This window comes from Pectinophora gossypiella, chromosome 9 (genome assembly GCF_024362695.1).
Source record: "Pectinophora gossypiella chromosome 9, ilPecGoss1.1, whole genome shotgun sequence".
NCBI lineage: Eukaryota > Metazoa > Arthropoda > Insecta > Lepidoptera > Gelechiidae > Pectinophora > Pectinophora gossypiella.
This window is the reverse complement of record NC_065412.1, coordinates 8,887,299-8,995,211: the sequence shown is the minus strand read 5'-3', so window position 1 is coordinate 8,995,211 and position 107,913 is coordinate 8,887,299. Positions and strand designations below refer to the sequence as shown.

Sequence of the window (107,913 nt, the reverse complement as noted above, 5' to 3'; positions counted from 1 at the left end):
CTATCGCGTCTTCCACTCCACTCATGATTAAAACACTGACTCACTCATTACTAGGAGGAATTGTTGGTTTAAATGAAAATAAATATTTATTTCAGGCGACGGCCATAAATAAAAACACTAAACTACACTTGACTAGACCTTTTTTTACCTACGTAATTGTACTTCCACGTAAATAATTTAGAACCGTGTCGTATTAATATATCTGACATTTACCGAGTCTTCAAATGCAATCTGTCAAATAAGTTAAATGCGATATGGTTCTAAACTCTCAATATGATAGTACCTAGTCGTAATCGTACCATACGCATCCGTCACATTATCTGTTTCGTCAAAATACTGTAATGATTTATCTCTAAATGTCCGAACTATTCCAAACGGAACCAAAGGCCATAAGTATTTATGAAATTGCAGATTGAACCACCTAATTGTCCGATTGTAAGATCATTCTGTGGTTTGGATGCATTCTGAGTTGTATGTCCTGGATTTCTGGGGACTATTTACTTAATTAAGTAGGTATATAGGTGTAAATCCGGACCACAGTGACTTAGGAGAAGATTATTAAATATGAAAAATACGTGCTTTGCTTAACGTCCGTAGTACATACTGCAAGATTTAGTAATGTTTGTAATGGTGTGGATAGACACAATATTCGACGGTAGACCACCGGTAGCGACTCTTAATTTGGGCAGTAAGCCACCCCAGAAAAGTTTATACTGATTTACTGTGGTAACACAACGAAGCGGCATCTATAATATTTCTCATGGAATTATCTAGTCGGCTGATAGACATTTTAGTGTACGCTCACGAGCATTAATATGTATATGTATACACTTTGGTACCATGTCACATTAACTTTTTTGACAAATTGAACAGTAAGTCTCACTAAATGTCAAAAATATGTTAGTGCGACAGAGTCCTAAAGTGGGTACATTATATTGCTCAAGACTGTACTTACTTATGGCTGTACTGCCGGTGTAGCTGTACGTTGACCTACGTATTACAAAAACATCACAAGAAACAGGGTACGTAAAAATCGATACAAACTAAGTTGTTTTTCGCCATATTTGTACAAGTACATAAATACATAATGCATTAGGCACTCAATTAGTTCCACCAATAATTCGATAGATGACGCTAATTTTATTGTGCTTACAATGCGGTACCAATTGTATTGAAGTTATATTACTAATGCTGTGGCCAATGATGATGACGTCACATCTGAATATTTCTTAGATATATTAATTATATTTTTTATTTAATAGAAAAATATTTCGCGAATGCACGAACGCTAAATGTAAGTACATTATTGTGGGATGGGGCATGAAGAAAACGATTACTATTTCTAATTAATTTTGTTTATTTTACAACGTTGTATGAGTTTGTACTTTTCCGTTATTCAAAAACACACCCGTTCGCCATTTCTCTGTCATTCCGCAATCCTTTTTTCTCTCGCTCACTCGTCGCTCTCTTTCACACACTTTGCGTTACGTTTCATTCAGCCTACCATTCCTACACTCGGCCATCCTGCTCTCAGTCTGTCCTCAGACTGACACATTCTGATATTACATTTAATAACAACTTTTATACACAAATAACTACTACTTGACAAACATCTTTGTTGCAAATGAAATAATAAAATCAATAACTTTTTGAACAAACTTTAGAAATAATTATCTGTTAAACTTAACATCACTACTTACACTATCTTTAAACACACTGTAGAAATAATATGATATCTTAAACTACTCCTTAACATCTTATTACAACATACCTACTAGAAAAAAAACAAAATAAGTAACTTAAACACCTGAACCTTGAAATAAAATTAACTAAATAAAGACACTATCAAATAACACCATTCTGGATCATAGTCACATCGTTTATAGTCTTTTTCAGAGTACCCACCAGGTCTCCTTCTTCAAACATCCGTATTTTCTTTCTCTTTCTGTCAAATGCCCTTTCATTTTCTTCGTGTACCTTTCGTAGTCCTCCTATGTACTTCTGTCTTTTCTTCCTGTTAAATATCTTATTGTCTTCCTCTTGTACTTTTAGTTTTAGCACCTTATCTTGTACACTTTTGTCCATGCATTCTTTCTTGTTATTTTTATCAAACAATTGACAACATTCCAGATTCTGTTTTATCTTCATAGGCCTGTAGTTGTCAGTCACTTCTGGTACTACTGGAACTTCGGTAACCTGTTGCTCATCACGGGCAGGTAGACACCGTAAAGTCAATTTATTATCATGTGGCATAATCTTAATATCACCAGCATCAATCACAACTGTAGTATTAGCCAGAAAAGGTTGTCCTAAAATGGCCTGATACGGTATAGCAGTGTCCGGTATTACGTGGAACACCACATCAAAAGCATACCCGTCCATTTCCATACTAGTTGTCAACTTGCCATGAGAATACACCTTTGTAGAACCAACACCTGATATTGTCATCTTTTCATCTTCACAACACTTTAGTCCGAGCTTAGAATACGTATCACTCGTTATGAGATTAATGTCACTCCCGGTATCGATCAAACATTGTACTTCTTCTTCACAAATACGCGATAATTTAAGCGATTTATTCGAAAGTCCACTTTTGAAAACACTAAGCACCGTTGCCGCCTTTGAAGTCTGATTTGACGTTGACATTTCTTCATTCGTGTCCGCGTGACTTCGTTCATTCCATTCATTTGCGATCGGAGCGCCCTCTTGCGACTGCACGTATAAAGCTTGCCTATGGAATTCACGCCCACCGTCCTGGCGACTTGTCGAAGCCGTAGAATTTGTCACGTGATTTATCTTGCAATCTCTGCTTATGTGGCCGAAACTATTGCACTTAAAGCACTTCACGCCTTTCGGACACGCAATAGCCCCATGATCTTGATCGCCGCACTTATAACAATGCTGCCCCTTCACAGATTTTCTACTTTCAAATCGATCCATGCTTGTAGACATCCTTTGGTTTCCTTCACCTTCATAACGTTTCTTCATCTTCTCTTTCATAGTTTCATACAACATTAACTTCTCTTTCAATGCACCATACGTAACTACACCGTACAAAATAGCTTTGTTCATTTCATGATCGGTAATTCCGTCAATTATGTACTGAATGGCTACATAATCCGGGAATTTCGCCCTACGGCCCAATTCTTTCATAGTCAGCATGTACTGATAGTATGTCTCGTTCTTGCGCTTTTTCCGTGCACTCATAATCTCGTGCATTTCCTTACAATTTTCTATGGAGTCTGGAAATTCCTTTTGTAACGCATTCTTTAGTTCTTCATACGATTTAAACGGTTTTTCGGACCTCAACCATAGCTCCGCGGTACCAACCAATGATCGTCGCGCTATAATTAACTTCTGCTGCGCGGTCCATGAGAATATCTCGGCGTTATCTTCAATATCCTGCGCCCATTTAGCGGATGAATAGGTTTTATCTTCGGCGCTAAACTTCGGAATAACATCGGCCATTGTACACAAATTCCCCGTACTCATAAATGTAAATTCACCTCTTTCTTCTTTCGTCTTCAACATCTTTCGTCTTATTTCTTCTTTTATTTTCTTATTACTTCGCAAAACACCTTTAATGCTCAGTAAACACCTTTAATACGTCGTAAATCTTCTTTTCATCTTAAATTTTCATAACCTTTTTCCGTCTCGTGGCTGGTAATCTTCTTCAAACTTGGTAATCGTCAACTATATGCCCATCCCGGACGAGCCCCCAAAAATTGTGGGATGGGGCATGAAGAAAACGATTACTATTTCTAATTAATTTTGTTTATTTTACAACGTTGTATGAGTTTGTACTTTTCCGTTATTCAAAAACACACCCGTTCGCCATTTCTCTGTCATTCCGCAATCCTTTTTTCTCTCGCTCACTCGTCGCTCTCTTTCACACACTTTGCGTTACGTTTCATTCAGCCTACCATTCCTACATTATTTTTAAAGATTTTTTGTGGTGGTTGTGTTTTGTTTCTTTTAGTTTGTAGGTTTCCTGTTTGCTTGCATGTGTTACTTATTAAAGTTTAAATCTAAATGTAATTAAATTTATGCAGCGTTAAGCTGCATAGTCTGCACGACAACAATGCCGCGCGATTTGAATTACTTATATTAAGGGCTTCGACCAATAAACGCAGCGAATGCTTTCTACGTAGATAGACGTCGTACGGCTATTGGTCGAAGCCCTCGGAATAATTCGAGATGCGCGCGGCGCGTTTGCTGTGCAGCGAAGGCTGGGGGCACGGTAGTGCATCCGCCGAGATGAGCAAAGCGAAGTGGATGGGCAGAGAACTTACCTTTTCTTAAAACGTTTCGTTTTAGTCTTGAGTTTGATCTACATTCTGTAAGTAAAAGTAATGTACCTAACATAATATCCATATGATAGAGTTATAAGGCTAAATATAAATAAAACACAATAAATTATGCATTAAATGCGGTGTAAATAAATAATGTGATACGTCAGATAAATAGTTAATTATGTAAATTGTACGTACTTATGAATTTGTACGTTGCTTTGCTAATTTGAAAACGATGAGTGCTTGGAATTAGATGCTTCTTATTGTAATTAATTTAAGGTAATTTAGGGATTTCTATTAGGGTAAGTACGAGCTGCCTTGGCTGGTGATAAGCAAAGATAATATAAAACACTATATTTTAGTGATAAGAGTGTTAGTCCCTCGATCAGGGCCTGTTTTATAAAAAAAAATAATTGTAAATTACAACGACAATTCATTCATTCGTTCATTCAGTCAACTAATGGTCGATTTATTTATTTATTTGTATACAATAAAACAGACACAAAGAACATACAAAGAAAATAGATAATATAGGTAAGCTTATCTCTAAACAGAGAGATTTCTTCCAGCTACGTGTTACGAATCAACTGTGTTAGTGAAAAATTAACTTAAGATAAGATAGATAACATACTTTTTGAAATAGATAGATAGATAAAATACTTTATTGAGCACAATGGACACAAAATACAGACATAAGGACAACATATCATACAGAAAAGCACAACCGCCTGTTGTGTGCCTTATTGCTCATGCAGCAATGTCTTCCAGGCAACCTTGGGTACAGGAAAATTTTGTACAAATATAATAATAGCGGGTTAGTGCATTCTAACAAAATAAATAATTAAAAGAATTAACTATTTATATTGTACATAAATATATAAAATTAACATATATAAATATTGGCATACCTATATTATTATACATAACTAAACAATGAGCACAATGGACACAAGATACAGATAAGGACAACAACAAGAACTAGGATAGTTTAAACATGGATGCTCGAAGAACTTGTTCTGTAATACGTGCACCATCGAGGACGGAGGATAATAAGGATATGTGCGTATTGTTAGCGCTCTACATTCGGTTGCTGAGCCAGATGACACCCGGAGTCAACGACATGTTGCATTTAGATACATCCATACATACATAAACTCACGCCTTTGTTCCCCGAAGGGGTGGGCAGAGTCACAAATAATCAGAAGACTATTTGCAGCCACTTTTGGTGATATGATTTGATGTATGGTGATAGGGGATCAGCCTATCGCCCATATAGATTTCATCATTTTTGGTAGGACGCTTTCCCTTTGTCGGCTTTTACGACATGCACGGGAGGAGAGGCAGCAGAACACATTTTATGTTTTTTCATTACTCCCAGTTCAGCAGAGGAGCTTTGCATTTATAATATGCATTTAGATATACCCACAGATAACCCCTGCTACTGTAATAATACAAGGTACTATTTGTCAAGACATCACACAGCACCACGCCTGTATCCCCAACACGATGCACCCATTTCTCGCCAAATGTGTTTACGTCCACGGAATAGAAAAAAGATATTGGAAAGGCCCTATGAGAATCGCTGTCGCTGGTTCATCCCCACTCTCTTCTACTACTCCTGCAAACAATTAATAACTTCTTCTTCTTCTATGGTGTGGGCTGTGAGGTGAACCACCAACCTCATCAACCCTGGTATCTGGGTTATTATTGAGCCGCTAAAGGCCTCTGACATGGCTCATGTAACGACTATTATTTACATCAGTAAGTAGTAACAAATAACTACAAAAGCTCTACTACCAAAACTACGCTTACTTACTGCTTGCTTACTTATTGCTTCTACTTCTCAAATACAATAGCCAAATTATCGGTAATGTATATTTTATTATTATTATTATTAACTCAGGCAGGCAGTTTTCACTGATAAGTGCCTGTATTCGACTATTCAGTTGTGTTTTCCTTTTTGTTTTTGAAGGTGTTGATGCTAAAAGCGGAGACCACGTCTTGCGGCAGCCCGTTCCACGCTGCTACTACTCTGTTAGTCAGGAAGTGCTTATGGGGGTTGTTGTTTGAAATTCTTTTACAGAGTTTGAGCGTATGACCTCTTAGATTGGTGTTATGATTGAACAAGTATAATGCTTCAAAGTTTTCCACGTCATAGTAACTGTTTAAGATTTTGTATGTCTCTATTAAATCTCCACGCTCCCTGCGAGCTTGCAGTGTGGTCAGCTTAAGAGTTTCTAGCCTCTCTTCATAAGATTTTTTCCAGAGTTCTTTCGGTATTTTGGTGAAACTTTATAATGCACAAGACGACGTTTTAATATACTATCGCGGAACTCCGTGCGTAGGAAAGTTTGCGGACGAGTGGAATGCAATGTTGAAGTATGAACTATTTGCTCATACTTGTATGGCGCGCATTTCGCGCTCACTTGGCCGTTCCAACCTCTTTCTTCTGTTCCGTGTTTATGTCGCATGTATGTATGGGGGGCAAACCTATTATATAGGGGGGTTCAACTTATTTGTATGCAATGTGGTGTAGAGGTTGAGCGTTGGGCTCAAAGGTATGTATAGTCACAAGACGGCAACTCTCCGCTCCCCACCAGCGTCTGAGCTAGGTTTACCTCACCCACCCTCGAACATAGTTAAGATTTGAATCGTATGGTGTCAGATGTCACACACACAGATGCGCGTGTACGATAATGTCAATGTGTAGTGTCTGTGTAAAACGAGGTTGTTTGTATGAAGTGTCCGGGGTGTGGTGTAGTATAAATCAATGCTTTACGTCAATACTTTGACCAATAAATGAAGAATAACAAATACGTTTTAATAATTAGTACGATTCATTGTTTTGATTGGAACACCTCTTGGGTTGCCCTTGAATTAATGTAATTATGTGACCCTACCGTCACCTTGAATGTATTTTGTCATGTACGAATTTATAACAATGGATTTCTTAGTACTTTTCCTTTACAAGACAGACAGAAAAGAAGGAAGATGCACCAATCAACAGAATTTATCACATGTATGTTGTATAGGTAAAATGGTATACCTAAGATAACATGCCTCTGTGGTTCGGTGGTTGAGATTTTTCAGTGAGAGTTCAGTAGTTAATAACCCTGACACCAGGGTTGATGGGGTTGGTAGTCTACCTCGTATAATTATCACGTATAATCACGTATAAGTACGTATAATTTTCACAAGAGCGCAGGACAAGAAGAAGACACAACTAGGTGTAATAGAGTATACATTATAGTTGTGAAATAAAGTGTTAGTGCTAAAATAATAAATGCTTCCTACTTTATCCCGTTATGTAAATGAATATACGTGTTTTGCAATATTGTTTAAATAATCAAAAAATAAAACATCAAACATTATAGAAGGAAGAATTGAAGGGAAGAGAGGAAGGGGTAGACCTAGGATAACATTTATGAAACAAATAAAAGAGAAGGTGCAGGTCGTGTCGTATCGGGAGGTGAAGGTTTTGGCGGGAAGAAGAGAGGAATGGCGATTACTCCACCGACAAGAGCGCAGCTCTTAAATAGAGAGAGAGAGAGAGAGAGAGAATCAAAAAATAGTGGAATATCAAAAATAATGTTTCAGGATAAATAAACTGCATGTTGAGTGTGATTCTTAAAGAGATTTTCTAAAAAAGTGTCTGAACTGTGTTCTAAATTGAATGAATTACGTATATGTTATGAATTTAGCCTCTATGGTTGTAATAAAGTACAATATCGGTTTGTACAATGTTGTTACACGCCGTCGCTTGTGGAGAGATCCGCCGCGGACACTTTTTACAGAAATTGGTTACCTATGCGAGGTTTATGCATTCATTCACTACAACAAACTCGAAATACATTTATATACTTACCTTACGAGTAGATTTAATTGGGTACAGTTCTAAAAAACATATTTACATATATTAACGTGGATGTATATTTATTATTTAAATCATTCTCTTTTTAGTTAGTTCAAAAATCAAAAAAGTTTAAAACAACTATTGTTTTTTTTATATAAGTTAGTTTCCGCGACTGTTGCTGTTCTTGCGACGATACTGTTAGTTTTAGCTAGGTACCTACTAGCTTTCTTGAAAGCGCACGCTACATACGATAGGTGCAGTTAAAAATAGTTACATTTACTAAAGCTGTGCCGACTAGTCGCTGATCAGTCGAAAAAGTCGACTATTCAGCCAATATTGTAGACGGTGACATTAGTCACGAAGCGTAAGGAAAAGGAGACATAAGTTGAGAGTTCTTGAGGACAGAAGAGGTAAGATGATTGCGAACTTAATAAGACACGGCGAATTGATTAAAAACATTATAGTACGGAAAAATATGAATTAAAGAGAGGAAGGGGAAGACCAAGTAAAGCTTACATGGCCCAGGTTAAAGAGAAGGGAACCTTGTGTTTTAAATTCAAATAATTGGCCTTTGATAAACAAGAATGCAGAATGCTACGCCGATAAGAGCGTCGCTCTTAAATTAATGATGATGACTAGTCGGTATGTTATGTACTTATAATATTTATTTCCATTTTGTCAATGGGGTATTGCTGATATTATGTATTACGTCTTTCATAGCTCCATGTACGAAAAAACAATTGAGAAGAAAATTTGATTTTTCTGAAAATCAGATTTTTCTTGATTGATTGTTGAAATTGAGTTCTGTGTAATAAAGTATATTTGATTTGATTTTGATTTTGATTTGATGTACGAGTATATATCCAAAATCAGAAATAGTATTTTCCTACACATTTCTAGCTGGATGATCGGCTGTCGGTTAGTCGGCCAAACCCGTAGTCAGCACATCTAAAGTTACAAACTTAGAAGTAGACTTTATCTTTAGGTAGTTTAGTGTCTAATGTGTTGTCTATGATCTGTAAAATGAAAACATTACATTTTTATGAACAAACGTATAATTTGACTATAAAACAACTATAATATACTAACCTATGTTTACGGCACTGCTATATAAAGGTGATAAACACAATTATCAGGGTATTACTGATTTGACTGTTAAATAGAGTTCACATATTCTTTTGTTTGTAAGGTACGTCGTGTGGTGTTACAATAGTTCATGTGGTGTATATCAAAACAAGAAGAATGAAGTAGAATGATACAGTTATTTGCGTTTACAATATTTAGTGTTTACTTTAGTTCGGGTAGAAATATTTCGAACAGTTTTTTTTTGCATTATTAAATTGTATGTTGTCTATACAATACAGGGTGTTAGTGACGTCGTAACGAATACTGAGGGGGATAATTTTGACCATAATTCTGAGATAATAATTATCAAGTGGAATTTTCTGTGTGTTATGTGTAGAAAGTAATGCAAGTTAAACAAAATAATATTGGCTAATACGTTGCTGTAAATTTCCGGTAAGAGCCCTCAAAGCTCCCCAATTTGTCCGACCAAGTAGTTAATGCCGTCCGATGCTCGACTAAAGTAGTCATAAGTCCGGTAACGATACAATACAATATGCCACGTTAGGTTAGGTTAGCTTTAGGTGTTATAGAAAAGACTTTGCCTAAGTGCGCTGATGTTTAATTAGTGTTATGTATGAGGAGCTCGGTGGCGCAGCGGTAAACGCGCTCGGTCTGCGATTGTTGAAGTAAAGCAACTTTCGCAAAGGCCGGTCATAGGATGGGTGACCACAAAAATAAAAGTTTTCATCTCGAGCTCCTCCGTGCTTCGGAAGGCACGTTAAGCCGTAGGTCCCGGCTGTATTAGCAGTCGTTAATAACCACCAATCCGCACTGGGCCCGCGTGGTGGTCTAAGGCCCGATCTCCCTATCCATCCATAGGGAAGGCCCGTGCCTCAGCAGTGGGGACGTTACTGGGCTGGTGATGATGATGTATATTGTTAATAAGATAAATATGTCTCAATTGCTTTGCGTTCAAATTGATTTTTTTGAATTTTCCCAGCAATGGATCCAGCATTAGCCCTGGAGGCGGCGGAGATGGCGCGTCACCGCATGGTCAACGAGACGATCGCACGCGGAGACTCGCGCATACAGCAGTTCTACTCCGGCGCAGTCATCTTTATCACCGGCGGCTCCGGTTTCTTGGGGAAGCAGCTCATTGAGAAACTATTCAGGTGACTTGTGATTTTCGTGTTGTTGACGATTTAAAGTATGCAAAAAAACACATTTGCAGCTTGGCTAATCTCCCAGGCCTGTAATGTCCTTACCAAACAATACATTCGACAATGTTTTGGAACACCTGGTTGTCCGAAAAAGTACGATGATTGCGTGCTTGGGATTACCACTCGCATGAATCTATGTGTAGCTCTACCAATCCCATTATAAGAAACACAGGTGTAAATTTATTTTTTATATAATTATGTATGTAATTTTTGTTTTTAATTCATATTGTAGATCGTGTAACATAGAGAGAGTCTACATGTTGCTGCGACCGAAGAAGAAAAAGACCATTGAGGAGCGAATGAAGCAGATAATTGAAGACCCGGTAAGCGAAAGAAATTGTTCATGTCAATTGGTATCAGCTGTGTGATTCCTTAAAATCAACTTCAATGCTGCTACCCTTCTCACGGTCTCATTGACGTCTGTCAGTTTCATAAAGAAGGCGCTCGTTAACATATATTTAATCATCTGCTCCCTAGCGTTATGTCGTTTTCCAGGGTCCGCTTGTGTAGCCTGAAGACTCAACAGATGCGGCCGACATATATTAAATATATAAAATCGTATATAAAAGCGTATTAGTCCGCCAATGAAATAATTAAAACGGTACCAAAAAAAGCCGTATGTAGTAACTCAGAGCGTTAATGTTATACTTAGGCTTTTAGAATAGTCTCGATTGCAAAAGCCTACCCCTTAAAGCCTCCATACCAATCCCAGTTGATTTAGGGGAGGTCTGTGTCTAGCAGCGGGATGTATATAAGCTGTTTATGTTTTTGTCTTTAGGTAAGAGCTCTAAATTAATGCAGCCAGCTAGTTAATGCCATATGCTGCATATATTTTCAATAAGTTACGATAAAAAATGCCTTTTGTCATATTCAGTCTAGAGAGAGATAAACTAATCAGTACCAAACTCAAATTTTGAGTGTTATGTCAGATTTTGTAATAAAAAATTTGATAATAAAAAAATAAAACACATAATACCGGGTTCTTATTGCGTTATTATCAGGGATACGATATGTCAACAGTCGTCCCGTGATCATGGCAACAGTGTTGAAATATCGGGAGTTTCATATATCCCTGATAATAACACGTATTATGAGTTTTAATTACTTACTTAATAAAAAAGTTGGTATACGTGTCTCATAAAACTATTGTTATTCCAGGTTTCATTTCCTTTCCATTAGTGAATGGAACATACTGAATTTGACCCGCACACACCCTCGCAAATACACACACACCTATTCGCAAACACATACGTACAAACACACGCATAGACATAAACACACCACTCATTCACGTTAAATATAAATGCATGTCAAATTTTGTATTACATATAATGTTCTAATTTATGAAATAGGTACAAACATAAAACTGTTTTGGTAGAGCGGAGTCCCCTTACACGCATATTATATGCTTGGTTAAAAGGATGCTCCAACCCTTACTTAATGCTATGTACCAAAAGTTACTGCAATAAACTTTTTTATTTTTTATTCTAGGTATACGAACAGTTACGTAAGATGCAGTCAAATTATTCAGAGAAGATTATTCCAGTGCTGGGTGATATCACAGAAGTGGGTCTGGGTATCAGCAAGGAAGATTGGAAAACCATTACTGAAGAGGTAATTACAATGTCAAGTACAATAAAATAGTTAATAAGGTGGAAGGAAGTTCAGAATTTCAACTCAGAAAAATCGACATTTCATTCTCGGAATTTGGAAAAGATAATAATGCAAAGGTACGATGCATTCCGTTGTTTTCTCTTCAAAATTCTGGCATAGAATTTAAAACTTTGTTTTCCGAAAGGTGCTGGACATTTTGTGCCGCTGAGATGGACTATAAACCACATTGTTTTGCCGAGGTTATAGGAGAAATATCATATTTATTTCTGTTTTTTTTATTGGTCATTGTCTATGTTATGAAAAGATAAGTCCAAGGCATATCTTTGACCTCCGGGATCCAAAGCATGGATATTTAGGGTATTACAGTAGAAACAAGAGAATAGAATTCGAGAAACTAGTTTTAGCTTCAATGCCTGTGATACAGGTGACGGTGATATTCCACGGGGCTGCAACTATCAACTTCGTGGAGCCCATCAAAGTGGCTACTCTGACCAATGTACGTGGTACGCGAGAAATGTTGCTATTGGGAAAGGCCTGTAAGAAACTTAAGTAAGTAAAATGTTTTTACTTCGCCCGCATGGGATTCGTATAATACAGGCGTCATGCCCACTTTGAAGGATTGTTCTGAATATAGACTTTTTTTTTTTAAATCGGGTGAGCTACGAAATTATATACTCCAGATCTAACATCCAAAACAAACCTTACCTTACCTTACCTTACCTTTTTAATGTTAGTTCATATTATGGATTTACCAAAAAAAGAAACATTATTTAAGTGCTAGTGACATCGTAACGATTACTGAGGGGGATAATTCAGACCAAGATTCTGAGTTGATATCAAGTGGATATTTCTGTCAGAGAATTTATGAAACTTTTAGTGTTTTGTGAAATTATTTTCAGTTCCATACTTTTGCGACGGAAAATTCCACTTGAATTCAACTCAGAATCATAGTCTGAATTATCCCTCAAAGTTTCCGTTACGATGTCACTAACACATTGTATTTCAATCTTTATCATTTTCCATTGGTTTTCATATTTTATGTGCTTATGTAAATAAAATTAATAACATTGGATGTGTTTTTTTTAAAACTGTCTTTTTCATCGTCACGATTTGGTTTCAAATATATTATCATCTACTTATTAATTTATTTCAACTATTAAAACGATTGTGTAATAAAATAACTCAGGTCCTACGTCCACATTTCGACGGCGTACGCGCATGCTACGTATCAACGAATCAAGCAGCCGGTTTTGGAGCAGTTCTACGAAGCCCCGATAGCACCTGATACATTGATCAGCTTAGCTGAAAGCTTTGAATCAGAGAAACTAGATGCTATGACTCCAAAGTAAGTAGTCGTTCACATCATTATTCAACAATATTAAAGTGAAATTAATTCCATCAAAAAAAAAAAATATGGTCGAATTGAGAACCTCCTCCTTTTTTGAAGTCGGTAATTAGAAACATTGTTAACTATTCTTCTAATTTCATGTATAACAGACTTATGCATCTTTTATCTTTGTTTTCGGGTATAAATGATGACGATTTTTATTACACCTAGGCACAATTACATCTTCCACCCATTATTATCGTGATCAAAATAAAGAGAAGCAATATAGGTAGCAACGTAATTCTATACATAATGTGCTCCAAATATCAAGCAACAATTATTTTTATAAATGGTTCCGCCATTACATTCTATTTTGGTATAAATATGTACCAGAGTAATGAGAAAATAGGAAATCATCACCTGTACAACGCCATCAATATTGTTTTTGGTGAACGTAGCTTGGAAAGTAACAGTCTAATTCCTGATGTAATTTTTATTTTATTTAATGTTTTATTATATACGCTGTTGGTGTACCTTTTTTATAAATAAATAAAGTCCCTCATTATATATTGATACATTAAAATTCGCGGCCTTCTTGGCGCGGACTATATTTTAAAAATGGAATTATTTTTAATCTTCGTTAAGAAATAAGGCGATTGAAATGTAATACGAGCTGGGTTTACTGATATAATCTTTTTGCAAGAGATATTGTTTCCAGTTTTGAATTAGTTATTTTTTTCTAAAAATGTTGTCCCGTCAAAGTGTTGGCCTGGCATGATAATTGAAAATTAGTAATGATTGATGATTGTTGTCTAATTCAGTCTGATCAAGAATTGGCCGAACACTTACGCGTTCACGAAGGCTGTTGCTGAGGAGTTGGTGAGGACCATGTCAGGAGATTTGCCGATCTGCATCGTGCGACCTGCTATTGGTAATACACTGGCTTGCAAAACTAAGTACTATTCTAAAAAATCAATATTGCTATTCGACATTTTGTGTGCATTGCGCACTTACTTTTATATGCGCAAATTTAAAATTGCAATATTGCTTTTGTAGATGAATTGCTTCGACATGGCCTTTTTAACTCCCCTGTTCTGTAATCGTGACATGTTTGTCATTTTCATAACACGGTAAGTACTATAGAGTACTCCTGTACTCTTGGAATGCATGTGTGGGGTCGAAGCCAACTATTTTTATTATCATAGCCTAATTAGAACTAAAGGTTGCCATCATTGAGATGCGTTATAGTTGTAACTTTAGCAAGGCCAACTATTTAGGCAACTGTTTGACAGCCTGTTGTGTAGAGGAGCTTCAACAATGATAATTAGTGTTACTATAGTGGTGTTCAAATAAGGTGATTATAAAAATAATGGTTTTACTTTTTCAGTAATAAGCGCGTGCAGAGAACCCTCTCCAGGATGGATTGATAAGAGCTGCGCGTTCGGACCTACTGGGGTAAGCAGACCTTATTAGTATTTATTACCAGACGTGTATCTATGTCTATAAGCTGTTTAAATTATTATAATTATATATGAAGAACTGGGGGGTTAAAAAGGCCACATCGAAGCAATTCCTCTAAAGCAATATTGCAATTTGACATTTGTGCATATAAAAGTAAGTGAGCAATGTTAACAAAATGTCAAATAGCAATATTGCTTTTTAGTTTAATTGCTTCGATGTGTTATTTTTAACTCCCCACATCTCATATTACGATTTGCGTTGTTTTTTCCCTTACTACTACTAATAATTACTTCGATTGCTACAATAAACTTATTTACCTAAGTGGAGCGTATACAGGGTGTTAGTGACATCGTAACGAATACTGAGGGGGACGATTCAGACCATCATTCTGAGTTAATATGAAGTGGATTTTTCCGTCGCAAAATTCATGATCTTTTTTAGTTTTTTTTAATATTTTCAATTTTATACTTTTACGATGGAAAATTCCACTTGATATTAACGAGCTGAATTAATGGCCTGAATCATCCCTCTCAGTATTCGTTACGATGTCACTTGCACCCCGCACGAGTACGTACAGGTAGACATACAAGTAGGTATGGATGTTAGTGACACCGTAACGAACAATAATTTAAACCATGATTCTGAGTTTCTAAAAACTGGAATTTCCAGTCGGAAAATTTTTGAAAATTTGTCTTTTTTATTATTTTTAGTTCCATACTTTTGCAACAAAAAATTCCACTTGATGTCAACTCAGAGTCATGGTCTGAATCATGCCTCAAAGTTTTCGTTACGATGTCACTAACACCATGTATGATCAGCAGATATAGTTCCTATAGAATGGCCTAACGCCTGTTTTTATCCACAGTTTATTTTAGGCGCAGGTATAGGTATAATGCACACGTGCTATTGCGATGAGGATATCCATTTAGACCTGATACCTGTGGACTTAGTGAACAACGCAACGATCGCAGCTGCGCATCAGACCGTTGTGAGGAGAGAAAGGGGGGACTCTGATATCAAGATATACACAGTCACGGGCACCAGAAACCCTATGATATTCGGTAAGTGTTATGATACATACACATTCATTTTTTTTAATTTATTTAAATGAAAAACTTAAACGGTAGATTTACAAATCATCCCCGCCAAACTTATGAAGTATGATGGCGAGTAGCGCTCACATGCTTATTTCTTAATTTACCTACCGACAGGAATTATTAATACATAAGAGGAATTATTATTACATAAGCTCATGACTATATCCCAATTGGTCAGAGGTATGAACGATGTACCCACACCTCACCAAGCTCTATTTACTTATTTATTAAGTACTACTACATCATATACAGGGTGTTAGTGACATCGTAACGAAAACTTTGAGGGATGATTCAGGCCATGATTCTGAGTTGATATCAAGTGGAATTTTCCGTCGCAAAAGTATGGAACGGAAAATAATTTAAATAAGCTCTAAAATTTTCATGACTTCTCCGACAGGAAATTCCACTTGATATCGACTCAGAATCATGGTCTGAATCATCCCCTTCAGTATTCGTTACAATATCACTAACACCCATACATACTTGTAGGGTTACTGTATGTACTTGTATGGGGTGTAAGTGACATCGTAACGAATACTGAGAGGGATGATTCAGCTGATTATTCTGAGTTAATATCAAGTGGAATTTTCCATCGCAAAAGTATAGAATTGAAAAAAAATAATAAAAAACTAAAAAAATAACATGAATTTTGCGACGGAAAATTCCACTTGATATTAACTCAGAATCATCCATCTGAGTATTCGTTACGATGTCACTAACACCCTGTATATAAAACATTAACAACTGAGACAATTACTTGCGATAAATTGTATTATTATAAAAAAATGTGACCTGTTATTTGTTAACAGAAAATTATAGTGTAGTTTTTATATGAGAGCATCTATAATTAGTAATTAAATTAACAAAGCAGTCTCCATTTACCCTTAACTGACAAGTTTGAATAAAATATGAAATTAGAATAACAGCTATAATGATCTTTAGTGCCGTGTGACTTTGTCATGATAACTGTTCATAGCCTACAGTTGAGTAGTTGACCGAAAACAAAAACACAAAATACGTAGAGCCGCTTTTTTTTGGCCTAATGTGGGACACGCTTACTTAGCCAATACCTATTCACTCCAGGCTTGAATCATTCTCGGGTATAGATGACATGAATGATTCCTGGGAATTAAGATCATCCAGGGCATGTTGTAAGAACCGACAAAGGTAATGTCTCTCGCCAATAATAATTGTCCGGCTAAGTTAATGCCATCTGTGGCAAACCTAGAATAATAAGTCACGGCAAAAACAAACAATTGTGTAAACAAATGTAGGTATGTGTGTTGTAGTTTGTATGAGAGAGAGAAAGAGAACGACAGAGAGAGAGAGAGCTAGAGAGGGGGTAGAAAGAGCGAGAGTGCGCGAGGGAGGGAGAGAGTGAGAGAGAGCACAAGAGAGATTGAGAGAGTGAATGAAAAAGCGAGCGAGAGTGAGAGGGGAGGTGGGCAGAGAGAGAGCGAGAGGGAGAAAGAGAGAGAGAGAGAGAAATCTTATCACTCACAGTTATTATTTTTATTACAGGCCACATGCGCAGGATTATGGACTATGACGCTCGTTATCTAGGAACTGATAAATCTGTATGGTATAATTTTAGTTTCAACACCAACAACGAATTTATATTTTACACATTAACCTGGCTATTCCACTATATACCGGGGTACTTAGTCGATTTTGTCCTTCGGATTATGGGGAAACGGCCTATGTAAGTATCACTTGTAATATTCTTGTAATACGAGTATGATATTGGACTATTTGACAATTTCTTGGAACAATTACTCAAATTAGCTAATTTTTACGAAACGCCAAAACGAAAATTTTCTATGGAATTTATATGGAAGTACTGTGGTGTGACGTCATCAATAAAAGAGGTCAAAAGTCGTACTCGTAAAAGGAAAATTATATTATTTTTTGATCATCTCAGATCGGCTTCTATTTCTAGATAAGCCTTATAATTATAATTTATCTTCGACCCAGTCAAATAATATGTAATTGCGAGAAAAAAATACTGAATTATTACTTTTATGACCCTCACTACAGTCATAGAATAAGAAATAATACTCTACAGTTAAGAAACTTATAAAAGGTATTTACCTAAAATATTTTGAATTCTATAATAAAAACAGGACACTTACCGATCGATATTTTTTCAAATATTTTAAACCATTCAACCTCTTTTTCAGGCTAATCAGGTTATTTGAGAAAGTGTACAAGCTGAACAGTGTCCTCGGGTATTTTATGACAAACGACTGGAAATTTGGAGATTCGAACCTTGTAGACATGTATTGGAGTCTATCTCCTGCGGATAGAATAATATACGATTGTAATTTGGCTACGATTGATTGGAAAAAATATATTCTTCTTTGGACCTTAGGCGCTCGAAAATATATCGTAAAAGACGGCATCAACAAGACTGCGTATGCTATGAAGAAACAGTTTTGGCTTAAAATACTTAACTTTATAGTGCTGCCTTTATATTTTTATTCCTTATTTAAAATTATATTCTTTGCAGTTTCTATTGTATTCTATTCATTATATTCTGTATACAGCTGGTTTATATAGGAATAAAGTGTGTTTGGAATTGAAAAGTTTTATTGTAAAGTGTTTCTTTGTTAGTGTTTGGTTTGCAAACGGTACATAGGGCGAATGTTTTTGGTAGCGCTGGCAAAAGAATACCCTGAAGGACGTATTGCCAAATTGGACATGTCCTTAGAAAAGGTTTAGTAAGATCTACTCTGAACTAGCGTGAGTGTACTTATGAAACGATTGATGAATGTGAAGGAAACAAGAGAAGTGAATCTCAAACGACGAAATTGGAATTCTTTAGCCTCTGCTTACCCCGGTGGGAAAAAGGCGTGAGTTTATGTATGTATGTGTATTTATTTGTCTTTAGTATTATTTATTTAAACAAATATTATGGTCATCAAATCCCGAAAGGGTAATCCAAATATGTTAGAGAGTTTGACCCTGGATCTGATCGTGGATGGAGTCAGGTAAACAAATATCATAAGTACTGATGAATCCAGATAAAAAAAGACATTAAGTTTTTAATACATTTATTTGAACTTTTATGTGTCCTTCAATGTTATACAATCTTTTTTTATCATCTTATCAATCACTGAGTTTATGATTTTCGCACTGTCATCATGCTCAATTATACTGACATGATCGGCATCCAATAAATGTGTTTTCACTTCTTTTTCCGTCAAGTTATCTAGTCCGTAGTGTTCGTTGCATTTGATGTTAGAGGTATGTATTGGTCTCAGAAGAATTACATCAGCTTTCAATTTAAGATGTTTGTTATCATAGTTTAAAATACTTTTAAGTCGATAAAAAGTAGCTTTAAACATATCACTTGTAAATTTGATAGAGTAGTGGGGTTTAACTGGACATATTTCTAAAACAGTTTTGATCCGCTCATCGTATGATTGAATGGGTAGAACTTTAGCCTTTACTTCCTCAATGTTGATATTGGGAGCTACCTTGCTAAGATTGTACAGAAGCAAACTGTTTTGCATAGTAAAATCATCGGTGCAACTCAAAACATTTGTTGCTGAAGACGCACAAAACTCTGGTGATCCATCTAAGCAGAACACAACTCCTTCATGACCTATAAATAAATGGTTAATATTTTATTACACCATAAATGTAGGTAAGTAAGGAAATGTAAATGTAATGTTATTTTTTTAATTTATGTGACTTAGCCGAGATCCTTGGTCTACACAATTCACTTTGGGCATGTTATCTTCTGGCGATTATTATTATATTTTTCATAATTAGAAAAATGTAAAACAAGACTATTCAGAATTGTATCACGTTCTTACCTTCATTTTCTAATTTTTGGGCTAATTTTAAAATTGGCAAGGTTCCGAAGCTATATCCCAGCAAGTAGAAATGTGCTCCTGGAGACAACTTCGACTTCACTGTCTAAAACAATAATTAGGAAATGTCAAGTATGAGAGTATATAATTAATAATGCATATTCCGTTAGTCTTTTTTTGCAGAGAACATAAATTTATTTTTTTACTGTCAAAAATTTGTACCTTGTATAGTCTTTGAACCATATGGTCCATATCTTCATTCACATGTTCTAGGCCCAACTGCATTACGCAAGTATTGATCTTTATTTTTTTGCATAACGGCTCCAACGCAGTTGCACAACCTTCTAAGCCAGGTAGCATGAAAATTGTTTTATTTGATTGTGGATCCTACGAAGAAATAGGGAAAATAGTTAATGGTTTAACTTACGTTTCTATATTAACAATAAAAACGTGTTCTTGCTATGTAGGTACTAAAATTCTAATCATCTTAGTTTTACTTACACAACCAGGTATATCAATGAAAGGTTTAGCTGACAATTCCTCGTCTCCACAGTTCTCTAAGAGAATTTCTACCAGGCCTGGACCAACTAACATTGATGCTGTTTGCTTTGATGCATCTTTATCTGTCTCAAAAACAGATTTATCTAATTCCACCAATCTAAAATAAAATAAAAATTGGTCATATATAATCTATAAAAAAATTAAAACATGATTTATTTCGATTTTATACGAAATATATATAATTTCTTTATTATTTTAAAACAAGAAACCTATTTGTTACCTAAGTACATTATTAAATTGCAGACTATGTACTACCTTGCGAACGTTAATGTTCTTATCTCTTGTGCGGCAAGGAAGATTTCAAACTCTCTCTCTAGAGTTTGTTTAATTTCAACAGCCATAATGCTGTCCATGCCTATTTCTGAAAGCGGCACTTGCTGCGATACTGTTTTTAAATCAGCAATACCTGGTAAAAATATAAGCATTGTAAGTGAGGTTACTAAAATAAAGTTATGAACCGTTTTTGCGTGCATAAAATAATTAACTACTTTTAAGGTTGGTTTGATAAAAAAATAACAAAGAATAATAATTTTGAACACATTAAAATCCATGTTCAGCATATTATTATTAGGTCCATTACAAACAAATAGACTGATTACAAAAAAGGATGAGGGTAGGGAGAAATCATTATTATAATTAAATAGGTACCCATAATGTGTGCAACGGCATCGACAATGCTTCCAATGCCAGCACCTGAGAGTCTCTTCTCAGCGACTACAATAGATGATACGATAACAGCGTCTTGTTTCAAGAACTTATCCATTGCTAGCATACACGATGAAATCCTCTGCTGCAGCGTACCTCCGATTTCCATTTGAATATTTTCTATTTGCATGTCAGCAACTAATCCCACCTAAAATATTATTTTTTTCGTTACTTAACTTACATAGATTTAAGAACATTTCATAAATGTGTATTACTTTGTAGTTTATAAACTTCAGTAAAACAATTTCATTGTATTTATTTGTAATACCACTTACATCACCAATAGCTCCCCATTGTATTGCTAAAGCTGGAAAACCCTGACTCTTTCGCTCTTCGCAAATTCTTTCCATCACCGAGTTGGAGAAACCATAATTGGTCTGACCGGCGTTACCACGACCGCAAGATACTGACGAAAACACCACAAAATCTCTGTAAAAACAAATTTGATTTAGTGTATATTATGGTAAATTATTATATTTGTCATATCAGGCGAAGAATAGTAAAACATAGTAAGTATAAGTCATAAACTAATCTTCTTCTACTCTGTGGATTATGAGGTGGATTACGAACTTCATCAATTCAGTTGTCAGGGTATTATTTAAATACATCAACTATTATTGTAGAAAATAATATATTTCAGAAAGATTGAATTAGTGTAATGCAATATATTCGGTACAGCTATATTAAGTACCTATTATATTGCTCTGATAACGAATAAAATTATTGTTATTATAAAAATTCAAGTAAGGCTCTAAACGATAATATCGTTTCCACATTGTGAACTTACTTTAATTCCGGACAAAGTTTTCTAGAAAGTTTGTCGAGATGGATGGTGGTAGAAGCTTTAGGCCCATATGATTTCTTAAAAGTCTCAGGCGTTTGATTTGAAAATATTGCGTCGTTCAAAACGACCGCCAAATTGAAAATGGCTCTCACAGAGCCCATTGTAGCAGCCATTTTAAGCATTTCTTCACAACCGGACTCAGACGTCACGTCATGGGTTGAAATCTGGATATCACTTCCGTATGCTTGCCATGTCCTGAAAAAAAAATATTCAATGTTTCAAAAAGTCTTATTCAAAAATTAGCATAATTTCATCCCAAACGTACCTTATCCTCAGCGCTTGGTATCCATTCGATATTCCTATTCGGGAGCACATTAGAATCTTTCTTGCACCTCTCAATATCAGCCAATCGGCCAACTCAAGACCAATTCCTCCTAGACCTCCAACTAAGACATACACCTCATTTTCGGAACACATATATCTGAAAGTTAAAAATCAGTATTGGAAACTAGTCTTAATGTAAAACTCTGAGAATTCTGATGGGTAATTGCAAACACTTCTTGATTTTTAATTGAGGGTTGCTAGACATTTTGTTTTTCTTTATACATTGTTTATACATATATTACCTAGGTTCAGCATCAATTACATTGTGCGACGGCTTAACAATGCTGTTACGAGTTTGAGGTTCTTCGTCACGGATTTTGATGAGTACCTGTAAGTACAATTAAGTTGTATATTATTCGTGTATAATAGCGTCACATACAATTTATTTTGATTTTTATAATACCTTTCCAATGTGTTTTCCTGCAGCCATATACCGATATGCAGCCTCAACATTTGTCTTATCAAACGAGCAGTAGGTGAGAGGCCGCACTGCTCCACTTGCGACACCACCCAAAATAAGCTCCCCTAATTTCTATATTACATAAAGAATTAATTAACAGAAAATAAACAAAGTTAATGGACATAACAAAACAGAAAATATCTTTTCCAAAAAAGCAAGACCTAATTTAATTAAACTTTTATTAAATTATATTTTAACAATTTTCTAATATAAATATATATTTTTCTACTAACCGTTCTTAAATTGAAACAGTGCTTATCGTAAATATAGTCCAACATAACACCGTGGAAAGAGATTTCCTTTTTGAAAAAGCACATTTCAATCTGCGTGTTAATAGTGATATCATATTTTCCGATCTCAAGGAATCTGCCGCGGTACGTTAGACACTTAGCTGATGCCTGTGGAAAAAAATAGATGTATTCACTTTTTAAAAATACCAACATTTTTAGTTTCTTCCTAACACTTTAAAATAACATACTTTTGTTCTTTTAGTCAAACTGTAAGTTTATGATGTAATGATAATAATTATAATGCATTGTATTTAAGTACGTGTACTTACCTGAAGTTTGTCATCTGATAAAGAGTTGAGGACCACATCAACACCCCTGCCTTTTGTTTCACGTCGAATCATGTGCTCAAAAGAAATATCTCGGGAATTACCGATGTGACTGTCTGTACAAAATAAGAAACAATGAAGTAGTATAGTTTCATTGTATACATTATTTTTAACAAATAAAAAAACCATGTTAAGGAGTAAATTTATTATTGAAAGACAATTAAAAAAGAACATGTATTGGTAAACGGGCTTATTTGAATCCGATATTTAACTAGAGTAGCGGTCTTACCTTTAATTTGTGGGAAGAGTCTCTTAATAAAGGCTCTCTTGGCAGGTGTACCCACTGTTGTGAACACCTCTAACCCGTGATGCAGGGCTACACTAATTGCAGCTTGACCCACACCACCAGAACCAGCATGGATCAAGATCGACTCACCAGAACGGATTTTACCAATCATTATCTATAAAATAAAGAGTTACGGCATAAAAATTCATTAGATTATAAGTTGTATGTAAACAGGTTCAATAAATTTATCAATGATTTACAAGTTTATAGCAATATTTAGCAAAGTTACACGTTTTCCGGGGTAGAATAGAAAACAATGCAGAATAATCCAGAGTCAAAAATACCTGCCACGCATATGAACCGAAGTCCAAGCAGCAGAGTACGTAAATGCAGCAGAATGAGTGAAACTTTTAAATCTCACTAGTTCAATAGTCGAACAGATGTGAAAAATCTCACTAGTTTATTGACATAATGAATCGAACTGGTAAGAAGAAACGATAAATTCAAACCACCGGAAAATATTAGATAGATACTCACTAAAGCCATAAAAACAGTGCCATATGCAACAGGCACAGTGGCTGCTTCTTCTAATGTCCACTCGTCTGGGATTGGCCAAATGAGGCTCTCTTCTGTCTGGACTATGTTGCTGATCCCTCTGTCACAGATGGCCATAACACGACAGCCGCTGTGAAATTCAGTTTTCATGTATTTAGTTTGTCAAGTATGTATAAGTGAGCTATCCAATGCACTAGTAATTGCAATAGCTACTTACTTAATTCGGGGTTATATTTTGTTGCATTTTTTGCCTTTTTCATCTTACCTCAACTTAGAATACAAAGATCGAATGCACTTTTAAAAATTACTACTACGTACTTACTTAGCAGTTCGTCCAGCTACTTCAATGCCTTGCACACAATCTTGAGATAGTCGACCTCGAGCTACCGCATCCAACGTCACGCGACCCATCGCTGTCATCACATCACGGAAGTTCATCGCGGAATAGTAAACCTGAATTCACCAGAAAACAGTTTCTCAGGATCATTTTATTCATTTTCCTTATTTACTTATACGCAATCTGCAACCACTAATTTAATGTTCGTTGAGAACACTAATAAAGCTCTTACATGTACTATTTTAGCCTTAGGATTATTTAAAATTTTATCCTTGGTAATGGACCCCTCCCACCAACGAAGTGACGTGAGATCTCCAATAGTTGCAGTGTTGACGTACGCATGTGTTGCCTTGACTGTGCCCAGGTTCTTGAGCAAAAGGTGACGGTACGTACCCCATTGGCCCTGGATAAAAAAAAAACAAACTACAACTACAACTGTCAACATCACAAATACAATAGTTAAATGAATAAAATTACTACTTACATCTTTGAAAACATTAACAGCTAACTCCTTATCTAGCTGGTCCTTATAAAATTTAAGGTTTGGGTTAAATTGTGGTGCTTTGGGATCAGATATAAGAACACCATAAATTAATTCACCACCAGGTTCTTTTCTTAAGCAGTTTACCAATCCAAGAAGGCCATTTATTTTTTCATTTTGATTGTACAGCACAATTTTTCGTCCATCTTTCATATCTCCTTTTACTTTATCTATCCAAGAATATGTATGGTCTTTTGTGACTATTTCGATATATTTAGCAACTTTACAATTACGTTTCTTTCGCAGTAAAATAAGATATTCTGAACCAGTAAAATGTTCGGTAACATAATCATACATAAGAGAGAGTCTTGCAATATCAGGAAGAATGGTCTCACGGCTTAAAACAAAACAATCGTTTCTTAACGTTGAGGTACCTTCGCTGAGAACCTGTTGATTATAAAATTAAACATTAATGCTATTTAGAATCAGTGTAGCCATATTTAATTTTAAAATAAGTCGTTGTGATTTTTCATTACCTTAGATCTCTTTAAAAGATTTGCTCCAATAAACAACACTGTGTTGGTTTCTCCTATAATTTTCTTATTAGAAACTGTAACATTTGGCGGCAGCTTCAAAACATCTTCACTTAAAACTAGAAGTTCAGCTTGTATAAGGGGAAGATCACCCAAGATATCACAAACTAATTCTATAACTGGTTCGAGATTATTGTTTTTGTATTCCTCATCGACAAGCTCTATGGTCTTGAACTTGTACGTATTTATATTTTCCAAAATAAGTTGCAGGTTAGCTCGGAGACTATCTGCAAACTATTTAAATTTTTAGTAGTGAATGTATGTTCGATCACAATATCTTATAAACAGTCATGATTTATAAAAAAAATATCTCTTACCATTATGATTTCTTTGCTGTTGTTAGGTACAAATTGGTTCTTTTCGTATATAGGTATTCCCAGGGCAGGTTTTTTAGAAATAGCAGTGACGTGTATACCTCGAATTTCTGCACCGCCAGCTCTGTTGTATACGCAAATCTATTATCCTGAGTTACATAAATTGATTAAAGCTTTTTCATATTATGTAAGCGTATAATATACAGTTACGTACCTCGTTATTTCCAAATCATTATAAGCACGGAATTCTAGAGATTTTTGAACATCACTAAGACCGAGTTTATTGGTAATCTCGTAATGTGCATCGACATCTATGGATATTTTTTCTATTCTCGTTGGCACATATAGTAAACGTGTATCATGAGCGACAATTTTTACTTGTAGCATTGTATCCAGGAACGAAACCCAGTTATTGGCCCATAATAATCTACCACGCTTACCATCTACCTCACACTCCATTACACCACGGAATAAACCACTAGAACAAATCACACATTTTATAAGTATAAATACAGGTTTTTTTAAATTAAGTATATTAGATATACATAAAATAGATGAAAGGTTGATTGTGATTGGTTGTATTTCTCAGATGGTTCATGAATTGTTTATAAAGCCTCAAGCCTCAAGCCAGAAAAACAGGTATATTTCTCCATACCTATTTAAAAAAATCTTTTTTATAAATATCCATGACTTTAGATTTTGATTGCTACAGTATGTATGTCCTAAAAATCACTATTCGGAAGAATTTCAGAGACTTATATCTAGTTTCATACTTTTTAGAGCGTATTCTTCGGTAGTCGGGTTCAAGTTTTTAAGCATATACTTATTTTTATTACTTATTAAGATAACATGCTTCCGATACGTGTTTTATGCAAAATTTGGAGGTAAAACCTATCCGGAACATGTCTGAGCGGTTAAGTTATCAATGCAACGTAATTATCTGGAACACACGAGTATACACACATACATAAATAATCCTTCTTTTCGCAGTCGGGTAAAAGTAAAAATTAAATTAAAGAAAAATGCAGATTTGCATTGTATCTATAGATACGTAAAAGGTACCTGTATTGATATCCTCTTAGACTTAGTTCCTTGTAGAAATCTTTGTTATACATGCGTTTGGATACAGAAATTACGGTTTCATCTTTAGATTCCGGTGGGATTGCTCTGAACTCTTGTCTGACGTGCTTTTTTTCATATATTCGGCCTGTTACTACAGGCGTTCCGTTTTCTATAATCTAGAAAAAGATTTGAATATATTATAATATTGAGCTTCTAAAATTTACGAGATACATAAAGTGTAAAAAACGATTTTGAACTTGGTTTTTACACTTTAAAGTAGAAAAATACATACTTTTTTAATACAAACCATAATACAAGTGTTTCTGTTCCGACCATTAGTTAATTGCATCTGCGGCAAATGTACAATAAGTCATGTCAAAAAAAGTACTTCTGTGATATTATAACCGGATCGGTACCGAGCCAATACAGAAGGATCCTTCGGACATTCATAGCAGTACATGTACTAGTACAAACATAACCTGACGTAAATAGTTTATATTGCGATTTACGAATTTTGTCTTCGTTTTGACTTGGCATCAACTTCAAGATATGTTAAATACATAATAAGTGAATGACATACTTGTGTTACGGTTTGTATTTTATAATTATATATTAAATTTTTAACTTTTAAGTAGGTATTTCGATGTAGTTGTTATTTTTGATTTAATAAAGTACTTATATATATTATGTTATCCAATTTTTGATTTGCTATCATAACCAGTTACCTCAAATTTACCATTTCCTTTGTGTATCACAATTGTAAATTCGATAATACCGTCCTTCGGCATATTGGTGGCTCTCTGGAAGTAAACGTCTTCGAAAACAACTGACATCTCCGTATATAGACGATTGGTCATCTGTGCTAACATATTCCATGCGAGGATAAGGTAACCAGTAGCAGGATATATGATACGACCTAAGGAATTTATGTGCATTCAGTTAAATATATTCGATCAACTATCGCTAGACTTGAAAATATAAGCTTGATAACAAATGTAGGAGACTTTAAAAATCACAAAAAATAATGCTTCGTAAAAGTATCCAAAAACTAAAGAAGTTTATTTTTATAATCACCATCAATAGTGTGTCCAGAAAAACATTCATTTTCTTCGTCTTGCAGAGAAACCTTCACAGTTTTCTCGGAGATTTTAGTATTACTTTGGTAGTTGTTACTACAACTAAAGCGAACCACATTCCTGCAAAAAGATATATTTATATTTAAAATAACTTCGTTCATTTATTTATTCATTTTTGTAAGTTAAGACGGAATTGTTGCCTCGCTTCTACAATTAAATACATATACTTTATTGTATAAGTAGTCTATACAAAAGGTGCTTATTGAGGTAAGTAGTCAAAAAAATTATCTAAGTTATATTATAACCGGATATTAGCAAATCTTTATCCTCTTACATTTCACAGAGAATATTCAAAATCAACAATGTTGGTTGCTTTTTTTTCATCGCTTTGTTCAGTGTATATGTTACCGGCCAAACCCGATTTTAGGCCAAACTAGTTTTGCCTAGGCTAAACTAGTTCATCCTATGTGCGATCGGATAAACCGGTACAGACTAGGCCAAACTGGTCTGTCCTAAGGGTGATAGGAGGAACTAGTTTATCCTAGGAGGAACTAGTTGAGCCTAATAAAAATAAGTTCACTTCAGGATAAACTAGTCTGGCCTAGGAGAAACTGGTTGGGCCTTCTATGAATGGGTACACGTCAAGAAAGCTACGAGTAGTTAGCTTAGCATATTTTATGCTAACAGGGAATAATAAAATACCAGAAATACTAGTTATAAAATCAAGATGTATTTATCATTTGTAATTTGTAAATTAAGTACTTTACTACCTGACTTTACTACCGAACAATCAAAGCTTATTTTGCCATAAGTATGGCTCGACAATGAACACAACGCATTATACACTTTGTGTCTCGTTCGTAAAGACTACTTTAGCTTAAAACATAACTGTCATTCTAGTCCAGGTAAATACGGCGCCGACTTTAAACATTTCTGACTAGGAAATATTAGGTATAGACTAGGCCAGACTAGTTTATCCTGAAGTGAACTTATTTTTATTAGGCTCAACTAGTTCCTCCTAGGATAAACTAGTTTCTCCTATCACCCTTAGGACAGACCAGTTTGGCCTAGTCTGTACCGGTTTATCCGATCGCACATAGGATGAACTAGTTTAGCCTAGGCAAAACTAGTTTGGCCTAAAATCGGGTTTGGCCGGTAACATATACACAATTCCGCCATGAAACTATCAGTTTTGGGGTAGGTTTTCTCTGCATTGTTTAAGGTATTTGGCAATAAGTACATGGTATTTTGAGATATTTTGGTGTGAACCTTCTTTTATTTATTCTTTCTTTTACCATTTTTATTGCAAATAAATGGTTATGAATTATGGGAATTTGGGAAGAGACGAAAAGTACCAGAACTAGTTTATCTTTTCTCTTTCATATGCATTTTTGGCCACTTTCATGTGGCTCATGAAATTAATAATTGACTATTTTGATATCGGAGAAATTGCTCTTAATGAAATTGCTGCTACCCCTAAATCCACGATATTTTTTGTTGGATACCACGTGGGATTAAATCCTAGCAAATAATAACTCGTATGACACATTTTTCTGATTACTCATTAAAACCATTATCCATTTGACGCAGAGTAGCTTAAGTTACGGGTAGCTATAAAAAGTGCCATAAAAATAAAATATATTTTGAATGAATGAAATAATTGTTCATACATCGTCGTGTCAATACGACCATCTTCATGTCAATACAAAACGTCCCGTTTATGTGCTTGTACAAGATGAAATATTTATGCTGCTCAATTATTTATGAATCAATTTGAGACACTGAACTCGATTAATACGAGCAAGCGTACTTTTATTAATTGAGGTCAGTGCGATAAACATAAATATATACATACATACATAATATCACGCTCATTTCCCTTTGGTAAAGACAACAGAATTCCACTTAATACGATCCTGACACACCACTTTCGCTTCTTCCACTCTCATCAAATACTTCATTTTCTTTATTCGCCAGTTTAGAGTGCTGTGTGATGAACAAGTTAAAAACAAAACAAGTGAATGTTGTATCAAACTAATATTACATTTAAAACGACAACTGCACGATTTTGTCTTTGTCTTTTTCTAAGACCATAAATCACTCACCTCTTATATACTGACTGATCTATTATACAGGGTGTAACGGAAGGGGGGTATCAAGCCGAAAGGGGACAAAACTATACCTTATGTAGATCTTATCTGCAAAATTTCAATTAAAAAAAAACACTTTTGATATTTTTTTCAATTTCAGTTAAAAAAATATTTTAATATTTCCAGCATGTAAAAAACACGGCACAGCACTATTGAGGTCACTGTTCTTAATCCACTCAAATATTGGCACTACACAAATCTCCTAGCGCGTCCTGGTCGCCTGGTACTCGCGGCGCTCGCACGGCCGCGATAGGTACGAAATTCGAGCGGGCGGCGGCTTTGGCGGCAACGTCAAAAGGAGTCGGCGGCCGATTGGAACAATCCGAGTCGGCGGCACGTCGGCGACTGTAACAAACAAGAATGACACTAAAGCATCTAATAATTGGAGTCATTTTGCTTTGACAACTATTCTCACATTATTTTATGACGTGTAAAATAAGTTAAAATTACCTACTTGTTTAGGTAAGGTATTTAATTTAATAGTAAATAGGAAAAAAAGTGTGAAAGTGTGGGTAAGTAGGTAGGTAATTAATAATTAGACTTACGTTTTACAAGAAAGGTTCGAAATGTCGTCATCCCCGTTCGATGCACAGACCTGCCGCTTCATCTGTCCACAACACTTTCGAAGCAAAGTCTGGTGAGCTTTCCACTTGAACTCGGTACCATTCTCAGAATGCCACACGAGGTAAATAATCAGCAGGAATTAGCTCGGGCGTACGTTGCATGTGGTAAGGTTCGCGTGGTAGTCCTTGGGTTGGCTGCACGGCTAGTACGGCTTCTTCAAACTCCGGATCACGGGTCGCCGAGCGGCCAGTCTCGGATGACGCGTGGAAAGAGCCCGTTAAATGCAGTAGGCGATTGACCATTTTCCTGAAGCAATGCAGTGAAGGCAGTTGCCTGGCTTCATCAGCTGGTCTACCTTCTATGAATCGCTGATACAAGTTCCGTGCTTCACTTAAGTTGCCATCGCCGGCACCCACACACATCATCATTTCATAATAACCTACATTACTCAAAGACACCTCGAACTATCACTGATCACAGTTATCACAACAAATCCAAATTTCGAACTTCACTCCACAGATAGTAAACAAGCACTGACAAATAATTTGACAGTTTACTTTCGTGTGCATGTTTCTATCTCTTTTGGAATGCTAGTATCCTGGTACTTAAGGGTGTGTTATTTCTTTGTGCGCAATAAAATATTTTTATGGTATTGTTTGAATGAATGAATGAATGTATTGTATTTTATGAAAGTAGGTACGTATTTTACTTTGAACCTAGAAAAGTAAAAAAGTCGTTTATCTAATAAGGATCACCCGCGCTCACACTCTGGCACTAACACAGAATTGCCACGTTTCTTCGCAAATATCCCGCGCAATAGCAGAAGGCGAAATTAATCTGTCAATAATAAGACATACTATCACTCTGCCCGTATCCCTAATGGGGTGGGCAGAGTCACAAGAACATCCCATTAGCGGTACGAGCATGATAATTATTTATGTACCTATGTTATGATTACTTGTGGCTCTGTCTGCCCCATAAGAGATAAAGGCGTGATATTATGTATGTATGTTTGGTACGGGCATGTAGCGATACGAGCGTGTAGTGGTAAGTGAAATTCCGCAGTCTCTGCCTACTCCAATGGGAAAAAGGCGTGATGTTATTGTTCACTGTTGGATAATACACGACTACAATTTAGGAAGGAAAAAAAATACAAAAAAAAAAATATTTTTTATCATGGTTAATGATAACTTCCCCTTAACAGCACCGCCATTTTGAATTTCGGGTGCACTAGGGCTTGCCGATCAAAAAATGTCTATCGATAATCTATCCCGACCGAGAGTCGATCGATAGCAAGACTATTGATAACTCGGAAAGTGGGAACATTTTCGATTTTATTACCTAAGTGCAATACAATCGATAGTATCGTTGCGGATTAATAACAAACTATCGATAATTTTGCCCTCAGTCAGTAGTATTGCTACACTCCGATAGTATGGTTATTTTGAGTGGGCTGATTGTCTAAACTGAATTTCAATAACTCAAAAGTCCATGGATTTAGATTTTTTGAAAAGCTATTTTTTTATTTCTACCAATCAAAATCGTAGTTGAAAATGATTATGATCGATAATCGATACTGAACTATCGATAGTTTGAAACACTAGCGTGCCTTTTTCTATTCGCGAGCCCTGGCATCCTGGTACAGGGTATAAATCCCATTAACTGTCCCAATGCAATTTGCAATTCCGTGCTTCGGAAGGCACGGTTGGTCCCGGTGACTACTTACTCATGTAAGAAAGTAGTTATTACATGAGTCATGTCAGGGGCCTCTGGCGGCTCAATAGTTACCCTGACACCAGGGTTGATGAGGTTGGTAATCCACCTCACAACCCACACGATAGAAAGATTTAAAAAAATACTGTTATGTGTTTTTAATTCCTTGTACGCAATAAAGTATTATTGTATTGTACGAAAGTACTTATTTTAAGATTACTTTTACCATGTCATAGTAAAAGTAAAGTTATGTTAGGTAGGTACTTTACTTGAGAAATTGATTTTGTCTTTACTATGTTGTAAACGTAACATTAATGTCTCGTTAATAAGATACACAATCACTTGCAGCTGCTCGTATCCCTAATGGGGTGGGCAGAGCCATAAGTAATCAGAACATACTAACATAATATCACGCCCGTATCACTAAGGGGTAGGCAGTCACAACGGTACTTGAGAAATTTATTTTGCTTTTACTATGTTGTAAATCCCCAAGGAATTCTAAGAAGCCTCTGACGTTGCCGGTCGCCTCAGGGAGGCACCCCGTCTGGCCAAGGTGCCGGACCCGGTAGTTGGCGGCTCCTTCACACTCCAGTAGCACATGGGCCGCTGTCTCGTCCATGCAGGTTCTGCACAGGGGCTTGTCGGTGACACCTAGTGTAAACAGATGTTTGTTGATATCACCGTGACCACACAGCTACACCTGCTACCTGCAGCTGTTACCTGTATTAGTGGAGACCTCTTCACATTTAGAATTCTTTTGGAGAGACAACTATTGATGTTGGGTAGTGCCAACTTAGCCTGCCTGCATTTATTTACGGTGGTTCATAGTCTGGTGTGTTTGTTCATTCCCAAATACCCTAATACCGAACTAGCTTTATTTACGGATGATACAGCCATCTATTCTTCGTGCCGTGGTCGAGTTATGATGACCGGAATTCTCCAACGCGCCAATGCCTTGGGCAAGTAGTTTCGCAAATGGAGAATCAAGGTAAACCCGGAGAAAAGTGCAGCGGTGTACTTTTCAAAGGGCTATTATAATACGTCACGGTCACGCTGTCAACTTAAGTCATCAAGATGTCTGGCAAGCCGATCCCTTGGGAGGAGCAAGTCAAATATCTCGGCGTAGTCTTAGATAGACGTCTTACTTTCAAGGCCCATATCAAACGTGTGCGCGATCGCGCCACGTTTGTAATGGGCCGTGTTCATTGTCTCCTTAACAAGCGTAGTAAATTATCCCTTTGGAATCTACACGACTTGCATCCGTCCGATCATGACCTATGCAGGGGTAGTTTTCGCTCACGCGAGTCTCTCTCAAATCCACCGTCTACAGGAAATACAAAATCGTTCGTGGTTCCATCGCAATGAAAATCTGCACATTGACCTAAGTCTGCCAACCATTGCCCAATGGCTCAAATTAGTTTTTTTGATTCTGCTCCGCACCAACCAAATCCCCTGGTAGTTGCGGCTTCCGAATACATCCCGCTTAGGAACGGTACTGAATAGCATCGGCGTCCGAAGTATGTAATACGATCCCGACGACCCGATTACTCTAGCCATAGAATCAGCCAATCAGCTCGCGACAACAAACATTTCAGGACCCCGATACCGACACCGCCGGCGTGGTCGACGACTTCCCTCAATCAGCGCTTATCGCTATCGACTTACTAGGGTCGTTTAATTCTTTCAAATATTTTTCCTCTCAGACGACGCCCTGAGCCGAGGTTCGCGCCCAACTGGGCACCCTCAGGCCTGTTGTCTTAAACGTTGTACCGGGTGAGAGCCTTCAGCGCTCCCCATTTGTCCGGCCAAGTAGTTAATGTCATTTGCGGCAAAACTTCGATAAGTCACGTCAAAAAAAGGTGTGTTTGTTGGCTGCTCTCGTTCGTAGCAGCGAGCGGACCTGTCCGAATGAGATCGGCAATATCGGTTCCGGACCGATGGCTGTTACCTCCCGTTCCCCTTCTGGCCAACTCGTCCGCCGCGTCGTTACCTCTTGAATCACTGTGTCCTTTGATCCATTGTAAAGTGAGGTGTTAGTATTTGCACACCTTAGTCAGTGATTGGTGGTAACTGTGTATGAGTAGTAGTAGTTGTTTAGGGCCTGCAAAACTCTGAAAGTATTCTAATGAAACTGTCCCGTACCTAGCTAGCCATGAACGCATTCGCCGCTAGTGTGATGCCCATTTGACCTGGATGACGGTGTTAAGGGAGCCTGATATTACGTAATCATAAAATAAAGCATACTACACAAGGAGACGAGATGCATTGTAAAGTACATTTCTTTATCAACTATTAATGTAGGTAATCGACTACATTTTTGGACAAAACTTGTACAACAAAGTGACTCTGCCCATCTCAGTAGCGCAGTAAGTGTGATATTAGATATGTGTAATTACTTGTAGCTCTGTCTGGTCCATTAGGGATAAAGCCGTGATTTATGTATGTTCACATCTTGTTCTATCCTATTGGTTGTGAGGTGGATAACCAACCTCGTCAATCCTGGTGCGAGGGTTATTATTGAGCCGCCAAATGCCCCTGACATGGCTCATGTAACGACTACTTATTACATCAGTAAGCAGTAACCGGGACCAATGCCCATTTTTTTTTTAACTATTGTGTCTGGAAATCTTGGCCTCACAAGGATGAAACAAAACAATTTAAAAAATATTGATTAATATGGCCATCACTGGCACGTTTACCCTTTACTAGGGCAGGCATAAATAAAAGAGGTGGTAGCTGTTCACTCAAAAGTTAAATACCTTGAACAGCTGATTGCTACGTAGTGTTGTGCAAATTTGAATTTATTACATGAAGACCTGGAATTCAATTGCTCATAACTAATGCAAATATGAATTTAGGCGGCCAATACTCTCGCATGTGATTTGTAGATAGTGACAGAGTAGGCACACTTCGGGTTGATACCCCCGTTCCGTTACACCCTGTATAAGTAAGCTGGATTAAATATCGACACCAAAATTATTTTAACCATTTTGGCGCTTATTTTTAAATAAGCGTCCATGGAACTAACATGGACATACAGGAATTTGATCTCATCAGTAGGTACGTTTTAAGCGAAAATTATGTACACATGCAGTACGTGCATGTTAGGCACGACATGGGACTGAATTTTGTCATTTTCTACTCACCAATGTTCACTATGTTCCCATTTCACTAGGTCTGCCAGCATCGGGGTGCCTTGAGCGACGGGAAATTGTACATAAGGATAGATTTGCGCTAATTGAAGATTAAGACCCGCTTGGTATAACCTGGATTACAAATATAGGAGATAATGGCCCCAATTCCTGCAGACACCACCTAATTTTATTTTAAGTTATACCCGACATTTTCTTATCCGCCGAAAAGGAAAGGGACGGATGATTGTCAACAAGTTAATTTTAAAACGAATGAATAACCCGGGCGCATAAAATAGTCATCTCGCTGGTATGTAATCCGTTTTTATTTTTTTTATTTAATTAGTTTTTATTGGCTGATGTAAACTTTTTAGACGGTTGTTTTAGATTTCTGCTTAAAATTGACGTGTGTTCCATAAATTTTATGCCTGTCTATTACCCGTCCCTTTCTTATTTAGCGGATAAGAAAATGACAGGTATAACTTAAAATAAAATTAGATGGCGTCTGCAGGAATAAGCACCAATGGTTTATTTAAAAGCATAATTTATAAATTGCATTAAAATTAACCTGATTCTTCTCGACGGATCCATTTCATTTTTCCAAATCTATTTGGGTTATATTATCTATATTTAGTATAAAATCACAGGATCCGATAAAATCCAACAGCGTTACATATTTTATTGACCATGTCTAAAGAATTAAATACTGTCCCAATTGTTACAAAAAGTTAGATTAGTAACGTTGAAAGTATACAATATAAAAATCAAAAAGTGCAAAGATCTGACTTTACTCAAATATTCCAACAAAAATAATCTTACCTTCCGAGGGTGGTCAAAAAAAGTGTTAAATTAGTTTCTCTATCGACTAAGGAAATATGAAGACTATCCTTTGGAGTCAAAAAAACTGAGAGTCCTAAGTTTATGACGACTGCATTTGATTGGATTCGATGTACAGATTCTTCAAAAACGACAGGATTCTGTAAAAAGCACAATGAAACTTGATTAAGTAAGAAAGAAAAATGAATTTTAAATGGATCAATAAGGATAGAAGAGAAGCTTTTTATTATTAATGAATTATTAATGATTATGAAGAAGGCCCGTGCTGGGCAGCACGGGCCGAAACCAATGATTTTCGAATTTCATGTTTGGATCACAAATGAATATCATGTGCCCATCATGTGCAATTACGATGTTTTCATATGAAGGAAAGAAATGCATTTTGGAGGTATGTGACATAACCTGTATTGGGCTGGTTATTTTTTCGCCGTTTGGAAGGTCAGGCAGGCAGTTGCTTCTATGAAAAAACGAATCTGTGATATCTTCAAGTTAGTTAAGCTGACCCTGGAGAAACGGGATAACGCTGGACAGCTGTATTCGAATTTGCTACCTCATAATAAAAGTCCTCTTCCAAATGAACTACTACGACTCTACTCTTGAAGACGATGTATGTCTTGAAGAATTGTTTGTAGTACTATTATGATTATGAGAAAAATCTTACTGTTAAGAAATTGGAGTGATATTCTGAAATTAATCCCTTGGTGACTGAAATCCAGCGCTCGGACCGAGATTTTGGTGACGGAATTATTTCCCTTAAGTTCTGCACTAACTTGGGAGCTGCAAAAGATAGTTTTAAATCACTGACCTTAAGCAAATACAACACCAAAACACGACTAAACTTACCAACTTAATACTCAAGACACTCTTACCGTTTCTCTTGGAGTTGTGTGAAATACTAGCAATGAATTCTGCTAATGAACTGTCATCGGATGCAGACTTCCATGCCATGACTATACTGTATGCTGCCAATATAGCTTGCTCAGCGGTTAAACATCCATCTGCGTACGCGCAGCCTAATTCACAGTTTTCATGTCCTATGTAGGAAAACCACGTCAGTAAATAAAAAAACTTTGTACATTATGCATTTATATACGTATATTATATATACCAAAAGTTTATATTGAGAAGAAGTCCAGAGAGACTTACAAATTACAGTCAAACAAGTTCTTGGTAACCATGAGCTCTTATTTATTAGGTAAAGAAATATAATTACGAGTTGCTTTTTTGGTATCTATATTAGTAATTTTACTAATACCTCTATTGGTATGGAGTAAGTTAATAAATATTAGCATATACTCACCGACAATATAGTCTGGTTTAATGCCTACGGTTGCTAAAACATCTGTAATGCCGATATGAACAGCCACAGTACCGACCAAATAATATTGATTATTGGCATATTTGCCAAAACTGACATCATTTATCAATTTAATTAAGTTGAAACCTTTTACATGTAAAGCTCTATGACACCTGTGAAGATAAAATTAAATGCCGTCATTTATTTACAATACGAAATAGACTATTTCATATGGTATTGCATTTTAAGGTATTCAGAGATTTTATTTTATTACCCCTTACAGCCTAATTTACAAAATGTTACTTAAAAAAATAAAGTGTTTTGCGATCTTAATAAACAATACAACAACAAATCTAGGCACATTAACTAAATAGGATAAATAATATTACTCAACAGTTAAAATACAGAAAGAAAAAAGAAGAGGAGGTCGCACTGTCAGCAGCAATGGTAAAAATAAACTTGTTACTTACTTTTGAATAGAAGTTGCAAATGCAGGTAGAGTCATAAGTTGATGAGCTATCTCAGCCCAGTTGGATCCTAGTTCAGAGAAAGCGAACCACACTAGACGTTTTGCACTAGACACAAGCTGTATATCACGAGCCAATGTCACACTCTTGTCGGGCTGGGATCCTATTCGAAATATATTTAATTTAATAAAGGAAAGTTATGAGTATGATGTGGGTGGAGATAGGGGTAGGGGATAGCTCAAGAAAATGTAGATGGAGTTTGTAAAGAAGGATATGTATGTGAAAGGTATGAATACTGTGATGACGACTAACAGAAATGAATGGGAGAGGTATACATGTTGTGCCGATCCCACTAGAGTAGGATAAGGGCAGGAGGATGATGATGTTTTAAAAATTGTTCACTTGCAGATTAAAAGTACAAAGTAACCATCAACAAATAAGTATTTACATACAGTTAACTAATTTGATCAGATGGAACGTGATAAATAAATTGCGTGACTCTTTGAATAAGACTCAATATTAACATTTTCTAAATGCTTACCCATTACGACGTATCCTCTAAAATCATGACCGTTTATATTGCGCTCATGAATAGCGTGCCACAAACGAATTTGGTCGACATCTAAAGGTTTTGACTCCAAATCATCAAATATCTTCCCCACAGCAGACTCTGTTCGACCGGATACGCATACAAGTCTGGGTAGAACATCTACTGGTAGTCCGTTATTGACCTTGAGAAGATAAAATAATATCCGGTTATAATATAAGGTCACAACTATATTCTCATTTTGGCAAGTCAGGGGTATTGCAAGAAGTAAAAAGTAGCAACACTTCACTTGACCTTTTTGACCAATGTGATAGATGGTGAGCCGTATCGTCATCTATAATGATGTAAGTGGAAAATACAATTAATATAAATCAGGATCAGGTAACGTAGGTACCTACAAGAAATATTTTATTTGGTTAATCAATATGATTTTTCTTTTATAATCACCTTATGTCTGGCGACGTTTCTTAAAAGCACATGTCCGTTTGCTCCTCCGAAACCAAAACTGCTAATTCCCGACATGCCTCGGTTCCAAGGAGTCTTTTCGGTCACAACTCGGAGTCGACCTTCAGCTAAAGCCGCGATGCCCTCTCGAGCCTTTTTGAAATTAATGTTCGGTGGAATGTACCCGGTAGAATAAGCAATGCATAGCTGAAAACAAATATTGATCACGAATACTATCATGGAAGCAAATAATAAACAATAATTATGAGTTGAAATTATAACATAAACCAAAGTAAGTAAAGTAGAAAACCTTCGCAACGGAACAAAGTCCTGAACAACCCTCAGTATGCCCCAAATTAGACTTAACGGATCCAATGTACAGGGGACTGGATCTTCCTGGACAGAAGATGTCATCTATAGCTGTTAGTTCTTCTGGGTCTCCAACTCTAGTGCCTGGTGAACGATAATAAAGCTACGTTTAAGTTCATTTTAAAGACATCTACCACCAATCATCTGTTGGAATACTGGGAAGACCGCCCTAAAAAATTTGAAAAAAAAAAAATGTTTTGGGAAATAATGAAAATGTGTGTAAAATTGTTCAGCGAAAATTCGGTATACCGTTTATTATAAAAGTATATTTTATAGTTACAAGACTTCTTAGATAGTCTGCTAAACATAGCGGGAATGTTAAATAGCTTAATCGAATAAGATTGAAGTATACGTATATACCAAATTATTCTATTTATAATGCTGTCTGTAAAAGGTTATATGTATTGTTGTATATGTACCTAAATAAAGAAAGAAATAATAACAATAAGAGTTACCTGTGCCGTGAGCTTCCAAATATTCTAGACTAGAAGGTGGAACCTGACACTCGTCATAAAATTCTTTGAGCAACATTTTCTGCACCTGACCTGCCGGATAAGTAATGCCCTGCTCTTTGTATCCGTCACAATTCGTTTTTGCATGGACTAAGTGTGCGTATACCCTGAAACCATAGAAAGATTTGATAAGATGCAACATAATATTGAACTAAACAGTTTTCATTTACTGTTGCAAATGTGAATGTGGAAGGACTTTTTTTACTTAAATGACGAATAGTGACCATAGTTTGTGAGATTTGATTCCAAATACGAGTGTGGAAATTATCCAATTTAAAATTACCAATCTAACATGATCATATCGATATTATTATTGTATGAAAAATTAGATAGTTAAAGTAACTACAGGTTACCTTCTAGAATCCTTGGCTTTTTGAAGAAAACAAGCCGAGATAGCTTCTGATCTAACATAGCCGTTGGCACTATTGTCAAAACTCTTACAAACACCATCTGGTGATAATACTCCCAATCTGAAAAAGTACGCCAGGAACGCTATAATGACCAATTTTAGTTTTGTGCGCAAGTATTTATGTTGCGCACATACGTGGGAAGCGCATACATGTTGGGCCTGGTGAGATTGCAGGCAGGTATGTGTAAACATACCTACCTCATGAAGTCGCTTAAAAATAAGAGATACTAAGACGTGAGGAAGATAACCTAATACGTGCTCTAATATGTTCGTTGATAAATCGTTAATATCCCTTGAATCTTTTCGATTTATATTTTTTAATAACTTTTATGATTTCTGATAGGAAACTAAATTGAGGTAACGGGAGCGGAAGAAGGCTCCCAGGAACGACAGTGTTCTGTCTGTATCAGGTCAGCTTTGTTACATAATTTATTCAGTTCGTTTGCGTCGGAGTACCAGCATATCGGAATTAAAGTTATTACCTGGCAAACTGCAGTGAAATGATTGGATGTAGCACAAGGTTCGCGCCACCAACGATTGCCGCATCGCAGTTCCCGTTACGGATTGATGCCACTGCGTGCTCTAATGCAAAGATAGAGCTAGAGCAAGCAGAATCGACTGAGTGTGATGGTCCCTGGACTCCTAGCCAATGTGATATGCGAGCAGCTATCATAGAACGGGAACACCTATAAAGTAGACAAATGGATCAGTATGATATTACCACAATAGAGACACTTGGTAGTGATTTGAGAAAAAATATATTAAATGTCTCACTGTCCAGCATAGTATTGTTCGTTAAGTACTCACCAAAGAATACCGCCTTCAACCATTTCCATCTTTTCATATTGCCAAATCTTGTCGGACTCCGTAAAACAAAGTCCAAGGAATACACCAGTGTTCGTGTTACGTAACTCGCTGGGATTGACACCTTTTGAAAATTTTTGATATTCAAATAATATTCTATTTCTAATTACCCATTTCTAATAACATTTGTTTTTTTTTGGTTATAATAAACTTTATTTCAGTAGTAAACAAAATAGAAAGGCAAATTTAAAACAACTTACCTGCATCGATGATGCACTCGTATGCCTTTTCAAGTAGGATTCGGGACATAGGATCCATAATATGAGCTTGCTTGTAATTGATGTCAAAGAATGAAGCGTCAAATTTGTCGATGTTGTTGAGTTTCCCAGTTCGTTGTGGAATTTCCGGATGAGTTTTCTTCCACCGACGTTCATCGTCGGTTATTAAATCCACCTGCCAAATATAATGTTACTTATTATACGTCTCGCTTGCGCTGTGCGATAAATACGGATGTGCGCATAAGACGGCATGGATGGTGCTCATTGACTTGTAGAAGCCGTAAAATGGTTCCGCCAATGGAGTAAAGTAAAGCCGAAGAAAAGTGCAGTAGTGTTATAGATTAACTTTTAACGTTTAGTGCCCATATCAAATGTAATGCAGTCTTTGCTGTCTCTCGTAAAAGTGTAGTAAATTGTTTCTAAGGAATAAGGTAAAAATCTACACGAATTGCATCCATCCAATCATGACATATGCTTGGGTCGTCTTCTCTCAGGCGAGTCCCCCTCTAGTCTATCGCTTGCATGTGGTACAAAATCGTTTTATGCTAAAAGCCACGGGAGTCCCGTGGTTGCTTCGCAACGAAAATCTGCTCAATGACCAAAGCACAATAACTTAAATTAGCTTCGAAACGTTTCTTCTGCTCTGCTCCGCACCACCCAAATCAGTGAACTAAATTTAGAGGCTTAGAACCCTAGCCGGGATTTGCACCCGTGATACTCCTATATAAGTAACGCTTTCTCCGAACTGGGCCATCACGGATTGAAAAAATAATTTTTGACCACAATGTTGATGGTAAGTGGACTAAGGATCAATGTAATGACTAAGAATACTATCATACAAACCTTATTAAAAAGATTTTCTCCTAGGTGTTTGACTGAGTCCGATTCGGGGAAATATCCCGATATACCAGTGATGTAGATGTCATCGTCTCGAACTGAATCCACATGGAAGGGAGCTGGGCTTGGTGATTTACCGGATTGACTCATAATATGGTAGGAATTTTTTTTTTTTCACAAATGCCTGGGATAAAAAATAAAGACTGTGTTTTATATAGGTGTCTGCGTTGCAAATACGTAAAAGATAACCGTGGCTGACGATCGAGATTACTTCCGCTTGAATGGTCAGACAGAAAGACTATAAAATAAAGAGCAAACTACGGACATCTCAATTAGCAAGAATTAAAATCTAAAAAATAAAACTAAAGTTAGCGGAGCTTAGTTGCCACAGTACTTATAATCAAATACCTATACAAAGCAGCTGTACAAAGAACAACCTTTTTACACAGCCGACGATATTTTTCACACTGAATCGAACTGGTAAATATTATTAACTAATATAAGCATTTAACTCAGCAACTGCTGATAAAGTTCATGGATGTCAGAATGTTTTAAAAAGTGAAAACTTTAATTATAATACATTAAATAATTACTTAAAATACAGGGTGTCCCCAAGCTCAGCTGACACAGCTAATTGATAGACTTCAACAGGTTACCATTACTAAGGTGGATATAAAATGAAAAACAGGTTTAGGTTACTCTAAAACGATCTATTGAATGAAGATTAATCACATTTTTGCATTGGGAAAGTTATACTACTACATTTAAAACAATAATTATTTTAATCAAATTTTGTACTACAACAATTAATTGGATGTAATAGGTAGTATAAATAGGTAAATCTAGTTGGCACCCTCTAAAATAAACCAGTAATATTTAGAACATCATCTCAATGTTGTGTTGATTCATGCATGTGAAAATTAATGTGAAGCAGTCGGTCAGTCAACCCAATTGACGTGAAAGGACCTCAGGAACTCATAAGCAATTTCAATACAATTTTACATTTAATTAACCCTTATGTATATTAATCAATTGCGAAATAATGTATATTTTTTTGTATTTACAAATAATTTATTTTTACAAAATAAATTGCTTTTAAATAAAATACTCAATGTGACAAACAAAATTAAATATAGACTAACTGTTAATGTTAGTTAATAGGATGATAATAAATAAATAAATAAATGTAACGTATAACGTGCGTTAGCACTTATGCTGCGTCGCATCTCTCCGGCACTATTCGGACGGCGGGAGCGGCTGCGGAGTCAGCGGCAAGGGCAAAGCATGTAAAATATGCTAATTTGAGTCCAAATTATTGCTTTTTGCCCTTTGCCGTTGAGACTGGGGGCCCATGGGGTTGCGAGGCACTGGATTTCGTTAGGGAGCTGGGGAGGCGGTTGCGTGAGAAGGGCCATGATCCGCGTTCCGGATCGTTTTTGGTTCAGCGCATTTCACTGGCTGTTCAACGTGGAAATGCGGCCAGTTTAATGGGTAGCTTTGAGCCGGAAGCGGTCCGGGGTGGGCTTCTGGAGTAGGCAGTTTTGGACGAAGCCAATTGTGGTTTTGTTTTTGTATATTGACGAAGCTTGTGCGGATTTTATTATGTATGAATTGAATATGCTTTCCCTTATTTTATTTTTTTTAATATGAATGTTGGTACTGACGAAGCCTGTGGTGGATTTACATTCTGTTTTTTTATTATTTATGAATAAATTAATATAACATTGCTTAATAAATAAATATTAACTAATGATAAAGAAAGTAAAACTTCAGTGAAAAAACTTATGTCCTTACGTTATTTATTTGTGTTTATTAACATAAATGACCCACTTGTTGTTTTATATTTACGAAAGTAACTCTGTCTGTCTGTTTTTACCCGACTGCCAAAGGAGGAGCAAATCAGGAACACCAAGGCTCTTAGCCAAAAAATGATGAAAATTTATGAGAATCACATAAGGTGACATGTCAATTCCATAATAATATTCTTATCACTGTCACTGTCGCAACTTGCCAAAGATCCTTGACCGAAATCTTAACCATTAGTGATAATGTAAGTCAGTTTTTTACTAGGGGTTTTTAAGATGATTTGGAACATTTTTCCGTGTCGCTACGTGTGTAGAAAAAATATATTTTTATTTTTACATGTCATTTTCTTACCCGCCGAGGAAAGGGACGGATAATCGACAGGCATACAATTTATGGAACCCACGTCAATTTTAGGCACAAATCTAAAATAACCCTCTAAATTTATTTGTACATACATACATAAACTCACGCCCGTAATCCCCAATGGGGTAGGCAGAGCCACAAGTAATCAAAGACAACTTGCAGCCACTGTTGAGACGATGTCGTAAGCTGGATATGATAAACCTTATGGTGATAGGGGATCAGCCTATCGCCCATAACATTAGTCCATCATAAAAAAAAACAAATTTAATAAATTTTATTTGTAATATTGCGTAAAGACAAGCAAACCAGCGAATAAAAGCTAATAATTTATAAATAGTTGAAATATGCAAATTAAGCCCTTTAATACTACATAATTAAGTACATACATAATTTTTCGTACTCAGTTTATGTCCTTTAGAGGGCGTCACATGCCTATAACCACCGGACAATCAAAAAACGCTTCCAGTGACACCTCATTTGTTAAACCCCCTGTGGTTTAGCAGTTAGGTGGCTACAGACGTGCATACACACATACTTACATACATAATAAACCAACGCACATACATACATACAAAGTGGTCAAACACATAACCCTCCTATTTGCTTCGCTGCAGTCGGGTAATCAGACGGTGTATGCTGGAAAGAGCACCAATGCATCTATTATTATAACGGACATCCAACAAGCACCTAGAAACCATAAAATAATAAATTACGGGGACCCCCCTTAAAATGGAGATTTTTCGTTCAGTGCTTTGGCATTAACTACTAAGCCGGACAAAATAATTATGTTATTTTAAGATTTGTTTTTTAATCATACTTAAGAAGCTTGTATCTAATACTATTTATACGTCATGGCCCTATTGTATATTAGCTTTATTTGCGGATGATACAGCCATCTATTCTTCGTGCCGTGGTCGAGTTATGATGGCCGGAATCCTCCAACGCGCGGCCAATGCCTTGGGCAAGTGGTTTCGCAAATGGAGAATCGAGGTAAACCCGGAGAAAAGTGCAGCGGTGTACTTTTCAAAGGGCTATTATAACACGCCACGGTCACGCCGTCAACTTAAAGTCATCACGATGTTTGGCAAGCCGATCCCTTGGGAGGAGCAAGTCAAATATCTCGGCGTAGTCTTAGATAGACGTCTTACTTTCAAGGCCCATATCAAACGAGTGCGCGATCGCGCCGCGTTTGTAATGGGCCGTCTTCATTGTCTCCTTAACAAGCGAAGTAAATTGTCCCTTAGGAATAAGGTGAAAATCTACACGACTTGCATCCGTCCAATCATGACCTATGCAGGGGTAGTTTTCGCTCACGCGAGCCCCTCTCAAATTCACCGTCTACAGGTAATACAAAATCGTTTCATGCGGAAAGCCACGGGAGCTCCGTGGTTCCTTCGCAATGAAAATCTGCACATTGACCTAGGTCTGCCAACCATTGCCCAATGGCTCAAATTAGCTTCCAAACGTTTTTTCGATTCTGCTCCGCACCACCCAAATCCCCTGGTAGTTGCGGCTTCCGAGTACATTCCGCTTAGGGACGGTACTGAAAAGTATCGGCGTCCGAAGAACGTAATATACGATCCCGACGACCCGATTACTCTAGCCATAGAGGCAGCCAATCAGCTCGCGACACCAAACACTTCAGGTCCCCGATACCGACCCCGCCGGCGTGGTCGACGATTTCCCTCATTCAGCGCTTATCGCTATCGACCCACTAGGGTCGATTAATTCTTTCAAATATTTTTCCTCTCAGACGACGCCCTGAGCCGAGGTTCGCGCCCAACTGGGCACCCTCAGGCCTGTTGTCTTAAACGTTGTACCGGGTGAGAGCCTTCAGCGCTCCCCATTTGTCCGGCCAAGTAGTTAATGCCATCTGCGGCAAATCTACAATAAGTCACGTCAAAAAAAAAAAAAATCCCTATTGTATGGGTACCCCTCTTAATTTATAATTTTATGACGTTTTAATTAAGTACTTGTAGATATTTTGCTATAACAACACACATTCTGTGAAACTACAACAGCACAGCTATTACGGTTGAAAACCACAGATTATGTAATATTTACTACGTAATCAAAAGGCATAGCCATTTAGTTTGTTATAGAAACTATATAGAAATTACTAGGTATCTACTTAAAATGGATAATAAAAAAATACTTATTTTATTTTAACTACTTGTCAATAGTAAGTATATCAGGGGGACCGACAGCGTTGTCCGCGCGGCGTCGGCGCAAGAACATACGGTTGGACGTTCGCACAGGCCGCGACGGACACTGGTGTCTGTCATATTTTGCTTTTTTAGTTATTTTGTTGACGTGACTTATTGTAGATTTGCCGCAAAAGGCATTAACTACTTGGCCGGACAAATGGGGAGCACTGAGGGCTCTCACCCGGAATAACATTTTAGACAACTGAGGGTGCCCAGTTGGGCGCGAATCTCGGCTCCGGGCGTCGTTTGAGAGGATAATATTTAATTTTGACTCTAGCGAGTCGATAGCAATAAGCGCTGAATAAGGGAAATCGTCGACCACGCCGGCGGGGTTGGTATGGGGGTTCTGAAGTGTTTGTTGTCGCGTGCTCATTAGCCGCCTCTGTCGGTCGGGATTGTATATTACGTCCTTCGGGCGCCGATACTTTTCAGTACCGTCCCTAAGCAGGTTGTATTCGGAAGCCGGAACTATCAGGGGATTTGGGTGGTGCCATTGGGCAAAAGTTGTCAGACCTAGGTCAAAATACAGATATTCATTGCTAAGGAACCACGGGGCTCCCGTGGCTTTCCGCATGACACGATTTTGTCGAATATTGTGCGGGAACATAAAAAATATAATAAATATATATATATTAATATAAAAGTTGATCGGTATAAATAAGGAAGAGACAACAAAAAAATACATTTATTTACTTTATAATTACTTTATTTTTATTTTTTCAAAAACTGTTATATTTTTTAAAGAGCAATAGTTCGTATTTTTCCAATAGTTCCTGTAACACCATCTAGTTTCTTTATACATTTTTCATAATTACCAATAGTTGCGTTTATGATTTTAGCACTATCATCATGTTCAACTATACTTATATGATCAGCATCTAAGAAATGTGTAATTACTTTGTTATTTGTAAATTTATCAACGCCATAGTTTTCGTCAAATTGAATGTCACCTATATTATTTTTCGCCCGTAGAAGAATTATGGGAGATTTTAATATCAGGTTTTCCTTATCATAGTTTAAACTACATTTGATTCGGTTAAACGTAGCTTTACATACGTCAATTATAAATTTGGTAGAGTAGCTTAATTTGTCTGAACAAATAGCCAAAGAACATTTGATTTTTTCTTCATAAGATTGAATTCCCTGAAGTTTAGCCATTACTTCAGTCATATTCGTATTTGGAGCGATCTTGCTGATGTTGTATATGAGTAAACTGTTTTGCATAGTGACGTCATCAACAACACCGAAAATACTGATTATCATAGTTCTCATGAAGTCTGGTGATCCGTCTAAACAAAATACCACTCCTTTGTGACCTATAAAATAAAATAAGAATTAAGCAAAAAATAATTAATAATAAAATGTGAATTATTTATGTGAATTATACAATACCTTCACTCTCTAATTTATGGGTCAATTTTAATATTGGCAAGGTTCCAAAACTGTATCCCAGCAAGTAGAAAGGTTCTCCTGGTGACAAGCGCGACTTCACAATCTAAAATAAAGAAAAAAACTTATATATTTTTCTTTTATGAAACCTGTATCAATGAAGAGTGTAGTGGGGAAGAACCAGGAACATTATCAGCTTCTCTCGATACGATGGGTGTTCCTCTGGTGTTTGGAGTTGTAATATGAGTAGAACTTAACCAACAACAAGATGCCAACCGGAAGGATTAGTATTAATTAACATATTATATAAGATCAAAAAAAGGAGATGAAAGGGGGTTCTGCTTATGTAATTTATGGGGTATGTCCTTACATTGGTAATTGTACAACAAAAATGTACCTTGTATAACTTTTGCACCATATGATCCATATCTTCATTGACGTCTTTTAAACCAAGCTGCATTACGCATGCATTTATTTCTAACTTTTTGCACAAATTCTCCAATGCTGTTGCACAACCTTCTAGGCCGGGTAGCATGAAAATAGTTTTATCAGATTTCTGGTTCTGTAAAGAAACACAATAAATTAAAGAATATTTTACAAAACCAAAAATGATTGTTCGTTATGCAGTAAATTTACTCACTCCAATCTTACTGGCTAGTGTAGGCATATCAATAAAAGGTTTAACAGACAATTTCTCATCTCCAAAGTTCTTAATAAGTACTGCCACTAGTCCATTAGGTGTGGTTGCTGTTTGTTTAGCAGCAACTACAGCTGTATTTTCTTCGCCATCACGCTGGTCTAATTCAATCAACCTGAGATTAAACAAATAAATCAAATCTCAATCATTCATACAATAAGAAAAAATAATTTACAAAATATTTTGTCGAACTAACTTTTCAGAAGACATCAACAAATAATAATTAAGCATAATGTATATGGTAAATTCAGTACCTTGAAAACGTTATTGTCCTGATTTCTTGTGCCGAAAGGAAAACTTCAAACTCCCTTTCGAGTGTTTGTTTTATTTCCACAGCCATTATGCTGTCCATTCCAAGCTCAGAAAGTGGCACTTGATGTGACACCGTCTTCAAATCAGCAATACCTAGACATACAATTTAGGATAACTTTATAACGATTAAACAAATTATAATATTATGAGTGAATAATACCCTTAATATAGAGCAAATGATATTAAATAAGTACATTAGTGATATTATATTATATATTACCCATAATTTGAGCAACAGCATCATTAATACTTCCACTGCCAGCACCAGCAAGTCGCTTCTCAGCAACTACAATAGATGATACGATTACAGCGTCCTGTTTCAAGAACTTATCCATGGCTTGCATACATGATGAAATTCTTTGCTGTAGTGTACCACCGATTTCAAGTTGAATATTATCATTTTGCATATCCGCTACTAAACCCACCTACAATAAAAGTATATATTATTGATTTTCTCTTTACTTATTGATTGATTCAATTCTTCTTTTCATTTACTTCAATGTGTTATTATATTAATTCTAGTAATATCACGTACATCACCAATAGCTCCCCATTGTATTGCTAAAGCTGGAAAACCTTGACTTTTTCGTTCTTCACAAATTCTTTCCATCACAGAATTTGAGTAACCATAATTGGTTTGACCAGCATTACCACGACCACAAGATACTGAAGAAAACACCACAAAGTTTCTGTAAGAAGTATAATATATATCATTTAGATATAGTTTTGGTAGCGTAGACAATAAATGCTAAAAGCAGGTGAGGGACAATAAAGAAAATAGTAAGAAGTGGTTAATGTAAAAAAACTTACTTTACATCCGGACACAGTTTTCTAGAAAGCTTATCGAGATGAATTGTAGTTGAAGCTTTTGGTCCATATGAGTTCTTAAACGTGTCAGATGTTTGATTTGAGAACACCGCGTCGTTCAAAACGACCGCCAAATTGAAAATGGCTCTCACAGGTCCCATTGTAGCAGCCATTTTAAGCATTTCATTACAACCAGACTCAGTTGTAACGTCATGGGTTGAAATCTGGACGTCAGTGCCATATGATTGCCATATCCTGGTAAAAAATATAATGAAAGTTTCAACCTGTGTTGTAACCTTTAGTTCTATTTTAAAATAAACACAAATATTTGACGAACTTACCTTATCCTAAATGCTTGATAACCATTCGAAATTCCTCTTCGTGAGCACATTAGTAGTTTTCGCGCACCTCTCAGCACCAGCCAATCGGCAAGCTCAAGACCAAATCCTCCCATACCTCCAACTAGAATGTACACTTCATCGTCGACACACATATACCTGAAATACCCAGAATTTAAGATTTCTTCCAATGCTGCTACATAATTCAAAACAGACAATATAACAATAATTTGAATTTATTTTACAAATAGTTTTAACATTATTACCGCAAAAAGCTCACCTTGGAATAGCATCGATAACATTATGAGTAGGTTTAACGATGTTGCCATGTGTTCGTGGTTCTTCATCGCGAATTTTAATAATCACCTGCAAATATAAAAACAGATCAAATACGATCCACTTTTCAAATAAATACAATGATGAGAGGTTCCATAACTTTCATGGATCAATAAGTTGAATGTGGATGAAAGATGTATTATCAGTGGCTTTATTGCTTAGTAGCCAAGCAAGCAATATTCTTTATTAAATATATCTTTATGACATACTACCTTTCCAATATGTTTTCCTGCAGCCATATATCGGTATGCAGCCTCCACATTTGTCTTATCGAACGTGCAAGAGGTGAGAGGTCGCACTGCACCACTTGCGATACCACTCAAAATAAGTTCTCCTAGTTTCTGCATGATGTTGAAAAACAAAAAGGAAAATGTTATGTTGTAGTCAGGCTATCAAATTAAGAAAAAAACATAATTTTAACTACTTATATCTCTGAATAACTGAAATAATATTTTTAATTAAAGATATTTAGTTTTTAAACATCAACTAACCTTTCTCAACTTCAAACACTGCTCATCATAAATGTAATCTAACATAACACCGTGGAAGGAGATTTCCTTCTTGCTGAAACACATTTCTAGCTGCGTGTTAATGGTGATATCATATTTCCCAATCTCAAGGAATCTGCCGCGGCGACTTAGACATTTGACTGATGTCTGTAAAAAATGAGATTTGTACGTGACTTCCCTTTTTATCATGAATACCTATTCTTAGTTGCTTAGCAATAATAACTTTTGACATAATCATTGTATCATTAAAAAAAAACTATAGGTATTTTTTGTAAGAATATACTTTAATTCTTTTTGTTACCTGAAGTTTGTCGTCTGCTAAAGAGTTGAGGACCACATTGACACCCCTTCCATTTGTCTCACGTTGGATCATATGCGCAAACGAAATGTCTCGAGAATTACCGATGTGAGTATCTGTAAGATTTATTAGTTATAAATATATTTATGTATATTATATATATGTCGTGGCCAAATCTTAGAATTGATCATTTCATTCGTTGGCCACATCATGATGTAGTTTGGCCAGATCAATGGATACAAAACGTTTAACGACATGAGCAACTATAATATGCATATTATGCATGATTACTTCATGACATGGCCAAACGTTGGCAATCATTTCGTAAAATTAGTAACGTTATCCACCGGTAGTGGCGCTGGTGTCGATTATATTAAAACTTGATTGATATTATAATAGATGAATCAATGTAATTGTACAATTTTCCATATCGAATAGGTACATAATTTTGAACTTAAGAAATTAATCGACTATTCGCATTTTTGTTACACCACATAGTATGGATACTACCTACATTAACGATATGGCCAAACGTTGATTGGAATATCATTAAACGTTGACGTTTTAAAGATGGTCAACTTAAGTTGGCTATTTCATGAAATATGACCATTTCATGAAATGGTCGAACACATCATAAAATGGTTAATATGTGTCAGTGAGTACATGGGTTTGTTGCTATATATATATATATATGACTATATTGGGCTTTGACCACAGCGACAATCATGAAAAGAGTCCATTGCCATTTATTTCTTATTCAGCCTCCGCTGTTGCACAGTTAGCGACCTCAGTATTAGCCTCATCTAAATGCGTATGGAAAAGAGTCATCTTACTTTTAAGTTGTGGGAAGAGTCTCTTAACAAAGGCTCTCTTGGCAGATGTACCCACTGTTGTAAACACCTCTAGCCCGTGGTGAAGAGCTACGCTAATAGCAGCTTGACCAACACCACCAGAACCAGCGTGGATCAAGATCGATTCGCCGCCACGAATTTTGCCAATCATTATCTGTAAAACAATCCTACTTATAGCGTAATAAATAATTAGAGTATAACTAATTAAATTGATTTCGCGGTAACTTAAATATTTTATATTTAAATAATAAATCATAATACCCTTTTAAAAAACTAAAAAGTGTAGCAAAAACGTAAATACTGACTAAAGCCATGTAAACAGTGCCGTAAGCAACAGGCACAGTTGCTGCTTCTTCAAATGTCCACTCGTCGGGGATTGGCCACATGAGGCTCTCATCTGTCTGGACTATGTTGCTAATGCCTCTTTCACAGATAGCCATAACGCGACATCCACTGTAAATGTTTTACATATATTTTTTTTGTTTTTTGTTTGTACAAAAATCTGACGTTTAAGACATCTGAGTACAATTATTAAGAAAAATATTTAGTATCACTTGGTATTTGTGAGCTTTTTCTACTTTTCCAAAACGAATGCTTACTTGGTAGTTCGCCCGGAAACTTCAATGCCTTGCACACAATCTTGAGCTAGTCGACCTCGAGCTACCGCATCTAACGTCACGCGACCCATCGCTGTCATCACATCGCGAAAGTTCATCGCCGAATAGTAAACCTTATGACAAACAGAAAATCAGTTTTTCAATATTAAATAAATAATAAAAATAAAATTTCCCAGCTAGTGATCGCGCCGCGGCTTATGCTGAGTGAGGCCCTTTTATAAAGGACACCACCACCATCGTTGACCAGTCCATACACTTGATTGTTTGTGTTTCTTGTGTATGTTGTTGTTTTTTATTTTTTATTATGTGTTTGATTGTAAGTTGTGTGTTACTCCGTGTTTTTATTGTATATTTGTTGTTTGTTTTATATTTGTTGCTGTGGTGTCCCTTTATAATAAACGTTTCTTTCTGATCGGCCTATATTTCATAAAACATCATTTTTTTATGATTATGCCAACATTATCATCATGGTCTCTAATGAAAGGGCAGAAGATTCGACAATATCAACCTATTATAGTATAAAAATCTTGTTAGATCATAATTTGAGTCCAAAGGGAACTCTACACGGAAAATTTTATGATCAGCCGACGAAATAATATTTCTTATTTCCTTGAACAATGATGTAAATTTAAATCATTTTAATATCTTACATGTACAAGTTTTGTCGTAGAATTGTTTAAAACTGCATCCTTGGCAATGGATCCTTCCCACCAACGCAATGACGTGAGGTCACCGATAGTTGCGGTGTTGACATACGCATGTGTTGCCTTGACTGTATCCAGGTCCTTCAGTAAGAGATGACGGTACGTGCCCCATTGACCCTGAATATACATTTAACATTATAACAACTATCAATATCATTATAATAAAGAGTCATTAAATATAGTATATAATTAATAACTTACATCTTTAAATACATTAATAGATAATTCTTTATCCAGCTGTTCTTTATAAATTTTAAGATTTGGATTGAATTTTGGTGCTTCAGGATCAGCTATAAGAACACCATAAATTAGTTCACCGCCAGGTTCTTTTCTTAAGCAGTTCACTAATCCAAGTAGACCATTATATTTTTCGTTTTGATTGTAAAGCACAATTTTATGTCCATCGTTAATTCCTTCCTTTACTTTATCGATCCAAGAATATGTATGGTCGTTTGTCAATATTTCGATATATTTTGCCGATTTAGGATTATGTTTCTTTCGCAGCATAATTAGATATTCTGAACCAGTAAAATGTTCGGTTACAAAGTCATACATATGAGATAATCTTGTAATATCAGGACGAATGGTTTCACGGCTCAGAACAAAACAATCATTTTTCAACGTTGATGTACCTTCTTCGAGCACCTGTTGATTTTAAAAGTGTACATGATTTTACACGTCAGTACCAGAAAACTACATGATTTTATAATATAACAAGCATAATACTATTTATTAAAAGAAAAAGATGTAAAATAGGGAACTAACTTACCATAGATCGTTTTAAAAGATTTGCTGCAATAAACAACACTGTGTTGGTTTCTCCTGCAATTTTCTTATTAGAAACTGTAACATTTGGCGGTAGTGTCAAAGCTTCCTCACTTAAAACAAGAAGTTCAGCTTGTATAAGAGGAAGATCACTCAATATGTCACTAACCATTTCTATCACTGGTTCAAGACTATTAATTTTATATTCCTCGTCCACAAGTTCTATAGTCTTGAATTTGTATGTGTTTACATTTTCCAAAATCAACTGCAGTTTAGCGCGTAGACTATCTGCAAACTATTTAAATACATAATAATGAATTGTAATATAAAACCATTTTTATAATACTATATGTTCGTAATTGCTTACCATAATTACTTCTTTGCTACAGTTAGGTACAAATTCGTTCTTTTCGTATACAGGAATTCCAAGAGCAGGTTTTTTGGAAATAGCAGTGACGTGTACGCCCCGAATTTCTGCACCCCCAGCTCTGTAACATAATTATGTGTGGACTGTGTATTATATCCTTAATTTGATGCAGTGATGTAAGGCTTATTACATTATTTTTACATATTATGACTAGATACCTTGTAATGTTCAAATCGTTGTAAGCACGGAATTCCAGAGACTTCTGAACTTCACTAAGTTCAAGTTTATTAGTTATCTCGTTATGTACCTCGACATCTATGGATATTTTCTCTATTCTGGTTGGCACATACAGTGAACGGGAATCGTGGGCAACAATTTTCACTTGTAACATTGTATCCAGGAATGATACCCAGTTATTGTCCCATAAGAGTCGACCATACTGGCCATCTACCTCACATTCTATTACACCACGGAACAAACCACTGAAATGTAATTAACAAAGTTAAATGTAAATTGTTACTGGCAATAAATATATTTTATTCTTATTCTTATTCTTAAGTTTAGTGCCTTAAGAAAACCACATAAACCAATTTAACATTAAATTGTTTATTTTCTCTACATTAATGTTTTGCAATTATAGGTAGTATATATGCCTTAAATACGTAATAAATATAAAATTATGATCGAATTGCTGGTTGTTGTTACCTACGTATAATTCTTGTAGCGATTCATGAATTTACCCCATACAGCATTATTCGGAAAATGTGCATCTACGGATATGCATTGCATCTACTAAAGGTACCTACCTGTACTGATATCCTCTGAGACTCAGTTCCTTGTAGAAATCTTTGTTATTCATGCGTTTGGATACAGAAACGGCAGTGTCTTCCTTAGATTCTGGTGGGAGTGCTCTAAACTCTTGTCCCACGCGATTTTTTTCGTATATTCGGCCTGTTACTACAGGCGTTCCGTTTTCGGTAATCTAGAAAAAAATATTAATTTGTTGGTAAAAAGAATTACAATAAAAAAATAGAAGCAAGATCTTCTTCTATCCTTTGAGCTGTGAGATGGATTTACCAACCTTATAAACCTCAAGTCAAGGTTACTATTGAGCCGCCAAGGGTCCCTGTACATGGCTCATTAAACGACTACTTTCTTCGATTATTAAGTAGTAACCGGAACCAACAGCTAATCTTGTCTTCCGGAGCACGGATCGTCTTACTTTCGAACAATCAGGTGATCAGCCTGTAATCTCGTAACCAACTAGAGATCACAATCTGATATTTGTGATATGGTCCCACCGGGATTCGAACACGGGATCTCAAGATCGTGAAACAAGCGCTCAACCACTATACCACAGAGGTCATTAGAGGAGTTAGTCAATTGCGTTCTTTAATCAATACATATGTTAAAGATTTTGAATAATCTTGTGAAAAAAAAATATTTAAAGATGTAATTAGGTTTGCAATAAAACTTACCTCAAACTTTCCACTTCCTTTGTGTATCACAACTGTGAATTCGACAGTACCGTCTTTAGGCATATTAGTGGCTCTCTGGAAGTAGACATCTTCGAAGACGACCGATACCTCTGCGTAGATGCGCTGGCTCATCTGTGCCAGTACATCCCATACGAGGATAAGGTAACCAGTAGCAGGATATATGACACGACCTTTATATTCAAATACATCAAATATGAATACAAATATTTGATCGACTCAGTAAACTTAAAAAGACCAGTTCGATAAGCTTACGACTTTATTCTCAATCGGAGAAGTAAGAGGTAGGTTCCTACTAACCTACATCCGTCGCATGATGAACTAAATACTTAAAATATTTCGCTTCGCTAAGTATGCTAGAACTGTAGGAATTCATAACTTTAGCAATGTTTAAATTAACTAATTATTATGAAAACAGTATAGGTTTTGTTATGTTATAATTACCATCAATAGTGTGTCCAGACAAATATTCAGTGTGGTCGTCTTGTAAAGACACCTTCACAGTTTTCTCGGAGGTTTTAATACTGCTGTTACAACCATACAATACCACGTTCCTGTGTGAAAAAATAAATAAATATTATGGTGTATGCTATTGTAAAAGCTAGTTCTACGGCATTCTTAGTTTTTTTTCTGGTAGAATCTAAAATTTACTAAGCGATGACGGTAAAAGCCAGAATCGTTCTTCGATAATCGCTAATTTTGAACTTTCACTGGCTGGAACCTGGTTAATATGAGGTTGAAGATGTTTAGAGACACATGCTGTACGCGGTAGTGCGATCATAATGCAAATTTAAAAAAGATGTGCTAGTAATGTAAGGACGAACAGTCACAACAACACGCCTGTATTCCTGAAGGGGTAGGCGGAATTGTACAGAATATACAGGGAGGGTGTCAGTGACACCGTAACGAAAACTTGTAGAATTTGTTTTTATGTAAGTTAGGCAACATGGCCCATACAATACGCACCAACGTTCACTATGTTCCCATTCCACCAGGTGTGCTAACATCGGCGTGCCTTGAGCGACGGGGAATTGTACGCGAGGATAGATTTGCGCTAATTGAAGATTAAGACCAGCTTGGAACAATCTGGAATGCAAATATGTGAGAAAATATATCCTTTAAAAACGCAGAATTAACAAAACCCCGTAGTTGCTTCTAATGGAAAGCCTATAAACATGTTGTCGTAAGACTTCCGCCAATGCTCAATGCTTTACAAATACGAGCTTCCTTTTCTGCTTGACGACACGCATTATCTTTGGTACACTATCTACAGTATTATAGTAAGTTATCAAATATGTTGCAGAGAATGATAGGTGATTATAACATAGGGTGGTAGGTGTGCCAAAGAGAAGTTTCGTATAAAAGGGCGTATTACATTTTTATAATCACATACACACAGCTCTTTCACTCCCATACAGGCCACACAAAGTCACAGACACTCTCTTATTATATAATCATCACTTTAAGTTATGTGATTGCATTAATATTCAAAACAAGGATTAATTAAAAACATTAATTTTCACAAACCATGAAAATATCTTACCTTCCTAAAGTAGAAAGGAGAGATATTAAATTCGTTTCGCTATCAACTAAGGTAATATTATTATCCTTTGAAAGCAAAGGGTTTGAAAGTCCGAAGTTTATGACCACTGCATTTGATTGGATGCGACCCGACGATTCCTCAAATACGTTAGGACCCTGTAGAAAGTAAGATAAATTATAATACAGGCATATTCTTAAAATAAAACAGCAAGTATTTGAATTGAACGACTATACAAGTAATCATGTTCCAAGTTCACTGCAGCCGAGATTATAACATGAACGTATTTTCCAATTTTCTCTCGCGTGGGTTGTCAGATCAATGACTGACCTTATCTCTATCTAACCTAACCTTACTCTTCGAAGCACAAATGTGGCTGCAAATTATCTTCAGTTTGCTGTCCACGACATTTGAAATCACGGATGTTAGTTCTAAATGTATATGTGTATTAATTATGTAATTATGAAATTCTTTTACTGTTAAGCAATTGACGTGATATTCAGCAGACGACAACTTAGCAATTAATTTCTGAGACTGAGATTGGGGTATGGATGTCGACAGCCAGCGCTCGGATCGAGTTTTCGGTGAAGAAATTATTTCTCTCAAGTACTGCATCAATATGGGAGCTGCAAATAATAATTATTTAATAACTATTTTAATTATATGAAAATATGAAGAAAACGTACAAAGTTATGATTTATATTTTTACTATAACAATATTTACAACACATGCTATCTTACCAATTTCCTTGGCATTGCGTGAAATGCTAGTCACGGTTTCTTCTATAGAACTTTCATTGCATACATATTTCGATGCCATTGCTACACTGTATGCTGCCAACATAGCCTGCTCAACAGTTAAACATCCATCAGCGTACGCGCAGCCTAATTGACAAATTTCACGTCCTGGAAAAAATATCAAATATTTTTTGTTGTTTGTAGGACATTCAGTTTTTTCACTACAACATAGTTCTGACCTACGTCTTATTTTGAAAGTGTTGGAATGATGTTCCTTCTGTTTAATACTTGAATATAAATGTATACTCACCGATAATGTAATCTGGTCTAACTCCAACAGTTTCCAAAACATCTGTTAGACCAATATGAACCGCCAGAGTTCCAACCATATAATATTGACCACTGGCATATTTTCCAGAACTAACATCATTAATTAATTTGATTAAGTTGAAACCTTTGGGTTCTAACGCTTTATGACACCTAGAAATATAAAATTAAAACATTTGTAGTTATGTGAGTATTATTCTGCATAACGTGCGTGACATAATGAATGAGCAAACTATTGACTAAAAAGTTGCAAGCATACTCATACTACGGGGATTGATTTGAATATACAAAGTATCATACAAAACTTTTTACGAGATTGAATTTAAAGGGGTATCATCAAAATAGAATAATAAGTTTCTATTATTTGTTGATTTGTATAATATAAAACGTACAAATAATAATTGTATAACATCGAAATGTGAGAGTGAATTAGAAAAAAATACTTACTTTTGAATAGAAGATGCAAACGCAGATATAGCCATAAGTTCATGAGCTACTTCAGCCCAGTTTGATCCTAGGTCAGAGTAAGCAATCCACACCGGATGCTTTGAGCTAGACACATGCTGTATATCACGAGCCAGCCTTACACTCCTGTCTGGTTTGGAACCTGTTTTAAAGACATTTATTTTTATATAGATTTGATTTATCTTATAGTATTAGGAAATTGGAACTGTTTTTTTTTTTTACTGAACATGGGGCAAGACCGTCGAAAGCAGAGAGGATGACTTCCTCCAAAGTTGAACAAATGATACTTATGGAATGCTTACCTAATACGATATATCCTTTAAAATCATGGCCGTTTATATCGCGCTCATGGATAGCATGCCACAACCGAACTTGATCGACATCTATGGGTCTGGATTCTAAGTCCTCAAATATCTTTTCCACTGCGGATTTTGTGCGACCAGATATACATACAAGCCTGGGTAGATCATCTCTTGGTTGTCCATTGTTAACCTTCAGTTGAAATAAAATATTATCATAGTCATTAAGAACTTGTTACAATCGCTATAGTAATACAAATATAATACTTATAATAATACCTGTTTTGTTCTTGGACTAGTGAAATACAACTTCAACTTTTTTATTATTATTATTATTAAATACTCGATTATCAATATTCACCTTATTTTTAGCGACATTTTCTAAAAGCACGTGTCCATTGGCTCCTCCAAAGCCAAAACTGCTGATTCCTGACATGCCTCGGTTCCAAGGAGTCTTTTCAGTAACTACTCGGACTCGGCCTTCAGTCAAAGCAGGGATACCCTCTCGAGCTTCTTTGAAATGAATGTTTGGTGGAATATACCCGGAAGAATAAGCTATGCAAAGCTGAAATAAAATTTAAAAATAACGTAACACATTGAAAATAATACTGAATAAAAATTATTATCATTTGCAACACAAACTCAATACCAAATGTAAAATGTTTTAAATACCTTTGCAAGGGAGCAGAGTCCTGAACTGGCCTCAGTATGACCCAAATTAGACTTAATTGATCCAATGTAGAGGGGACTTGATCTTTCCATACAGAATACGTCATCAATGGCATTAAGCTCTTCTGGGTCCCCAACTTTGGTACCTGGTGGAAATCAAACATGCGTTTATATGTAATTATAATCATACATAAAATCACATTAAAATACCTACATAATGATTGTATTGTATTCGGGCAATAATAATGATTTACGCCACAAATAATTTCTATGATGATTTCTTCTATGCTGTTCTGGGAGCAAATAAAAAACATAGAAAACGTTCAGCTGCTTGTCTTCCCGGGCATGTCGTAAAAACCGACAGAGGGATTGTGTCCTCTAACATGATGGACTAATGTTATGGGCGATAGGCTGATCCCTTATCACCATAAGGTTCATCATATCCAGCTTACGACATCGTATCAACAGTGGCTGCAAGTTGTCTTTGATTACTTGTGGCTCTGCCCACCCCATTAGGGATTACGGGCGTGAGTTTATGTATGTATGTATGTACGCCACAAAGACGTTGTTAAATTGAAAGTAGTGATTTTACGTAATATTTGAACAACAAACATATTTGAAGTTGTTGTTACTTTTTTTAAATACTGAATGTTATAAGGAAGCTATAAAATATAAAAGTGTAAGTAAATCTATAGATTTTATCGGCACCATTTTAATTAAGTTGTACCTGTGCCATGAGCTTCCACGTACTCCAGACTTGAAGGCGGGATTTGACACTCGTCGTAAAATTCTGTGAGCAACATTTTCTGCACCTGACCTGCTGGATATGTGATGCCCTGCATTTTATATCCATCACAGTTTGTTTTCGCATGAACTAAGTGAGCGTATACCCTGGAACCGTACAAGAATTTGATAAGATGCATGAACATATTGAACTAAACAGTTTAAAACTACCATTGCAAATGTGAATGTGGAAGGACGTATAGTTGAAGCAAGACAAGTAACTATACATCTAAAATGAGGCAATGTATCAAGTAGTAAGTATACCTTCTGGAATCCTTGGCTTTTTGAAGAAAACAAGTCACGATAGCTTCAGATCGAGCATACCCGTTCGCTCTGTTGTCGAAGCTCCTACAGGCGCCATTTGGTGATAATACCCCCAATCTAAAAATAGCCGCATTATTGTGAAATAATATTTTTATTTTAGTTTCAGAATGAGAATAATTTCCTTCTGCGTATAAGCGAGTAACTTGAACGACACAACAAGACAACAACGGTTCTGGCAGAAGACCCATTTGTACTAGGCAAGTCTGGTACAGATAGAACTCTCTAATAACACAGATTTGATAAAACATTTTTGTTACCTGGCAAACTGCAGCGATGTACATGGATGTAACACAAGGTTCGCGCCACCAACGATTGCCGCATCGCAGTCTCCATTACGTATTGAAGCCACTGCGTTTTCTAATGCAAAGATAGAGCTAGAGCAAGCAGTATCCACCGAGTAACATGGTCCTTTGATCCCCAGCCAATTTGATATACGAGCGGCCATCATAGAACGGGCGCACCTATACAAATACATGCTTTTAAAAATAAACCGCCACTTGTAACTTTTGTGTACGGCTTTCTTAAATGAGTATTAAAATGCTCTATTTCAAGGAAAAACTTAGATCAAGGACAATTCAGAAAACATTTTTAGCGACCTTCCCCTCTGGTGGTGCGATACAATTCGTATGTAGGGTAGGTTGATCATGACCTAGATTATACTTTATATGAAACGGCAAATCTATGTAACAAGTGTGAAATATTGAGTCATGACGTCATCATAAATAGTTAAACTTCGAATCTTTGTTACATAAAAACGCAGAAAGCTCACGACTATATTCCTAATTGGGCTAATCAGATGTACAACCACCTTTTTTTGACATGACTTATTGTAGCAATGCCGACCAAGTTGAAGTGCTTGGTCGAGCCGAGCCAACTGAGTCATTCATACATAATATTGTGCTCATCTGTTTATTATGGTCTAATATTGGTATCCCTACCCTAATATCACAGATCCATGATATATTGAAATGCGTCGTAGGAAGGTTGCTTCATAAGTTAGTCACAACAAATTAAGTATTTGCTGTTTATGACATATAATGCAATAATTGTATAACTTTTGTGACACGAATAAACAAATTCGACTGTATTGTACTAACCCAGTAATTCCATGTTCGTTGCTCTCCATTTTTTCATAAAACCAAGTTTTTTCGGACTCTGACAAACAAACTCCAAGGAAGACACCAGTCCTAGTGTTCCGTAGCTCACTAGGGTTGACACCTGTAAAGTAAATATTATACATTATATCTCTCTCTTTATACTTATGAATTTACTTTTATGACGTCCTTCCAGACACTTCCGGATTTTAAAAGGACAAGGGTCTACGACTACGTCAGTGTTGTGACTTTACGATACTTATGTAGATTATAGTACGTTCTAAAATAAAAATTGCCAACGCAGCCAAAAAAGCCGCCAAATAATGGCACTGGGCTTCACACGTAGTAGCTTAAAAAGCCATGGTGTGGGTTCCGTCAAATGGTGTAAAACATTGGAGGATCACTAAAAAGAAGGCGCGATGACCTGGATCGCGTTCTGGAACAGTAGCACGACATGCTGAGAACAGGGAGGAATGGAAGAAAAGAAGAGAGGTCTTTGCCCTGCAATAAACATAGGCGGCAGAAGAATAAGGTCCTACACATTAAGCGTGTAGATAAGTCCATGGTCTGATCGTCGTGGAGATCCTTGGAGGAGGCCTATGCTCAGCAGTGGGCGTCGTACGGCTGATGGTCCTACACGAACCGCGGATTGCCTTTGGGTGCACAACCATAGTTCAGACAAGGATAATCATCGGCACATTTAGATAAAATTGTCTTAAGGTGCCTCTACGTGTTGGCTTTGACCCCAAGTACGCCTTCCAAAAGTCCGGGTGTCCATTGTTCCGAGATATGTAAACGATAATAATTTATCTAAAATAAATAGTAATAAGTAGTTTTTTTTATAGGATCACTGCGGTGAGTGTGCGCAGGAACTTCACGAGTTAATTCCACTCACTCCATTTCATCTACGGACTACTAGACGTCGGCAGGCATTTTACCTTTATGTTGTGGATATTCCACTAAACCGCACTAAACTTTTTGGCTCTTCCTTTATGATGCGAACAGCAAAGGACTGGAACTGTCTGCCCTCGTCTGTTTTTCCAACTCGTTATCATCTGAGAGCCTTCAAGGCTAGGTAAGCGTGCTCCACCCTAGACCACATCGTCACTTACAAACAGGAGATTGTGGTCGCGATGCTATATTAATTTAAAAAAAAAAATGTTTTTGAGGGTTTTATGAGTACATACCGGCATCGATAATGCACTCATAAGTTTTCTCAAGGAAGATTCTGGCACTGGGATCCATAGAGTGAGCTTGTTTGTAATTAATTCCAAAGAACGACGCATCAAACTTGTCGATGTTGTTAATTTTTCCAGTTCGCTGAGGAATCTCTGGGTGAGATTTCTTCCAACGCCGATCATCGTCGCTTACTAAGTCCACCTATAAATACACACACACATGAACGTGTACCGAAGATAGATAAATATCTACAAGCAATATGTGACGTCATGAGTTCCTAATTAAAGCACATAATAACGGGTTCTTACCGCGTTTAAATGGGGATATGATTCTCTATATTAATAATCTATATTAACCCGTTATTATGTGCTTTAATTGTGATAATAACCGCGTAAACTTAAAACAATGTCATGAGTTCCTATTGCCATTTCTGTAATTGTTACATTTTTCAACGAATTTCGGTTCTGTTTTCACATCTGACTTTACATTTTTGTTTATTTTAGAATCATAGTGAAAGGGGCGGAAGGCAAGAGGTAAACCACTGCCCTATTTTCAATAAAAAATGCATGGACAATGCGACAGCGACAAGAGCGTGGCTCTTAAATTATTGATGATGAATGAAATAAGTGTTAGTTTCAATACTATATCTCCATTAGTATGTGGTGGGTTATGAGGAGGATTAACAACGTCAGTAAGTGTCAGGGGTTATAATTGAACCGCCAAGTCGCCCTGCCATCGGTCATGTAACGACTACGTACTTAATCAGTAAGTAGTAACCGGGACCAACACAGTACGGAACATGTTACTTTCGGTCAATTAATTGATCAGCCTGTAATATCCTAACCAAACTAGGGCTCACAAAATTAAATGTCCCCTCCAGGATTCGAATCCGGGACCTCCAGATCTTGAGTCTAACGCTCAACGACTGGATTACCGAGGCCTTTACCTTATGGAATAATACTCAAAACCTACGTACAAGAAATGATACAGAATGCAATTTCACCATAACGTGACGGATCACTTTAACAAGTACTTTAAACAATCACTATTCTTGCTTTTGTTTTTTGTTACCACGTTCAAATGCCAGAAGCTATATTTAATATTTTACTAACCTTATTGAACAGGTTTTCTTCTAGGTGTTTTACCGAATTTGAATCGGGGAAATACCCCGAAATGCCGGTGATGTAGATGTCTTCACCTGGCTTTACGGAACAGTTATTTCGGAATATTGGCGAAGAGCCGTTTGATTGACTTGCTGTTGGGGCCATCCTGATGGAAAAATTATGGTTTAATTTTTTTCTCACACTTATTTCTTTCGGAGATCAATGATTCTAAAACTCTTCACCCAAGTTTAGATGAGTATCAACAAAAAAAATTGTAGCTTAGAATGCAGCATATCTCGCAAATATTATACATTATATTTATGTAATAATTAAAATATACATAACATGAACAGCCTATATTATTCCCACACACAGGCCTCCCTTCAATCTACTGGAAAGGGTATGGAGCATATTCCACCACACTGCTCCACTGCGGGTTGGTGGAGGTGTTTTTACTACTAATAGCCGGGACCAATATTTTAAGCCGTTGGAAGCCAAACCACGGAATCATCTTACTTTTACGGACAATCAGGTGATTGAAGCCTGCGAAGTCCTTACCAAACAAAGCACAGTCTCACAAAGTTATTGCGATAAAGTCCCCACCCAGACCACAGAGATTGTTAAAAATATATTAATAAATATAATAGTACAACACAAAAATAATTATATGGTATGCTATGTTTATAGAGAGGGACTCTGATCTACCTTTTTTACCCTTTGATTAAATATATTAGTATATATAAAAATATATAATTCTAACTAATATTATATTAAGTACGTGACAATAAGTTTCTTCGTTACTTTTCACTCCCTAACTACTCAACAGATCATTATGAAATAATACAACAATGCGAATATTACTTTGGGCTAAAAATATTTCCGATGTAAAATATTGCAGTCGTACTTTCTATACTTAAGTAAATTAGGAATAAGAATAAAGAAATATCGCCAGTAACAATTAAGTTGTAGTTAATTATATTCTAATTGTTATACAGGCATAAATAGAATTTTCATAAATACATAAGTTAACTGTGAAAATGTATTAACTGTAAGTGTTTAAAATATTAACCTTCGACATGTGAGCGTTTTTAATGGGATTAATTATTATTAATTTATGCCAGATACATTGTCACATACTTACTTATTTTCACTAAGTAGCGCAATAAATTCCATTTATCCGATACATATCAATAAAATAATACTTATAAAAGCTGTTTTATATAGTCTTTACAGTGATTATATTTTTTTTTCAATAAAAAATAAAAGTATTTATTTTAAAAACACAAATTTAGATGCTACAATTTACTTTTAGAACTACGTTCAAAAATCCAATTAAAATTACAGGAGAATTACGGCCTGTCACCTCTATTTCTTCCGTTACTGTAACTATGCAATGTTTTTTGAAAATGAAACCAGTTTAAAAGGGTAATCAAATATATATAACATGTTTATCAGTTTTTTTGACGTGTATATATTAAACTTACGTCAACTAATGTTTTTATGTGAATAAATGTAAGTACATTACAATATTAATATATTGTAATGCTAGTTAGTATAACAAGTGCCGAATTTTATAAGTTGTATACGTAGTTTAGACCAAATAAATGAATATCAAGTAGATTATGTGCCTAGGTATACCTACGCTCATGATCTGTTTAAATCAAACCAACAGTATTTCTTCATTACATTTAAAATTACTCTTGTGTATGTCAATATTCTTATTTTTTATTTTATTTTACTTTTATTTTCTTCGGAAAACCAACGGCATAAGAAATAATAGATTATGTTATAACTATACAATAAGCCAATTATAGGTTTTCGCAAATAACAACATAATAACTATATAAGAAGAGAACAGCAAACTCGCCAAAAAAATTCACGCCCCACCATTTGGAACCCGCTTAGACTACTCAGAAAAACCACAACTCAGCTGGTGCCTAATATCTTTAGGTCTAATATTAAACAGATCCAATTCTTGATTCCAATTTCTTTAATTTTATCTCTCTTTTCTTTCTGGTTCATTCCCATATTATACTTTATGGTCGGCTCTCCTAATTATACGTCATTAATTTTGCCGGTCCTGAGCCGTGTCTATCTGTATTTAAAAAAAAAAAACTAATACCAACCTGCAGTGGAACATCCTGGTGGAGCATGTTCCTCCTACGGTTGTTTGAAAGGAAACCAGCAGTTTGACGTGTATGTTGTTTTTAGTGTTCACGAATAACTAAGAATATTGTTATTCATATGAACACTAAAAACAACATACTCGTCAATCTGTTCCGTCATACCTGTTAGTTTGTTAACACACATTGGAATACAAAAAATATCATAAATTTTCATTCCGAATCATGGTCTGAATCATCCCCCTCAGTATTTGTTACGATGTCACTAACAACCATACGTACTTGTATGGCTACCAGTACTTACTTGGATGGGTGTAAGTGACATCGTAACTAATACTCAAAGGGATGATTTAGCTCATTATTCTGAGTTAATATCAAGTCGAAATTTCCATCGCAAAAGTATAGAATTGCTAATAATTTAGAAACAACAAAAAAAAAATCATGAATTTTGCGACGTAAAACCACTTGATATTAACTCAGAATCATGGTCTGAATCATCCCCCTCAGTATTTGTTACGATGTCACTAAAACCTTGTATATGTGGTGCTAAGTAACAATATGTCTAGACAAGAGAAGGTAAAACACGTTAGGGTACATTTTTATTCCATCTTAATATTAAAAAAACATACTTAATTTAAAATAATTGAATCGGTTCCAAAATATGTCATAGGTCATAGGGTAACATATCACTTACATAGTATGAAAGGGTCTAATTTGCAAAATTTTAAATGCCGTTCCAGTTTAGGGTTCCGTATTTTAAATGGGCGCTCGAAAACGGTAACATACGATCCTGAACACCCGATTACTCTAGCCTTGGAGGCGGCCAACCAGCTTGCGACAACAAGCACTTCTGAACCCCGATACCAACCCCGCCGGCGTGGTTGACCATTTCCGTCATTTAGCGCTTAGCACTATCGAATCAAAAACGCGTTCTAGAGTAGATTAATTCTTTTAAAATTAATTCTTCAAATATAATTCTCTCAGACGACGCTCTGAGCCCAGGTTCGCGCCCAACTGGGCGCCCTCAGGCCTGTTGTCTTAAATTTTATACCGGATGAGAACCTTTAGCACTCCCCATTCGTTCGACCAAGTAGTTAATGCCATTTGCAGCAAATATACAATAAGTTACGTCAAAAAAGTACTTTAAACAGAGTGATACCATAATTATAGTATCACTCTGTTTTCCGTAACAGATCTTTGAGACGAGATGTTGAAGTTGAAGTTACCTTAGTGGATTAAAATATCAATTCAAACAAAATATATGCAGAATTTCATAATATCTGTTAAAATTTGTAGGAATTTGAAAGCATACCACTTTAAATATTATTATATACTTACATAGGTATTGGTTAATAACGTGTTTTTTTTAAGTTTGTTAACAATCGAAAAAAGAACACTAGAGCTGATGTTTCAAAATGCAAAGGAAAAGTTTATTTGATCTACCTAGCTCCAATCTAACGATAATATGCTGCTCAAACAATTATATTAAGGTAAGGCGGGACATTACGTATATTTAAATCAAATATGAGTAAAATATAATATAATTCCCGACTCACCCAAAAAGAAATAGTTTTCCATTCGTTACATAATGTGTTAGTTACTTAATTATATTTCAGTAGTTATTTTTTTTTGTCGTTGTCACAATGTTGAAAGGAAAAACACATGTTAAGTGTATACGTAATATAAGGTAATTTTGTTAAATATGTATACTTGTATTTAAATACAGCTTTGTTACATATGTATATATTAAAAGTGATTTTAAGGATTCCTTGTCCAATTTAGTTTTGTTGCTTGATGCGTTATTATAAGCCGTCTTGTAAGTTGTTTTTTAAAATATATTTTTTGATATATACGTAGATATATAGTTGACTTAAAGTTAAAAGTTTCTGGTTGATAAAATTGTTGTTTAAGTGAGGTTCCTCACGAAAGATGCGAAGCAATTAGTGCGATAAGGAAAAAAATAATGATTTGAGCTACAAAGCTATATATTTAAAGCTATACAAGCTGTATATTTTTTCAAAAAAGTAAATGAAATGAAATAGGTTATGTAATGACGACGTCAAAAAAAAGGGTCCAACTTTGAAGTTTTTGTTAAATGTGGTGTGGTATACTGATAATTCTACACTATAATCGTACATTCATGCGATAAATGCGGTGCCGTGAGGAACACCCGCATTTTTTTCGATATGCACATACTTAATCATTATAAGGAATCTTCCGGAAGTTTTAATTAAAACTTACAAAATATTGTTGTAGAAAATATATTTTTCAAACTCCATGCTCTTTATACACCTAATGTAAAATATTCCTTTCATAGATTACCTTTTTAATCATGGCACCGAAACCCCAATATAACAAAATGACGTACGAAAATCAGCTGCCTCCGAAGCTGGATGGAGAGTCTGTAGTGATCTCCGGAATGTCCGGATTATACCCGCAGAGCCATAGCGTCAAGGAGCTTTCGGATGTATTGTATAATAAGGTATTTATTATGCATAGAGGACTTCTTCAAAATATTAACGCTAATTCAGATTGATCCAATCTACAGCGTTCTTGTGTTTACATGAGAGATCTGATGTTGTGAGAAGGAAACTTAAGATGAAAAATAACAATTTGTGTAGTAATTAATGTTGCTGCTAATGATTAAATAGTACAAAAAAATAGTTGTCATTCCTTAACGAATTATCTTTCAAAGACTTTTCTTGTTATTTTAAATAAGGTAAATCCAGTGACGGCAAGTAAACCTCGATGGAAGTACACCCATCCTGAAGTGCCTCCGTACAATGGAGTAATACCAGACCTGGACCGTTTTGATGCTCAGTTCTTTAAGGTTCATTATCGCCAGGCTGTGTCCATGGATTCCATGAGCCGCAAAATCCTCGAGCAGGCTTACCAAGCCATATACGATGCAGGTTTGTTACTTTCATAAACAGCCTTATTGTTCTTATAAATTATACTGATAAAACTTATACCTACTTATGAAAACAATAGCTTTAAAATGAATACAGACATAAGCTACTTTCACGCTCTTCGAAAAAATCATCTTCAATCTATTAACTCTACAAAAATATTACAGGATTAGGTGCGGAACAACTTTCTGGAAAGAAAATTGGGGTTTACATTGGATCTTGCTTTTCGGAATCCGAAAAAGCTAGTTTTTATGACCCCACATCAAGAACTGGCTTTGGTATATCAGGGTAAGTATAGGATAATAATGAGATAATAATAATTAGGAATTTAATCAGCCATACGTTAATAATTACGTAAAAATTACAAAAGATTAAATGAACATTAGTGATTTGTCAATTTGAAAAAAAAATCTCGATATAACATAGTAAATAAATAATTGCCGGCATTATGACCGTGCCAAAAGATTTATGAATCTAGAATGACGTAGTTACTGCTGTAATCTACAGATGCAGTAAGACTATGTTTGCCAATCGTATATCATACTGGCTGAATGCTAAGGGCCCGTCGATGGCAATAGATGAAGCGTGCTGTAGCTCGCTAGCTGCATTGGAGCAAGCTTACCAGGATATGAGCCTTGGCGATTGCGAGGCTGCAATCGTTGGGGGTGCTAGTTTATGCCTCCATCCGCAGTCTTCTGTTCACTACGGAAGGTATGTTATAGTTCACCTCTACACTACGAAAACGATGCTATTGCTTCAACAATTATTGTGATATGTGACGAAGAAGTTTAAAGAACAGATTTGTAACACAGAATTAGCGAAAACCTATAAAACTTTTAAAAAATCGCTGTTATAATTGTAAATATTTCACTAGTTCGTGTGTAAAACATAACTTTCCCCTCTTGTGTTGCATTAGTAAACAACTATTACGTAATATTTAAAAATATATCTGAAACGACATGTTCAGGATAATATTTTATAAATTATATTCTGTATTTAATTTGCCAATAAATCCTAAATCAAAATAAAGTCAGCAAAGTACTCTTCACATTCGATTTCTTATAATAAAACAACTTTGAAAACAATGTTTTGTTTTTCAGAATTATTCCCTTGTGTAAAGATGGTAAGACTAAATCATTTGACGAATCCTGTGACGGCTGTGCAAGGTCAGAAGCTGTAAACGTGTTGTTTCTCCAAAAGGCAAAAAATGCTCTACGGTAAATCCTTAACCGTTTTATTTTCAAAGTATCTGTAAACACTTTTTACGTTACATAAAAATGGGACGTTTATCTTTACTATAATTATTTTTTACTTTTTACTTACACACCTACCGAAAACACTTTTTATGTTTCATAAAAAACATTCCTTATTTACTTTTTTCGGAAAATTACCAAAAGAATTACATATTAATATTATGGTAATGTAAAAGTATTTACATAGTTATACAACTATAATGTGAGAAGGCCAAAAACAATGTAAATAAATATGCAAAACGTAAAGGATAAGTTAGGTAGGGTAGCGATTGAACGTCATTCGTTATTGTTATTTAAAATAATATCATAATTATTATTTTGTTATAATTATATTATTTTTATTATAATTAATATTATTATGTGATATAATATAATTTAAAATAATAATTTATGGCATACAGGATTTACAAATAATGATACAGAATCAAAAAGAAACAATGGCCTGACCTATGAACGTAACTATTGCTAAAGAAGCAAAGTTCACACTCGACAACCTTTGTGTATGTCATTAATGTGATTATTTTATAAATTGTTAAGCTATTTATTGAAATATTGAAGAGCGTGTCAGATGACTATGTATTGTATGAATCTTTGCCATTTATCAGCCACAAAACAAAAAGTCTTCCCGCATAAAACCAAGTATGAACAGTAGTTTTGGAGTCTGGTTGTCAACCAATTAACCATATTAGAAAACCAATTCTTGTGAAGCATTATATACACATAATCTTGTTATATTCGTAGGTATTAAATTGGATAATTGTGGTACCAAACTACAGATATTTATTATTATAATGTATTTCAGCATCTACGCCCACGTTCTGCATGTGAAAAATTCATTTACTTCAGTCCTGCAAAGTGAAAAGGGACCTAGGTTTGGTTTAGTTAGGGACCCTAAAGACATGGCGCATTTTATTAAACAGTTTTACGACGAAGCAAATGTACCACCGAATGCCATTGAATACGTTGAAGCATTTGGATCTGGTAAGTTTCTCATTTTCGAAAATGTTCTAAAGGAGAGTTTCATATTTAGTGTTTAAAATATTACAAAGGTAATCAAAAATATTGACCCTATCTCCTAGTTATAATAATAATAGGTGTTTTATTTGACGCTTCAGTAATAATTGTGCATATTGTTATGTTATACTGAATTAAAACAAAATTGTTACAAATTGCAGCTTCAGCTGAAGCAGATAAAGCTGAATTGGAAGCTATTGAGGAAGTATTCTGCCAGGATAGAACAGATCCTCTTCTAGTCGGGAGCGTTATTTCCAACATTGGGTACACTGAAGCTGCTTCGGGTATATCTGCTATCACCAAGGTCTGAAACACTATCTCAAACTTATTTCTTTTTATCCTTCCTCGTTTTTAAAAACATCTATTAAGTGCAACGAATTTATAGAATGTAATTTGTAAACTATTACACGAGTGTGGCGCAATGTCTTACTAATAAAACAAATAAAATATTTCATGTTTATGCAGACGGTATTAGGCTATCAGAAGGGAGAGCTGGCAGCGAACCTTCACTGCTTGACTCCGCGGCGTGACGTCGCGTCCTTGCGCGACGGTCGCATGCGTATCGTTACCGAACACCAACCTTTCCATTGCTCCTACACTGCTATCAATAGCATCTCTATCACTGGAGTCAACGCTCACGTCCTTCTTCATGGTCACTACAAGCCTAAGGTACATATTTTATAGTTAATTTGTTTACTTTATTGTGGATCAGCGTGGTGGAGTATGCTCCATAACCCCTCCGGTTGATTGAGGGGAGGACTGTGCCCAGCAGTGGGACGTGTATAGGCTGTTTATGTTATGTTAGTTTTTTGTGTCTAGTTACATAAGATAGTAGAGTTTAATTAAGATATAGAGGTAAATTAATAATCTACTGCAAGTATGATCTATTTCTCAATTATATTCTCTGAGTTAAAAAGTTAAAAAATAAATGTTAAAAAGTAAATAAGTAATAGAAACGTATTGACACTTCAAATATTTTACTACTTAAATTTCAGGATATTACACGATACCAGTCAAGCATACCACGACTAGTCACTGTATCCGGAAGGCAAGAGTCAGCCGTTAAGATAATTCTCGATGATCTAAAATCCAAATCTGTTGATCCCGAAGAGATTGCCTTATTACATAATATACACGAACTTAGCCAACCTGGACATATGAGCAGAGGCTTCACTATTCTTGGTAAATATAAATGAACAGTTTATACCAATATACGTACAAGTCTAAATTAAATATAAAATTACTTACATTCTATAACAATTATTTAAGATAGACTAATTTAGAAAATGTGTCAACTCATTTTAAAAATACTCCGTAATGCTATGTAGGAAATATTAATAATGTAACTCATTTGTCATTATTCATTTTTAGATACCAACGAAAATAATGAAACAGTTTGTCTTATGGAAAAGTTGGTGTACTTTGACGACGTAAAGCGTCCTCTATGGTTCGTATATAGCGGTATGGGCTCGCAATGGGCCGGTATGGGCGCGCAACTCATGCGCATTCCTGTCTTCGCTGCCGCCATCGAAAGGTGATTATAATTTGTTATTGTGCATTGTTGCGATTAACAGCAGGGCGACAGCACCGCTACGCCAGTATTAACAAACGTTTGTTTAGATTCGTACTGCAAACGCCTTGTATTTATCTTTAAGTTACTATAGTAACACATGTAAAAATAATACATGTAAAGGAACATGTATGCGCTAAAAAGCTGATGCTGGTGCTGTATAGAAATTGAAATAAATAAAGGCCTCAGGAACATCCTATATTTTTTTTCTGTGGATTTGATTAAAACGGTTCACACTTATCCAAAAGGATCGAATCAGACAGAGATGCTATAAAATTTCTATTTTTTTTTTGTTCTGTACAAAAAATATCGTATGTCATAAAATAGTCAAAACGAAAACAATTTCAAATACTTAATTTAAATATTTTTCAGGTGTCATAAAGTACTGTCTCCAAAAGGCTTGGATATAGTTCACATTATAACAACAAATGATAAGACGATCTTCGACAATATTTTGCATTCCTTTGTGGGTATCGCGGCTGTACAAATTGGTCTTACTGACGTTTTAAAGGAAATAGGTATTGTTCCAGATAATATCATCGGTAAGCTTATCTCTTATTCGAAAAAACGAGTTATACCAATAAGTACTTATTCAAAATCGATGCTTTTGTTTGTTTAAGGACACAGCGTTGGTGAACTTGGTTGCGCGTACGCAGATGGCTGTCTTACAGCAGAAGAGATGATTCTCTCCGCATACAGTCGAGGGCTCGTTTCTTTAGAGACTCCTTTCATCCGGGGTTCTATGGCAGCCGTCGGTATTGGATATGAACAGGTCAGATTTACAAAAAGTTATTAAAATATAATATGCAGGTACCTCTTAATGAAAATAAAAACGTAATCTATCAAACTGTCTTCCAGGTTGTAAAATTATGTCCTCCTGAAATCGATGTGGCTTGTCACAATGGTCCGGACTCGAGCACCATTTCAGGCCCAGCGGACGCGATGCGCGATTTCGTTGCCCAGCTGACTTCACAAGGCATTTTCGCCAAGGAGGTCCCTTGCTCCAACATTGCTTACCATTCACGGTACATCGCCGAAGCTGGTAAGTAAACAGAAGTTGCCCTTGGTTTTATATAATAATGGTAATATCAACGATTAATCCACTTTTTGCGATGTTATTTTTTAGGTCCTAAACTATTGCAATACTTAAGTGAAGTAATTAAAGACCCTAAGCCACGTAGCGAACTCTGGCTGTCGTCATCGGTACCGCAAGATCGTTGGGGTGAAGCCAACCCAAAGTTATGCTCTGCGTGGTACCACACTAATAATTTACTCGTAAGTACTTAGGGAATAAAATGATACTTCTGATAGTCTCTCGTTAGTATAGTCACATATGACTTCTGGGCGAATGAATGTTATAAAAATAATCTACATGATAAAAGGGGCATACATTATCTATTGTCAATTAGACTTGATATTTTTGTCATGATCATTGTTCCATTACAAGTTGTATTGTTTACAGAGTCCTGTACTCTTTGAAGAAACTTCCCGCATGATACCAGCAAATGCAGTACTGGTAGAAGTAGCACCCCATGGTTTGCTGCAAGCCATTTTGAAACGCTCGCTGTCTTCCGATTGTCGCCACATACCTCTTACCAGGCGTGGACACCCGGACAACGCGCTCCTTGTTCTTGAAGCCATTGGCAAGTTAGTACCACTACCATAATATCATTCTGTTCCTTGCTGTTACTTGCATGATATTTTATGTCAAACAGCTATAACAATTATTTACCTACAAAGCATTGAGTAATTTACAATTATAGAGGCTCTATCTAATTATAACACTGCGGGTGCGCACCGATAAACTTTTCATAAAATAGTAATTCAATTTTTCAGATTACACATGGAGGGTTTTAATCCCAAGGTGAAAGAAATCTACCCAAAAGTTGAATTCCCGGTTTCAACGGGTACACCAATGCTGTCGCATCTGATTGAATGGAGTCATATCGAAAAATGGTATTTATACAATATATTTTTTTTAATCTCATATTAATCTCACAGTGTATGATAGAGATAGGAGGAGCTCGGTGGCGCAGCGGTAAACGCGCTCGGTCTGCGATTGTTGAAGTTAAGCAACTTCGCAAAGGCCGGTCATAGGATGGGTGACCACAAAAAAAAAGTTTTTATCTCGAGCTCCTCCGTGCTTCGGAAGGCACGTTAAGCCGTTGGTCCCGGCTGCATTAGTAGTCGTTAATAACCATCAATCCGCACTGGGCCCGCGTGATGGTTTAAGGCCCGATTTCCCTATCCATCCATAGGGAAGGCCCGTGTCCCAGCAGTGGGGACGTTAATGGGCTGGTGATGTATGATAGAGATATAAAGACTTGATGTTGGGTGAATGTATCTATCTAGAAGGAAAATCCTATAATTACAGGACACTGCCACTCTATGTAACTGCAGCCAGAAAATCCGCTGCAGTTTGCAATTTCATCATTTCAATTCATGACGACGAGCATGCCTATCTGCAAGGAAATAAAATAGGAGGTAATTAACTCATTGTTCGATATTATAAAAGTAAAAAGTAACAATAAAATAAAGAAACATGACTAATTCACGAGAAATTACGAACCAGATCTTTTGACGAAGATCTAGACTAAAAAAACGTGGTTTTTTTTTTCAGGTAAACTGCAGTACCCCTTTGCTGCTACGCTAGTAGCAGTTTGGGACACTCTAGCCATGGCATCAGGAATGAAAAAGAAGGAATTGTCAGTACAATTCCGCGATGTGCACTTGTTTTCGCAACCCGCTCTACATGACCAGAGACATTTACAGTTAACCGTTACATTCCATAGAGGCACAGGATGCTTTGAGGTACCTATCTACCCTTTGTAACGTACGTGACTTATACATCGGTTTAAGCCTTCTCACTATCAACAGAAGAGTTTATCTAACACAACTTTTGTAATAGTACATTTCGAATGCTAAGAGAAAGTACCCATTACGGATCTTAACCATTTCCGTGTAGATTTCATAATACACTGATAACTTAGTCATAACGTCATAAAAAACCATCCACATAATATGATTTTCTAATAAATAAAACTTCCCATTTTTTGTTGCTTGTACATGCTATACTAATAATACAATTTTGGTTCAAAAATTTTATTTAAAATGGATTTCTTCTAATCTCTCAGGTCATGAATGGTTTGTCAAGAGTTGCTACTGGATTTATCAGCACTGAAATTAACCAAGAAAACGCTGTTGAAGATAGTTTACCAGAATCGAATAGTTTCGATATTAATTCTGATGAGGTATATGAAATGCTAAAAGAAAGAGACTATTTTTATACGTAAGTAACCTCAACTTGCAATAAGCTTCCTTAGCAATTCTAACAAAGTATTATTAAGCATCTCATAGTTAAAGTTTTAAGTACAATAATGTAATTTTATGTTTGCCAGTACTTCAACTTGCTATTCCCCAGCCAAAATTGCTCAATAAAGAGTCAATAGGTGTTTGTCTGTCCTTTGTTTGGTAAGGGCTTTTCAGGCTTGAATCACCTGATTGTCCGAAAAAGTAAGATGATTCCGTGCTTCGGAAGGCACGTTAAGCCGTTGGTCCCGGCTATTAGCCGTAAAAATACCTCCACCAACCCGCAGTGGAGCAGCGTGGTGGAGTATGCTCCATACCCCCTCCGGTTAATTGAGGGGAGGCCTGTGCCCAGCAGTGGGACGTATATAGGCAGTTTATGTAGGTGTTTAAAAAGTTAACTATGGCAAAGCGACTATGGCAAAATATATTTTGGAAAGCTGCAATTTATCTTCTCTATGTTTACTGCATTTATTACAATATCGATAAAGGAAGTGTCGGATACCGTCCTTCAGTTAATGGAACTCATTTTATTATGTAAAATGAAATAAATTCTTCGTTTACAGACACGATTTCCGTAGTATTCATAAAACAAATACCTCATTCACAAAAGCACAGATTGTATGGAAAAACAACTGGGTGACGTTTATAGACGGTTTGCTGCAACTAAATGCATTCAGGCAACCACATTGTTCCGTATCGCAGCCGAGTCATATCCACAAGATTGTTATTGACGTCGAAGCTCACTCCAGTATCAACTTCGATCAGGCAGCTAAAAAAACGATTCTTACTGCGGATCTGTCTCCTATACATAGTTACACAAGGTATTTTCTATTCATCAATTATTAAGCCCGCAACACTGTCTTCTATTATCCTATTATCAAATTTTACATTTTTCCCGTGCTAAATATAATACAAACAAAGAAAAACATTTAAGTAAGTATTATTCATTTGAATGTTTATCTTCAGATGTGGTGGAGTGGTGATGAACAGAATTGAATTTTACGACCTGCCGCCACTAGCGTCTAAGCCGGTAGATTTGAAGAGCTACAAATTTGTTCCTCATTTCAGTTCTGATTGCCAAAATGTATGTTATCTTTTGTAATAGTTATGTTTACAATAGTGTGATAAAAATACACCACATTAATGTTAATGGTTGTGCTTTCAGATTATTTAAATAAATACTTATTGTATGATTGCAGCTCGTTGAAATATTCAGCATATATTTACAAATGGCAGCAGAGAATTCCAACCAGAACACAATAAAAGTAGTAGAAATATCAAATCAGAATGAAAAAGTCATTAAAGACATTGTTGCCCTTTTAAAAGATGTTCCTGAGAGTAATATATTATACAATCAGGTAGACGTAGATAGTATTCAGCAACGACAGAAAGTTTTAAATGCTGATGTTGTTCTCGTAACTAACCTATCTCTGGATAACAACGTATCTAAATTATTGCAACGAGTCCTTCGCCCTGGAACTTTCATTATAAACGGAGAAAGGATTGGTGAAAAGCGTCATTTACCTTCAGATTTATACCAAATTTTATGCGCCAACAGCGTTGGTAAAGCTCTCTTAGAGTTTGCCGTATGGAAACCCACTCCAAAGGAAAGCTTTACAGTGTATTTTGTTGTAAATTCGGACATAGACCTACCGAAATTATCTGCGAAACGGGAAACCTTATCAAACAGTGATAAACTATTAGTTCTCACCACTTATCCTCCAGTTGAAGGTTTAAAAGACCTTGTAAAAAAATGGAGACATGAAGTTAATAACAATCAAGTATATCTAGCTCAAGTTTCTGGAAACGAGAAACTAGAACAATTCCCAATTAAAAGTTTGAACTTAAATTTTGCATTTAACATTTTAAACAACGTAAGTAAACTTTTATTTATATGCGTTACGTAAACGCTAATAAGGCCTGCAAATTACCCAGGCTGGGAAAAAGAAACTGTGAATCATATTTTTGTTATCAGGGTATCTGGGGCGGAGAATATTACGTCTCATGGCAAGAAAATGTAGCCCTTGAACGAGGAATGACCCTGCAAAGTGATACGATTGGTGATCTAGATTCTTTGCACTGGGTTGAAGTACCTGAACCAACTGGTACTGGAATTAAAGTTACTGTAAGTATTGTACATGTATATACATTTAGAACTAGACAATACACATGTTTATAAAACTATTTGCTGAGATTAATTAATATAACAAATAACGTAGGTTCGTTACGCCGGGATAAACAACTTTGATGTGAAGAGGGCGACTGGACTCATTCCCAAGCAGGATAACCTCGATGGATATTGTTACGGAATGGACTTCAGTGGAACTACTGACAGGTAACAAATATAAAACAGATGACCGAATATTTTCCGAACGTTCTCCGAAATGTGGATATTATTAATGGAAATATGGTGTTATAGTGGCGACCGCGTGATGGGTCTGGTTCCCAACGGAGCTGCAAGTGGGCGGGTCATAGCGTCCCCAGAACTGCTATGGCCAGTTCCGGCACATTGGACTCTGGAGGACGCAGCCACCGTGCCGCTTGCCTACGCGCAGGCCTTCTACTGCCTCGTGAGTATCTTGGTGATACCAAGAAACAAGATATGCGATTCTCAATAACAAATCCGTTCGTTGAGAAATCGTCATTAGACACTTTTCTATATCCTAAAAAAAATGAGAAACTAGTAGTAGTACATAGTGTGCCACATACGTATTATATGCCGGATGATAGTTCGCTAGAGTATCACACTGCAACACGCTTGTAAAAAGACGGAACTTGTATTTATAATCTTGTAATGTTAAATCAATAATAATCACATTCTTTTTAAATTCCAGGGTATTAAGGCTCAACTATGCCCAGGCATGACTGTGCTCGTACATGGTGGAGCGGGAGCACTAGGTCAAGCAGCCATATCAATAGCACTAGCTCAACAATGTCAAGTATTCGCTACTGTTAGCACTACTAGAAAGAAACACTTCTTGAATAAGTTATTCCCTGAACTAAAAGGTAATTACTTAATTGCATTCTCTTAGATAAGATATCTAGCATTTCAAGCTTGTCATTCTCGCTTTCTTCTATCATACTGCTTGTGAGGTGGATTACCAACCTCATTAACTCTGGTTAGGACAAGATTCATTAGTTGAATTATAAGTATCAATAACAATTAAATAATATTTTTTATAATTTATGCAGCGCACCACATCGGAAATTCTCGTGACGAAAGTTTCGGAGACATGGTTTTGCGAGCTACTAAGGGTAGAGGTTGCGATATAATTATCAGTGGTGTACAAGGCGGCCTTAAAAATGTAAGTAAATGAGTATACTTAAACTTCATAACGTCAAAGGAAACGTAAATGTATTTACTTTTAAAATATCTACCTTTTCTTTTTCAGACTACCTTGAATTGTGCCTCGTTTTGTGGTATTACTTTTGACACTGTTCAAGCTCACACAGAAGATGATTACACTTTTGGCATGTTTTACATGACAAAACAAAGGTCCTATATTCTTATTGATTTTGCGAACATATTTGACTGCGAGGAGGATATACAGGTAATAATCATTATGTAGAAATAGCTAGATAAAGTAAAGACAAGACTACCGAAAATATAAACAAACCCATATTTACATATACTTATTGTATACCACTTACTCATTTTGTTTTATCGACTTTACCTTTGCTGTAGAGTTTTGTAAAAATATTTTAGGTTCCAAATTTCTTTTATTTCTTACGATGCAATATTTTGTATAAGAAAAACTTAAAGTAACATTTGACATACAAATTCTAGGCTCTACAGAAGATGATGAGCGAGGGAATCGCACGTGGATACGTCCGTCCGTTGTCCCGCGTGACGTATGCCCCTCAGGATGCAGCCAGGGCTTTCCGTCTGTTGGCTGCTAGCAAACACCGCGGCCGGGTTCTGCTGCGCTTGAGGGAGTCCATCATTGCTGCCCAGCCTAGGTAATATCATCTTAATGCGTGAAAGTCATCTGAGGCAAATCGATAGTAAGTTAACATAGAAAATAAAAGTAGTCATCATCTGTAGAAAGCATTTGTCCCGTCCGGAGACTGGATTTACAACATAATAATAACAGTAACATAACAACATACACAATAATAACAGAAATAGGTTTATTTTATTTAATGTTCATAGAATCTATTTAAATAATACATAGATATTATAAAAACAGGAACTACTGTTTACCTAAGTATCAGCGGCCTAAGTCGGCTTAATAATAACCCTGACACTGGAGTTGATAAAGTCGGCTATTCACGTCACAACCCACACCAGAGAAGAAGAAGAAAACAAGAACGATACCTAGAGTGTGAGTGAGTGTGTGAGTGAGAGACCGCATATTGCCTATTGGCTACAGTTTAAACAAACGACACTCCACCGACCTTCCGTTTTTTACTGAGCAAACACATTAACATTACAATTGCTTAATACATTAGTGAAGTGCTTAGCAATTTACTACATATATTTAAAATTACGCTCTAATAGTAAAAGAAACCACTAACAATGTTAATCTTCAAAACTAGCTTAAATGGTATCATAGAATAAATACAAATCTAATAAATAAATAATATATTGCAGAATTTACTGCCCGGAAAACCACAGCGATGTAGTATTTTGCGATTCTGAAGGCTTTGGTTTGCAGCTTGCTGGTAGACTTGTGAAGAGAGGTACCAAAAAATTGCGTCTGCATTGCTCGCTACCTTTGCCAAAGAACCTGTACTTTAAAGTAAAGTAAGTATAATAATACTGCTATGTTACAAAATAATGATTGCCGCAATATAAACAATTCATACTAATATTAAAATCTTGCTCTTTCTGTTTAGCAATTGGCGCAAGGAAGGAATTGTGGTTGAAGTGTCAACTGAAAATCTTGCTACATCTAGTGTGATAAATACATTGAGTGATGCTATTCGTATGGGACCTGTTGGAGGCATCTACTTGTGTATTTCTAACTCTTCTGTCAATCGCATGAGTAATATCGTATCGACGTTGGATTCTGCTTCAAGAAAAAAATGCCCATCTTTAAAGTAAGTCATAATTAGTAAGTCTTTATGTACTTGCAAAGAAAAATAATTATTATGTTATGTTATTTACATTATGATTACTTTATTTCCATCAGATACTTTGCAATTCTAAACACAAGGGATTCGACGGGCCAAACTGTGTGTTTAAATCGAGCTCGGGATAATTTACCGGGTACTCTGTTACGTCTTCCTTCATGGCCAGAGGTAAATACTTTGAATAGTAATTTTACTGAATATGACGGAAATTCCGATAAATATGGTAAAATCTATAATAACAGCTTTCAATCGAATGTCGTCTTTAGCTAACCGTGCAAGCCTGGAAATAAGCCCTTAAAGATGACCGATATCAAAAGATTCGATCTTCTTGCCTAAATATTTGTTAATTTTTAGTTACAAATGTCGCGGCGAGGAATTTTAGATGCTATAGAGAAGGGTTTGCACTCCGCTCAGCGAGTACTTTTGGTGCAAACTCTAAATCATTCGCAGCCATCTCTTCTTCAACAATTAGCTGTGGTCGCAGGTAACTTCATTTCACTTCATTATATTTCTTTTGTACTTAGATAATTTTCTTAGTTTTAATCGTTTATTTTATAACCAGAGATCTTTAAATTGTTATCGGACGTAAAGAGTAAATTTTGACTCACCCCTAAAATATTTTCAGTGATCGAACTGGAACGACAGGCTAAAATACTCTAGATACTAACGTCCACATTGTTATTTTTTTAGATATTGAGATTCCCAATGACAACGAGGAATTAACTGAACTAAAGAATTTAGGGTTGGACAACTCTAAGGCACAAACAGTTTGTGCTTTCTTGCATCATAACCACAACATTTCAGTGAAAGACAATGAACTGCTCCACTTTACTGCACAGAAGTAAGAAATTGTTTCATCGTTATTTTATGGCTTACTCGAAAGACTGTAAGTGGAATAAAGTAAATGCTTGATAATTACGTGTTATTTTACGTTGCAGGTTAAAAATGCTGGAAGATAGACTGGTGGAACCAGATTTTAAAAATGTTTCGGGACTGGAAACTTTCTTCTCCTACGTTGACTCCGATGAACTTTTAGCATCTACACCGATCGTATTCTTACCAACACTTGTCAAGAATTCTAAAGTGGTAAGATTTAATACGCAGTCTGCCAAATTTAGGATTTGCAATGATGATTAAACTAATAGTTTAGATTTTTAGGGTCCAAACGTTATTTCTTTAGCGTCTTATCGATAATAAAATGTAAAATAAAAACTTCACAGTATTATTTTTATCTTTCAGCGAGACGATGAGTTAGACTCAAGTCAGACTTACTTAAGCATAGTCCCTGGCCTCGAAGGTCACCATGAAAGATTCCGTACATTATGTGAAAGACTCAAGTTGTCAGCTGTAGTACTACAACCAGGCGTGGAATACTTAAACGAAACGCTTCAAGAAACGGCACAAAGATATACCCAGGTAATTTACATATATGTAACGTAATTAGGGATAAGAGTCGGTCTGCGTGATGAATACTGTAATTCAAATTTTTTGAAATCTTCTCGGGTATATTTTTCCCGATTTGTATGGATTGTGTAATTTTTTAGATCAGTGGCTCTATTTATTTTGTTTCTGGCACCAGTCTGATTTGTATGAGTATAAATATTAACGAACCGTTTAATTCAGTATTCAAAACCAGTGATTTGCAAGTCGATAAAGAAAAATAGCCAAATTTAAATTTTAAAGTATGAAACAAAAGCCATCGGTCTGTATACAATAGCTTATCAAAAGTAGCGTGCAACAGGCAGTTCCATCAACGATATAGAGTTATTAGTCGCAAGGAGTACGGTTACACGTGCCTCTCTAAATTTATCGATAGTTAGATTGATAATCACAGATCATCCTCGGAAATCATTCCACATTAAATATTAAATTTATAAGTATAAATTTTAAACCTAAAAACCTTGGTAAATCTTATTAGATAGAATTCGATTAACAATAACTAAATTATTAACTTAAGTACCTATACAGCGTGTTAGTGACATCGTAACGAAAACTTTGAGGGATGATTCAGACCATGATTCTGAGTTGATATCAAGTGGAATTTTCAGTATTAGTTACGATGTCACTAACACCCTGTATTTTCTTCAAACATTAATATGCAAACATGATTGACTAGTTAGTTTTCGATTAAGAAGTACTTACTTAATTAACTTAAGTACATTTTTCTTTCCTTAACCCTTATTATTTATTACTTAACCCTTGGTATTTTTGCAGACTCTCCTTAAAAAGATTCAAGTGAAAAATAACTTCTATCTAGTGGGTTACGAAAGTGGAGTCAAGGTAGCTCTTGAAATAGCTGCCAATTTGGAAAAAGAAGGTATTTTTTTTTGTAAACAATGAATGATGGAATTATTCAACTTTAATTGAAATATATATATTAGTTATTGGTAAAAATTAAAGGTATAATCATTTTTAAAACATTTTTAAACCCAAGCCAACATACACTAAATATATTATTTACAGGTTTAACGGGCACAGTATATTGTCTAGGAGGCACGCCTGAGGAACTAGAAGCAACAATTAATGAAAAACTTGGTGATTTCGATACTGACGAAGCATTCCAAAATGCTTTGGTGCGCCATATGTCCGAACTGATGGCGGAAGGTGTTTCTGCCGAACTTGACGTGGCATTGAAAGGTGCTTCTAATTGGCAGGAGAAACTTAACGCATGTGTCAATACATTGCTGGGACGGGTATCTCACTCAAAGCAGTACACACGGTTGATAATAGAGTCTGCTTTTGCTCGCGTTGAACAAATGCGCCGCGGAAAAGTACAAGCGCGTAAACTTCAATCACGTATTGTAGTACTGCGAGCGGCATCGAATAGCCTCATCTCTTCCACGGAAGAAATTCAACGCTACTCCCAGAAACCCATTGTTGTGTACAACCTACCGAACAGTCTGGCTCACTTTGCAAAGGACCCACGATGTGCCGCCATCATTAACCGTCACTTCGATGAAGAAGTGCTTCAGACGTTTGAAAATAGAAATCTTTGCGACACCTACTTACTGAACGCCGACGTATTCATAACAAAGACTAGTTATGAAGAGGAGGACAGTAATGAAACACAATAAAATGAATACTAGGACAGGCCAATAAGTATAATTTAAATAACGTGTTTGGCATTTTTTCTTATCTACACTACAATAAAATATATTTATTGTATATAATGACTAATTACCTTTTGCTTTTTATTTTCTACCTTAGATACATTGTTTTTCTTTCTCTCTCTTCAGCCAAGTGAAAGTGTGGATTTTAGTGTGGAGTCAAAAATATCTTTATTTAGTAGGTTATTGGTTACACATAATAATTATTATCATGATATAACCATGAACATGCATACAAAGAAATTGTTGTATGTAGGTATATCATATCACTATCATCATCACTAATTTTAAGAGCCACGCTTTTGTTGGTGTAGCACTTTCCATGTTACTTTTTTAGGGATAATAGGGCAGTGGTTTCCCTTTTGCCTTCCGCCCCACAGTACTCTGTCTGACGCGTGGGGGATGACGCCCAGAGAAGTCTATTTAAAAGCCGTACCAGGACTCCTGTCGGGTTATTGGCCAATGGAAAATCTTGAGATTGTTGTTTAATTGTTCTGCCTTAATTTTGATGTGTGTTTCATAAATTTTATGCCTGTCGTTTATTACCTTATTTGCCGAAAAGAAAGGAACATGAAGCGATCTGTATTGAGATATAATATATACAGAATACTCACGGTATGCATAACCGTCACACACGCTCTATGAATGTTGCAACAGAAACAGGTTCAATATAACGTAATATGGGAAGGTGATCTTAATGCGGATGGACATGATAGAATTGGAAGAGGAAGGCCTAGGTGTAAAAATCGTGATCAAATCCAGAGACTTTTAAAGAAGGTCAGGTGAGGTGTACTCTAAACCGGCGAACATGCATGAAGACCTTTATGAGAGTGGAAGAAACGAAAGTGGCGAATTAGGATCGAAGTAAGTAGCCGTGATCCTATTTATGTAGGTATATATTTATCTAAATGCTTTTAAATGCTTTGGATGTGTAAGATACTGGAATGGATAATAGTAGATAAATGAATAGAGAAAAGGTCTTTGCTGAGCAGTGAGAAATAATAGATAGCTTACGATAGTGGGTCATAACACCATTGAAAAATAGATGGAGATCAGTATCTAACCTGTAAAAAACATAAATAGTCTAGATACGTCTTACTGTTGAATACATACAGGCCTGAAAAAACGCTACTCCACTGCAGTTTGATGGAGTAACCTTATACAGGGTGTTAGCGAAATCTTAATGAATACTGAGGGAAATGATTCAGCTTTATTTGATTCTAAGTTAATATAAAGTGGAAGTTTTGTTCACCATACGGTAGCCATACGAGTACGTATGGGCCTTAGTGATACTGTAGAATACTGAAGGGGATGATTCAGACAATAATTCTAAGTTTAAGGAATTTCCTGCCAGAAAATTCATGAAAATGTTATAACATTTATTAAATTACTTTCAGTACCATACCATACCGACAAAAAATTACACTTTATATCAACTCAGAATCATGGTCTAAAACATCCTTCATAGTTTTCGTTAAGATGTCACTAACAACTACCTCTATTAATAGCGAAAACACAGATCACATTGTGCTCGTTTTTTGCATAAAGTTAATTTACCATTTAGATGCATTTACTTAGTTTTCTCTCTATTTAAGAGCTGCGCTCTTGTCGGTGGAGTAATCGCCATTCCTCTCTTCTTCCCGCCAAAACCTTCACCTCCTGATACGACACGATCTGCACCTTCTCTTTTATTTGTTTCATAAATGTTTTCCTAGGTCTACCCCTTCCTCTTTTCCCTTCAATTTTTCCTTCTATGATGTTTGTTATAAATGAATCGTGTTATATCAGGTGGCCAATGATATTTCCTCTCCGGTTCTCTATAGTCTTCAATATGGTTCTCTTTTCTTCAACTCTTTCCAGCACTTTTTCATTTGACACCATGTCAGTCCAGCTTATACCCTCCATCCTTCGCCAACACCACATCTCAAACGTTCTGTGTCATAGTCACGTTTCACTTCCATAGAGTGCAATGCTCCAAATATATGATTTAATAAACCGTGTCCTTATTTTTAATGATATGTTTTTGGTTTACAAAATGTATTTTTAATGCTTGTTTGGCTATCGCAATTCTGGCTATTATGATTGAATTGATTGATTGAATTGATAAAGCATATAGCATCATTAAAAAACTAGATAGAGTATATCAAACTAAGAGTACCGCCATATTAAATGAAGCCGGACAGATAGAAAGAGAAAACAAAACCATAGTCGAACGCTAGAAGAGGTATATGGAAAAACTATATGAAGGGGCAGGACTGCAAGAGGAAGACATTGAGAAAGAAAGTGAAGTAGAGCAGGATAAGTTAGGACCAACGATATTAAGAAAGGAATTTGACGAAGCTATAAAAAGTATACAGAATGGAAAAGCAGTAGGAGTAAACGGTATCTATATTGAGCTCATAAAATATGTCCACACACCAATACTCGACGAATTGTTGGAAATTACACAACTTATGTATAAAGAAGGGAAGGTGCCAAAAGACTAAAGTGAGCAAAACGGTAACACTACCTAAAAACAGAACTCGCTCAAATGTGAGAAGCACAGAACACTGAGTCTTATTTCCCAGGCCGCCAAGATACTTTTGAAGATAATACAGAATAGACTAAGACCTAAAGCAGAAGAAGTGGTAGGAGACGACCAATATGGGTTCAGACAGCAAAAAGGTAAAAGAGAGGGTATACTAGCATTGCGGATGATAAAATTCATAGAAGAATGGATTTAGGGTTAGACACACATATTGCATTTATAGACTTAGAGAAAGCGTTAGACAAGGTGGACTGGATATTGATGATGGAAGCACTTACGGATATTGGAGTGGATTACAGAGACTGGAAAATAATAATGGAATTATAAAGAGAACAAAAATCAGTGATTGAGATTGGAGAAGAAAAGGGAATAGCAAGAATACGACAAGGAGTTAGACAGGGTTGTCCCCTTTCACCGTTGATTTACTTAGTTAACTGGCGAAATTTTGTGATTGCGTGTAATTTAGAAAAAAAGTAATTTGCTTTGCATATTTGCAAATTACTTTTTAAATTATTGTACAGGTTGATCGGCAAATGTAGTTTATATTTTTTTATTAGTTTTGTTTTTAATACAAGAAATTAAAAACATAGATCAGAATAATTTGTATAACAAAGAAGTTACTGGTTATTATTGTAAGATAAGTAGACACGATGAGATAGGTTCCTGTAGTTACGAGAAAATATTATTGATGAAATAGGTAGGAATTAAGAGTAGAAAAAGGGTTTGGAAAGTAAAATTGTTCGGCCATAAAAATAATCATTGTGGTTGCACCTGAAACCAAATTTCACAACACACGAACATGAACATTGCGAACACGCACATCTGACATGAACATTTCGTAACATTTTTAGCCAAAGAGCATCACGGGAGGGGGGGGGGGGGGGTCTGGAGAGTAGCCATACGCAGGCGTTCCCCTCTGCGCACCTATATGCTCCCAGAACAGGTGGATTTATAAAAACTAGTTGCAGTCGGCCTGCGCACTACACTGAATCTAGGTGCGTAGCTGATACGACGTGCTTGAAAAATGCCTAACTGTTCGGTATTTTGTTGCTAAAAGGGATCTGGCAGGTCAAATTTATATGAAAGATGGCGTTGGCTCCATGTTTTAGTAATGTTATGTTATAACATTATTTCCATTCAATTCTCGTAAAGCTTAAAAATATAAATTAGAAGTGTCCTGTAACTTGTTGTTGACGGATTTGTTGATCAAACTAACGCCATGTTGATCAAACATACTCCCCTCCGGTTCGCGGAGGTCCGTGTTGCTTTTTGCATTTAGCTCGAAAATAATTTTTAGCTGCTCCGTCACTTACCAAAGAGTCAGTAAGTACTTACATAAGTTATATTCAAAAAACTAGTGATAATTTCAATAATAATATTTAACAATTTATGTATTGAAATGAAATGTGAATATTGTTATTACTTGTATAATTGAGGTATGATTACGATAATAATATTATGATAGCAAATAATAACGCTCGATTTACGATCTTTATTGTTTTGTTCTACCTGTATACATGTCTACGTAAAAACTTATTAAATATTTAGGTACTTACCTACATTTCATGATTAGCAGTTCTCTTTACGGTAATTTCAGTCGATTTTTAAAAGTCGAACGACTATATTGTGTAATCTTATGTCAGTTATTTTTTGGTTAAGTTTTTTGAAATTCCGTCGTCTCTGCCTACTCCAGCGGAAAATAGGCGTGTTCTTTTGTTTGTATATTTTCAGTAGTTTTTCCTGATTATGGATCCAGCCCAAGTTTTTGAAGCTTCAGAAGTGGCGCGTCACCTTGTCATCAACGAGGTGATCGCCCGCGGAGACTCGCGCATACAGCAGTTCTACTCCGGCGCAGTCATCTTCATCACCGGTGGCTCCGGCTTCTTGGGGAAGCAGCTCATTGAGAAACTATTCAGGTACATCTATAAGGGCAGCTGTTTCAAAATTATCAATAAATGGATTCCCTCTAATTTGGCATATTTCCCAAAGTTCGATATACACTGTGCATAACACACTTTGCATACTCCTGTGACCCTGAATATTCATTTAGCATATATTATTATATTGTGGCATACCATTATTTTGTTGCTCATTTGTTTATTCTTAACTATTCAAAATGTCAGAATTTCATTTAGCGTTTGCATTCTAAAGTATTTCTCCATTGGTTGCTTTTGTAGTAAAAATACACTTCATGGGTTCTTAGAATTGAAGTACTTAATGGTTAGGTTAGATTCGTAACGATCAATTAAGATAGTATAATGCTGTTCACAGCAGTTCATAATTCGAACGTGACACGGTAGCGGCCGGCGAGTGCCAGATCAGAATTCCAGCAAATTTAGTACGGTCGAGCAGCATAATTACTTTTTATGTTTAGATACTAATATTATCAAATTTATAAGCACATTATTTGACCTCAATGTCAATGTCAACCATGCAATTTCTGGAACGCCGAACAAGTTATTTTTTTAAATAAAATTATGTTTTATGGGCCAGGTGTTATAAATATCATATAATCTCAATCTTCGGAGAAATTCCGAAAGTAGCTTGCCAAATAAAATTATTTCACAATTTCAATATATTGTACCTATTGGTGCGCCAACGTTTCCAAACTTAATACTCGTATATTGCGTTATATTTCATTTCAGAGCATGTGAAGTAAAGAAATTATTCATATTACTGCGACCAAAAAAGCAAAAGTCAGTCCAAGAAAGATTGCACGATTTATTAAAGGATCCGGTCAGTATAGCCTTGCTACCTTGTCTTATTTCTACATAACATAACATAAATAGCCTATATACGTCTCACTGCTGGGCACAGGCCTCTCCTCAATCAACCGGAGGGGGTATGGAGCACACTCAATCACGTTGCTCCACTGCTAGTTGATCTTATTGCTATCACACATAAATAATTTCAACTTATATTTCATCGATGTAGTAAGTATGTGCAGACAATTTAATGACTAACTTATTTGACTTAGTTAATAGATGAAAAAAATAAGTATATAAAAGTAAAAAAAAAAAATATGTTTACAGGTCTATGAAAGTCTACGCACACTTCAGCCAAATTTCGCAGATAAAATAATACCAGTACCTGGTGACGTAACAGAAAAACGTCTGGGGATTAATGACGGAGACTGGAAAGCATTAACGGAAGAGGTAACACTCATATATCTTCTGATTCGAGTCAGATTCTTTAGAGTTGCGAGAGAATATCGAGTGGGCCTTAAGACTACACTGACTGAGCCGTCTACCTTGAAGAACTTTAAATATGAACAGCCGTACTCCGTAGTTCCGCGACTTGCCGCAAGGGAACCAGAGTCTGAGCATCACCCATAGTTTCGCCTAATATATTAGAAAAGTATTTTAAATCCATTTTTCGTTTAAATAAAAAATAAACATCAAGCGTTTGTATATGATCGAAATATTTATGTGGGGCAAATAAATCAAGATGTTTCTGATTTTAAATAATATAAAAATCAATTCCTACAAAAGAAAGAAAACATCAAAATCCGACTTGTCACTGGCAAATAAGAATTAAGTTGGGAAGCTCCTACCTTACCATATAGCAACTCGAATCACGACGAAGCGGTGTATGTACAAGACGGATAACGTAATTATATGCCGGATGGCAGAAAATTATATTGTTGATAAGTACTTAATACAAAAATAAAAGGAAATAAGTAGTGAACATATTACAATTCCAAAGACTCAGATGATACTCAACATTATCAATTTAAGAGCCACTCTTGTCGGTGTAGCATTTTCCATTCCAGTCTATCAAAGGCCAATTCTTTGATGATACTAACCTATCAAATTAATTTGCGTCGTAGAAATAATGGATTTAAATGTTTCAGGTGGACATCATTTACCACGGAGCTGCCACCATAAACTTCACAGAGCCTTTGAAGAAAGCAACATTGACCAATGTGCGCGGAACACAACAAATGCTACTTCTCGGTAAATCCTGCAAAAGGCTCAGGTAACGTAAAACAGCTTAGATGAACCTATCTACACTAATCTATCATCAAGTAATAGGTACGAAAAATTAATGAATCTATTGTTCAGATCTTTCGTGCACGTGTCTACGGCGTATGTCCCTGCCACTCCCGATCGTAGCAGGAGTGAGGTGCTAGAAAAGTTCTACGAGAGTCCAATTTCACCAGATATTCTTATCCAAATGGCTGAGACTATGAAAGAGAAAGACATTGACAGTTTTACTTCAGAGTAAGTGATTAATCTTATTTACACAACATAGTACAGCGCTGCGCACTTCGACATAGCGCGCAAGCCAACACAAAACAAAACAATACCGAATAATTACAAAAAATATAAAACAAATCAATACTTACAGTTAGTGGTAGGTACTGAAATTTCCTGATGGAATCGATCCATTTGAGCACAGTATGTGATCTACAAGGACGAGTTAAGTATGAGGCACCTACATAAAATGAAACAAATGTTGTTAAAACGAAAAATAATAGATTGATTTGTGTTTTTTCAGAATTATAAAACCGTGGCCCAACACGTACTCGTTCACAAAAGCTGTTGCCGAGGAAGCCGTGCGGAACATCGGAGCGGATCTGCCCATCTGCATCGTGAGACCCGCAATCGGTATATAAACCACAAATATATCGTCATATGTTTTTCCTAAGACGAGTTATTATTTTATAATACTGTAGCAACTTAATAAGCCGTGGCCGTGGTAGCCCAGTTGGCAGTAAATATTGTCACTAGACATTCTTACGAATCGTATTTTGTTTGCATTTTCGTACATACGCCAAATGTCAAACCTGCGTAATGGCGTACTGATTATTTGCCATTCAATTTAGTTCTAAAACGAAACAAGTGACAAACGTTTTTATGCGAAATGTTGTTTGGTAATTTCATTTATTTTGATGGATTATTTTTGCGTTTAATTGTTGGGGCTATCCCAACCAAACAACAGTACTAAACCTTTCATATGTTGAGAATATATCCTCATATACATAAACATAAACTGCCTATATATGTCCCACTGCTGGGTACAGGCCTCCCCTCAATCAACCGGAGGGGGTATGGAGTATAACCATATCCTCATATAAAATTGTATTATTTTGTTTTGCAGTAATATGTGCTTATCGAGAACCAAATCCGGGATGGATAGACAAGAGCTGCGTATACGGGCCTAGTGGAGTAAGTGTTATCATAAAGACGTAGTTGTACCAATTATTATGTAAAATGTACATTACGCTCTTTAACTTGCTATATACGTGGATATTAGACTAATAATACAAGGTGTTAGTGACATCGTAACGAATTCTAAGAGGTATTATTCAGACCATGATCTTGAGTTAATATCAAGTAGAATTATCCGTCGCAAAATTCATGTTTTCTTATTAGTTTTTTCTTTTTATTATTATTTTCAATTCTATACTTTTGCGATGAAAAATTCCGCTTGATAACTACTCAAATTCATGGTCTGAATCATCCTTCAAAGTTTTCGTTACGATGTCACTAACAGCCTGTATACTAGCGCACATGTCCATGGTTTTTATGGTTTTTAGCAAGTCCAAAAATATAAAATATAATTTTACTGTGGTTGAACAATTACGGTTACTTGTTTATACAACAATTCATGTTAAAAACAACAACAATAGAACTATACAATTAAAAACAACATTGGCACACATCTTCATGAATGGAGTAACATTTTATGTTACAGTTCGTAGTAGGTTCAGCTTTAGGAGTGCTACGCGTGCTGTACGCAGACACAGAAATATCTCTGGACCTGGTTCCTGTGGATTTGGTGAACAACGCAATCATAGCCGCGGCGCATGAGACCGCGGTAAGGAGGGCGAGAGGCGACACGGATATCAAGATATACACCGTCACTGGCAGCAGAAAACCGATAAAATTTGGTAAGTGGCAATGTATTTGATCGTTAACACGGAATAGAAAAAAGAGGTTGGAAAGGCCCTAACGCGCATTTTGTATGAGAACCGCTGTCGCCGGTTCAACCCCACACTCTTTTGCTACTACTCCTGCAAATAGATAACTACAATAGCTCTAATGCTTCTTAAATTCTATAGCCACTTTACTGGCAATGTACATATTTTTTTTGATAAATAGCCGATAATACTAAGGTGTGTAGCTTTCCTGTGATAAGGAGAGATCTCCTTGTATGATAGTTGATATTCGACTTATTGCCTTGCGGTTTATAATACACAAAACGACCTTTAATATAGAGGTACTATCGCGGAGCTCCGTAGAACGAGTGGAGCGCATAGTTGAAGCAAGAAATAAATATTTGCTCATACTTGTATGGCGCGCGTTTCGCGCTCACTTGGCCCTTCCAACCTCTTTCTTCTATTCCGTAGTCGTCAACATTCATAATGTATTCAGAATGTATTTGGTTGGTATCGTAGTACTTTAGGTTTTCTATCTCATTTGGGTCATTTTTGTGGTTGTTAAACTTAGCTCAGACGCTGGCGGGGAGCGGAGAGTTCCCGTTCTACATATAGTATTATTCCTTATTCTATGTCGTAGCTAGCTATGGAAAAGTCGAGGACAGAGTATTTACTTAATGGAAATAATGTATATACTTTCAGGAAAAATGGTGGATGTGATATCTATAGAAGGACGCCAGTTAGCAACAAATTCAGCTATTTGGTATGGATACGCTGCAATGAGTTCGAATTTGCGGTATATTTACGTTTTAACATGGTTGCTACATTACATTCCTGGATATTTAATAGATGGTGTGTTAAAATTACTTGGGAAGAAGCCATTGTAAGTATAAACAATTGTTTTCTTTTTCATAATCATAACCTCATCATTACATGTAGATTTCGTAATTGTACCATGTCAGGAGCCATTGGCGGCTCGATAATAACCTGACACCAGGGTTATTGATCTCACAACCGTAACGAGAGAAGAAACAGCATTTATCCTGATTTCTGTTATCTAACCTGAAGTTGTTGATAAAGACTAGACAGCAGGTTTGTACAGAATCGACTGGCATATAACCTCACACGTCAATTACAGATATCAAGTGCAGTCGATTATATTTTACTCGGGCTTCATGCTATCATGCTTTATCAATAGCCGACTGTGGCGAAGCAAAAATGAGGGTAATGTGTTTGACCGCTACGTATGTCTGTATGTGTATGTGCACGTCCGTTACCACCTAACTTCTAAACCACTTACATACATACATACATAAACTCACGCCCGTAATCCCTAGTGGGGTGGGCAGAGCCACAAGTAATCAAAGACAACTTGCAGCCACTGTTGATACTGTTCTAAACCACTTATCTGAAGTTAACCGATGGGCTATCACTAGAAGCGTTTTAATTATTCGATGGTTATAGGGTATGTGATGTCACACTTAATTGAATGTGGCGCCCTCTAGAGAATATAAACTGAGGACATTCCTTATATCAAATAAAAGGGCTAAATTAACACGTTACAAATATGCCCGTATTACTACTAGCTTTCGCAGGTTTCTTTCAGTTCTGGGTTGGTTTTATCTTCAAATCCTACATAAATACATAATGGAAGCACGTTATCTTAATAATTTAGACCCCAATATAATATAAATAAAAAAATATCATAAAATATCATACCTACCATAATTATACCTCTTCTTTGATGTCGGAGTTATTAATATCCCGCTAAAGACCCTCTGATAGACAGCATGTGTTAGTCAGGATCATGGAACCATCTTATTTTTATGACAAACAAGCGAATTCAGCTTAACCATATTAGGGCTTATTCATTTGATATGTCCCCACTGGCACGCCTTATAAGCTGCATTAAATTCAGTATGGGTTTAAAACTGGGGGTTAAAAAGGTCACATCGAAACAATTTATCTTAAAAAAGCAATATTGCAATTTGACATTTGCGCACACACAAGTAAGTGCGCAACGTCAATTATAAATGTCCAATAACAATATTGCTTTATTAGGTAGATGAATTGTTTTGATGTTGCCTTTTTACCCCCAGATCTTAGAAACAAGGGAGATATGCCTTTAGCACTAAATTTCACATGTCACCTGTTAACAGATTCACGTCAGTGAGTGAGGCAACTGCATCACGATGTTTCTGGCTGGACCGTCATATCGATTTACCCGCCATTCCTTGCATAGTAACACAGGCGCTAGTTGAACATGCGCGATACCAAAAAAGCAATGAATGATGTGGAATGTTTTATAATACGATATGTCGGACCCACCGGCTATGCTCTCGCGGCATCTCTCTGAAAAACTTTGTTAATAAAAGTGACAAATATAAATCATGGTATTTTTTCCAGGCTAATGAAAGTTTACGACAAGGCTGACAAACTCAAGCTTGTACTTGGATACTTCATGAACAATGAATGGAATTTCCGCGACTCAAACACTCGCCAGTTATACTGGAACATGACTGCTGTTGACAGAACAATATTCAATTGCAACATGGATACTCTAGATTGGATTTTATACATTCGATTGTGGTGTTTGGGCTGCAGGAAGTATATTATAAAAGATGAACTTAAAGATACATTGAAAGCCAATAGAAAACAGTTTTTGTTTGGATTAGGTAGCTACTGTATCATCATTCTTAGTTTATTTTTGGTTTATAAGACATTTTCTCTGTTAGTCAGTGTTAGTCAGTGAATTCAATTATTTTATAACTTTGAGAAACTGTGTACTACTACTAGATTATGCTTAGTTTTAAGTTGTGAATTTGTAATTCTGTAAGTACAATTAAAAATGTATGAATGTGTATAAAAATATTTTGTTATTTTTCTCAGATTCACCATTATTGTTCCACTATGTTTTGTCAAAGAAATCCTGTCAAAAAAAATAAAAATACCTTTATTCAGTAGATAGCATAGTAACAAGAGTACATATTCAAACAAGTGTAAATACGATATTGATCACAATAACCCGCCAAAGAGACGGTCAGTGAGCTCGAGACAACAAACACTTCAGGACAGCGATACCGACCTCATCGGCGTGGTCGAAGATTTCGTTGTTGAAGTTGAAGTTTTAAGTTGTTTACAAATCTATTTATATACATGTCTTCTTATTATCGTTCAGTATTATAGTTGAATATCTATATATTTTTTAAATATTACTATTGAACTATAAAAATATTTAAATATTACTTACATACTAAAGTATGTTAACTCCTTAAATATCTTGAAGACATTCCTGAAGAAAAATCTTAGGATTCCTCTTACGCACTCTACACTACCTTTCGAAGCACTCGTTTACCTAACTAGATGGCGTTAATGTTAGGCGTTATGTTAGACTGAAGTGTAGGGTTGACAAAACAAAATGACAACTAATAAATAATGCGGGAAAAATATTGGCTAATAACGGAAGTAGCAGAAGAATTCACGAGCGGAGTTAATTTAAGTTATTTTAAGTCAATTAATTTAAGTAAATTAACTTTTTTACCGAACTTGAATACCGAAGCAATGAAAGATATTGCTTTTTCGGACAATCAAGTCTGGAATGTCCTTATCAAACAAAGGACAGTCTTACAAAAGGATTTCGACAATGTCCCCATCGTGAATCAAACCCGGACCTCCAGATTGTGAGCCCAACGCTTTAACCACTAGACCAGGGAGGCACGTTAAGCCGGTTGGTTCCGGCTATTAGCCGTAAAATACCTCCACCAACATGCAGTGAAGCAATATGACGGAGTATGCTCCATAACCCTTCCGTCTGATAGAGGAGAGGCCTGTTCCCAGCTGTGGGACGTATATGGACTGCTTATGTTTATGACTTAAATACACGGATTAGAGAGGTACATTATTAGAGCCTTTAGATGCGTAAGGTACTTTACATTTATGCATCATTACATTGATAATAAAAACATTTAGGTGACAGAAGTAAATTCGTTCGTCAGGCAGTACTAAATTTAGCAATCAGGAAAATTAAAACAGGAACGCCGTTCGAAGCAAACCTAGTAGAAAGGTAATATATCGCAATCATTTAGAAAAAATAGTAAATAAATTCATTACGTATGCAATTTCCATAAATTAGTGACCAGTGCACTAATGTAAGTATCCGAAGTCATAAATTATTTAGCACATTAATAAACATAAGATACGCTCACGACTATAACTCAATGGAGTAGTCAGAGGAACATCCAAGATGAACTAAGTACTCATCTCACCGAACTTTCTGTTACAGCACAGTGATTGGTGGTGAGCCGTATGGCTGTGTTTAATAGTGAAAATTAACGCTTTTTAAATAAAAAAACCTTAACTATAAAACAAACACAAAAAAGCGCATTAGAAAAACACGCAGGAACTAAAAAGCAAAAAAATATTTTACATTTACCCAATAATTATGATGATAGGATTTCCTACCCAAACCTTTGAAATCACATTTCTTATCGGACTGCAATAATCTTAACATTCAAATTATAAACAAAAGTAAAGCTAATTACAATATTTACATTCATCAATTATTTTTGGAGTTGGTGCCAGTCCGCTTAAAGTTGGGCGGGGCAAACAGACAATAGTAAGACGATTAATTTATTTTTTGCTTGATTGTTGAATTATTTAGATGTGTATAAGAGCAGATTATATTTCGTTTCTTTCAATCAACTTCCGTCTCAGAGTGTAGGATTGTGTAGACTTTCTTTATGTAATATAATATTATTTTATTTAACTTTTTTAATAGTTAGCTCATTTGTAACACAGTATTTTTCTTTGTAAGGTTCCGTAGTAATTGATAGTAGAGCTGGCAGTGCTGGCTCAGGTATACGTCGCTCTCAGCAGAGTCAAGGCTTTAGAAGGAATAGCACTATCTGAACTGTTAAATAAACCCCACGACAAACGAGCATTAGCAGAAATGCAGCGCCTGAGAAATCTCCTGACCAAGGCCTAGGTTCAGTTTTGTACCCCTATATTTTTATTCACGACCTTCCTCAGAAGACCTGATCAGTCACTAATAATACTAATAATAAGTATAACTAACAATCTAAATGTGCGTACAGTATTGAAAGAATTACACTTTAACTCCTGACAAGTAAGGAGTTGACCGCCCATCATCAGCCCAGCCATATATGATTATCTTGTTATGTATCACTACATAATATAAAACAAAGTCGCCTTTTCTGTCCCTAAGTATCCCTACGTAAGCTTAAATCTTTAAAACTACGCAACGGATTTTGATGCGGTTTTTTTAATAGATAGAGTTATTCAAAATTAAGGTTTATATGTATAATAACATAGAGTAACTATTTATTTGCTAAAAACTTAGTCTAATTACACATAGATACAAAATGATAATAACATCCATTAAATAGTGGAGAAATACTGTTATTTTTGAGGTTTTTAATGTGATATCGTAAATAATTTCATTTTTTCCTCAGCATTGCACCCGAACGCAGCCGGGGCGGATCTCTTGTAAAATTATAAAATACAACTACCAACGAACACCAAATAGCCACGGTCTATCCCATGGTTAATAAAGAATTCGTCGCTGACGTCGAAAACTGACGTATCTCAAATTTTAGGCGGATCTGATTTGCACCTTATGTCATTGTCAATAAGACACAAATTATTTTAGCAAAAAATTGCAGATACGTCTGTTTGCGACGTCAGCGACGAATTAAATCTCCTGTCTTTTGAGGGTCACGACTTTCCATCCTCAGCTTACTTGAACTAGCAGTCTGAATATGCGTCTGTACACGAAACACGAGTTTAACTCCTAACCATTGAGGAATTGAACTTCCATCATCAGTTAAGCCACATAAAATTATAACGATCAGACGCAAATACTGATGGAGCTTTGAAAAATACACTAAAAACATTTCCCTCGAATTCTCTAGGATCCCATCATCAGATCATGACATGCTGAAAATGGGACCACCTGGGAACCACATCCTTCTAAATAAAAAAAGAATTTTCCAAATCAGTTCAGACGTCTTCAAGAAATCGGGGAACATACAAAAAAGAGATCCCGATTAATTGATAACCTCCTCCTTTTATTGAAGTCGATTAAAAACTATTTTTAAGATAAATTAATAACTCATTGGTGCTAATTCCTGTAAATACCATCTAATTTTATTTTAAGTTATATCTGTCATTTTATTATCCGCCGAAAAGGAAAGGGACGGGTAATCTACAAGCATAAAATTTATGGAACACACGTCAATTTTAAGCACAAATCTAAACCAACAACCGTTTAAAAATTTTACATCCGTCAATAACCCGACACAGTTCAGTAGACAGCACGACAAACGGATTGCATACCAGCGACGTACCTTTTGATTCGCCCGGGTTATTCATTCATTCACTCATTCTTCCTAAAATTAAGAGCTGTGAATCATCCGTCCCTTTCCTTTTCGATTGATATGAAAATGACGGATATAACTTAAAATAAAATTAGGCGGTGTCTGCAGGAATCGGGGCCATTGGTGCAAGTCTGGTACCGCGGTTCAAACCGGCGTTCCCCGTTTGAGAAGCAAGCGGGTGTACCACAGGATTACAGTGACTCATGGCAAACAAATAGAAGAGAAAGAACTGTTACAGCAAGAGAATGCATCATATTAGTAATACTAGTAGTATTCAGCGTCGTTTCCACGGTGGTGGATCATTATTATGGGCGATTATCGTCTTGGGACTTAATTTCAAATGAATGAATTCATGATAATCTTCTGATTAATTTGTGGTCCTATCGAAGTGCACAATTGTTTGAACCCACCTCATGCATATAATGTATGTTGAGTAACTTAAGCAGTTTGTGCTTTCAGATTTGATTAACGGGTTTATACATTTCTGAAAATTTTATTTTTCAAATGGGTATTGTTTTTGTTTGACACGCAGGATATGTTTATCACTATCACAGTGCTTTTCCTTTTCGCAAATTGAACCTTACGAAGCATGACGTGATAATTATTAATGATTTTGAGATAAATACAATTTTAAGGACGAAAATTCATTTGGTTTCAAATAATAAATAAAAAAAATCATCATTTACAACAGTTTTCTATATTTTTACTCCCTGTACGAGGAACAAAACGCATTACAAAATACAAATTGCATTTAAAAAAGAATCAATTAGATTTAATTATCGGGTAAGGATTTTTTCCCTGTATTAACAGTTACAGCGTGAGGTGTTTTCAGTTGTACTTCAAAACTCACACGAATATAAGGTGTTGTATTTTTTAAATATAATATTTGTGAAAATGGATCCAGCTCAAGTTTTTGAGGCTTCGGAACTGGCGCGTCACCGCGTGATCAACGAGACGATCGCCCGCGGAGACTCGCGCATACAGCGGTTCTACTCCGGCGCAGTCATCTTCATCACAGGCGGGTCCGGCTTCTTGGGGAAGCAACTCATTGAGAAACTATTCAGGTAATTCTAACTGCTTCTGGAGTGGCAAGCGATTCTTTCCAGCGATGCAACATTTTAACTCATGGTATCATGCTGGACATGAATCTATCAACGATCAATTGACCGTTCTTCAGGAACTTCTTCGTTTTGTGTCCACAGAAAAAAATAAACTACGTATAAAAGGTGTTGGCCTAAAATTTCGCTACGAATGTAGCTAAAAGACTCTTTAATGATGAACAGTACCTATACGTATAACTTGGGTTAATCAGTTAGAGACCACAAGCAATGGGATGTTTGTCGGTGGTTTAGGTCTTGTTAAGAGATTCTCAAATCGATAATATTTTGGGGTCAACCATTATATATCGAGATCAAATCGATCTAAATTCTGTCTGTCTGCGATTAAGGTAAATACGGGTCTTGTATTTTGTTATGACAAATTATTTGTCTAAGTTCTTTTCAATATTCAGAAGTTAGTTTTTATAATTTTAAATATGTTATCATTTTTTTTTACATTTGAACAATTTTTGGAACTTTTGTTTTCCACGCAATTTCATATTCTTATAACGGTACAGTATTTTGTTTATTTTTTACCCGTGTTACTATCAAGCTTTACTACCGGTAATAACCTGTAAGTTAATGATTTCGAAATATTTGCATACTATTGCAAGCTACTTCTTTTTTCAGGGCAAATGCAACGTGTCAAACCTGAGTATGGATTATGGCAAAGGTGTCTTGAATAGTAGTACTGGGAGCTAAACTATTTTATGTATTAACATTGATGATTGCAAGTCGCCACTCGACATCTAAGGCTCTATTTTGCATAATTTCTGACAGGGCTAGTTACCCTAGCCAGGCCAAAATCCCATTGATATCATATTTTTTCGGTGTAAAATCATCAATTGACATTGACAGTAAAAAAGGACTGTATTTCCTATATAACAGTTATCTTTGATATGAGCCCGTATTAAAATGCAATGAACTTTGCCGGCAATAAGTTATAAATAATAAATAAGGGCGCAAACAATAGGTATTATAGGTCACTTACTATTGTTTAAGTAATTAACCCTATTTGAATATTGACTCTTTTTACAATCTATACGTAGTGACACTTTTAAAAATGAGGGTGCTGATTTGAATGCAGTTATAACAAATTACCTCATATTCGTATAAAATGACCTAAATATCTAACAGTTCATAGAGTAGATTATGATAACATCCTTGCCTATTATCCTTGTATTATTTTGCTTTTAAAATTGTATTTTCTTTTGCAGATCATGCGAAATAAAGAAAATTTACTTATTACTGCGGTCAAAAAAGGAAAAATCTTCCGATGAGAGACTGAAAGATTTATTGAAGGATCCGGTTTGTAAACTGTGTTACCATCATTATCGCCTCATTTTGTATAGAATTTTATATGGAATAGAAAATACCAGTTACTGCATTGTGTATGTACATACTCACATCTAATTGATCCATATGAGTGAGTTATTTTTGTTTATTATAAAACGTTATTTTTCACAGGTTTTCGAGCAAGTTCGTGGAATTCAACCTAATTTTGAAGATAAAATGATACCCGTTTCTGGTGACATCACGGAGAAGCGACTGGGAATCAGCCATGAAGATTGGAAAGCTATCACGGAAGAGGTAGCATTTAAAACAGGCTTTTTTATTCAAATAAAGAAAAGAGTATGAAATCAACCTTATTTTTATGCATTATTGGTTTATAATTACAGCATAATAACTATATTTAAAAATATATATTATACAAATGAATACATTTTATATTGTTTAGAAATAGAAGATACTAAGAGTGGTATTAATAAACTAATCTCAGCTTCGAGACTGCCCTCAAGATCATGTCAATGTGACAGTTCTCATATAAAAACAGAGACTTGAACATGATCTTGAGGGCAGTCTCAGCTGAGATTCGTTTATTAATACCACCCTAAGAAGGAATGAAATATAAGTTACTTAATGATAACTTAGCTCTACTGCAATGCTAACCGCATATTCATGACTAAATGTGGGAATATAGAGGATTTCTTTAAATATTTCAGGTGGATATCATTTACCATAGCGCTGCCACCATACATTTCGGCGACCCTTTGAAAAAAGCAGCGTTGACCAATGTACGCGGAACACAACAAATGCTTCTCCTCGGTAAAGCGTGCAAAAAGCTCAGGTAATCGTTTTCCTGGTCATATTTTGCGTAATTCTAAATTATTAACCCAAGTGAACTTGCATGTTTTCCGCAGTGCATCCGGAAAGGACTGATTTAGGTACCACGCCATATATTTTGACGTTACTTATCATTTGATTTGGCAAATGGAGAGAGCTGACGGTTGTCACCCGGTACAAAAATTATCTCCGGGTGCCTATTTGGGCATGAACGTCTGAGAAGATTATACATATTTGAAATAATTTATCGACCCTAGTGGGCCAATAGCGATAAGCACTGAGTGATCGGGGTCCTGAACTGTTTGTTGTCGCGAGTTGATTAGTGACCTCTATGGCTACAGTAAAAGGGGCGTCAGGGTCCTATCGTATTATTCTTACATTTTAAAGTAAAATACAGGAGTTAAGTAGTTAAATGCTATATGCAGCCAATATAAAGAAATAAAGCACGTGAAAAAATAAAAGTAAAAAAATACACTAACTGTATTTGCGGTCGCTCCGTTACGTCAAAAGATTTTTCAGAACACTAAAAAAATTTTTTCATAAAATTCTTCTGTTGTCCAGGTCTTACGTGCACATATCGACGGCATACACGCATGCAACCCCCAATCATTGCAAGAAGCGTGTATTTGAGAAGTTCTACGACAGCCCGATTTCCCCAGACATTCTAATCAATATGGCTGAGACTATGGCAGAGGAAACTCTTGACACTATGACTTCAGAGTAAGCGTTTTGGTATTATCTTCTTCATCTATTATAATTAAATTAAAATATTACGAAATATTATGCAAGTAGAATCGTATAATATCTAATCAACAAATGATAAATACAAATACATACAGAAAATACAATGCTAACACAATATAGTAACCAACTTTTTATTTTATTTGATTAAAATTGGCAACTTATATTGTTTATAAGACAGTCGAAATCGTCTTATCTTTCTCTTAATAATATATAATTAATGTGTTTTTGTTTTATTTTGTGTATTTTTTTTTTAATGTAATTGTATTATTACTACTATGTCGTGTTCCAATAACAAACATTTTTCTTTTTAATTCCTTTCTATTTTCCAGTCTTATAAAACCGTGGCCCAATCCGTACTCGTTCACAAAAGCTGTTGCCGAGGAAGCCGTGCGGACCATTGGCGCGGATCTTCCTATTTGTATTGTGAGACCCGCCATTGGTAAATATTTTTATTTCTATATTTATCTTCTGCCTATTTTTGGGTCTTTATTGCCCTGCCCTTGAATCGAAACATGTACTATAGGAAATAAATAAATGTTTCACAAAAGAATAAAGTTCTTGGAGAAGCTAAAAAAATAGGTAAGTAGGTAATATTTTTTGGATCGACACTGAGGTAGCAAAATAATACCTAACTTTGATGGTTTGCGACCAAATAATCACGAAAAGGGTCTTACGAGAGTAACATTTCTTGAAAATATCTTAAAAGGGTCTCTTTTGTTACATATTTTACATTACTTATATTGCCATACCGTTTATGGTTTTTGCAGTGATTAGTGCCTATAGAGAGCCGGTTCCTGGATGGATAGACAAGAGCTGTGTGTTTGGTCCTAGTGGAGTAAGTGTTGTGTTATTAATTTTCCAAGTTAATTTTCAGGGCATTTCCAAATTAGTCGCGTAAGTCTGCAACCGCACGACACCTTTTGTATGGATTTATCTTGCAGCGACTGTCGCGCATCCGCAGCGCTGCATCAATGGAACTAAGTTGAAGGCGCTTATTGTCCATAGTTGTACAATATAACATCGTTGTAATGGTTAAATCAAAATCCATTGTAATGTAATGGTTTTCAGAGACTTGTGTTACTTGGGCAAACCTTAGCGTAGAACTCAATAGATTACTTCTGGCACGAAATAGCTACGGATTGGCAAGTACTGCTGTTTTGAGATCAACGTCTTTTCAAATCCGTTTGCAGTTGTAAAACTGGAAACCAAGACCCCACAATTACATCCGTATCATTGCATTTTTTTCAGTTCGTAGTGGGTGCAGGATTAGGAATACTACACGCGATGTATGTAGACCCTGAAATAGCCTTAGACCTGGTTCCAGTAGACTACGTGAACAACACGATCATAGCCGCGGCGCATGAGACTGTAGTAAGAAAGGAGAGAGGGGAGACCGATATCAAAATATACACCGTCACTGGGAGCAGGCATCCGATCAAATTTGGTATGCTCAATAATTTCTAACGTGACAAAACTTTTTCTTAGGGTTTATAATATCTTGAATAGTTTTATTAATTATGATAGATTTTGGCCACAAAAGGTTTTAATTGAGCACTGGGTTCTACAAATGTGGATCTTTTGTTAACACGAATAATTGTTGACCTCAATAAATTACTTAGTCTGCTCATAACTTCACTCAATCTCCTCTTGTGCTTAACCTTAATGTTCATAATGTCCTCTTATCCTTACACTTAATGCTCATAATTTCATTCATTTTTCTGTTGTTTTTAATATAAACATTTTCAACTACTAATTTTTCGTCTTTCTACTGTCAATAAGAAGACAGAATTTTTAATATATTTAACTGTAGTTCATATTAATTTTCTTTCCTTTGTCAGGTAAAATGGTAGATGTCATATCCATAGAAGGACGACAGTTACCAAGTAAATTGACAGTTTGGTATGGCTATAGTTGTATGACTTCGAACAGATTATGGTTTTACATACTTTTGTGGTTCCTACATTACATTCCCGGATACTTAGTGGATGGCATCTTGAAAGTCGCTGGGAAAAAGCCAATGTAAATATGAACATTACTTACCTATTTTAATTTTTCGCACTTGACTCTAACTAGCGATACACACAGCGATACACATAAAACTATTCATGTATAATATGTTACAATAATAGAGCAACACGGGTTACAACTTACAATAGATAAAACATAAATACGAAGCTTTTTGAGCGATAAACAAATATATATTAATAATTATATTTATAGATATAGGTAATTTTACCGATGAATATAACAATTAAATATTTGAAAAGCAAGATGTCGTTTATAATTATTGTTATTAAAATCGCAATGTTATACTTACATTATATATTGGTAACTATCAAATCTTAAGTTAGACTTTGGTATTTCATAGAATTTACACAATATAAAAGTATGCATAGTAATAAAATAAAAAATGATTTGATATTTTTGCAGATTAGTAAAAGTATATGAGAAAGTCGACAAACTCAACGGTGTGTTTCAATATTATATGACTAATGAATGGAATTTCCAAGACTCGAACACCCGTCATTTGTACTGGAACCTGTCTCCAGTCGACAGGACAATATTTAATTGCAACATGGACACTATAGACTGGATGTTGTATATTCGTTTGTGGTGCCTGGGATGTAGGAAGTATATTATAAAAGACGGCCTGACAGATACAGCAACAGGAAGCAGAAAACAGTTCTGGCTAAGAATCGCTAACCACATCACAATCATATTTTATCTTTATTTAGTTTATAAACTTTTTTCTCTGTTATTTAGTATTGTAAGTTACATATTTTTTTATTGAATAAGTACCGATCAATATTTTATGCTATTGGAAGAAAAATTACGTGTAAGAACGCTTACGATTACTTTAACAACGTGTAAGATTGTATTCAGTACATCTGATAATTTATGAACAAAATTAAACGGTGGATTAATTTGAGTTAGTTTTTTTGTAAGTTTCAAATGTGTTGATCTAGTAAACCAATTTGATGTATCACGATGTGTTTTATTAAATAGCCTTTACATTACTAATAAAAATAATATGTAATGTGATCCATTAGTTAAAACGCCATATTTGAATATCAGCGGCACAGGACCACATCGCGCGCGGGATGATTATATCGAGGGCTTCGACCAATACAGGCAGAGAATGAAATCTATGAACACAAATGTTGTACGACCATTGGTCAGATCCCTCGATTTAAATCGCGCCGCTGTTGCTGTGCCTCGGGGTCTGGTCAGTTAGGGTTCGAAGTCCTCGTACTACAGATTTTTTTAGGATACATCTAAAACTTATCTCTATAATTATTATTACTAATGGTGGATCCTGCCCTTCTTAAATATCTTTCCCAATACAAATATCCTCTGTGGAACATGGTAACGTATGCAATTACTTAAACAGATATAAAAAAAAAATATTGTAAAACTCACTTCATGAATTACTCTTAATGTATCAGAGTATATAAAGAAAAGAATTAATTAATAAAGAAACATATATATATATATATTATCTCGAGAATGTGGGCTTCCTCACGACGTTTTCCTTCCACGCTGAGCATTTCTGACATAAAAATAAAAAACTCCTAAAGTAAAAATAAAATTGTTACGTTTGTGAGTGCTATTGCTATTTGGTTATCGACAGGGTATCGAAAGCAATTGGCGCCGAGACATCACGTCTAGTTAAGTCATTCGAGGCAAATAATATATACAATTCGATTTTAGGAATATAAAAGACACCTCAATGACAAACAGCGTAGAAAAATCAATGAAAAATATTATAATGATAAATGATAATCTATAATTAACCAGCAACCATTAATTGGTATGATAACATAGCCTCAAAGCTTGAGTGATTGACTGGAAATTGCGCAGAGTTGAGAAGAGTGGAGCAGTTAAGGGGAGGCCTTTGCCCAGCAGTAGGATCAAGTAGGCTAGATAAAGGGTTTAGATCTAGATCCCCAGCTGGTCGGTCCCGCCAACATTATACCTAGACATGTAGTCGTTACAAGAGTCATGTCATTGGCCTGGGTTCAATAGTAACCTTGACATTAGGGTTGATGTGGTCAGTCATTGATTTTGACTAATACAAGAGAAGAAGGTACCCCTTCTTCACCTTCTTTGCGATGGATGGTGTGACGGCTTTAATCCT

The 107,913-nt window shown here is 35.9% G+C and overlaps 5 protein-coding genes across 6 annotated transcripts; 3 read left to right on the top strand and 2 right to left on the bottom strand.

Moving 5' to 3' along the window:
* The first annotated feature begins 9,299 nt into the window (after positions 1-9,299).
* Positions 9,300-18,488, top strand: LOC126369802 (fatty acyl-CoA reductase wat-like). Its single transcript, XM_050014366.1, has 11 exons — positions 9,300-9,405; positions 10,211-10,382; positions 10,663-10,753; positions 11,922-12,044; positions 12,469-12,593; positions 13,231-13,389; positions 14,193-14,302; positions 14,759-14,826; positions 15,698-15,893; positions 17,451-17,631; positions 18,110-18,488. The coding sequence occupies exons 2-11, from the start codon at positions 10,213-10,215 to the stop codon at positions 18,486-18,488; spliced, it is 1,602 nt and encodes a 533-aa protein (XP_049870323.1). The 5' UTR covers positions 9,300-9,405; positions 10,211-10,212.
* Positions 18,489-18,965: 477 nt separating this feature from the next.
* On the bottom strand, positions 18,966-42,756 carry LOC126369905 (fatty acid synthase-like). 2 transcript variants are annotated; one of them, XM_050014507.1, is made up of 40 exons: positions 42,698-42,756; positions 42,267-42,444; positions 41,406-41,598; positions 41,149-41,269; positions 40,824-41,027; positions 40,286-40,402; positions 39,876-40,039; positions 39,362-39,504; positions 39,055-39,258; positions 38,602-38,791; positions 38,064-38,223; positions 37,597-37,766; positions 37,166-37,330; positions 36,958-37,073; positions 36,279-36,436; positions 35,475-35,594; positions 27,900-28,021; positions 27,551-27,741; positions 26,826-27,001; positions 25,978-26,241; positions 25,767-25,887; positions 25,393-25,683; positions 24,860-25,303; positions 24,608-24,778; positions 24,361-24,491; positions 24,021-24,168; positions 23,487-23,658; positions 23,201-23,313; positions 22,875-23,039; positions 22,585-22,713; positions 22,424-22,509; positions 22,123-22,278; positions 21,801-22,052; positions 21,289-21,442; positions 20,957-21,161; positions 20,564-20,714; positions 20,249-20,405; positions 19,970-20,134; positions 19,751-19,853; positions 18,966-19,536 (listed from the first exon to the last, which is right to left on the bottom strand). In XM_050014507.1, the coding sequence occupies exons 2-40, from the start codon at positions 42,408-42,410 to the stop codon at positions 18,995-18,997; spliced, it is 6,978 nt and encodes a 2,325-aa protein (XP_049870464.1). In that variant the 5' UTR covers positions 42,411-42,444; positions 42,698-42,756; the 3' UTR covers positions 18,966-18,994. The 2 variants fall into 2 exon arrangements, with proteins under 2 accessions (XP_049870464.1, XP_049870465.1); XM_050014508.1 differs by having other exon boundaries at positions 42,669-42,746.
* A 4,564-nt stretch (positions 42,757-47,320) lies between these two features.
* On the bottom strand, positions 47,321-66,816 carry LOC126369762 (fatty acid synthase-like). Its single transcript, XM_050014324.1, has 40 exons — positions 66,770-66,816; positions 64,653-64,809; positions 63,549-63,741; positions 62,365-62,485; positions 61,525-61,728; positions 61,208-61,324; positions 60,888-61,051; positions 60,164-60,306; positions 59,853-60,056; positions 59,495-59,684; positions 59,175-59,334; positions 58,711-58,880; positions 58,404-58,568; positions 58,140-58,288; positions 57,666-57,820; positions 57,089-57,208; positions 56,567-56,676; positions 56,105-56,295; positions 55,433-55,608; positions 54,845-55,108; positions 54,627-54,747; positions 54,264-54,554; positions 53,696-54,139; positions 53,441-53,611; positions 52,773-52,903; positions 52,479-52,626; positions 52,156-52,327; positions 51,326-51,438; positions 51,007-51,171; positions 50,728-50,856; positions 50,460-50,545; positions 50,183-50,338; positions 49,845-50,096; positions 49,570-49,723; positions 49,255-49,459; positions 48,977-49,127; positions 48,666-48,837; positions 48,423-48,587; positions 48,029-48,131; positions 47,321-47,952 (listed from the first exon to the last, which is right to left on the bottom strand). The coding sequence occupies exons 1-40, from the start codon at positions 66,781-66,783 to the stop codon at positions 47,375-47,377; spliced, it is 7,074 nt and encodes a 2,357-aa protein (XP_049870281.1). The 5' UTR covers positions 66,784-66,816; the 3' UTR covers positions 47,321-47,374.
* A 1,676-nt stretch (positions 66,817-68,492) lies between these two features.
* LOC126369763 (fatty acid synthase-like) lies at positions 68,493-85,077 on the top strand. Its single transcript, XM_050014326.1, has 39 exons — positions 68,493-68,582; positions 69,084-69,248; positions 69,486-69,678; positions 69,843-69,963; positions 70,183-70,386; positions 70,776-70,892; positions 71,731-71,909; positions 72,104-72,246; positions 72,408-72,611; positions 72,938-73,124; positions 73,314-73,476; positions 73,885-74,054; positions 74,133-74,284; positions 74,371-74,554; positions 74,639-74,787; positions 74,975-75,159; positions 75,349-75,468; positions 75,887-75,996; positions 76,133-76,323; positions 76,647-76,801; positions 77,385-77,642; positions 77,788-77,905; positions 78,021-78,695; positions 78,797-78,946; positions 79,041-79,156; positions 79,241-79,391; positions 79,656-79,827; positions 80,014-80,126; positions 80,214-80,372; positions 80,609-80,781; positions 81,416-81,568; positions 81,661-81,864; positions 81,957-82,065; positions 82,252-82,381; positions 82,588-82,738; positions 82,836-82,983; positions 83,137-83,313; positions 84,112-84,214; positions 84,361-85,077. The coding sequence occupies exons 2-39, from the start codon at positions 69,099-69,101 to the stop codon at positions 84,969-84,971; spliced, it is 6,948 nt and encodes a 2,315-aa protein (XP_049870283.1). The 5' UTR covers positions 68,493-68,582; positions 69,084-69,098; the 3' UTR covers positions 84,972-85,077.
* A 4,059-nt stretch (positions 85,078-89,136) lies between these two features.
* LOC126369801 (uncharacterized) lies at positions 89,137-106,761 on the top strand. Its single transcript, XM_050014365.1, has 21 exons — positions 89,137-89,447; positions 90,177-90,267; positions 90,564-90,686; positions 91,385-91,509; positions 91,596-91,754; positions 92,032-92,141; positions 92,635-92,702; positions 93,232-93,427; positions 94,118-94,298; positions 95,822-96,159; positions 98,248-98,393; positions 100,621-100,874; positions 102,125-102,215; positions 102,375-102,497; positions 102,911-103,035; positions 103,593-103,751; positions 104,105-104,214; positions 104,543-104,610; positions 105,024-105,219; positions 105,614-105,794; positions 106,206-106,761. The coding sequence occupies exons 1-21, from the start codon at positions 89,278-89,280 to the stop codon at positions 106,564-106,566; spliced, it is 3,375 nt and encodes a 1,124-aa protein (XP_049870322.1). The 5' UTR covers positions 89,137-89,277; the 3' UTR covers positions 106,567-106,761.
* The last annotated feature ends 1,152 nt before the right edge of the window (positions 106,762-107,913 follow it).

Excerpts from the sequence above, each read along its gene's own strand:
- LOC126369802 (XM_050014366.1), top strand. The coding sequence starts at position 10,213 with ATGGATCCAGCATTAGCCCTGGAGGCGGCGGAGATGGCGCGTCACCGC. Across the intron at positions 10,383-10,662 it reads CTCATTGAGAAACTATTCAG|ATCGTGTAACATAGAGAGAG; the intron begins GTGACTTGTGAT and ends TTCATATTGTAG. Across the intron at positions 12,594-13,230 it reads AAGGCCTGTAAGAAACTTAA|GTCCTACGTCCACATTTCGA; the intron begins GTAAGTAAAATG and ends AAAATAACTCAG.
- LOC126369905 (XM_050014507.1), bottom strand. The coding sequence starts at position 42,410 with ATGAGTCAATCCGGTAAATCACCAAGCCCAGCTCCCTTCCATGTGGAT. Across the intron at positions 39,505-39,875 it reads TTTGGAAGCTCACGGCACAG|GCACTAGAGTTGGAGACCCA; the intron begins GTAACTCTTATT and ends ATCGTTCACCAG. Across the intron at positions 37,074-37,165 it reads ACACAACTCCAAGAGAAACG|CTCCCAAGTTAGTGCAGAAC; the intron begins GTAAGAGTGTCT and ends TATCTTTTGCAG.
- LOC126369762 (XM_050014324.1), bottom strand. Across the intron at positions 59,685-59,852 it reads AAAATGTCGCTAAAAATAAG|GTTAACAATGGACAACCAAG; the intron begins GTGAATATTGAT and ends TTTCAACTGAAG. Across the intron at positions 57,209-57,665 it reads CTCCTTTCTACTTTAGGAAG|ATTGTTCCAAGCTGGTCTTA; the intron begins GTAAGATATTTT and ends TTTGCATTCCAG.
- LOC126369763 (XM_050014326.1), top strand. The coding sequence starts at position 69,099 with ATGGCACCGAAACCCCAATATAACAAAATGACGTACGAAAATCAGCTG. Across the intron at positions 71,910-72,103 it reads CGTTGAAGCATTTGGATCTG|CTTCAGCTGAAGCAGATAAA; the intron begins GTAAGTTTCTCA and ends TACAAATTGCAG. Across the intron at positions 75,160-75,348 it reads GTTCTTGAAGCCATTGGCAA|ATTACACATGGAGGGTTTTA; the intron begins GTTAGTACCACT and ends TCAATTTTTCAG.
- LOC126369801 (XM_050014365.1), top strand. The coding sequence starts at position 89,278 with ATGGATCCAGCCCAAGTTTTTGAAGCTTCAGAAGTGGCGCGTCACCTT. Across the intron at positions 98,394-100,620 it reads TGAGAAATCTCCTGACCAAG|TTACAGCGTGAGGTGTTTTC; the intron begins GCCTAGGTTCAG and ends CTGTATTAACAG. Across the intron at positions 103,752-104,104 it reads CTTGACACTATGACTTCAGA|TCTTATAAAACCGTGGCCCA; the intron begins GTAAGCGTTTTG and ends TCTATTTTCCAG.